Here is a 144,179-nt window from a genome sequence, read left to right on the forward strand (position 1 = left end):
GTGTGTGTCCATACACACATCTGTTCCCTATAACTTTGAAAGCAGCTGTAAACGTCCATCGTCAAAGCAGAGCGGATAAAAATCAAGGCCTTTAAAAAAAAAAAAGGAAACGCCCAAACCATTGGATTTAAAAAAAAAATCAGATGGTGTTTGTGTTGTGTTAAAACACTTAATAAAAAAACTCTCAAGTTTTTATTTGATACATGTCAAAGCTCAAAAATGTCACAAAATGAGAATTGCAATTTCTTTTTAAAATAGATTTTATTTAAGAAATAGAGGGAAACAATTGATAGAGCATAGAACCTTATACAGAAAGCTATAAAATAAAACTAACAGATTATATATGCTGTAAATACATTGAATAATAACAATACGTTGTAGTACCTGTAAAATATGAGTAAAATATATGAACTATTTCCCATTCTTTCTCACCCCCACCTCAGTTCCATGCTGATAGATCCCAGCAGTGCTGATTATACTTCCATCTATTGTTAAAGATTCTGCATAAATGAAACTATAAGCATCTATATAGTATTTATCAACATTAGATTCCTATTAGTTTAAAACAAAGCAAAACTTAACAGTTACTCTAGGCAAATATATAAGTAATCAAATTTATAGACAGCTATGAAAAACAAAAAACAGTACAATTTTTTTCCCCCTGTGTCAACAAGTTAATTCATTTTTATGATTATTTATCTACAATTAACAAACTAATCTTCAGTAAAAGAATGGGCTATTATTTATTTATTTCTTATTTATTTATTACTTATTTCTAAGTAAAAACAAATCAAATTTATTATACGGTCAAAGTCCAGCATAGAAGGTTTCTAAGTATTTGCTATGAGATATGCTATGAGCTAATTCATTTACCTAACCTTTTGAAGAAAAGTCCACAGAAGGTCATGGACTATGGCCGTCGTCACACGGGCATCTCTTCTGTTAAATTTACAGCATATAGCGTCCTACCTGTTATCGGCACAGTAACGTTTCTTTGGGTCACCTAACGGCTCTTCGCACCACCAGCTGTCCACACCGAAGCACTCTGTTCTGTTCTCTCTAACCGCGCAGAAGCAGCTCCTCCCCCCCTTTTTTATTATTCTGGCGTTTAATTATAACAGAATAACAGCATATAAACATTCCGTTAGAGCAAAACATTACGACCCTTTTGTTTTTCGAACTTTGAAATTATATAAATTGCCCGCGGAAATCTCCCTGTCTGACGTGATCCCCATCGCTGAAGACTCTGCCATGGCGATTGAGTCATTTTTACTTCAGCAGAAAGTTTGCATTGTGTTATGTCGTTATGGCATTATAAGGACATAATAAAATTTTAAGTCGCAGGAAGAAATGGATTCTGGGATTGAAGGGAGGGCATAGGACGTTGCGAGGCGAAATACATCGATGTGAGGCATTCACACTGAGGCACAAAATAGCGCGACTATCAAGCACAAAGCAGAAGAGAGAAAATTGCTACACTGTTGGAATAAGGTGGGTATTTGATGGGAAATAGCGCCATTTTAGCGCTAAATAAAAGCCCGTGTGACGACGGCCTATGTTAGGAACCTGATTGTACGGGATCCTTAGAGGTTCCTCTGCAGATTTAGGATGATTAACCATTCTGGCCAACAGAAAAAGTTGCTCAGCGTAATTTAGAGAAGTGACGTTTTGTAACAAACCCTCTGTTCATGTGCTGAAATTCTCAGCCTCTTTAATGGGATATGTATTTTCTGGGACAATTTGTTTTTCAGCAATAGCTCCATGGCTCAACTGCCCCTTCGGTAGTTGGATGAGACACAGGCAAGGATACCCCTATCTTAAACTGTAACATTTAATCAGCGTTCATGAACAGAGAGGATTGTTAGGAAAGACAATTGTTGGGCAAGCAAACAGGAGCCTGGAGATAAAAGTAAAGCGAGAGGGACAGGTAGCAGTAGAAACAGACGTGAAGCGTTTTGAGCCGATTATTCCAAAAGTCTTGAGAGAGACATTTCTGACTACAGCTGCCATTGACTTTCGGAAGGAAAAATATTAGATACGAGAAATTCTTCTCCCTAGTCTATTTGTGTGTTTAACACACACACATTTACATTCATACCAAATGCAGTTTAAAAAGATGAGAGGTACATATGCTTGTTTTTCTGCAGGAGAAAAATACCCAGAATACATTTCCTAGTGGAATAAAGCAGTTTAAACGTCTCTTTAGTAACAGCTGTTCTTCTAATAATAGGACTATACTACTGTGTACAGTATGCATTATCTGTTGCTGCATGCATTATCCTATTCTTTTCAGCCTCGTGTAAGATGCTGTGTTAAATGCTTACTCTTTGTTTCAGCCATTTCCCAGATTTTACTTGATTTTAATTTCTGCAGTTCTAATCCTATTACACAGTTTATTGGATGTCCCATCCTACTGATTGCAGAAACGTACATGAAGGAGTTAATCCACCTTCAGTGTCAGTGAAAAAGGTGAACTATGAACAATGCAAATCGATCAATCGATCGATCAATCGATCATTGATCAATATCAGTACAGTGGAACTATTTCCCAAATATCCTCGCAGCTTGACCTGTTGAATTAGAGATGCTTCACTTTCTAGCAGTTTCCCAAGTCTCTGCTTTAATTACCTTGGGTAAATTAAACCATAGAATCACAAAGCTGGAAGGGGCCATACAGACCATCTAGTCCAACCAGTGCAGGATCAGCCTAAAGCATCTCTGACAAGCCTCTTCTTGAAAACTGCCAGTGAAGGGGAGCTCACCACCTCCCTAGGCAGCTGATTCCACTTTGGAACTACTCTGACCGTGAAAAAGTTCTTCCTAATATCCAGCCGGTACCTTTGTGCATGTAATTTAAGCCCATTGCTTACGGTCCTACCCTCTGCTGCCAACTGGAACAGCTCCTTGCCCTCCTCCAAATGACAGCCTTTCAAATATTTAAAGAGAGCAATCGTGTCCCCCCCCCCAATCTCCTCTTCTCCAAACCAAACATCTCCCAGTTGCGTGCATGAAGGTTGTGTCAAAGCATGAGAACAAATTGTTTGTAGAAAAGGGGGATCAAAGTCTTCCTGACTTGTGAATTAAATTGTGATTTTTGCAGAACACAAAGTCCAGGAAGCGGTTTGGAGACTGAACTGGGGGATTTTGACAACGCTTGCAGAATATGAGCAGTCAGTGTGATGCGGTGGCAAAAAAGGCCAATTCAATCCTGGGTTGTATCAAAGGGGCCATAGCGTCAAAATCGCAGGAGGTCATAGCCCCTCTCTATACTGCCTTGGTCAGGCCACACCTGGAGTATTGTGTGCAGTTCTGGAGGCCTCACTTCAAAAAGGATGTGGACAAAATCGAGAGGGTGCAGAGGAGAGCGACGAGTATGATCAGGGGTCTGGAGACTGAGCCCTACGAGGAAAGGCTGAGGGCCTTGGGAATGTTTAGTTTGGAGAAGAGGAGGTTGAGGGGGGACAGGATTGCTCTCTTTAAATATTTGAAAGGCTGTCATTTGGAGGAGGGCAAAGAGCTGTTCCAGTTGGCAGTAGAGGGTAGGACGCGAAGCAATGGGCTAAAACTACATGCACAAAGGTACCGACTGGATATTAGGAAAAACTTTTTCACTGTCAGAGTAGTTCAAAAATGGAATCAGCTGCCTAGGGAGGTGATGAGCTCCCCCTCACTGGCAGTTTTCAAGAAGAGGCTGGATGAATATTTGTCAGGGATGCTTTAGGCTGATCCTGCACTGGGCAGGGGGTTGGACTAGATGGTCTGTATGGCCCCTCCCAACTCTATGATTCTATGTTTCTATGACTTTGTATGGCTAGAGGTAAACAACACCAGCTGGTAAATTACATCTTATTAGAGGGACAGGGCATTTTTCTCTAGGCTGGTGGAGAAAATGGAGGAAAGGGAAACGAGGTTATCAGCTGCTTTGGGTCTCCACTGGGGTGACAAGATGCCGTGTTAGCCGGGAAGAGTAATTTAAAAAGACAGAGCCGGCGGAGATCACTCTTCAGAGGGTTTGTTAATTTGGGTCTCCCTCGTGGTGACAAGTGAGGCATAAATGAGTCAGTGCAAGGCAGTATTGTTTGTTCACACAGCCCCCATTAGGGGCTGCCATCTCTGGAGTATCTATGAACTCTGGAGAGAAATCGATGCAGTAACTAACACACACAAGGGGACAGAACCGACCATAAAGCCCAGGGTGGAAAAGACCTTTAATTGACTGAATTTAAATCAAATCAGCTGGTCCCTCAAATAATCTCTGACAGTTTTAGAAAGGTGAGAGATCAGAATCTGGCAGAATTCTTTACTGATTGGGGAAGACTGAAAACATATTTAGAAAAGAAGTGGGACGTGAAAGGGGAACTATGGCAATTCGAAAATTATTAGAATGGGTTTCTTTTTATTGGAAGAGATGGAATCTTTACCATATGGAGTGAAATATTAGCTAATAGTTAGCTTAAATTTAAGTGGATTTGGAGTTAATAGATATTGGTAAAATTAATAAAGTAGATATTTTATTTAATTGTTAGCTTAAATTTAAATATATCTGAAGTTAACAGTTAGTAATAGATAACAGATTTTAAGTTAATAATAATAGATCTGAAGCTACCAGATAGAGCTTAGCTTAACAAAGCAGAATGTAAACATGATATAATGAGTTATAGAAAAAGGGGATAGATTAGGAATAGATTAAGATATAGGGTTGGAAAGCTGTTGGAAGTCCTGGAAAAGGGGGGAGGGAAAGGGTGGGGGAAAATGATATTGAGATGTTATTTGAAAGTTGTATGTATTAATATTCTCACCTAATAAATTTAAAAAAAAAATCTCTGACAGTTTGGTTAAATAGTTGCAAATGGCAGCCTAGAAATTCCGCCAGTTAAGGAGGTATAAAAATAACTGATGAAATGCCAGTATGGTACTTTTTAGTCTACTGTATTATAACAATTGTTACTTTTGAGCTCCTGAATTTTATGACTACTGTTATGTCTTATGCTGTTCTAGGACCATTTTAATAAAGATTGATTGATTGATTGATTGATTGATTGATTGATTGATTGATTGATTGATTGATTGATCTGGGAGACCCAGGTTCAAACCCCCAATTTGCCATGAAGCATACTGAGTAACCTTGGGCCAGTCACACTTTCAGCCTCCCTCACAGGGTTGTTGGGAGAATAAAATGGAGGAGAGGAGTCTGGTGCGCGTCACCCCAAGTTTCTTGGAGGAAGGGCAGGATAAAAACGCGGCAAATAAAGAAATATAAATGAAAGCAATGAGAAGATATGGAGGAGGTTTGCAAAGTGAGTTCCACGCATCCATTGGCGATCCTACAGAGTTTTGAACCGTGTGCTATTAAAATCATGCTAGGAAATTGGAAGGCAATAAGAAAAGAGGAAGACCTAAAACGGGATGGCTGGACTCAATAAAAGAAGCCACGTCCTCCAGTTTGCAGGATCTGAGCAAGAAGATGTTCTGGAGGTCTTTCGTTCATAGGGTTACCCAGGGCTTTTTTTTCAGCTGGAACGCAGTGGAACGGAGTTCCGGCACCTCTTGTAAATGGTCACATGGCTGGTGGCCCCGCCCCCTGATCTCCAGACAGAGGGGAGTTGAGATTGCCCTCCGCGCCACCAGCCATGTGACCATTTTCACCAAGGACAATTTAAACTTTAAAAAACATCCCACTTGTTCCAGCTGGCCCAAAGTGATGTCATTGTGCGGTCCTGGGAGCGTGTGTGCACTTTGCGTGTGCACATGTGGTACCAGGGGCACCACCTCCCGCCAAGAGTTGCCCCCTGTGCTGGCAACCCACTGTGTTCCACCGCCTCTTTTCCCAGAAAAAAAGCCCTGGGGTTACCATATGTCAGAGGCGACTTGATGGCACATAACACACACACTATAAAATAGGAGAACTCCACATAGATGCTAGAGGGAGGGATTATAGCTCAGTGGTGGAATATTTGCTTGGCATGCAGAAGGTCCCAGATAGAAGGTGATATGAAGGGCAGCCTGATGTGTCTGGACAATAGTCCCTTGACTTGTTTGAATACGTGTCACTTATATGGTGGTATTTTTTTGTGATGTATTGCATTGTGAGCCACTGGGAGCAGTTCTCTGGAGATGTGGCTTTGGAATTTTCTAAATTAATAATAGGCTTTATGCAATACTGAGAATCGGATTGCATCCACTTTTTGTGACCAGACTCCATGCATTTGAGGTTTCACATGAACCAGTCATTGCTCAATATATGTGAGCCCAATGCATACCGTGGAAAAAACGGTGGGTACGCATCCAGCGTTGGTCTGTGTACTTTAAATATTTATACACAGCAGGGAGGAGTGGTAAGGGAAAGGGCCAGCATCTCGACCCCCATGTCTGAACAGAGTTCAAGAAAAACCCAAAGGGATTTGCTATCATTCACAAAAGCATGCGTGTTATTTTCATTCCAGCAGGGGGCAGCATTGACCTTAAAACCTGACGAAATGAAATGAAACCATATTTTTGCAAGACAAAAGCCTTGTTGAACCCAATAAAAGAGAAACACACAAGGCTGTCTGGTCCCCCCACCACAGTGGCTTAAGAGCTAGTTTCTGCATCAAGGTAGTCAAAAAAGTAAAATACTGCAACTCATATAACGGAAGCAGACTAAGACTCATTTCAGCCACTATCGCCCCTGCCTTGGGGCTTGTGAAATTTCACCGTTTCCCACCCCTTTTCAAGCTTAAGGCCAAACCAGGGGTGCGATGGAATACCATGGACAAAATTCTAAGCCTGTTTGAAATTTCAGGCGCATGGAGTCCTGAATTGGATCAGGGCCAAAACGCAAGGAGTTTGACCTTGGCCAGCTTCTGTAGGGAGATGGTGTCCCCTGTAACTCTTGCTGCTGCATGTGCACAGGCATCCACGCTGGAATCGGAGCATCCGTATGGAAGTTCTCCCCACACTTACCTTACTTCGGTCCTCTGTGGCTGCCGTTCCCTCACTGCAGTGCTTTTCTCATGCTTAAAAAAAACAACACATCAATAAGCATGTAATTTTATAACAATCTGTTGCAGCAATGCACTATTTTAGAGCTTTCAACAACAAAAACGTAAGTCCCCTTGAGTTGCAGAATTGTAAGGAGAAATATGCCCCCAACCTTTCCCCTTATAATTCCACAAGAAAAAGGGCTTGAGACTTTTTTTAAAAAAAAATGAAAGCTGAGGTAAGGAAACGGGCACTGATGTGAGAGGGGCCCGAAGAAATTTGCATCATTCCATCCAACAGCATTTAAAGTTCTCCAGACTGCAATTTTTCCAAAAAGAAGATAACAACAACAACAATCGATGTATATACCACCTTTCAGGACAACTTAATGCCTGCTCAGAGTGGTTTACAAAGTATGTCATTATTATCCCCACAACAAAACACCCTGTGAGGTGGGTGGGGCTGAGAGAGCTAGAAGCTGTGAGTAACCCAAGGTCACCCAGCTGGCTTCAAGTGGAGGAGTGAGGAATCAAACCCGGCTCTCCAGATTAGAATCCCGCACACTTAAGCACTAAACCAAACTGGCTCTTGAACCAGGTTCTCAGCCATGCAAGCGGGTGGTGGTAGACATGGAAATGGGACAAATGGAAGTGATAATCTCATGGATTCTCCAAGGTGGAGAAGAACCTCAGTGCAGAAGGAGCCACAGTGGCTGGTCCCTTTTCACTCGCACTTGAGTAATGCTAATCCTGGAAGCCAGCCCATTTCTGGAGAAGCTACTCAGATATTTAAAGAAGCAGACAAGGAAAGTTTTTTATTCAGATTAAAAATTCCCTACATTTCACAAGAAGGCTTCTTCAGGGGAATCAACAATACAGTATAATACACAGTTAAAAGCACAGAGCTTTCATAATAAAAAAATTATCAAAATTATATAATAGGCAAAATAGAAAATTATACTAAATATCAAATGGACAGTTATTAATAGTTTTAAAAAACTACTTTAAAGGGCAACTATTTAGAACAGCGACTGCTCATTCGATCCTTGGGATTGTTTAAAGAGAGAACAGATTCTGAGGACAGAAGAGATAAAAGAACCCGTATCAATCAAATTCTGGATCAACATGAAATTACTTCTTTAATGTTCTGGTGAAGCAAATATAACTAACCTTGTTGTCTTTCGCTATTCTTTCAATGATGATGTAAAAGCAGTAGTGAAGGAAGCTGTTTGATATATGTCCCAGTTCTGGATGATGCAACCCTCTCCACTTTGTATTGTCGAAGGCTTTCACGGCCGGAGAACTTTCTTCTTTGGCTTGGAGAAGTCACGCAGACATGGGCATGACCCTTGTTTTCCCTACCAGCCAAAAAATTAGTTCTGCAGTTGTACCTTGGCAGTGCCCGAGGACGCTCTGAAATTCTTGCGAAGAAGCAGCAGGAGAATGTCTGTGTTCGATAAATGTTCCTTCCAGGTAGGGACAGGCGTGATTATAGACACGCGCATATTCTCGTGAAATTAGCCACGTCTAGTTCAGCTCAAAGGCTTTCAGGGCAGCGTTGTTAGTGGCTGGACTTGCAGCCACCCTATTAGAAGGCTACGAATATAGTTATGCCTTAAGCCCCTTCTCCGTGTTTCAAGCGCTAAAGCTACTGCCCAAGAAGGCAGAAATATGGAAGCCAGATCTGGGCTGGGAGACGGAACATGCGAGCATGGGAAATGACAGGTGAGGCCAGCTTACCCCCCTCGCATGCCCCGAGATGTGATAAGGATCCTGAAACAATAGGGCCTTCCCTACACCAGTTTGGTGTAGTGGTTAAGAATGTCGGGCTCTCATCTGGACAGCCAGGTTTGATTCCCCTCTCCTCCACTTGAAGCCAGCTGGGTGACCTTGGGTCAGTCACAGCTTCTTGGAGCTCTCTTAGCCCCACCTACCTCACAGGACGTTTTGTTGTGGGGACAATAATGACAAACTTTGTAAACTGCTCTGAGTTGGCATTAAGTTGTCCTGAAGGGCAGTATATAAACTGAATGCTGTTATTGTTGGTTGTTGTGGGTTTTCCGGGCTGTATTGCCGTGTTCTTGGCATTGTAGTTCCTGACGTTTTGCCAGCAGCTGTGGCTGGCATCTTCAGAGGTGTAGCACCAAAAGACAGAGATCTCTCAGTGTCTCAGAGATCTCACTGAGAGATCTCTGTCTTTTGGTGCTACACCTCTGAAGATGCCAGCCACAGCTGCTGGCGAAACGTCAGGAACTTCAATGCCAAGACCACGGCAATACAGCCCGGAAAACCCACAACAACCATCGTTCTCCGGCCGTGAAAGCCTTCGACAATACATCGCTGTTATTGTTGTTGTTATTATTATTCCTGGAGTTCCTGAATAAATCACAACACACCCTTAACCACTTTCATATTCTTAGGCAATTCAGGGAGCTCTCTAGCCGGGACAAATCTCATATACACAGGTGGAGTTCCCGAAGTTATCCCCCCTCACTGCCTCTCCTGGCACACTAATTCCCCAACTCACAAGGAGACCTCCACATTGGGTAACAGTGTACAGTGTTATTTTCCCCCATCTTATCCTAACCATCCTGTGAAGTAAATTAGGCTGTGAGAAAAAGAACTGGTTTATAAATCACCCAGCAAACTTCATGCGGGTTTCAGTCTTAAGGTCCCTGGTACTAGTCTGACACTTTTAACCAGTGGAAAAGAGCAAGAGTCCAGTAGCACCTGTAAGACTAACAAAATTAGTGGTAGGGTATGAGCTTTCGTGAGTTTAGAAGAAGTGAGCTGAGGCTCACGAAAGCTCCTACCCTACCACAAATTTTGTTAAGTCTTACAGGTGCTACTGGACTCTTGCTCTTTCCCACTGCTAGACAGACAGACTAACATGGCTACCCAACTTTTAACCACAGCATCATTCTGCCTAGCATCACCTTCTATACTCCCCATACTTGGTAACTATCTAAAGAACTATGGGGTGGGTCTGTGGCTCAGTGGGAGAGCCTCTGCTTTGCATGCAGAAGGTCCCAGGTTCAATCCCTAGCATCTCTAGTTAAGGACCAAGCAGTAGGCGACGTGAAAGACCTCCACTTGAAACCCTGGAGAGCCGCTGTCAGTCTGAGTAGACAATACTGACCTTAATGGACCAAGGGTCTGATTCGGTATAGGACAACTTCAGGTGCATTCAAGGGTCTGATTCGGTATACGAAAACTTCGAGTGCATTCAAGGGTCTGATTCGGTATTAAGACAACTTCAGTTGCATTCAAGGGTCTGATTCGGTATAAGACAACTTCAGTTGCATTCAAGGGTCTGATTCAGTATAAGACAACCTCAGGTGCATTCAAGGGTCTGATTCGGTATAAGACAACTTCAGTTGCATTCAAGGGTCTGATTCAGTATAAGACAACCTCAGGTGCATTCAAGGGTCTGATTCGGTATAAGACAACTTCAGATGTATTCAACTATTCTACTACAGAGCTGGACCAGGGGAGGGGTTATATCCTAATGCTCCACACACCTGTGGACAGTGCAACCCACTTTTTGTTAATGTGAAGAGCCAGTGTAATATAGTGGTGTCAGACTAGGCGACCCAGGTTCGAATCCCCACACTGCCGAGGAAGCTTGCTGGGTAACCTTGGGCTAGTGGAACTCAGCCTAACAGGGTTGTTGTGAAGATAAAAGTAGAGGAATGGTATTTTTCCTTAGGATCCCCCTTTCGTGAAAAAAGTATGGAATAAAGTAAGCAAAAAAATATTATGTAGGAACCAGTTATGCTCATGGAACGTGCCGTTTTTAACTGTGTTGAATGGTAGGATACAGATTCTGTACACCAGCTAAAACCAAAACTTGGCCTCTTACCTAAGCTACAAATTTACCAGGTATGTGCCACTCATCTTACCCTATGGGAATAATGGCAGCCACTTTCCGGGGACGATTACAGAAACAATGTATGCAAATTTCCTGGCAAAATTTCTGGAAAGGCAGGATAGAAACTTTCTAAACAAACTCCTTGAGTAAGTGCTACATGAATGACAAGGTTGTTGGTTGTTGTGGGTTTTCCGGGCTGTATTGCCGTGGTCTTGGCATTGTAGTTCCTGACGTTTCGCCAGCAGCTGTGGCTGGCATCTTCAGAGGTGTAGCGCTGAAAGACAGAGATCTCTCAGTGTCACAGTTGTTATCTTCCATTTAATACCCTTAAATTGGAGATGGCAGCATCCCAAATACGGGCGCTCTCCCAAGCTTGCTCCGACTACAGATGTTGCAAGCCATGTTTTGTACAGCTTGCAGTCCTAGAAACTGGTTGCGTCACACTCCACAAAGCTGCCCCCAGAAAAAGGGCAGTAATAAGGAACTGCCGAGAGCAAGCATTAGAAAAGATTTTTGAAGACTGCTTTGATGTAGGGCCATGGTTTTTAAATTGTGTTCCAAGCAGCGTAGTAGATTTCCTTTAAACGTATCAGGGGTACTCTAACATCACTTCTGTGGTTAGCTGAGCAGGAACCCGAGAGAAGGCCTCTTCGGTTGTGGCGCCAAGACAGAGTAACTACTTCCCTGGGAAGATTTGTCTGTCCTCTTCTATCACCAATAGATGACTTTTTGTTCGTTTCCTCTGGCGATCACTTAATAATCCCTCCTCCGTGCCCTTTGTTTTTTATTGATGCCTTTGTGTTACACGTGTCTTAATTCTTGTTTTCAGCTCGTTTTATGCTAAGTTTTTCTACTGTTTTAAAGTTGCTTTTCTACTGCTGTTTTTTCAGGTGTTAACTTGGTGGTTGTGTCGATGCTGAAAAGTAGGATATAAATCTTCTAAACACAAAAATTTTCAACACGTGAGAGCTCTTTGTTCATGTCCTGTAAGGGTGCCTTGTTCAGAACCAACAGGTTGAAATTAAAAGTTTTCAGCTAAACATTAGGAAGAACTTCGTGACAGAGCAGCCCCTCAGTGGAACAGGCTTCCTCGGGAGGTGGTGGGCTCTCCTTCTTTGGAGGTTTTTAAGCAGAGGCTCGATGGCCGTCTGACAGCAATGCTGATTCTGTGAACCTGGGCAGATCATGAGAGGAAGGGCAGGAGGGGTTACATCAGTGCTTAATTCTCGTGGCTCCTTCTTACATGCCCAGAGTAAAGCCAATTGCCAACTTGGGGTCAATAGCCATTTTCCCCAGGCCACTTTGGCTAGGGATCCTGATAGTGTTTTGCTATCTTCTAAGCATGGAGCAGGGGGTCACGGGGTGTGTGGTGGGGGTGAGGTATTTGTGAATTTCTTGTGTTGTGCAGAGGATTAGACTAGATGACCCTAGAGGTCCCTTTCAACTTTACGATTCTATGATTCTATGTCAGACATGATGCGGCCCTGATGCAAACTTTGCCCTCCTGTGCCACTTCTGGACAACGCTGGGCCCGAAGAGGCAGCATACAACATCCAGGTACTCCTTCTTCCTAAAGGTTAAGTTCAAACTTCTCTGGGGAGGGACTGGTAGAAAGCACATCAAAAACAATCCAAACTCGTTGTGGGTACACACCCTGCAGGTACCAGGAAGCAATCCTAGCAAAGATTGAAAAAACGCTGGTAATCTTGGTAATCTTACCTTGAAAAAGGTAATCTTACAGTGCAATTCTAAACAGTTAGAGCCAAAACACACGTTAAGAAATACCTAGGTTCAGCACGTGTTCTCTTACCTCAAGGTTTGCTGGGATCTGTAGGCGTCCTGGAAGCTTAAAGTTTAGCATTTACAGAGCAGCAAAAAGGGAAAGGGAAATACAGGCGCCTGTATTTTAAGCTTTAAGCTTCCAGGACGCCTTTAACCTTCCAGGACGCTTACAGATCCTTTAAGCTTCCAGGACTTTAAGCTTCCAGGACCCCTACAGATCTTTAAGCTTCCAGGACGCCTACTTTAAGCTTCCAGGACTCCTACAGATCCCGGCAAACCTTGAGGTAAGAGAACACGTGCTGAACCTAGGTTTTTCTTAACGTGTGTTTTGGCTCTTACACCCTTCTAAACTCATCGACTTCAATGGACTTCTAAGGCTGTGACTCAGCTTAGGGTTACACTGTTAAAAACGCAGCTAGGTATCACCCCAAAAAAAAACTCCAGAAAGATCCACAATGCCATCTTTTTTTAAAACCAAAAACCCTTTAATAATTATCAGATATAAAGTTATCATTATGCCATTAAACTGATTAAATACAATATTTAAATCTTTAAAAAGCCGCTTTATTGCAAACAAAAATCCTGTGTGTGTGTGTGTGTGTGTGTGTAAAGCTTATTAGTTGACAATAGGTTCAACAGAAAGATTTCAACAGAGTATATAAAAATGCTTAAACCTTCTTTAGCACGATTCTGAAATACAATTAGCTGTTACAGACCCAGTCAATTCCACCATAAGAGGAAACCCATTATAAAAGACTTGAGACCAACTAAAAAGGAGTTCGAATGACATTTGGTCACTTTATTCAGAACAGTCCATGCAACATGTGCCAAGTTAGATCCACTTCCATTTGAGATAGTAAACATATTAAAAACAAATATATCAGTGCATTAAATAAGTCCGAGAAATCCACGTTTGTTTGGCAGAGGAAAAGCAATACTTTTTCAGAAGACCTTCCATGGAGAAATTGGAGCGGGGTGGGGTGGGGCAGACTATGCAAAATGGCTGTGAGGGTGCAGGACTGGCCCTCCCACTGGTGGTACAACTCAGCAAAATGGAAATTAAGGAGATTTGGGGTGGGGGGGGAGTGAACAAAACCAAAAGGAGGAACCCCCAAACAGGACATTTAGGTACCAAAGACAGACTGGCAGCGCATATGAAAAAGGGCTATTGCTAAGGTAATTAAGCATCCCTCGGTCCCAAAATGTGAAATCCTAAGCAGAGCGACTCCAATCTAATCCTGCTGAAATCCATGGCCTTACACTAGAGTAACTCTGCTTAGGATTTCAATGTTATGCTCCTTACAAGCCCATTAAGACAAAGTTGGCAGCGACTGGCAAAAGCTCAGACTCCGGGTCTAGTTCACGCGAGCAGCAAAGCAGATAGTTCACTTGTCCCTGGACTGTACCTCTTCAGAAGGGGTGGGGGGAATGCTTCCTTGCTGAAAGAAACGCTTCCTCCGTGCAAAAGATCTGCTGCCTGAAGTGATAACGGCCAAGAACAAGTTTACTGCCTTATTGCTGCTCATTATTTCGGGAAAACACAATTCCTGCGGAAGAATTTCTGCCCTCCACACATCTCCCGGCCCTTCTCGGTGGATTCCCCATGTCTATCCATGACACCTTTCGCCCACAGCCTCTCCTCTCCGGCAACACCTTTGCTAAAAACCTAGCAAAATGTTTGGACGCTTCTGTCTCCATTAGGACATGTCGCAGCATTTGAGTTTCAAAGGAGGATTCAATTCCACAGATCAGTTCTGCTAACGACGGCACATTGCTTCAAGGCAAGGGCCTTCGCACCAGAGGGAAGTGCCACCCATAGCAGAAAGGATCCAAACTTGTTAGCTTGGTTTTCTTGGAAGATACATTAGACATTCTCAAATAAGGAGCCCCCAGTTTTGTCCGTTTACAACGTGATTTTATTTTGCTTACAACTGAAAGAGGAAGGCCTCTGCTTAATACTGTTCAACATTCAGTTTCGAGGATGCGCAGTCTTTGCGTCAAATCATTTGCTGTACATTCATCGTTTATCAAAAGTCACACAGATGTTCGAATCTTTCTCACAAGCATGTAGGATGAGGCGTGAGAATGAGAAAAAAACTAAAAGCGGCATTAGTGACCTCATCGGGCTATTGCCAAAGAATGGGACATGTTATATTTGCTTAAAAAAAAAAGAGAGTTTCCCATCGAAGATACTGGCAGATATCCAACCATAAAGTTCTTTCCACATTTATGCATAAAAGGGGATTGCAATTTCTTCTGCTTTCCCCCTCCTTTGGCTAAGCCCCTCCTCTCAGCCCCAGCTGAATTGTAGGGATAATAATACTGACTTTGTTCACCACTCTAAGTGGGCACTCATCTGTTTAGAAGAGTGGTATATAGGCATACTATTATATTACGTGCCTCCTGTGTTGCTCTGGTGGGTCTGCTGACCCTCCCCTCCCCTAAATCAAAATGCCAAAGGACTTAAGTGGAGTGCAGCAAACAGAGGAAAAGTTTTGCTCTGCAAAGTCCGCAGAGAGTTGGATACATGTCACTATGTACAAAACTTCAGAACCGCCCCCTCCCCCTCGCACCCTTTCCCAATAAAACAGATAAGGCTACACAGCTCTGCAAACAAAGAGTTACCTGCCTGAAACACTATTTCAATAATTTGCGCAATAAGACACAAATCTGTAAGGCGTCCCTGCCTACTCACCCAGAGGTGATTTTAAGCCATCCCAGGTAATCAGAGGACTGGATATTTACAAGCCCTGCAGTGGGACGACTGAATGAGAAGTTTTAGAATAGCAGCAGTAACAGATAGGTAAAGCCACTTCAGGAGAATTGCGAGTAACCCTCTAATACTTACCTGGGTATAATCACCACTGGAAACAGTGGGGTTTACTTCCAGGTATACATGGATAGGATCAGGCAGTTAAAAGGTTTGTTCCGCATTGGGAAACTGAAGCTGTAAGTGGCTACCATTTTCTCAACACTATTTTCAACACTATAATCTCCCTACCTGTTCAACCTTTATGCAGAGTATAGCATAAGGAAAGCTGGATTCGATCTAGAAGAAGGTGGAATGAAACTTGGCGGAAGCAATTATTAACAATTTGAGATATGCAGATGACACCACATTACTGGCAGAAAATAGTGAAGACTTGAAACGACTACTGATGAAGGTTAAAGGAGAAAGCGCCAAAGCAGGATTACAGCTGAACGTCAAGACGACAAAAATAAGGACCACTGAGGAATTACACAATTTTAAAGCTGACAATGAGGAAATAGAAATTGTTCAAGATTTCCTATTCCTTGGCTCAATCATCAACCAAAAGGGAGACTGCAATGAAGAAATCAGAAGGAGATTGAGACATGGAAGAGCAACTGTGAGGGAGCTAGAGAAGAAGATCCTTGAAGATAAAGATGTCTCCCTGTCCACAAAAAGCTTTTCCTGCCATGAACTCTAGCCTTGGAGGTGTCTCAGAACTGGTTTTTCTAGATTAACATGACAAAGGGAGCTTTGACTCTTGAAAGCTTATGCCCTGAAAATCTTGTTGGTATTTAAGGTGCTACTGGACTCAAATCTTGCTCGGCTGACACTGCTTCTCTTCTGAATCTCAACTGTTACAGGTACGGCTGTGCTGGTCGGTACTCAGATTATAACGCACAGAACTGGAGACGGTGGCTAATCCAAAGAAGGTCTGGACCTCAGAAAACGGGTATTTTTCCAGATTTTTCTCCACTGGCAATTTTTTTTTAAAAGATGCACTATTATCAGCTTGTAGAAACAGACTTTAAGCTGTAGGTGAAGGCAACCTGGATTTCATCAAGTTTCAAGAATGAATCTGTTTAGGTATATTGCAATCCTCTAAGCAAATTTTCTTTTTCCTTTGTTAATATTATATTTGAAAACTGGTAGTATATTATAAGCTATCAGTTTTTTCTTGTATTATAGTTGACTTTAACATTGTGTAATTTGTTTTCCTGTTTACGCATTGTATGTTGTTTTTAAAGTTAATAAAAAGTTTATTAAAAAAAAAAGTTTCAAGGATGAATATGATTTGCCGCACAAAGTAATTCAGAGTAAATTACCAACGCGGCAGAGGGACACGGCGCTTACTAAGCACATTCTCCCCGCCGCCTTCCTCCCCCCGTTGCTGCAGCTTTGTAAAATAACACTGAGTAAAACTGGCTGTGAAGAGCAAAGACATTGTTACACTGCAGAAGCACGACACTGGCTGGCGGCTGCTGAGGTGTCTACTCGCGGTGAATCCCACACCAAGTCAATGATCTATAACCTACAACCAGGTTGGCTGGGAGGAAGCAACATTGCTCTTTAAAGATCAAACTCTTCCATGCAATGTCACCGGAATAGCCTGGGGTAAGGCGGGATTGGACTGCCGCCTGCTCTTCTTCCTGAAAGCGTATCCTTCAGATATCAAAAATTGCCAGAAAGCTTCTATGCTGGTGCAACGGTTGAGGTCTAAGAAAGGGCAGTGTGCCATACTGGAAGCAGAGAGGGTTTTACTACATTTCCTGTGGGAGAGAAGAGGGCAGTTTAAGCAGGGCTGATGACCCCTGAACAGGAAAGAAAACGGAACCCATTCCACCCCAAGACTTGCTCTTAAAAGTAGGAAAAAAACGAGGTTGCTGAATAACAAACGCACAGCACTTTCCAGCAGCAACACATCGAATCCGAGAAGAACTACTGTCAAAGCTCCTGGCACTGTACAATGGAATCAAGATTGTACAGCACTGCTAAGCCTGAATAAACAGAAACTCACTTTCTGGCCAAATTCAAATGAAGACTTACAGTGAAATCCTAAGCAGAGTTACTCCAGTCATAGCTCACTGATTTCAATCGGCTTAGACTGGAGTAACTCTGCTGAGGGTGTCACTGTACGTCTGCCAACTTCTTGCTTTTACTTTGGATGTGCCTCTGAACTGGAAATCGGTGAGAGCAAGCACTCATGCAAGTGAACAACAGGCAGCCTCCCACCTCTGTCTCAAGCACAATCTGGAACAACTGGGATCACTGGTGTGAAGGCTGGGCAGACTCCACACAAAGGCTAACTAGAGGGAGACAAGGCTGAGCGCTGCATCATGCAGAGATGCGACGGGCAGCATACATCGAAGGCGACTTCAATTATTTATTTCAAACCGGCAGTTCTCTTGTGCCATGCGGACCCTGACATACTATTTGGGACTTACGAATTCAGGATAGGTACCGTGAGATTCCTTGCTCCAGAAGGAAACTATTTCAGTGACACACGTAACGGCCTTCCAGACCAGTGTGAGCAATTTCACAAGGGATTATACATTCCATGCTACGGAATTACAAATTGCACCCAAACTGGTTGGCCCAGGGAACTCTCTGCCACTGCACCTGGCAGTGTCCCACAATCAGAAAGAACACAGATGTGCTTCCAGATCACAAACTGTTTCACTGCAGGACCCTGAAGGACCAAGAAACCATAAGGACTACTTCTGCAATCGGGCTAACCCTGCCTCTGCGTGCCAAAGATAACCATGGTATCTACACTTTAAAACATCACTGATTGTGGTAAGAAAGAGATGCAGATGGCAGGCAGGAACTGATGACTCACTTCATTCCCTGAATAAGTAAACATGTTAGAAAATTAGATCAGAAGCAGGGGATGGCAGGCAAGGCAGAATTCTGGCTCTTTCCAACTGGTACAAAAACCAAAACCAAAATCCAAAACAGACAAATGTTAGAGCAGGCAAGGAGTTCCCTCTTTCAACAGTCATACAAGAACGTATCTCTTAGAGCTAAACTACATGAGACGATTTACAGGAGACGCTCAAGTGAAGGGTGATGCAATGTTAGCTGGGAAGTGTAGTTTGAATTTCACCTCTCTCTACAGAGCCGGCAAAGATCGCTCCTCAGAGGGTTTGTTAATTTCCTTTTTGCCTCCCTGAAGGCTCCGTCAATTATTAATACTCCAAGGAGTGATCTTTGCCGGCTCTGTAGAGAGGTGAAATTCAAATTACGCTTCCCAGCTAACATGGTGTCTCCCCTCACTTGAGCGCCCGCCTGTAATTCGTCTCATGTAATTTAAGCTCTCAGTTATCTTATGGTGTTCCTCAAATGCACACAATCTGGTGCGTAACTTGACCTTTTTTTTTTGAAAGGAAGTCTCTAGCCCTTATGAGTTTGGAGATAATAAGCAGTAATGTAGATAAATATTATCTCTTGAATGACTAAAATAAAATATAGCTAGAAACAACCGTTTTTGGAAAGGGGGGATTCTTAGGCCGCGACTGCAGGCTGATTCACACGGTCACTTTTAACTGGAGAAATCTCCATGACGCGGCAAAGGTCGGTTCATTACTTTGGGAGTTCCAGAGGGGGCAGCTGTGGCTCTTTCCCAAACCGCTGGTCCTGCTTCAAAGCTGCTGGCCTAAGATATTCTGTAGTCCCAAGCGCAGTGAGATCAAAGAGGTGCCTTCCTCCGTGAAGCTTCAAAAAGGAACCCAGGTCATTTCCCTCCAATGGGCATCCCTCAAGTAACTGGCTTGGATGGATGGCCCACTTATGCCATGAGCAAAGGTGCCTTTACAGGGGATTAGACAAATTCCGGGAAGGAGAGCTCTGTCACTGCTCAGACCATTAATGGACCCTTCCTGCCCTACCTGTCATCTTTCGCAGGCAGGGAGAGTGATGTATGGTAGGGAAGCATGGGAAAAAAAGAGTGCTGGATTAGGTAAATCCTTGATCTGATCCAGAAGATAAAATCATGTTTTTGTGGATGAGCACTGCACAGTAAGCCCTGGACAAGTGCCTTCCAGTTAAGGACTCTCTTAGAACAAAAACATTTTTAAAAGTTCAAGGGACGTCACACCAACTTGTTCTGCTTGGGAAGACTAAAAGAGAACAGCCCCGTTATCAAGCAACATTCTGAGCAAAAACAAGAACCACAGTCCAGTGACTAGCTAATCTGCCCCCTAGATCCCCTTCACCCGTGCCAAGTTGCTAAAGGTAGATTCACGCATGAAGCAGAACAAAGGACCAAGTTGCAAACTGTCCACCCGCAAACACACCGAAAGCACCTTGAAAAAACCCACGTCTCTCTATAAACCAAATTGGATGGTCGGCACTCGCCGGACTATACCCTTTTTCACGATTCAGTGAAGAATGTTAGTTTCAACCGCAGTTGGAAACTCTGACCCGCCAACTGAGGACCTCAGCAACCCGCTTCCGAATTAAAAGGTGTCTGTTTTCTGAGGCCAGCGGCACACATTAGCCCAGCATCGTCAGCCATACAACATAGACACAAAAAATATTACCCTCAGATTTTAGTTTCTACGCCTTGCAACGACAACAACACCCCCCCCCCCCCATCATGATTTCCCAGATGTGGGCTTTTGGCTCCGCACGTTCCTCTGTGGTTCCAGAAACAGAGGAAAGAAAAAGGCTTCTTTATGGCTCCAAGAACAGGTCTGTTGAAAACATTACGCAACTTCCGGATGCATCCTAGGCAAATGGACTTCTGGCCAAAATGGAGACGTGTCACTGCTTCCTGGGAGACTCCACTAAAAGAACTGGCCAAATTCCAAAGACAAACTATGTAAAAGGGGAAGAAGGAGGGGTGGGGAGACGAAATGTTCATCAGAATATTGGAATGGACTACACAAATGAAGAACTTAGATCCTCCCCCCGATTAACTGAACGGATCATATTTTTAGAGCTGTTTTATACACCTCTCCACCGTAACGGAACTTAATAGCAACAACAGTTGTTGTTATTAAGCTTCTTCCTACCCTCCATGCATCTGACGAAGAGAGCTGTGGTTCTCGGAAGCTTATGCTACAATAAAGTTGGTTAGTCTTAAAAGGTGCTACTGGACTCCTTACTATTTTGCAATTACAGACTAACCCGGCTAACTCCTCTGGATCAACAACAAGAGTGTTGATATACCGTTCTTCTAGAGAGATTAGTGCCCCGCTCAGAGAGGTGAACAAAGTCAGTGTTGGTTGTTGTGGGTTTTCCGGGCTGTATTGCCGTGGTCTTGGCACTGTAGTTCCTGACGTTTCGCCAGCAGCTGTGGCTGGCATCTTCAGAGGTGTAGCACCAAAAGACAGAGATCTCTCAGGGCCAAGCTACACATGACGAATGACACTTGCACGGCAAGTGTATTTCTCCCTGTTCACTTGCCCTCCACTCAATCCACTTGCCATTCAAGTGTCATTCGTCATGTGTAGCTTGGCCCTCAGTGTCACACTGTGACACTGTGACACTGAGAGATCTCTGTCTTTTGGTGCTACACCTCTGAAGATGCCAGCCACAGCTGCTGGCGAAACGTCAGGAACTACAATGCCAAGACCACGGCAATACAGCCCGGAAAACCCACAACAACCATCGTTCTCCGGCCGTGAAAGCCTTCGACAATACAAAGTCAGTGTTGTTATTATCAATACAGTTGGGGAGCTGGGTCTGAGAGCAGTTGCTTGCCCAACTTCTGCGCTCAAGGCAATAGATGGATTCGAACCAGCAGAGTTCACGTCCCAATCACTTAACCGCTCGGCTACAGCAGGAACTTCTAAATTTCTATTTCAGACAGCTTACCTTCACCTTTGGCCGGTATTTCAGGAACAGCGTCCTTGAGTATATGCTAGAAAAGAAGAGGGGGGAGAAATAAGTGTGAAGAATTAGATAGATTAGCTTAGGTCTAACTTAAGATTTCCCAACAGTAGGAAAGTTGATAAAACTAATTTTGCTGTCCGCTGGAGCCTGCAGGACCTGAAGGGTCACCATATATATCTAGTGCGTCCACAGTAAGTTACGGAGGTCTACAGGTCAGCCACCAAGAAATCAGAAGAAGATTGAGACTTGGAAGAGCAGCGATGAGGGGCCTAAGAAAGATCCTTAAAGATAAGGATATTATCCGGGGGCCCAAGATCAAGATAATCCAAGCTATGGTATCCCCCATTACTTTGTATGGATTTGAAAGTTGGACGGTAAAGAAAGCTGACAGGAAGAAAATGGATTCATTTGAAATGTGGTGCTGGAGGAGAGTTTTGCGGATACCATGGATGGCCAAAAAGACAAATAAGTGGGTTCTAGCTCAAATCAAGTCTGAATTCTCCTTAGAAGCTAAAATGACAAGACTAAAGCTATCGTACTTTGGTCACATCATGAGAAGACGAGACTCTCTGGAAAAGACAATAATGCTAGGAAAAGTGGAAGGAGGTAAGAAAAGAGGACCTAAAACGAGATGGCTTGACTCAGTAAAAGAAGCCACGTCCTCCAATCTGAAAGATCTGAGCAAGTCTGTTAATGATAGGACGTTTGGGAGGTCTTTCTTTCATAGGTTGCCATAGGTCAGAGGCGACTTGAGGGCACATTAACAAACACAGAGACCTGGCAACATATTTGGGCATCTTCCAGAGGGGACACCCACACCCACAGCGCCCCTGATACCAACCATTAAGAACAAGACAGGCACCAGTCTTAAGAGGGAGAGGGCAGACATGCACGTGGCCACAGGGACTGTTTCTTCTGGGTGCCACTGCTTACACTGAGCAAGGCCAATGCTCTATCATGGGATGTATTCTGACTGGTGGTGGCTCCTCTGAGGTCTTTTGCACTGCCTGCTGTCTGAGCTTTTTAGATTGAGAATACCGAGGATTGAACCTGAGACCTTCTGCATGCATTAGCAAAGGTTCTACCACAGAGCTATTGCCGCTTCCCAAACCTGCCATTTTTCCTTGCAGCAGCTATTTATTTTTAACAAGACAAACAAACACAAAACAACTCCCCCCCGCCCCCCAGCCAGCCCAAGAAGACTGGGTGAGGGTACACCTTGAAATCAAACACAAGCCAAACCTAAAAAAAAAAAGTAAAATAAATAAATAAATCACATTTCTCAAGGGAACATTTGAAAGGTGCTGGCACGTGCCGGGGGTGGGGGGGAGCTAAGGGGAGGTGGAAACTGTCACACCTGAACAAGAGATGAAGGTAGGAACCAAGGCCCGTGAAGATGTGCCACCAAGCGTGGAACTGCGTCAGGGCGCCCACCGTTGGAGGCAGCTGTGTGCGCAACGCTCTGTGGAAACAAACACGAACGTCTCTCATCCCCTCCACAACTGCGTGCTGAAACAGCATTTTCAAATCTCTTATGTACGGAGGGCAACAGACGTGACATCGAAACCTTTTGAGAACTGTGAACTGGGGGGTGAGGAAGAGAAAGCAGTGCGGGGCAAAGCTGCAATCGAACCGCTTTGTGGCTTGCTCAGGTAATGTTTCAGGACGTTGCATGGCTTCCCAAGAATCTCAGCGCTGATTCATCAAGGCATGCATGGTACATTGAGGTTGGCAGTGAAGTTCGTATGGAGCAAATGGTTCGTCCTACCAATCACTAACGGCAGTTGACACTAGGGGTATTGCACCCAAAAAAGATTCGGGTTTCCTGCTTTGGGTTTAGCCGATGGGAGGGGGAAGGAGTGGGTTGTAGTGAGTCACTACAACCCCCTCCACCCCCCTCCCATTGGGTAAAAACAGGCGAGAAGCTCAAAACAGCACTTTTCTTGCCATTTGCAAATGGCAAGAAAAGTGCTGCGGCTGCCGCCGCTCTGCACAAAGCTTTCTGAAGTATTACGAAGCGCTTTGGAAAGTTTTTCTTCGGTAGTTCCGAATCGGTTCAGCGATGCTGGAGCCGATTCAGGAATACCAAATCTATCCGAATCGGAAATCTGAAGCACACACCCCTAGTTGACATCCCCCCTCCCACCTTCACTTGGCTGTAAAAGGTATCCAAATTGTTATGTGAGGAAATGTCTTTGATTTTTTTAACAAAAAAAGCTTTTTGTGTGTGATCCTGTTTATTTGTGTACTTAAAAAAAAAACCCAAGTTGCATGTCCTCAGTACAGATGAGAGTACTTATTTCCATGTTCTTGCAGTGCTACACAAGTTACATATTTCAGCTTCTTTAAAAAAAATCAGCACGCTCACATGGGACAGACTCCTTTATCCTTGTGAGTGATGTAACTCAAGTGCTGGGCTAATCCACCCTGTGGCCTCCCACCTCAAAGTGGCTGCTGCATCCCTGCTTTAGGCCACCATATTCCCCCAGGCAGAGGCTTGCTTTAGCAACCACTGCGGCAGCAGATACTGGTGCAAAGGTGCGGGAGGAGGCAGGGAGTAGAACTGGTGGGCTAGTTGTGGTCCTGGCTGACCAAAGGGCGCTCGAATTAACTGCCCCCAAATGCAGAGCCACAAGCCAAGTCGCAGACACGCCAGGCAACAGACTCGACTCACCTCAGCTTGTTGCAGAAAACGATGTCCAAGATCCAAAAAAACAACCCCATTAAAAAGATTGCCAGGGACGTATATCCCAAGCCCCTGAGCCAGGGGTATACCCTACAGAGAGAGAGGCAAAAGGAAGCTGTGAGTACAGGAAAGCAAGTTGTGTCACTAGTAAATTAAAATAGGCATGATTTCAGTTTGTCACTCTCCCGGCTTTCCTCAAGGAATCCTGGTTAGAAACGAACTCCTTGTGATGTATAAAAAAAAACTGCAGCCACCACATTAACTGGTTATCGCCCTCCGCCTGCATACTCTGTAAACTGGGATTAAGTTCTAGTTTAGGATCCTGGCTATTAATTAAGCTTCAAAGTTTCTAGCCGGGATTCCTTATGGGGCTTTGCTCAAGAAAGGAGAGAAGATCAAGCTACACCAAAAGTGTAGCGACAAGCCAGGTTTGTGCATATCTTAACATGCACAGTTACGACTGGTATATGAACACAGCCTCTGGACATGCACAATGTACCAATTCTACCCTCCACAACGTGCTCCTTGCTCCACTCCCCTATCTTTATAAAGTTCATTCGCCCCACCATCTTCTGCTGCCCGCGAAGTTCTCAATGGACAAGTCACATCAGGCGCCTCTAGCCAAGTAAAGCTGCAAGAGGACCAGGAGGCATTAACTTCTGGCATTAGAGGCCAAAAAATACACAATGCAAAAACATCTTTTTTTCGGGCAGGCCATGTTCCACTTAAACAGGAGCCAGCCCTCAGTCTAGGCTTGCAGCACGGCAATGGGAAGTAATTTCAAAGAAAATCACACCTCAATGGTAGTGTGTGGGGTGGAGTATTTTGCACTGTCAAAACAATTTGCTGCGCCAACGTGTGTTGTAATAGCTGGCTACAAAATCACACCAATCCAAAGTCTCTACATACCAAAGACAAACCTGACAGCTTAAGGACTGCCGTCAATGCTAACGCATACAAAACTTAGAAAAATCCACTCTCTCATAGGAAGTTGCCTTGAAAGTGTTATTTAGAAAATGTATACACTGCCTCTCCAGAGATCTGCTCGAGGTGGCTTACAGCTAAGGTAATACAAAATCAGCCATACATACTAATTAAGAATAAAACACATGACCTTTAAGATATAGGCCAATGTCTTTAAAACAAGCTGGGGCGTAACAGCAGCCTAAAATATACACTGAGCAGCCTAAAACGATGTGAATGAAATTATCCTTCAGCCAGAAGCAGGCCATAAAATGTTTAAAAGGTAAAGCCCTTTAGTTAAAAGGCTGGTTAAAAAGAAGGTAAAGTAGGCGCCCGGAGAGGCACCACTGCTGAAAACGCCCCGTTTCTGATTGCTGCCCGCTTCACTTCTGAAGACAGGGGCGCAGAGAGCTGGGCATTAGAAGAAGCTGGGCATCATGAGCGGAGGTGGACCCTCAAATACAGGCCTGCTACCGAAATGCAAGTGTGGCCTGTTAAACCAAAGTTACTTACCACAGCACTATATATACAGATCGTAGTATCAAGATCGTCACCAGCGTCCCGTACATAACCTGTAGGATGGAGGGGGGGAGGATTGTTAATCACATCTCTGTACCAAATCCTACTGAGCAAAGGGCACCCTTTCAGTAAACGAAGACAACGGAATGCTTCCTTGTAAGAATGGCGCCCTGCACGGGGAGGACAGGGGCTGAATGTAAATGCAACTTAATGTTGCTAATGAAACTGAATAAAGTGGGACCCCCCCAGGGGGACACAGAGGGGTGGAGAAGCTGGGTTTCCACGGGGGAAATGAAAGATAATGGAAAGACCGTGGCTTGGCCCACCGCATCTGGAAGAGAGTGAGCACCTGCAGATCATATATCCAAAGAAATCTTGCTGACTGATACTAACTCCAAGACGAACTGGGGTTTTTTGGGGGGGTGGGGGAGCTCAGGACTAGGGCCTGCAGGATGCAGACTGGTTTAACGGGTAGTGTTCCCCACTCAAATCTACAAACCTAAGGAGCTGGAAGCTAAGGGAATTCCCAAGCAATCACGGCACCGTGAAGCGAGGTCGAATCTTTTCCCTAATCTGTCCTCCCCACCGTTTTATTTCCCCCCAGCTCTCTCTCACCTCCGACGGCTCAACGTCTCAGCGAGAACCAGTACGGAGTACTGCAGGAATGAATGAGCCTGGGGTCAGATTCTGTGCCGGGAAGCTAATGTGGTAAATACACTTTCTCGATCTGTGTGCGACTTGAACCAGCCTCGCATGGTTTTGCGAGAAGGAGGGAAGAAGCACGTATACGGTTCTAAGCTCCTTGAAAGAGAGTCCCTGTCAAAGCTTCCATCTGGATAGCTATTTAGTATTATTTGCTGCGCCGTTAAACTCACTCAGCAGCACCCAGAACCCCGCCTGTTGTATCTCTTTCACAGGAGGTCATAGCCCCTCTCTATACTGCCTTGGTCAGGCCGCACCTGGAGTATTGTGTGCAGTTCTGGAGGCCTCACTTCAAAAAGGGTGTGGACAAAATTGAGAGGGTGCAGAGGAGAGCGACGAGGATGATCAGGGGTCTGGAGACTGAGCCCTACGAGGAAAGGCTGAGGGCCTTGGGAATGTTTACTTTGGAGAAGAGGAGGTTGAGGGGGGACACGATTGCTCTCTTTAAGTATTTGAAAGGCTGTCATTTGGAGGAGGGCAAAGAGCTGTTCCAGTTGGCAGCAGAGGGTAGGACGCGAAGCAATGGGCTAAAACTACATGCACAAAGGTACCGGCTGGATATTAGGAAAAACTTTTTCATGGTCAGAGTAGTTCAAAAGTGGAATCAGCTGCATAGGGAGGGGGTGAGCTCCCCTTCACTGGCAGTTTTCAAGAAGAGGCTGGATGAATACTTGTCAGGGATGCTTTAGGCTGATCCTGCACTGGGCAGGGGGGTTGGACTAGATGGTCTCTATGGCACATTCCAACTCTTATGTTGAATAATACTGGAACGCTCTCATGTGGTTGTGCAAAGCAGGAGGTGGAAAGGACACTTGTGACTGCCCCTCGTCCACAAATTTTGAAGTGTGGAGGGATGGAGGAGTGTGAAAAAAATGAATGAACATACTTCTTTCTTTTTTTTTTTTTGCTTTTGTGGCCAGACTGAAAGAATATTTCAAGTTTCTCGGTATCTCTCTGTGAAATCCTAAGCACAGTTAAACCAGCATAAGCCCACTGATTTCAATGGTCTTAGACTGGAGTAACTCTGCTTAGGGTTTCATTGTACATGTTCGTAAAAACCTGGCAAACCAGGTGATAGGGATTTTCCATTGCCGTGGAAACAGACGCCCTGGTCTTTCCTCTTTTTCTTATCCACTGCTCATTCTGAATTAATTTCTCCTACTGTTATGGGGCGCGGAATGCTTTTTAAAGATGAAAAATTACATTCCCGGGGTATAATATTGTGCCTAAGTGGCAGATTTGGCAAGCTGGTAGTAATATGTCCCCGAGCTACCACCCCAAATTGGAAGCCACTCCGCTTGGAGAATTCCAAGCAACTTCCAACCCTCGCCTGCAGCGCTGAGATTTTACTGCTCCAGCAACTGTTCTAAACAGGTTATAAATAACCTACCTGGAAAGAACGGGAGTGGGAGGGGGAAAATCCCCGTTTTCCCATGTTTCATTGGGGGAGGAGGCAGACACGATTGTGATCCCAATGGCAAAGCTTGCTTTTTCAATATTAAAAAACAATTCAGACGTCTGATTGGCTTTTGATGCTTTGCTAGTGTTCATTTGCATGTAAACATCTCAGGCAAGCTCCGACTGCAAACAGTTTTGCCCTCACAAGAAAGAGATACAATTCAGTAAATTTCTCCAAGGCTTCCGAACAGGCACTTGGCTGACGCTAGAGATGAGCAAGCGTCCTCCAAGTTCTCCTTGGATTGATGTCTGAACACTATCAGCTGATAAATCATTACTTGATAGTACTGATCACTCTATTATTGGTGATATCAGTAGTTTTGTTTGTAGAAAACTCCCCTCTCCAGGGTAGTTTATAAGGCCCTTGTGGCATTATTAACATACACTAAAATATTTGACCTGTAAAATACTTTAAGGAAAATAAAAAGAGATGTCTTTTTTTTAAAAAACTTTGCATGCCCCGTGAAGGCTACAGACGGATGTTACTAAGTATCAAACACGTGCTCCGTAAGCCCACTTTATGGAGGAGCTCTGCCATTTTCAAGCGGCTCCACGGTGCGGCAAAGACACCTCTGGTCCTTTGGCCACAGAGCAGCCCCTGCACTGCACAATGGCGTAACATTCCTGCATACAGGCTTAAGCCCCACTGAAATGAAAGCTGGCCATCTCTGCCACAAAGCGTAATATTCTGTCAGAAAAGCACTACACCAATGACAGACAACATTTAAAACAGAGAAGTCAGCAGTGGTTACCTGATGAAACAGTGGTTTTTTCAAACTAACATAAATCTGTTTAAAAAAAAGAGCAAAAAGCAAGCATTAGGCATAAAATGGCTATTAGGTGGGAGGGCATCTGCAGTAATGCTGTTCTGTGGCCAGGTGGGGAGTTTGCGACTGTCGCACTCCGGAGCAAGAAGGCCCACTGATGTGGCTCTGGCCAAGCCAGGCCAATGCTCTTCCTTGCATCTCTGGGCTTGTTCTGCCCTCCGTTTCTCTGGCTCAGAGGACTGGATGCAACAAACCCCACTGAAGACCAGTGGAAGTAAGGAGGACTGCGGCCGGCACTAGAGGCACATAAATCACGTTTTGGACTTGATTTATGGCACTCTTGCCAGTTTGGCCCACCACGGGTTTTCTAATGACCTATAAAGCCCTATGTGGACTGGAACCTGCATACCTGTGGGACCGTTTCTCCCTGTATGTGCCCCAGAGGATGCTCCGATCTAGTGATAAACATCTATTAACGGTCCCAGGGAGGCCCACCTGGCCTCGACCAGAGCCAGGGCCTTTTCGGTCTTGGCTCCAACCTGGTGGAATGCTCTGTCTAATGAGACCAGGGCCAGGCAGGATCTGTTATCTTTCCACCGGGGCTGTAAGACGGAGCTGTTCCGCCAGGCATATGGTCGGGGCTGAGCTGGGCCTCACCGGCCGATTTGGAAAGAGCACGGCCCTCCCTATCAGGAATATCCACCACCACCAGACTGTGTTATCATCTACTTATCTGTTTATCTGTTGAACTAGTTTAGTGACGGTTTGGTGAGAAACAGATGGATTTCTGTGCCGCCGTTGAAACTTTGTAATTCTGTAGTTTTTAAATATTTATATTGTATTCATTTGTGGTTTTCGATCTTTTGCAATGTAATGTTTTATCGAAATGTTTATGCAGTGTAATCCGCCCTGAGCCTGCTGGTGTGGGGAGGGCGGAATATACGTTGAAGCCAATAAATAAATACATTTCTAAAACACTAGAGTGGGTCCAACTTTTCTGCCAAGAGCCAACTTTCCTCCAATGGAGGAGCCACTTTGCTCAGCGGAGTGGTAGGAGCGGGGTGGGATCCGCCTCAGCAGATCCGCCTCTCCCCGTGGCCCACCAGATAGTCAGACTAGGGTGCTTGGGGATAAACTAGGGTGCTTGGGGAAGAGTGCTTCCGGGCAGCAGCTGACCGGACAATACTGAGAAGAGGATGCCAGGCTTGGACAGCTGCTCTCTGCAGTAGAAAAGCAAGATTCGAGTCCACTAGCACCTTAAAAACTAACAAGATTTCCAAGGGATAAGCTTTCAAAGGACTGACTCCCAAAAGCTTACACCCGGGAAATCCTGATGGGTAGCCGTGTCAGTCTGTCTGTAGCAGTAGAAAAGAGCAAGAAACCAGTAGTCAGGGCTTTTTTTCAGGGGGAACGCGGGGGAACGGAGTTCCGGAACCTCTTGAAAATGGTCACATGGCTGGTGGCCCCGCCCCCTGATCTCCAGACAGAGGGGAGTTGAGATTGCCCTCTGCGCTGCTTAGCAGCGCAGAGGGCAATCTGAACTCCCCTCTGTCTGGAGATCAGGGGGCGAGGCCACCAGCCATGTGACTATTTTCTTTGAGGGCACCCCACTGAGTTCCACCACCTCTTTCCCCAGAAAAAAAAATCCCTGCCAGTAGTACCTATAAGACTAACAAGCTTTATTGTAGAGTATAAGCTTTCACGAGACACAGCTCATACCCTACAATAAATTTTGCTAGTCTTATAGGCGCTACTGGTCTCTTGCTCTTTTGTCCTAGAAATCTTGTAATCTTGTTAGTCTTTAAGGTGCTACTGGACTCAAATCTTGCTCTTCTCAAACAAAAGAGTAGATAACACTAGACCTGATCCGCCAATGAACTCGCTCAGGGTAAAACAGTTTCATAAGGCTGAATTTTGGAAGAATTCCCTGCTTTCCAGTTTTAATGCAATTCTTCCAATTCGTGTCAAAGTGCAGGGGCTGCGACAAGCCGCTCGCTGTTAGGCAAGGGACGGCACGTTCTCCCCTGTTCTGGCTCCTGTTTCTCAAGGGCTAGGAAAATCCTGGGTTATACATGGCTGCAGTGATCTTTAAGGAATGAGAGTGTGTGGAAGCCTGCCCATGCAAGCACGAGCATAGATCGGAGGGACAGGCCATGGGTGTACTCTGTTTTCATTTGCATAACAACAACATTCAATTTATATACCACCCTTCAAGACAACTTAATGCCCACTCAGACTGGTTTACGAAGTATGTTATTATTATCCTCATGACAATGAGCCATGTGAGGTGGGTGGGGCTGAGAGAGCTCTGAGAGAGCTGCGACTGACCCAAGGTCACCCAGCTGGCTTCAAGTGGAGGAGAGGGGAATCAAACCTGGCTCTCCAGATTAGAGTCCTGCCGCTCTTAACCACTACACCAAACTGGCAGACAGCAGGGAAACGAGGACACACAAATTAACTTGCATGGAATGTAACTTTCACCAAACAGAACTTCTTACTATGGTGACACTAATGCTGTAGATTACTAATAGAAACAGGAATGGATAGTTGATGGTGTTCTTGTATTTGAAACACTCGAATCTGAAAGAAAGACAAGAAGAAGAGTGATAAGCGGCGAGCCCCTTCTGCACCAGGGACAGAACTTCTCACTTTCTCTGAAGTCAAGCTGAAAGGTATGGAATCGGCTTGTATGTGGCCATTCACACCTCGGTAGATATTAAAATCTTTATTTCTGATACCCAGATATTTAGCCCCCTGTACAATATTCCCACCCGTGTCAAAGCAAAAAGAATAAGCAGCATAAATTATGTCAGTCGAACAAACATTTGAGTGGACTGACTATAATTAACGAGCAGGGAAAGGATTAAGGATTTGAACCTAAACTGCATCGGCATTATGAATAAGTTTCGAAGCTGGGAAACCCTTATTTTTCTCCTAATGTATAGGTTAGAAAAATCTGGAGTTATGTGAGTCAGCGATAGGATAGGATCCTGCTGGCAGGCTCAGGAGATATCCTGGAATTACATTTGATTTATTTTTTTAAATAGTTTTTTTAAATTATTTCGTATAATAAGCTCAAACGTAAAGATAAAACATGAACTACATCATATGGTTCATATCTCTCTAATCATTCATGACTTCATCTAGGTCGTATATGAACCTCAACGCAATATCTAAACCCTATAAAAGAAAAATATAATGAATAAACTTCTATCATTTAAATCATATCATCATCAATTAAATCGTATATATCTTTATAAAACTCGCTTACACATATTCTTAATTTTTCACTTCTATTTAAATATAGTTCCGTCTATCTTCATATTTAATAATAATTGTTCTTAATTATTCTTAGTTTTCAGCTACGTAATCAAAAATACTTTCCATTTTTCTTGGAATTCTGTCATTAGCTTGTTATGTATGTGTTAATTTTGCCATTGACGCATATTCATATAGCTTATTCTTCCATTTCATCAAATCTGGAATTACAACTGATTTCCGTACACTACAGAATAGTTGCCGTGGAGAAAATGGCTGCTTTGGAGGGTAGACTCCATGTCATTGTACCCCACTGAGATCTCTAAACCAAGCCCTCCCAGAGCTTCACCCCCAAATCTTCAGGAGTTTCCCAACACAGACCAGGCAACACCAGTCAGTAGTGTAATGCAATTGCTAAAAAGGCCAATGAAATTTTGGGCTGTGTCAACTTAAGTAGTGTTCAGATCATGTGAAGTTATGGTATTTCTTTGCTCCCGTTTGATCTTATTTGGAGTACTCTGTTCAGTTTGGGACACTGCAGTTTAAGAAGGATGATGATAAAACTGGAATGTTCAAAGGAGGGCTACAAAGAGGGTATGCGGTCTGGAGACCAAATCCTACGAGGAAAGGTGGGAAAAGCTGGGTATGTTTAGCCTGAAGAGGAGGTGACTGAGAGCTAAGCTAAGAGACGAATTGCATGAGGATGCTCACGTGAAGGGAGTCGCAATGTTAGATGGGAAGCCGAGTTTTAAAAGAGATTGGAAGGCTCTGTCCATTTCCCCTCTCTACAGAGCCAGGGAGATCTCTGCTCAGAGGGTTTATTTCCTCTTGGCCTCTTAGAAGGGGAGGTGAAACTGACAAGGGCCTTCAGGAGGCAAAGAGGAAATTAAGAAACCCTCTGAGCAGCAATCTCTGAGGAGCTCTGTAGAAAGGGGGAATTAAAAAAGCCTCCTGATCTCTTTTAAAACTCAGCTTCCCGGCTAACATTGCGACTCCCTTCACATGCTCCTCCTCGTGTACTTCGTCTCTTGTAGCTTGGCTCTGAGAGGGGACATGACAGCCCGCTTCAAGTATTTGAAGGATGGAGGATGGAGTGGAGTTGTTTTCTGTTTCCCCAGAGGATTGGACCAGAACTGACAGTTTAAGGCTGAACAAAGAGTTTTCGGCTAAATATTACGAAGAACTTCCGGGCGATTCGAGCTGTTCCTCAGTGGAACAGGCTTCCTTGGGTGGTGGTGGCCTTTCCTTCTTTGGAGGTTGTTGAGCAGAGGCTAGGTGTCCATCTGTCAGCAATGCTGATTCTATGACTCAGTATGAACTTGGGTAAACAGGGAGAAGGCGGGCAGAAGGGATGAGCCAGTGCTTGGCTCTTGAGGCCCTTCTTATGTGCCCAGGGTCAAGAAGGAATCTTCCTCCAGGCCAGATTGACCAGGGGTCCCGGAGGTTTTCTGGCTTCTTCCGGCATTGAGCAGGGGTCGCTGAGGGCGTGGGAGGAGCTGTGAATTTCCTGCATTGTGCAAGAGGTCGGACTAGATGGCCACTGGCGTCCCTCCCAGCGCTGTGATTTCTGATTTCTATGAACAGGAGACAGCACGTAGCCTCGTGCTACGGTTTGGAATGTTCCAAATTTGTCCCTTGCAGCAGTTTTAGCTCTTTCTACCTCCCTCCCTCCACTTCGCTAAAAACAAGCATCTTCACAGCAGATTCGGATATTAAAAATAATCTGGCAAATACTTACAGGCAGTACATAAGCATGCAACAACTGTATATCATGGGCAGCTCATCCAACAGCTACGAAAGAAAAAGAAAAACAGGCGAAATCAACACTCGCAATTCCATCTATGGGATTCTTATGCAAACCAGGAAACTCTCTCGTTGGGCTAGCCAGATCACGTGACAAACCGTGGCTGGAGGGCCCAGTATGGTGTAGAGGTCAGAGTATGAAGCTGGGACCTGGAGGATCTAAGTTCAAATCCTCATTCAGCCAGTCAGTCTCTCAGCATCAACTGTTTCCTAGGGTTGAAACGGAGGACTGGAAAACTACGCACACCACGCCGAGCTCCTTGGAGGAACAGCAAGGCAACAGGCGTCTGGTGGCGGTTTTGGGATGGATGACGGCTAACAAACTGAAATGAAATCTTGACAAAAAGGAGGCACTACTGGTGGGGGGAAGCTTCGATGCAGGAATAGGGATATCTCCTGTCCCGGAAGGAGTTGCATTCCCCCTAAAGGAGCAGGTTCATAGCTTGGGAGGGGGATGCTGCTGGACCTGGGCCACCAGTTGGATGAACAGATAGCAGCAGTGGTCAGGGGCACCTTTCACCAGCTCTCGCTGGTAGGCCAGCGGCAGCCTTTCCCGGGCGGGAAGGATCTTGCCACTGTGCCTGCCCTGGTTACAGCCAGCTTAGATTACTACATTGTGCTTTATGTGGGGCTGCCCTTGAAGACTGTCCAAAATGCTGTTACCAGAATGTTGACTGGAGTGGGTCATAGGGAGCATATGGCTCCATTCTTGTCCCATCTGCACCGGCTCCCAATTTGCTTCTGGGTTTAATGCAAGGTGCTGATATTGACATTTAAAGCCACACATGGATTGGGGCTAGCCTACCTGAAGGGCTGCCTTCTCTCATATGAACCTACCTGTTCAATCCGGTCATCTTTAGAGGCCTTGCTTTGGGTGCCCCCACTAGAGAGCTGTTGCAGCACAGTGGTTAAGTGGCTGGGCTGTAAATCAGCTCTCTCCTGGTTCAAATCCCACTGCTACTATGAGCTCAGGAGGTGGCCTTAGATAAGCCACTCCACTCAGCCCCAGCTCCCCAGCTATACTGTGGAGATAATAATAATGCTGAGAGTACTCTCAGCTCTGAGAGGGGCACTGTAATGTTAAGAAGAATGGTATACAAGCACAGTTATTATCATATGAGGCTGACCAAGAAGGCAACCTGAAAAAGGGCCTTCTTGGTCATGGCGCCGAAACTTTGGAACTCCCTCCCCAGGGAGATCTGCCTGTCTCCCTCTATGATGGCATCTTCCAGCAGATGAAGACTTTTCTATTTCATATGGCGTACCCTCTTGCCTTGCCTTCTGCCTGGTTCTGTATTTATTTATATGTTTTTATTGTACAGATATATAAAAGTTAAAATGTTATTTTAATGCTTAAATATTTGTTGTTTGCTGCCTTGGAGACCCTGTTTTGGGGAGAACGACAGTATATAACAATAATAACAGCAACAACAATAACGACGACAACAACAACATTCGATTTATATACCATCCTTCAGGACAACTTAATGCCCACTTAGAGCAGTTTACAAAGTGTGTTATTATTATCCTCATGACAATCGCCCTGTGAGGTGGGTGGGGCTGAGAGAGCTCTGAGAGAGCTGTGGCTGTCCCAAGATCACCCAGCTGGCTTCAAGTAGAGGAGTAGGGAATCAAACCCGGCTCTCCAGATTACAGCCCTGCTGCTCTTAACCACTACACCAAATAAATAATAAATCCTTTTCAGATTTCCTTATGGTCTATTAGATAAGCCTTTTGTATTAAACCTCCCCAGACTCTGACTGTATCTCCTAGAAAGTACATCTGTAACATCTGCTACAACTACAGTTCCCCATACACTTGTCTAAGCAAATGCTTATTGTGTTCACTAATGGTATTAAACAAAGCAAAGGATATCCCTAAAGAGCTGTGAATGCTGAAGGAGAACTGACCTGCATTTCATACTTCAGGGTCATGTGGAAGCACCACGATCCCAGACCCACAGCTGAAAAACAAGGGACAAAAATATTAAGGGATGAAGCCTCGCTATGGACAGGAACAGTTTCCCCCTCTGTCGCACCCGTAGCCTTTACATTCTGATACCATAACCAATGAATTTTCATGAGAATCACTCATGTTGTCTGGGGCGGGGGGGGGGGGCAATGCTAAAGGATCTACTAGGTTTCCTTCCCTTCCTATGCCCAACAGACAAGTGGCTGTCCAACCTCCCGCTTTCCCTTAACTTTGCAGCATCTGGTGGCCAAAGGCACATGGGGTGCCCAGGTTCAATCTTTGGTCTCCCCTGTGAAAAGGACATCAGATTATAGGGTGAGCAGACCCTAGAGAGCTGCTGCTAGCTGGAGTAGATTGCGCATGATTAGCCAGACCCAAGTTAACTTCCATTTTAGTCTCAGGAGAGAGCAGGCCTCGGTCCTGGGGCAGCTGGGGCAGTTTAATGCAGACGGGATCTTCACTATTCACACCCCATAAGCCTTTACTTCATGAAAACATACTTGTGGCTTTACTTCCCTCTGACTTAGACTATATGGGGCTTTTTCATTTCAGAAATAGCAAACGAGCCTCATGGTGTCCTCATGGTGTCCGGGAGGCAGGTTCAAAAAGCAGAGGCCTAAAAGGCCGTACGCACACCGCAAGGCAGTTCTGGGAAGCGTGTAAGATCTTGTCCGGGCCAACGCAAGCAAAAGAGCTCAAATTTGGAAAGCACGCTTCTGCTGCACACAGCTAGGTCAGGGCACCGCCTGAGGATCCAGGCGTGCAGAGGAAGAGCGGAACGTATGCATACTGACGAGGAGGGTGGGAGGAGAGAAGAAAGATTTGACGGTCACGCTCAAGGCAGGCCTCTCCATCAGATCACACTGCGGAGCAGTTTGATTCCTTTGGGAGCAGAAGTTGCTCACAAGAGTTACTGTGGCAACTAAGAGCCAAACTACCCGATACATTTTCTGGCGAGTCGTTATGTGCAGCTCTCAAGTTATCACGTGATTCCCTGCTGGGCCATTCTGGCTTGGAGAAACGGGGCATGAGTGGGGTGGGCGGAGGGAGGAGCCCCCCTTTCCCCACACTGCAGTTCCGAGCCGAGTTAGAATCCCAGCTGCGGGAAAAGCAAGTCAAGCCTGGGGAACTCAGACTCGGCTTGTCAAAAAAATATCGCGTAGTTTGGCCCTAAATGATGCACACCGTTTATCCTCCCCAATTCCTTTTTTTTTTTAAAATTTTTTATTGGATTAGAAATATTTTAATATCCATTACAATCAATTTCCTTTAAATATTCCAATTCTAACCCCCTCCCTTCCCCTCCTTTTGTTGACTCCCAACAGTTTTCCAACCCCTTATCTATTTTCCCCTACTCATTTCAAACTTATTGTACCTATTAAACATATACTTTCACTCTCTTCTAAGCTTATCTATTATATCACAGTGCTATCTCTATTTCTCTTCCCATTTAACTTAACAACTAAATAATACATTTCTGGCATATATTCTTCAATAATCATTTTAGTAGCCTATACTCTATCTTACTCATTCTGGTCTCGTCTATATGGGACAAACAATTTGTCCCTCGTTATACATAACTTTAAGTACATTATAAACATTGCATGCATTCAATATAAGTCAATCAATTTAACCCATACTCCATATATTACTCTTTGCTTGCTTCTATATATCTTATCCTCACCAATTCCTATCAGTTCTAGAAGACAAAGGTACTATTTATGCAAAGACCAACTGTTTGGGGGCAAAAGTATAAACCTTAGAATTCTGACCCCGAGAGTTACGATGGCTGTTTGCTCATACGCAAACACATTTCAGCTTCCCACAGCAATTAAACGACGACAACAACTTGCGGGGGCTTGAACTTATAATAACTGAGCTTATATACCGCTCTTCTAGGCAGATTAGTGCCTCAACCAGAGCGGTGAACAAGTTAGTGTTATCGTTATCCCCACAATACAGCTGGGGAGCTGGGGCTGAGAGGAGGGGCTGACCCAAGGCCACCTACTGAGCTTATGGCAGTAGCGGGATTTGAACCAGTAGAGTGCTGATTCGCAGCCGAACCACTTAACCACTGTGCTATTGCAGCTGTATGTGCTACACACAGCCCATCCGAAACAGTTCAAGCTGCTCTTCAATTGCAGCATGGGAAAATGCACCATTTAAAGGCTTTAGGCCCAACTCCTAGGGGGAGCTGGGAATAAGCGGGGGACGGGAACAAGATGAGCTGCCAGGGCTTTCCAAAGCATCCAGACACAGGGAACCTTCCGGATTCTTAATGGACGCCCAACGTAGCCAGCAGCTCTCTTTCATGAGTAGCAGTTCAAAGCTGGCGTTTCTGTCTGTACGAACTGGTTAATGAGTTATATGTACTCCGGAGAGCACTAAGATCAGCAAATAAGAACCTGCTACTGGTCCCTGGCTCTAGGGAGGCCCGTCTGGCCTCGACCAGGGCCAGGGCCTTTTCAGTCCTGGCCCCAACCTGGTGGAACTCTCTGTCAGAGGACACCCGGGCCCGCCAAGTCCTCATATCTTTTCGGCGGGCCTGTAAAACAGAGATGTTCCACCACGCATACGGTTGTGGCCAGTCTTTGATTGTATTAGGAGCCTCCCTACCGGTCGCCCACCAGGGGGGTGACAAAATCATCTACCCCCCCCCCACAAGTGCAGTCACAGAAATAATATTAACTGTGGCCCCCACCCTCCTCTTTTGTTTATATTGGACTGGGGAAATTGGAGGCGACCGCCATCCGAGATGTTGCTCTATATGCCTTTTGGGGTTTTTGGATTTTAAATGGATTTATCTGTTTTATTGCGTACCCCGCCCTGAGCCCGGTTGTGGGGAGGGTGGGCTAAAAATCAAATAAATAAATAAATATGAAAGCATTCCCAGATGGGTGCCCAAGGCCCTGAAATTGCACCCGTTTGGTTGCTTAGCTCAAGGCAGAGTTTCTTCTCACTTCTCCCCAGCAGCGAGACACACTCATAGAAGCAGCCCCACTCCAGGCGGCAAACAGATTCTGCCACAGTGGGCCACCTGGACGTCAAACACAAACCAAATTTTCAATGTCCTTCTATGGTTTAGAACACCTGGAAGAGTAATTATGAGGGGGGGGGGTTAAATGGTCCATCATTTGACAGCTGTGAAGCTGTCTGAGAGGCCCACCTACATGAAGATATAATAAAAGCTCTCCCCACTTACCTGTCAGGCACAAATAAGCGGCGACGTACCGTTTTTCAAGGCCAGCGTTATAACTGTGAATTGCACCGTAGATTGTAGGTAGAATGAAAATCAAGTTGCTAACCGTGTTCCCTGCCAGGGGGGAGAAACCAAACAAACGGTGAACGGGATTAGCATCCGGCAAATTAAATGAACTAAAATGAGCTTTCCAAGAGGACAGGAATGTATAGCGCTCGCTATTCCAATCTTCTCAGCTTTGATTTTAGTCTCTTTGAAAGGAAATATGTTTAACGTGGGATTAGGTAATAATTACTCAGATTAACGGTTCAATGCTTCCAAGTTTCTATGGCAGGGAGGAGAGACACAAAATAGCTTTCTGTTATCTTTAACAAATATTTCCCTTAAAACCTGAGAGAAGAGTACTTTCAGCTAAGCTGTCAATGAGCTGACCAAGAGCAACAATGGGTATCTTTTAAAGGTTTCTTATGGGGACCATATATGGCTGAAAGAATGTCTTAACAGACATTAGGGGGAAAAAAGAGCTATATGTTTCCATGTTCTGGGCAACAAGTTTTCAGCATGTGGTCAGTCGGGCATGGATTTTTCCAGCCACAGTAATAAAAACTCCTCATACATCTCAAAAAACACTCATCATCATCGCTCTAGGAAAATTTCCTTCCCAGCTCACACACACAAATACTCCTTGAACCATTCAGAGGTAGTAAAACCAAATCAAAACCCCTTAAGATGTTAAATGGCATAGTGGAAACCAAATTCTATTGCCAAGTGTTACCAAAAGCCATCAATACTCAAGGCATATAATTAAAAGGAAGATTCCAAGGCAATGGCTGACTTGCGCGGATAAGGAATGAGCTATCACATTGAGGGCTTGCATAATATACCACTCAGGAGCTAGGATATACAAAGGCAATAAAGCATCTGGTGTTCCTTTATGAAGCCACTAGTAACAAAGCCCATTGTGTGTGGGGGTGGGGGGGTGGGAACAGGCTCTAGAAAGGGGAAGGTGGGCAGTGGGCATTGCCTCCTTCTCCATGACAGATTCCGGCTGGGTGAAGGCGGGGGGGGGGGGCAGACATTGCCACCTGCTCCGTTTTTGATCCTGGCCTGGTGGAAGGGGGCGGGCATTGCCACCTGCTCTGCTCCTCATCCCAGCCAGGTGAAGGGGGGCGGGCATTGCCACCTGCTCTGCTCCTCATCCCAGATATATCAACCAGGGCAATTATGGTTAAGTACCTCCAGGAAAAAACACACACTTGTGTTCACTGAAATAAATCAAATGATCTCAAGCACAAAATTTCCCAATATGTATTCACTGCATATAAAGTGCAAGTGCTATACAATCATAATGTACAATATTTATGATACATATAATCCCCTTGGGAGTTCAAATAGAACAGTACCTATACAACAATAAATTCAATTCATGGGTAATCCTGCTGTAGTTAACAATAAATACTTTCACAATGTTCAATAAATATGATGAGCAGCATCCTGATCCCAGCTGGGTGAAGGCAGGGGGCAGGCATTGCCACCTACTCCGTTCCCGATCCCAGCTGGGTGAAGGAAGGGGCGTGCATTGCCACCTGCTCCGCTCCTGGTCCCAGCTGGGTGAAGGTGGGGGGTGGGCACTGTCACCTTGTAACGAGTCAGTTCCCGTGTCTAAAACCAAGTTTCAACTTGCCAAGAGAAAGATGGATCTCTCTCCGGGGAAGCAGAAAGCAGTTAGTCTTTAGACCTGTCAAACAGATAAGTTCTTTGAACCAGCTGTTTATCAGTACATTTATTTATATAGGGTTCAGTATTGCTTTGCAACTCCTTATCAAACACACAGACACCAATCTAGAGTTTATTTCACTTTATTGAAAATACACCCTAGTTTTTTAATGAAGCAAGCAATCAAAATATAAATGGCTATTAATATGAATCCTATGACAACAGAACATAGAAAGGCAATAAGAAATAAGTTCACTAACATTTCTCAATAAATCCTAAGTTTAACATTGCTCAAAGTTTCCATGAAATACATAGGTAGAAATAGTTTCTCACCTAGATTCTCTCAAGAGATTTCTTCCATCAGTACCCTGCTTATTCTTTCTGTGTTTGCAATGATATACCTAATCATATGCAAATATTTAGGGTCTATTCACATGATAGCACAAACAAATATTGATTGGTTTGACACTTCACTGAATATTCATAATTTCATAGTACAGCCTTCCAATTAGTTAAAAAATTATGTCATAATCTAAACTTCACAACAAAACTACAAATCTCCAACAAGTGTCAGGAAAAGTTAAGTTGGACGATCACCATTGGTTGAATCTCTGATAGAAGAACATCAATCTCGGTAGAGTCCACTATTTTAATTAATTGTCAAAGGATGAAAGCACACCTGTTGAATTACCTTATACATAGAAAAAATACACTGAAAGTTCATGTAAAGTTTAAAAGTTCATCTAGAGTATAGAAGCTAGGCCTAGTATTGTTCAGTATTGATTATTGGCATATGATCTTAATCTATATTGGCATAACACCCTCCCCTGATCGGAAAACTTAACTATTTCAGTAAATATAAAAATGGTGCAAAAATATAAATGCTTAGCATAATGTGTGAATATATATATATTTGTAAGTTATATAAAAAAAAAACTTTATTAGACTACAAAAATCGCAAAGCACGATCACTGGAAAAAATCTTTCATTGTGAGCGAAGCTTCTACTTCCGCTGTGAGGCCGTAGTTAAAAAACAAAACTGCATGCTGCTGCTTTGCAGAGATGCCATAAACCAGACAGAGTGTGGATTCCCTCGAGGTTCAATTCCATTTTGGCCAGATGGCCCAGGAAGGACACGGGGCTGAATCACAGCTTCTCTGCCATCAGGTTGAGGCTCTGCACGATTCGGAGCAAATAGCGCTTCCAGGAGATGCCGCCCAGATTGCACACACATAGGCTCCTCGAAGGTGATGCTTTCCAGCCAGGGCAGGAAACGAAGCGAACAGCAGACATCGAGGTGAGCTCTGATTAACGACATGCAGGCAGACCGCATCTGGGTTCCAAAGGCATCTCCAGCTAGAGAGACATCTCTGAGAAAAATTCTCTCGTTGCAAGTAAAGCATTTGAAGACAGGCGTCACCCTTCCATGGTCTTGTTGAAAGAAAAAACGACCAAATGGGTGTAGCTTTGCAAGGTTGTCACATCCCAAAAGACGAGCAAGATTAGCTCTGTATCTGGAAAGGCTCCATCTTTCACGTAGCATCAGGGAGGACATCCTTTACAGACGCAAATCAAAATTAACACAGCAGCTAGAAGGAGAAACGGCCAAAAATAATGCAGAGTTCCAGGAAAAAAGCCAAAAATTCCAGTTCCCAAATTCAGGATCTGTGAGGCTAAATACGCTGGAAGAGAGAGAAAGTTGCTCAAAACTGGTCCAAAAGCAGAAAAATTACTGTGTTGGAATATAGAGTTCAACAAGTTAAAGTCAGTAGTTATTGCAGCAGACAGGAGCTGGGAAAGCCGGTAGACTGCAGAGTCAAAGCTTTCTGAAGGCTGCAACAAAATCACTTTTATATCTTTCAAAGCAGAAATGATTGCACCTAAAAGTGGATATTTCAATTTTAATGAGTGCAGAAATGCATAACTCACATTAGTTGTTTGTTGAGAAAGAGGAGGATAGAAGACAAAATCATTACATACTGTCTTTACAGGTGTGGTTAAAATTAAAGTTCTACCCTTTGGCATTGAACAAAAACTATCAGTGGATAATAAAGCATAAGATCCGTTAGGTAAACGCAACAGATTAGTCACATTATTGGAAACCTTAACTGCTTTGACAGCAAAATCAGTAAAATTTACAAGATTAGAATAAGGAGAGTGATAGACTTCCTCACAAAAAACAACTGGATACTGAGTACATTTTGCAACTTGAATAAGTTCAAACTGATAAGCTTCATTCATGCACAGGTGTGTATTTCATATCTAGAGAGATATGTAAGGTTACATTATCTTGAGTTTGAAAATGTCCCCAGTTTAAGATCTCTTGACAAGATGTATATATCTTCCCATAAATTGGAACCTTGTAAAGAGACTTAACAATCCATTTATTTCTTGGATAGATCCAAGGAAAATAATTAGTCTTTTTGCCATTTAAATCATAGACAGCTATAATACTCACTTGAGCATTCTGTTTTAAAGCAATCCTTTGCAATTGAGTTAAGTTCAATAAGTTAAAAATCTCATTCCAATTAATATGTTCCCATACAGGTTTTCCACTCAATAAGATGTCAATTTCTCTTTGCACAGATTGGATCACTTCATGAGCAAAGAATTCAGTCTGAATCTCAGATAGATCACTTGTGATTATTTGCAAAGCAGCTATTAGCTGATCTCTGAGCTGATAAATAGCTTGCTTTGTGACCTGAAAACTACGCTGAGTAAATGCAAAACCAGTATTTATCCCTAGTAAGAACCGTAAAACTTCAGACCATGTAAAATGTTCCATGAAAGCATTTGCTTGTCTAGTTTTTCTAACCTTTTTGACAGGGAACAAATTCAAAAGGTCTGTCTCATTGGCATTATAAGTTTGATACCAATTATTGACAGGAATCCATTTACTTAAATGATCCTGTACTTGCTGAAATGAATAACCATTTCTTAACCAATTGATACAATGTTTTCCCAAAGAGTATAGGATAACCTTTTTCTTAGCAGTATGTTTAGTATACAATTTAAGTGGTCCAGTAGCTGAACCAAAAAACCTTTTATTACACAGATTTCTCTGAATATCCCATTGAATTCTTTCACCTGTCTTATGTCCAGGTCTTAAAGTACCATTAGCTAAAAGTTCCTTTCTCAAGGTTTCATTAACCTGCATTACATTTGCATGTAAAGATTTCCAAGGTTCACCAAATTCTTCATAATTTGAACCAAAACATGTAACTTCCCATATAGTTTCATTCAAAAATAAAAGTATTTCAGGATACCAACATGCTAACTGCATGGAATCCTTATTTCCAACTTTCCATATTTTATTTCCAGTATCCCTCCCTCCCCATGGAGCAGAGATAGGAATTGCTCTGTTCCATGCCTGAAAACCTGCATCCCCATGTGAAAAAGCTAAATTCCACCATTGAGTATTATAGAGGGATGTACCCTCAAAAATCAAAAGATTCCTCGGTTTAATAGTGGAAAAATTACACGCTCCGGGATACTTGAGGATTCTGAAGGACCAGATTGGGAAACTCTGTTGCCTGGAAACAGAATCTTCAGGAAAGGGTGCTGAGCAATGCTCGCAATGGACATAGCTCGGGTAGGGACGAACTGGATCAAGGCTCACCGCATAAAGGTGACCAAAATGCAAAAAACATGTCTGTTCCTGCCATAAAAGTGAAGAGACAGGAGCATCTGACAAGACTGAAAAAGAAGTCAGTGGCAGAGGAGTTGAAAAAATCGTAGCTAGAGTCTTAACAGCTGACTGCATAGCTGGAATGTTGTTGTAAAAAACATCATGAGGAAACAAAGTTTGTGTGTCATACACAAAAGTAACTGGAATTTCCAAAAAAGTGGCATTAGCAACAAAAAGGTATGGCCGATTTAAAAGTAAGAGGCCACTAGGAATGACTGAGTAAGTGAAGTTAAGTGCCTGCCGAATTTCTCTCCTGTCTCGGCCGAGAGAGCGGCTGGGCGAATTTACAACCTGAGTGTCAGGGTTGATGTGAGCAGGAGGGAGAAAAATGCCTTTGAAGACAAAAAAGAGAAAAATAGTGAAAAAAATAAAAAACAAAAAAGTCAATGTTAGAATAAAGTAAAAAATCTTCTTATCAAGGGAAGTGATAGGAAAAGAAAAACATTGTTTAAGCCTATTACTCCAAACAGAAAAAGAAAAAGAGAGTTTGGAGCCCTGTTCTGCAGAATTTCGCAGATCAGGAACAGGCTGAGGGTCAGCATTTTGACAAAACCTGGTTTCTTGTACAGCTGTCTCCTGTGAAAAAGAAGAGGTCAGCATAGGATTCCTAGTCTGAAGGAACATTGTAAAAACGAGAAACAGGCTTTACATTGTCTACTGAAATAAATCTGGAGGACTGATCAGTTCCCAAACCAGGAACTTCAATTACTCTGGAGGAAGGCACAGATAAAATCGGAGCAGGAGGTCTGAACCTGGGTCCTAAGGAAGCAGAATCAGGAATGCGTTCCAGAACGTAGTCCCCTGCTTGTGGCTGCCATCCAGAGGAGAGTTCTGTGGAAGGAATCTCAATGAGAGTGTTTAATTGCAAACGCATAGATTGCAATTCAGCCAAAATTTCATCACGTGTCCGTTCATTAAGACATACAGTCAAATCAGTGTGCATTGGAATACCAAACAGCATTTCATAGGAACTTTTCTGCAAAGGAGCCTTTAACATATTATTAATACCTCTCTGAACTATAGGAAGGACCTTGAACCAAGAGAGGGTGGTGGAGAGCAAGAGCTTAGAGATACCGTTCTTTATTACTTGAACGTGCCTCTCAACGCAACCATTTGACCTGGGAGAGTTGGGGCAAGAGTGCATAACCTGGAAGCCTAACTGATCACCTAAGCTCCGAAATTCTGCTGAGGCAAAACGTGGGCCGTGATCTGTGTAGACCATCACAGGAGCGTACGCTGCAGCAAATGGAGAAAACGTAGTAACTAAAGCACGTGCTGTCAACTCCCTCTGAGGGAAGATCCATGTAAATTTAGTTAGAGAGTCCACAATGACTAAAGCGTATTTAAAGCCATGTGATGGAGGTAAAGGACCGATGTGATCCAGGTAAAGGATCTGAAAAGGCTGTGAGCCTCTTGGAATGGGTCTTTGAGGAGGTTGAGAAATGTTAGCTGGATTAACTAATAAACAGGGCTCACAATTTGCCACATAGTGAGCAGCCTGTCTAGCAAGGGCTGGCCACCAAAATTTAGCTTGTAGAGCCTGTGTTGTGCCTTTACGGCCAAGGTGTAGGAATCCCAATCCTTCATGCGCTTCTTTTAGCAAAGACTGACGCATGGAGACTGGAGGAAGAATTTTTTCCCCAGCTTTGGGTAAAATTACATGACACCAACCATCTTTTAGAAGATAGGTGTACGTTTGAGGATAGCCAGTAGGATTTGTCTTAGTAGAATCTAGACAAGTCTTAAGGTCTTCATCCAAATGGGTTTGAGACCGTGTAGTAACACCTACAAATGATTTTAATCTTGCTTCTTTGGCAGCAAGGTCTGCTGCTGAATTTCCAGAGGCATGTAAACCAGTGGATTGATGTGCCCTGACATGAGCAATATAAAGTAGCTTCGTATCATAAAGGGCAGCTAACTGTTCCCAGAGACGTTTGGCTTTAATTGGCTTGCCTTTGGAATCACGGAAGCCATTCTGCTTCCAATAGGGAAGGTCTATAGTCAATCCCCTGTAGACATAAAAACTGTCTGTATAAATTATCACAGGGCCGGTGGCATCTGCAGCCTTAGCGGCTGAAAGAACCCCAAAAAGTTCTGCTAGTTGAGCCGTCATATCACCTGCAGGGAAGATTTGTTTTTCTTGTAAAACAAATTCTTCTGTATGAGAAAAAAAACCTCTCACATAAGCATATCCTGCAGAATATTTGTGCTTTGTTCCTATAGCCTGAACAGAGCTGGCATCTGTATAAAATACTTGTTTATACTGCCATAAAGGAAAAGGAATATTGTCAATCTCTGGCTCTCCCGTAAGAAAAACTTCTGGAGAGTTTTGGAGAGAGGACAGAGCAGGGTCATATAAAAAAAGAAGATCTGGGTCAGAAATATGAGAAGACCACAAAATCCAGCGGCTATGGAGCGCTTTATGTGATTGGTCTCCCGAGCGAGTAGAAGACTCTAAAGAGGGAATTGAAGTGATAAAAGTAATTTGTTGACCAGCAGCTAAAGGTCTAAACTTAATCAAAGCACAATTTATAGCTGTGAGAGTTTGTTCATCTCTACTAAATTTTTGTTCCGCACAAGAAAAAGTGTGGGAGACAAAAAGAATGGGTTGTTTTTCCCCAGTGTTGTGGAGTTTCAAAGTGAAACCACCTGAAAGAAGAATAACATAAATTGTCAACCCTAAAGAATTATTTCTGTGAGTAAGATTCTCAGCGGAATTAATCTCCTGTATGAGCTGATGCATTTTATGAGTGTGTTCGTCAGTCCAAGCCGAAGGAGTAAATTTACCTCCTTTCAGTAAATCATAGAAGGGACGGACTTTCAAGGCAAAGTCAGGAAGATAATTCCGAGCAAAATTAAAAATGCCTAAAAGACTTTGAAGCTGTCTCAAAGTTTTAGGTGGTTGAAGCAATAGGAGCTTTTCCAAAAAGGAATACCTGAACTATGCAGATTTTGAACAGCTAAAGTCTTAACCTGCTTGTTCAATGCTCTTAAATCCTGTACCAGACGGTAAGACCCATCCTTTTTAGGAACAGCAAGAATAGGAGAATTCATAGAACTTTCAATAGAAGTTAGGATGCCTTGTGCTTCTAATCGGGAAATCATTTCAGCTAGGAAGGGAATGGAATCTCTCCGAATAGGATATTGTTTTTGTGGCTTAGGGGGGGCAAGGAGTGGAATGACATGGGGGGGGGGCTTGAAAGTCTCTCCCCGCATGTTCTGGAAAGCGTCTACAAATACCCATCTTTTCCCATTTGTCACAAAGATACTGTGCCTCAGAAAGAACTTCTGGGCAGAAGGCTTGCTGTATTATGGGCAGTGAAGGGGGACAATCCCTAACAAAGAGTGGAGGAAAATCATGATAAGCTAAAATGATATCATAATTAGTATGAGAAATGTCTAAAAAGACTGCTTCCACTGTTTGACGCCAAAATGCTTCAAAAAATAACTGAACTTTATAAATTTTCAAAGATGGTAAAGAAGTATTTGCCACCAAGTGAATATCTGTCACAGAATTAGTAAGAATGGCTTCAAAATGAGAACGGAGGGTCTCATTAATTATTGTTTGTTCCGCTCCCGTGTCCCACAGGGCTGTGAGCCAAACATTCTTCGACAGAATCCTGATCTGTGGCAGGGTCATTTCCTTTTATGTTGGAATGGACGGCTGCCTTTTTAAACTTAGAAAAAACTTTTTACTGACCTTCACGAGGAGGCTGAGGCTGGGCAGAAGAAGCGGAGGTGTGTTCCGCTTGAAACTGAGAAGAGTCCCTATCCTTAAGCTGAAGCTTGTCTCTGTAAAAGCGTTTGTCCCTGAAAGTAGAGGGAGAAGGAGCTTCAGAACGGGGAAAACTCTTAGAATGGAATTCCGGCTTTGATGTTTTATCTGAGCTCTCAAAAAACTGTCTGGACTCCTCTCTCTGAGAAGAAAAATCCTTAGACTTTTTTTTGCTCTGAGAGTGTTGCTTGTCAGAATTATCTTTGGAAGATTTCTGACCTAATTTTTGTCCTGTGACATCCCTGCCTAGGGTGGAATAGACTTCTTTTACGATTACGGAAAAACGGGCCGCTCTTTCAGCATCAGATTGCAAGGCATCTAGCCGAGTCTGAATAGCAAATTTAGAAGTGTCTCCTTTAATATAAGACTTAAGAATCTCCCAAACAACAGGAAAATTATTCAAGATTCTCAGACCCAAAGCCATTGTTGGGGCTGGACCTTGATCTCTGGAGATTTTCTGAAGAGTGTCATTTAGGGAAGCTATTGATGGAGTCCCAAAAACTGCACTATAGAGATAGGCAAAGATTGCATCCCAGCTGGAACACTCATGCTGTGGAGGGATAAGCCCTTCAGGCAACAAGAGAGCTAAAATCTTATGCCTCTGTGCATCATCACAATCTGGGAGAAAGGCCTGGAATGCTTGAATTTTAGAAGCAAACCAGAATGGAATTTTCTCCTTGTCTAGAGGAATTGGTCCTGCTACTGCTTTAATATTCTGAGGTGTAGATACCACAGATGTGGCACTTGGAGCAGTCATAGGAGTAGAACCAGTCAGTGCTGCAAACATGATAGCATGACTACGAAGTCTCAGATAATGACTCCTAAGAATCCTCATCTCAGTTCGAACATCAGCTAAAGGAAAAGCAGCAATTTGAGTTCCCGTGGGAGGGAAATAAGACAGGCCTTGAGGCCAAGAGAAACTGTCCGGAGCTCCTAACGGGCCATATCTAGAAACACCTGTAGGAATGTGTATATTACCTCCCAGCCAAGCTTGAATCTGAGCTTGGGTGAGTGGAATTTCTGTTTCTCTAAAAGCTTCATAATGAATGTTTGGACGAAAAGTCATACTTTCTATCTGTCCTTGAGCATTTAAAGCATCTAAGGTATAAAAAGAATAATGAATGCCACTGGCATCATCTGCAACATTAATCAAAAAGGTAACATGTGCACCGGCTCTGGCTCCATAATGAGTAACATGATCCAAAAAGGCTTGTCTGGCAGGCGGCAAGATAGCCGTTTGCTGAGCCATTTTTAGCCAACAATGAGTGGGAACTTTTAAATCTCTTTTAAACTGAAGGCCTTCAAGAACTCTTGACTCGGGGTCAAAAGAGAGAAATTAATTAGGAGTTCTGTATGTTAAAAAGGAGGCAAGCAAGAAAACCACGTTGGGCGCCATTTGTAACGAGTCAGTTCCCGTGTCTAAAACCAAGTTTCAACTTGCCAAGAGAAAGATGGATCTCTCTCCGGGGAAGCAGAAAGCAGTTAGTCTTTAGACCTGTCAAACAGATAAGTTCTTTGAACCAGCTGTTTATCAGTACATTTATTTATATAGGGTTCAGTATTGCTTTGCAACTCCTTATCAAACACACAGACACCAATCTAGAGTTTATTTCACTTTATTGAAAATACACCCTAGTTTTTTAATGAAGCAAGCAATCAAAATATAAATGGCTATTAATATGAATCCTATGACAACAGAACATAGAAAGGCAATAAGAAATAAGTTCACTAACATTTCTCAATAAATCCTAAGTTTAACATTGCTCAAAGTTTCCATGAAATACATAGGTAGAAATAGTTTCTCACCTAGATTCTCTCAAGAGATTTCTTCCATCAGTACCCTGCTTATTCTTTCTGTGTTTGCAATGATATACCTAATCATATGCAAATATTTAGGGTCTATTCACATGATAGCACAAACAAATATTGATTGGTTTGACACTTCACTGAATATTCATAATTTCATAGTACAGCCTTCCAATTAGTTAAAAAATTATGTCATAATCTAAACTTCACAACAAAACTACAAATCTCCAACAAGTGTCAGGAAAAGTTAAGTTGGACGATCACCATTGGTTGAATCTCTGATAGAAGAACATCAATCTCGGTAGAGTCCACTATTTTAATTAATTGTCAAAGGATGAAAGCACACCTGTTGAATTACCTTATACATAGAAAAAATACACTGAAAGTTCATGTAAAGTTTAAAAGTTCATCTAGAGTATAGAAGCTAGGCCTAGTATTGTTCAGTATTGATTATTGGCATATGATCTTAATCTATATTGGCATAACAACCTGCTCCGCTCCTGATCCCAGCCAGGTGAAGGCAGGGGCGGGCACTGCCACCTGCTCTGCTCCCGACTCCAGCTGGGTAAAGGCAGGGGGCAGGCTTTGCCACCTGCTCCGCTCCTGGTCCCAGCTGGGTGAAGGCGGGGGGGGGCGGGCACTGTCACCTGCTCCGCTCCTGATCCCAGCTGGGTGAAGGCGGGGGGGCAGGCATTGCCACCTGCTCCACACCTGATCCCTGCCTGGGCTTCCTGCTGCGGCGCACTCTCGGAGAGATGGGCTGCCTCATCAGGGCTTCCCTCCACAACAGTGCCCTCTGAAGGCGCAGCAGGGTAGGAAGTGAGTTGTCTGGAACACAGTTAACCTTTTATAGAGTAGCATTCCCACCAGGGCCAGCTGCTGTCCACCAAAAGGGGCAGGGCAGAGGGGCATCACCTGCACTTCAGGCCTAATGAGCTTATTCCTTAAAAGAGCCTCCATCTCTGGTCAGCCGACCAACCAACTCTGCACATGGAGATCAGGTCCACAGCATATATTTAAACTAGTTTTAGCAGCTGATTTTCTGTAACCTAAGTAACTGACTCCAAATCTCTGTAAGAGAAAATTCTCAACACCATCACCAAAGCACATCTCCCAGGATTCCCTGGGAAGAGGGGATGTCATGGCCAATAAACCAGGGCCTAACGTCTGCAACGTCAATACAGCTTGTATTTATTGTTATAAATGCAGACATCTTCCTAGGTCTCTCTGCAAAGGCTCAAATCAGTGACCTCCCTTTAAAAAAAATGTTATCATGATTGAGTTGCTTACAGTACTACATCTGACGAAGAGAGCTGTGGCTCTCGAAAGCTTATGCTATGATAAAGTTGGTTAGTCTTAAAGGTGCTACTGGACTCTACTATTTTGCTACTACAGACTGACACAGCTAACTCCTCTGGATCTATTATGGTACTACAGTTATTGGATGACTACTTACAATTTTAAAAGTTGACAATGAGGAAATTGAAATTGTTCAAGATTTTTCTATTCCTTGGCTCAATCATCAACCAAAAGAGAGAGTGCAGTAAAGAAATCAGAAGAAGATTGAGACTTGGAAGAGCAGCTGTGAGGGAGCTAGAAATGATCCTTAAAGATGAAGATGTCTCTCTAGGAACCAAGATCAAGATAATCCAAACGATGGTATTCCCCATTACTATGTATGGATGTGAAAGTTGGACATTGAAGAAAGCTGACAGGAAGAAAATTGATTCATTTGAAATGTGATGCTGGAGAAGTTTTGTGGATACCATGAATGGCCAAAAACACAATTAAATAAGTTCTAGATTAAACCAAGCCTCCTTAGAAGCTAAAATGACAACGCTAAGACTATCATACTTTGGTCACATCATGAGAAGACAAGGTTCTCTGGAAAAGTCAATGATGCTGGGAAAAGTGGAAGGCAGGAGGAAAAGAGGAAGACCTAAAAAGAGATGGTTTGACTTAATGAAAGCCATGTCCTCCACTTTGCAGGATCTGAGCAAGTCTGTTAATGATAGGACGTTCTGGAGGTCTTTCATTTATAGGGTCATCATAGGTTGGAGGCGACTTGACAGCACCTAACACATACATCAAGAAGTAGCTGCATCAAATGCTAGTAATAGTGCCAAAGTAAATGGGAAGCAGAAAACCTGCGATTAGAATCATCTAATCAGAGGAGTTAGCCGTGTTAGTCTGTAGTAGCAAAACCGAAAAGAGTCCAGTAGCACCTTTAAGACTAACCAACTTTACTGTAGCATAAGCTTTCGAGAATCACAGTTCTCTTCGTCAGATGCAATCTAATCATCTAACAAGCTCTGAAGTTCAAAGAAGGGTTGAGCCACCCCTCCAAAGAGAATAAATAATACTTTCCCCACTTGACAGTGCGAATCAAAAATCAAAACGTCTGTAAATTGCCTTAGACTGTGGGACACATTTCTGGGTTGGTTTTTTTGGTGTTATGTGAGGGCCTTTCCTACCTTTGTGAGTAGAACTTGCACCAAAAGGCATCATATTGGATCAAGATTCAATTTTTTTCTGCTCTCAGCAATGCCATGCCCACCATTTGCCACTTGTTGTTTGAGCTATGCCCTAGGACAGCGATGGTGAACCTATGGCACACGTACCACAGCTGGCATGCAGAGCCCTCTCTGTGGGCACACGAGACAAGTTGCCGATCGCTAGGTCCAGGGCTCATTTGGAGGGAGAATGCCTGCAACGGCGTTCCAGTAGCTCTGAGCAGAGATCACATGGGTTTTGGCCCTGTTCACATGATTCCTTTTCCTCAAGGCTGCATCCCTGCTGCCCGTCTCTTTAGCAGCAGGAAGCGGAGGCAGCAGCGAGGCGGCTGGGGCTGGCTTTCTAAAGAAGAGTAAGCTGCTTTGATTTAACTTGCTTTACTGAAAGTTGTGGCTCTTGAGCGAGTGAGAGAGAGAGAGAGAGAGAGAGAGAGAGAGAGAGAGAAAGGGAGAGTGCTTGCAAGCAGGGCTGCTGGTCTAAAGAAGGGCAAACTGCTTTGATTTAACTTGCTTTACTTTCAGTCGTGGCTCTTGAGTGAGTGAGTGAGTGAGTGAGTGAGTGAGAGAGAGAGAGAGAGAGAGAGAGAGAGAGAGAGAGAGATGTTAATTAGTTGGGACAACTGTATGAGTTGTTTTTTCTTAACTAAAACCTCAGTATTCAGGTTTAATTGCAGTGCTGGCACTTTGAAATAAGTAAGTTGGTTTTGTGTTGCAGTTTGGGCACTTGGGCTCAAAAAGGTTCGCCATCACTGCCCTAACAGCTTTATCACCACCCGATTGCCAGGCATTCCCACTGCAGGAAAACGTTTAACACTCAGCCTACCCACAAACGCCCCCCCCCCCCCGCCAAGGCTGTACCAAGTCATATCCTTTCTAACACCCAACAGCTACACTGTTCATGGAAGAATGCTTATTCAAGAAAACAATGTTATCAGACATATGCTGTGAGAGAAGTTCGGCCAGCGAATTCCAGAGCCGCTTAGCAGAGGCGAAAAATTAAACAGAAAGAGAGTTCTAGCTGCACCACGAACAAAGGAATCCTGGAAACGCCAAGGTGAAACGATTACGGCTATTACCTTGCTCTTCAAACTTCTCTTTAAAGTTGTACTCCCTATCACCCTTCTGCTATTTTTACTGCAGTGGATCCAAATATCAACTCTAGATCAAGATCTACTGCATGAAGAGTCATATGGCTTGTGTTGTATTGTGTTGGAGTATCACTCTAGGAACTGAGAAGCTTAACTTCCAATGCCCACTGAGCCAGTTAGCTCTTCGGCCAGTTAGTTACACTCTCTCTACCTAACAGCGTTGTTGTGAGGGAATATGGAAGAGGGGAGAAACACATATTTGCATTTTGCATTTATGTTTGCATGTATTTATTTGTATCCCGATTTTCTCCCTCAACGGGACTCAAAGCAGCTTAGACTGCTATTCTCCCCTCCTCTAGTTTCTCACAACGACCACCCTGTGAGGTAGGCTCGGATGAGAGTCTGCAACAGGCCCAAGGTCATCCAACAAACTTCCATGCTAGAAGTGGGGATCTGAGCCCAGAACTCCTCCGATTCTAGTCCGGCACTCTATCCACTACGCCACGTTGGCCCTCTGTATTGAGCTCCTTGGAGAAAGCACAGGATAAAAATACAAAAGAGAGAGAGAGAGAGAGAGAGAGAGAGAGAGAGAGAGAGAGAGAGAGAGAGAGAGAGAGAGTGTGTGTGTGTGTGCGCACATGCAAGAGAAAGACATGGCAGAAGGGACTAAACCACTTCTGCCTGTAGACAGAACAACACACTTTGGAGACCTCCCCTGTTAAAGATGCCCTGAAAACTGGGGAGGGGGGGGGAGCACAGCAAAGAATAGAAACTCCCTACACTATGTTTTTTTAAAAAATGCAGGGAGTTTTTAAAGGTTCTACTCATACAGACGGGCTGTATTGTAGGGAGGGGGCCTCCAAGAGATGCTTCACTAATGAGTTAGGGGCCACAGACTTCACCACTATGTTGCCTTATGTCCTATCTATTCACGAGATCACAATGGATCTTCACGTGACAGACAGAGGGCAGCAGGGTTAGCTAGGACAAGCGAGTTTTGGGACTCAAAACCTTATGTTGCCATGAAACTCACTGAGCAATCTCGGGTGGGGGATGCAGAGGGGTAGTGGGTGTGGATAAATCAGTACTGGTAATGAGACGGGAAGTCTAGATCTCCATTCAATCCAGGCGGATGCATTGTCTTGAGCGTCCTTGTCAGTTGCAATTCAGCAGTCTCTCTTTCTAATCTCCCTCTGAAATTCCTCTATAGGGTAACGGCTACTTTTTGCATACCTCAGCCTATTCAATCACGCCTGCCGTTGTCATTCACTGGCTATTACCATGGACTCACATTCTAGCTGTATCTGAAGAAGTGAGCTGAGACTCACGAAAGCTCATACCCTACCACAAATTTTATTAGTCTTATATGTGCTACTGGACGCATGCAAACAGACTGCAGCCTATATGATGGCTTCTACCAACCGGTTTTGAAGCGCAAGCAGCAGTCTGAGGTTCCAAATGTACCAGCCAGCTTTGATCCTCCTCCTCCTCAGCTCCATGATTCATTCACTCTTATCTGCCTGACCAAGCAGTCCCTGAAGGCACCGCAATAGCCACTGCTTGTCAGTTCTAGACATCCTGCCAAAGCAGTTAAGTTTCCTTATTCACAATTTGGTGAGATGTGAAAGCCAAGCCTTTACTCCGTACCTATTTGCATGGGAGGCAAGCTTCACACAAATGCATCATAAACAGAAAATTGAAATTTGCACAGCAATTTGAATATCCGTTTTCTCCTAAAACATTTGCTACAAAGAAGTCATTCACTTAAAAATTAATGCCTTCCCCCCCCAACTTGTGAACAGTGTAACCGAGCTGTATGAAGCTCTAACATCCAATGCATTATCAGGCTATAGAATCTGAGAGCACGCCTAGGATCTTAGTCAAATTTGCCAATGGAGTTCATTTTGGAATTGGAATGCTATTGCAATAGAGATGCAAAAGGAAGAGCGACAGGAAAAAGCGCACCTCCCGGAAGCAAATGATTCTATGAGTGAGGGAATGCAAGAGTGGCCGTTGTACATGGCAGCAAGCCACCGACAAAAGAAAAAAAAATACCAAGCAGGAACGCAAAACATTCTCGGAATTTTCTATCAGAGCGCCCAGCTCCATTTCGCTGCATCCAAAAGAGCGAAAAATTGCCTTCATCTGAAAGAGGTTCTATGCAGGGCAAGGGAATTCTAATGCACTCTCGATTTTTTTTTATTAGTCAATGAAACAAAATTGTGTTTTTCAGGGAATCGGTAATGACTTTGTGCTTGCACAGGGGCTCCCTTTACCTATGAGCTTTCACGAGCCACAGTTCACTTCTTCAGAGAGAAGTGAGCTGCAGCTCACGAAAGCTCATACCCCACCACAAGTTTTGTTAGTCTTAGAGGTGCTACTGAACTCTTGCTCTTCTCTACTGCTACAGATAGACTAACACGGCTACCCATCTTGATCTATGTTCTGAGATAAAGCAGTTTTACCTTTAGCTAACTTGGCCAAGAGATGTTACGCTGTTTCATGCCGTATCGTGTGATAATAAACTCCCCAATTAAGCAAGTTTTCTCCTCCTTTTTGATTGTGCTAAACCCACTGCCAACTGGCTTCAGCTTTCTAATGCTGTGAAGATACTCACTTAGGTTCACTTCCAGTCTCTTTATTGCTTAGCCCTCCACCAGATTCCTTTTTTACCCCCAGGACCCCCATTCTAAAGCCCCTCTTTCCTAAGTAAGGGTGTCCATTTTCTTGATAGCCCTTAACTCTTGTCTGCACATTCTCCAGCTGTTTCTAAAATGTGGTAGCCGAAAACATATGCAGCATTTCAAACTGGGACGCAGATTTCGATCGCAGGCCTTCCCCAAATGAAAGCCAAATAATACAATGATTCCAACCATTCACAATCTTTGTGAATCGATCCAGAAGAGTTAGCTGTGTTAGTCTGTAGATGCAAAATAGTAAAGAGTCCAGTAGCCCTTTTAAAACTAACCCATTTTATTCAAGCATCGCTTTCAACAACCACAGCTCTCTTCGTCAGAGGCATCTGATGAAGAGAGCTGTGGTTCTCAACAGCTTATGCTACAATCTTTGTGAAGGGGGACTTTCCTGCTTTGCCCACCTACTGCAGTCCACTGAGCCTCCTGGAGATCTTGTTCCTGGGGGCATGAGACCTTCAGGAACAGCACTGAAACGGTCTGCTGAAGGAATGGTAGACTGCTACCCTCTCTTCCAAAGACTTGTCCCATTAAGCCTTCATAACTGCAGAAATTTTCATCAGGCTCAGGGGGTGGGAAAAGATGTTTCTGGCCCGCAGGGGTCATTTCATTGAAAAAGAGCTGGAGGAACTCATTAGCATAACTCATTAGCATATGCCACACCCCTTGCCATCACCAGAAGTGTGTCATTAGTATAACTTATTTGCCTATGACACACCCCCTGGCATCACCTATCCTGGCTATTTTGGACCCAATCATGGCCAGTCAGGGATGAAATTGGTCCCAAAATGGCAAAAAGGGGCTGAAAATGGCTGAAAAGGGGCCCAAAATGGTCAGGATCGGGCCACTGCTGAGTGGGAGAGTGATCCACCACCCATCAGAAGCCCAATCCGGGTCGTTTCCGCCCAAATCCAGGCCGAAACGAGCCCAAAAATGGCCGAGAGTCAGGTGGGCGGAGCCACCTGACATGTGTCCTCTTTGGGGAACTGCCGGAACTGCGTTCCTGTGCGTTCCCCCTCGAAATGAGCCCTGCTGGCCCGGATCTTAAGGCCTCTTTTTTGCATTCTCCATAGACTTTCAGAGATCAGTAGGTGGTATCAAATTACTCCTTCAGCCTTCTAGAGATTTATGACAGGGCAGGATGATACTTGCTGATTTTCAATCCCTTTCCCAACAATTCCCTTTCCCAATCATATCCTCTCACCAGCACTGCATATGTGACAGAACTGCAATAAGGACAGGGGAGTTAAGAGCAGACAAATCTTGACGTGCGCAGTTCCCATTATCCACCCACCCCCAACACAACCTGTTGACACAGTAACATTTTAGGAGAATGTTGCATTTTTTTAGCATGTGGGCCAAAAAGGTTGGCTGCCCCAGATTAGACTGACTTCCCCTAGGACTTTTTAGTGGGGGGGGGGGCAGAGGTGATGTGATACAGGCCTGTAGGTAAAGGTAAAGGTAGTCCCCTGTGCAAGCACCGAGTCATTACTGACCCATGGGGGGGACGTCACATCATGACGTTTTCTTGGTAGACTTTGTTACGGGGTGGTTTGCCATTGCCTTCCCCAGTCATCTACACTTTACCCCCAGGAAACTGGGTACTCATTTTACCAACCTTGGAAGGATGGAAGGCTGAGTCAACCTTCAGCCGGCTATGTGAACGCGGCTTCCGCCAGGATCGAACTCAGGTCTTGAGCAGAGCTTGGGCTGCAGCACCGCAACTTACCACTCTGCGCCACGGGGTTCTAAAGGCCTGTAACAGCGTGTGAAAAAAACACAGAAACTTTTCTCCCTCTCCTATAATGGCAGAACACAGTCACCCTATGAAACTGATTCAAGACAGAAAGAAGTCGTACTCCACACAAGAAGTGGTTGACTTGTGGAACTGGCTGCCACAAGATGCACTGCCAACGAATGGTGCGGATGGATGCGAAAGGACGGCTGGACAGATTCATGGAGAATAGGTCTATCAGGGGCTAGCAGACCCGGCAGCCTCTTGGAACATGATACTAGGAGCAGAGAGGAAGGGAGGGACGCAGCTAGGAGGATCCGCTTGTGGGCTCCTGTGACATCAGACTAGCCACAGCTGGAAAGAGAAGGCCTGACCAGATGAAACCCCGGTCTGACTCTTACATTGTGGCACCTGGTTAGACCTAAGAACGTAAGATCGAGTGCCCTGACGGCCTGTTTATTCTGAGCAAAGATTGGCACAGCGGAGGGCAGAGGAAGAAAGCTGCTGGCGTCGTCTTTAATCACAGTGTTTCATCGAGATTTGGGTGGAGAAGCCTTGCAGCAATGACAAGCCAGCGCTGCCAACGGGCAACAGTCTGCCAGCTCCCTCCCACACCCGCACTGAATCAGAGAGAATGCTTCCCATGTTGACCCCAGAGGACAAACAGCCCAAGGCGGGGTTGCATTTGGGCGGCAAGGCAACACCCAAGGCTTTCTTTCAGGCTCCACTCAACGGATTCAAGAGGCTTCTGAACCAACCACGCCAGACACCAGGGCAAACACTTCACTCCCTCCGGGCAGCTACGTTGACAGTGGATCCAGGAGAGAGACCAGGTGGGGACTGAGAGGTGATATGACAACCATCTTCAAGTACTTGAAGGGCTGTTATATAAAGGATGGCGTGAAGTTGCTTTCCGTTGGCCTAGAAGGTCAGATCAGAACCAACCGGTTGAAATTAAAACAAAAAGAGTCTTCAGCTAAACATTAGGAAGAACTTCCTGACAGTTAGAGCAGGTCCCTCAGTGGAACAGGCTTCCACGGGAGGTGGTGGGCGCGCCTTCTTTGGAGGTGTTTAAGCAGAGGCTAGGTGCTGATTCTGAGAACCTGAGAACCTGGGCAGATCATGAGAGGGAGGGCTGGAAGGGTTGCACCCGTGCTTAGTTCTCATGATGACCCCTTCTTACATGCCCAGGGTAATGCTGATTGCCACTTTGGGGGTCAGGAAGCAATTTTCTCTATGACAGTTTGGCCAGGGATCCTGTAGCCTTTTCCTCATCTTCTGGGCATGGAGCAGAGGTCACTCTGTGTGTGTGTGTGTGGGGGGGGGGTAGTTGTGAATTTCCTGCATTGTGCGGGGGTTAGACTAGATGACCCTGGAGATCCCTCCCAACCCTGTGATTCTGTGACCTCTCTGCACACCGGCAGCGCCTGTAGCGACATGGCAAAGGTGGAGGCTGTAGGTATGCCTTCCCAGTGCCCTTTCCTCACCTAAGCAGAGAACAAAAGGCACAGCCGTGGAAAGAATGGGGTCTGGTAGTGAGGGACCACAGCTTTATACAAATTCTCAGCCAGCACAGCAAAGAGGCTTCCTTTCTTGTCCTCGTATTGGTCCGGAGGCTGCAGAGTGAGAACAACACCCGCTGAAGCTGATCTGTGGAAGGTTCAGCACCGAGCAAAGGAAGTGCTTCATCAAACCACCCAGATGACTTTGTGGAATTCCTTACCCCAAAACGTAACAATGATCACGAGCTCGGGTGACTTTAGAATGGGATTCAAAAATGAACGGAGGACAGAGGTCTAACAAAGGCTCCTTGGTCACACGGCAGCTACACTGCTTATCAAGATGAGCCACGAAAGCATTTTATGTCGCCTGACTTTTGCACCTTTAATTGCTATTCCTGGGAAAACTTCTCACCATCGCCTCCTGCTTTTGCAATTGTACTCAATTTAAAAGTTCGCACCATTGATTTTGATCACCACGTTTGTTGTCAGCTGGCTTTGAGGGCTTTTACAGAAAGATGGAGCCGTGCACGGATGAAGCATGACTCTGGAAAATCCGACGACAAGAGGGAAAAGAGGAGGGAAAGACTATTACACAGATCAGAGATGGGTACATTTTTCACTCCGGAAGGCAAACGTGGATCTCCATCCGTCCATTTTTAAGGACTTTGAATGCGTATCTAAATTTGAAGTATGTGTTATATAAAGGAACCAATTCCGATGCAGCAGGGTGCATTGGTCTGCCACTATGTGAACAACTCTGGTGGATCCGCAAGCTCACAAAATCCTTTGCAGTCAACTAAACAGAAGCTTCCAGGTTTGCAGCAAACTACGGTTCGCCGTTATCTCCAGACCACCACTTTTTAAAGTAGGGTGCCAATTGGGAGCAAGCCATGTAGAGTTCAGAACAGGTCATACGCTCACATTGACGCAAGAACAAAGTCTGTGTAATACCTTTCGTTGGGACCAAACAAAATGACAGAAAACAGCAAGCAAACTTTGTTGACTTTAGGCCGTTCAACTGCAAGCCAGGTGAAATCAGCAGTATCCCTGGCTTTTACTCGCTTTAGAAAACAATCAAGCATCCAGAATCGTGCCATTTTGAGCCCAGACCACGATGCATTTCGCCTATTAAAGGTTCTTTTGCTATATCAGCAAAAAATGGCACATTTCACTTCCTGACCCTCTTGTTTCCCAGACCACTGAATGCAAGACGCGTTTAAATCCAACATTGTTGTCCTGTGGAAAATAATTACCCTCTGGGCCCACGGAGAAGCTGCATGTTCTCAAAAGCAGATGTTAAGTGGGATAAAGCTCTCCAGAGATCTTTAAGACGGCTGATATGTATGTACAAATAAAGTAACACTTGAAGGGAAGAGCTGCCATTGTTCTCAGGTCCTCGTATTCCCTTTTTTGTACCAAACCTTGCGCTTGCTCATGCCCCTGAATGCGCACACACCCCACACTTCTGGAAATTTATCACCTTTGGAAATACTTGTTATCTTTTTTCTATGTTGCTTGATGTTCGTTTGTGGAAGATGGGTGCCTGATACCTCGAGCCCTGCATACACATCCCCTCCATGTGTTGACTGAACACGCAGAGCGGGAGCGAGCACTCTGGGCGTGCCTCAACCTATGTATGATCGCAAGCTCATAAACATGTCATCGATGTGTACAGGAAGCGCCTGCACTTATGCGCCCTCACTGTCATCAGGGATGCTGCTTTTTGAACACTGCCAATCACAGGGAGGGAATGGACACACAGATAATAACTCTGCACACAGGTGTTGTGCTCACGAGCCAGCAGTCACAATGGAGGTGGGGCATGCATGCTTGCACCTGCTCTCCCTCTCCGTACATTCACCCAGCACGCAGAGGAGTTGTGGATACAAGATTCCTGACTCTCACATCCGTACTGTGCATGCCTGGGTGCAGAGCTGCTAGGAAGCCACCAGTGGGTCATTTATTTCGGGAATGGGACTCGCTTTGTCCCGGGGTTGACAGCTGCCACCGAGGGAGACCGCGTGATGCGCTTCAACTGACCGACATTAAAGGATCTCGTTTTCAAATTTTACTAGCAGCCGAATGCCACTTTTCTGTTTGTTGTGAAAACGCCTTAGTTTTTATAGCTTGGTGAGCAAGTAAGTCTGTCAAGCACCACCACACAGGACAGAAGAAAAGGGCACCATTATGTTCAAAGGCCTGCCTGCTCCTATGCTTTCCGATCATTTCTGTTCACTCGGCAAACTTTAAAACGCTTCATCATTCATCCAACTCCTCATTTTACTGCTTGGACTGCAATTAGGATGAGAGCGAAGCTTGATGGGCTTAATACTACCTGTCACGGACTGGGCCAGCCCAAGCAGGGTGGTTCAAGTCCAAACCTTAAGGCCAAAATCAAAGGGAAGTTCCAAGAGCAAAAGCCAAGTCAAACCGGTGGCCAGAGCACGAGATGAAGCCAGGAGTGAGTCGAGAGTCCAAGAGCAAGGTCAGGCACAGTCCAAGGTCAGTCACCGATAGTGTCAGGTCCAAAAGCAGGCACGGGCAAGGTTCACAGAACACAGAGTGGTTGCAGGCAGTAGACACGTTGCTTCCACGCCCAGCAGTTCCTCCAGACTGGCTCTTATAGCCAGGCATGGTTTTCAGCCAGCTGCTGGGGCTCTATCCTGCCACTACTCATCGTCACTCTCCAGCAGCTGGCGTTGGCTCAAGAGGCGAGCACTGCGCCATCTCTCCTGCAGTTCCAGTCTCTGGCGCTGCCTGTGGCGTTCCTTGGGCGTGAGTGAACCTGGGGGGGTGGAGGCTCTTGGCTGCGCTGCACCTGTAGAAGTCCCTGGCTGAGCTTCCTCTGTAGTATTGGAGCTAGAGGGTGCTGGTGCCTCAGCTGCTGGCCGTAAGCTCTGATCAGCCAGCAGCTGTTGCTCCTGATTGCTGGCTTCTGCTGAATCAGGGCTAGGGCTGGCTACACAGGGCTCCTCTTCTCCTGAGGAGTCCTGGCTGGCTACACGAGGCTCCTCTCCTCCAGAGGAGACCTCACTCTCAGACTGGGCCATGACACTACCCTTCCCAATGGCCTTTAAAGAACATCAAGCCACATCGGCAGGTAAGGACAGGTGTGCTGTATCAGACCAAGAGTTCACCTTGTCCAAGATCCCGTTGCAATGGACGCCCATCAGATACTCTCTGATGACCGCAAGCAGCGCTTTGCGTCCAAGGAAAGCCGTCTGCAAAATGGATCTGCAAGATGCAACCGTCTGTATTTTTATCATTTGGGTAGACCAGTGGTTAGTGGTGTAGTCGGACCGGGAACTGGGAGAACTCGGTTCAAATCCCCAACCTGCCATGGAAACCCGCTTGTTTTGTGAATAGACGTAAGGGGGGGGATATATATATATATATATAAAAGGGCATCTCTCCTCAAGGGAAGGACATTCAGGAGTCAAGTTAATTATTCATCGTTTCATGTTTTAATTAGATGGAAGCAGATTTGCCCTTAGAAATAGGACTCCCAATTTTGGCGTGTGTGTGTTTCACAAAATGAAAACTTCTAAAATGTTGTATACTAAAACTGGATAAGTGGTACAAAAATACATGTAGATCTCCTCTGCTGCTCTCAGGGATAACATCTGTATGGACCGAGGGGATATGTATATTCCAACCCAGCACAAAGGATTAGCTCGTTGTCTACCTGTTTCACATGAAACAAAGAGCTGAGTTGCAACAACGTAGACTAAACACACTAAGCTAACACCTTTGACGTTGGCCTGTTAATTCACTTCTCCACCCTTGGCTTCCCAAGTGGAATGCACCTGTGAGAGCAAGAATGGCACAGGTTAGGGTCCTAGCAGACCAATCCTCACTTCTACCACGGAAGCTCACTGAAGGACCTCGGGCCACTCACAGGGTGGTTCTGGAGAGAAAATGGAAGAGAGAAGGATGTTCTAAGCTGCTTTGAGAACCCAATGGGGAAAAAAGCTGGATAACACTAAATAAATGTGAATGCAAATGAATGAACCTATGAGGTGGGGAAGGGAGAGAAGTTTTAAAAAAGACTCAGAGCCAAGCTACAAGTGACGCCTGACACAGGTTGGACACTTGTCAGCTTCCCTCAAGTTTTGATGGGAAATGTAGGCGTCCTGGTTTTACAGCTTGGCTCTCCATTACAGCTGCAAGACCAGGATGCCTACATTTCCTATCAAAACTTGAGGGAAGCTGACCGGTGTCCAACCTGTGTCAGGCGTCACTTGTAGCTTGGCTCTCAGGCAGCATCAGCTATCCAAGATATCCAGGCCTGTGTATTATGTGCCATAAAGTTGCCTCTGACCTATGGCGACCCTATGAAGGAAAGACCACCAAAACATCCTACCATTAACAGACTTGCTCAGATCCTGCAAACTGGAGGACGCGGCTTCTTTTATTGAGTCCAGCCATCTCGTTTTGGGTCTTCCTCTTTTCCTATTGCCTTCCACTTTTCCTAGCATTATTGACTTTTCCAGAGAATCTGGTCCTCTCGTGATGTGACCAAAGTACGACAGCCTCAGCTTTGTCATTTTAGCTTCTAGGGAGAATTCAGGCTTGATTTGATCTAGAACCCACTTATTTGTCTTTTGGGCTGTCCATGGAATCCGCAAAACTCTCCTGCAGGCCTACCCATGTTGAATGTAGCGGCTGAGGTTTATTTTGAATGGCTGCCTGCGTTTCACAGGACATGGATTTGTTTAGCATGCCATTGTCCAAAAAAGAACCTACATGCTTTTAGTGTTTAAGCCAGCATAGGGTAATCTACGGCAGCATGAACAAATACACTGCACAGGCATTGATCCCTGCTAAGAAAATAGGAATGTTACAAGTGTATCCTTATATTTCTGTGAAATGTTAAGATGTTTCATTACAAAACACCTCAACGAGATCAACACGTCACCTTAAAGTATCCTGCATTATTTATTAAAGGTATTTTAAAGCCTTTCAACAGGACTCTATTATTGGGACTTTTTAATAACTGGCACCAGTACATGCTGGGCAAGGGGTTAATACTAGAGATGGGCACGAACCACAAAAAAACTGAACCATCAGGGTTCACGGGTTCGCGGGTTTTCACAAACCAGGAACCACGGACTGGGGCAAGTTTATGAACCAGTTCGTGGTTCATGGGGTTTAAATGCCCCTTTCCAGCCGCTTAGCAGCGGCAGGGAAAGTGGCATTTGACAGTTTAAAGGGCCCTTTCCTGCCTTGCAAGTGACAGGGCCCCTTAAACTGCCCAAACTCCAGCCCCCACCCCCACACTTACCTTGCCCTGCGTGCCCGCGGCGTCCTCCCCCTCCTACTGCAAGGGGCGGGAAGGCCGTTTTCAGCCTCTTTCGCCACTGTGTGGGCCCGCAGGATGGCGGAGGAGGCAAAAAATGGCCTTCCTGCCCCTCAAACGGCCGCTGCGGCCATTTGAGGGGCAGGGAGGCCATTTTTGGCGGCGGAGGAAGCCGGCAGCCATTTGAGGGGCGGGAAGGCCGTTTTCTGCCTTCTCCACCACCTTGCAGGTCCATGCAGTGGCGGAAGAGGCCAAAAATGGCCTTCCCGCCCCTTGCAAGAGGAGGGGGAGGACGCCACGGGCCCGCAGGGCAAGGTAGGTGTGGGGCTGGGGTTTGCGCAGTTTAAAGGGCCCTGCTGCCCCCCTGGATCCCCCGTGCCGCATGCCAGCTGATAGTATAAAGGGACCTGCCACCTGCAAGCCGCAGGAAAAGTTTTTATGGCCATTTCCCGGGGGAAATGGCCATTTAAACCGCCCCTTTACGACCCAAATGAACCAGTAGACCAGTTTGTGGAAGTTCGTGGAAACGAGCTTCCATGAACCACTGGTTTGTGCGTTTTTTGGGGTTGTAAATCGATTCATGCCCATCTCTAGTTAATGCTGGCACCTAAGTTATTGGAAGTGACTCATGGAGTTGGACCAAATTTATCCAGAGTCACATACCAATCTCCCAAATGGCCTCTCATGCAGGTAACAGCTGAGCCAGACTAGCTCCTGCCTAGGTCCAGAAATTCAGCCACATCAGATGGCCTGAAACAGGTTCTCTTATTAAGGCAGAATTTATTCTGTGCGGTCTACTCTCGGAGCATTCTCCTCACTGCATCCTTTTTCTTCGTCAAATCCAGTCCTGTCCTCATTACTTTTGGCCTTGTTAAATTCCATCTTGTCCTCATTACTTTTGTCCCAGAGAAGTCTCTGTGTACAATATTGCAAAATCCTGATGACTAGCAAGCCCAACACTGGTACGGGGAGCCAGCAGCAACAGAAATTATGCACTGAAAGAAGACTCTCAGTTCACTAGGATGTGACACCAAAGTTGTGACACATTCCTAATAAAACCCACAAGGCTAAATGAACTTTGTACACAGCTCCTAACTTACTATTCATCTAGTTCCAGAACTTGAGGGGGAAAGCACAGGTTATTCTTTGTTGTTGGAATATCAGAGCCCTGCCTCTTATGGACAACCTGCTTCACTTCAGAAAACGAAGATGGGGACCAGTACGTGGAGAAAAGCGGGGTTTAAATGCACACTGAGCTGTGCATGTGTTGAACATTAACATGAGAATGACTCATATATAAAGAAAAAGCAAGCCTACATGGCTGTATGAACATTCATTGTAACTTGTGAACAGGATAATAGTTCGCAGCAACATCCGTAGTACTATTGGTGCTAACGTTGCCTCCAAATTAACATTTTGTACTTCTAGCTCAGGATTTCTAAACTAAGATATCACAACAAATGACAGTGCTTTAAATTAGGAAAGAGAGAAAGGCATGCATGTTCAAGAGGGAAGGATACACCCAAACCACATTTTGACAAACGGCTGCCCTCGCGTATGAGCCAGGCCAGTTATCCGTGTTAGGAAAAGAACGCATGTTAACTCTGAACATGAAGCTGGGGGAAATTAAGCCATTGTGCAGATTTGTGTATGTGACAGCAAGGCATTTCCAACAGAGACCAGAAACTTTTTTTCTTTCTTTCTGCAGAGAAAGTAGAGAAGCGGAGAGTTCCCATTAGCTGTAAAATAGGATTTGGCTCAACCGATTGACCGGGATCCTCTCCACCTCCTGACAGGAGAATGAAAGAAGTCACTCCCGGTAACCTATTCCCTAGTACAAGCGATTGGAACATAGGAGGTTTTTGAGCCAGAACATATTGCTTGCCATCTGCCATACACTCACACCACTGCCCTGAAAGGGTATTTCCCATGCCATACATGAAGCTGGCCTAAGACCAGCATTTGCCACACCACTTCACAATCTTGGGGTTGCGAAAGGGAATGACTCTTGTGAAATATTTCCCCAGCACTTATGGCAGGGGTTGGCTGCTGGGCAGTCAAAGATGTTGATGTTTCAAGCAAGAATGGCTCTGGTTTACCACCGCGTGTTAACTAGACAAACCCAAGAGAAATTCATGAAACCTAACTAACAAAACCAACAATGAATACCAATTGTACATTTCAATCACGTGTAATTATTATAAATATGTCAAGTGCTACAGTTTAGCATGCTATATGATTCAAACCGCACAACTAGACAAAGCAAGAAAGCATGCACTCATCCTCAACAGTGAACCCATAACTGATCCGTGTCAAGCGTTCCAGAGATGCTCTCTTGTGTCAGAATAAAAGCCACATCTCGCAAGACAAGAGCAAGACCTACCTAGTCTTGTGTTCTTTGGGAAAATCCCAGCAAGCAGGCACTGGAAACTGAGCCTGTGGTCTCTCTTACACCCACGTGCTTTGGGGTGGCATTTTGGGGCATTTCGAGGCAGAAACGAGTCACCTTTCTCATTACCCTTTCTCCCAAAACAAACAAACAAACTGCAGGGCAGCAACTCCAGAGATTTAGTGCCAGTGTAAAGTTGGGTGTCAGAGCGGATTAGGACTTGGGGCATCCTGGGCTCCAATCACACTAGGTCATGAAGTTCTCTGGGTGACCCTGGGCCAATCACACTCTGTCTGCCTAATCCACCTCACAGGGTTGTTGTGAGGAAAGGAGAACCATATGTGCTGCACCAAGGAAGAAAAGCACAGTAAAAATATGATGATTCAGGAGGCTGACATGGGTTCCTAGTCCTACTTCCCCAATGTCTGCCGATGTGTGATGGGAACCAAGCCTTCTGCAGTTGGATGACTTGGGGTGGTCCAACGCTTACTTTGGAGCACAGACCAGCTTAAGTATTATCTACATGGGTGGCTGGATCGGAGAACGAAAGACCTAGGAACGGCACATAAGGAACTAGGAACCAACATCAGTCTCATACTAGTCCCAGAGAGAGACATAACCAAGTATTCCCCTTGCAAAATATTTATTGCCCCTCACATAATATTGGGAGTGAGTGCTAAGAAGATGGGGTTAATTAGGAAAGTTTCTTCAGATACCACCCCTCCCCTGCATTCGTCTGTAATCGTAGAACGAAATTCGAGGCCAGTAGCTCCTTAAAACCCAACAAAATTTTCAAGGCTATAATAAGCTTTGGTGAGTCAAAGCTCACTTTCTGAGATACTAATGACGCTTCATTCTCATTTGTCTCTGACTCACAAAGCTCATACCCCGGGCAACTCTGTTAGTCTTTTAAGGTGCTATTGGCCTTGAATTCTGTTCTGCCAATAAGAGGAGCAACCCATATGCTTTCTGCTGAAGTGCTTCCATTCCACTCCTCCAGTCCCTACTGTGAGTCAATTCATGTCACTCTGCTAATGGCTTCAAGAAAGGGGGAGGAGGAGATTTCTTGTGGCCCCTTCTTACACGGCCAGGGTAATGCCAATTGCCACTTTGGGGTCAGGAAGCAATTTCCTCCAGGCCGCTTTGGCCAGGGATCCTGGAGGTTTTTTGCCATCTTCTGAGCATGGAGCAAGAGTCACACAGGGGATGTGTGGGAGGGGAGGTAGTTGCGAATTTCCTGCATTGTGCACAGGGTTGGACTAGATGACCCTAGAGGTCCCATCCAACTCTATGATTCTAACTGTAGGGTGCCCTTCTCCAAAACGGCTATGGGGAGGGGGGATTTGTTCGTATGGTGCACTTCTGGATAGAGCACTCTCTGCCAACTCCATCCAACTACAGAGTGCTCCCCCCACACAGATCTCTTCCTCAATCACATTCTCCCCCGCCCCTCCACCCACTTACTGGGTGTCACTCTATGGGTAGCAGGATTTTGAGTCCAGTGGCACCTTAAGATCCAACAAGATTTTCAGGATATAAGCTTTCAAGAATGAAAGCTCCCTTTTTCAGATACAGGGTGGAGTGGATAAATCCTGAGTCTTTATATCCCAGGCAGGAGTGGGTGGAGTGAAGCAAAGGGCGTCAGAGCGTGACAGTAAAATGCAGCTTAAACAGAGCATAAATTAGCATCTTAGGATTTATGAACGGGACTGCCAGGGTCATCTAGAGGTAAGGATCCTACATCCCTATTTAGCCCATGCAGTTCCATTGTTCTGAACTTGTAAAGGAACTCAAAGGAACTACTCTATGGATAGCTTCAGGGAATGGAAGAACAGCAGGATTTGAGTCCAGCGGCACCTTATTCAAAGTGTAAGCTTTCAAGAGTCAAAGCTTCTTCAGACATGAGTTAGGAACAGAGATCCCTGAGCCTTTATACCCCAGCCAAAAGGTGGGTGGGATGTTACAAGGGAAGGCATCAGGATGTAAAGAGGCAATGCGGGGGAAAGAAGATTATGCATGGACACACTTTACTTTCTATAAGTGGCATCTCACTCCTACACATGGCGCAATCTTATGTAGAGTTACTCTGGTCTAAGCCCACAGAAACCAACAGGCTTAGACAGGTGTAACTTTGCATAAGATGCCTTCAGGGGGCTGTAGAAGAGCAGTATATGGGGGTCCAGTGGCACCTTAAAGCCCAACTAGAATTCCAGGGTATAAGATTTGGAGAGCCAAAGGTCCTTTATTTATAGTTTGAGATGGGTACCTGAGTTGGTCTGCAACAGAAGAGCAAGATTTGAGTCCACTTTGACGCTTCATACTTGAGGCGCACCTGGACCGGAACCCTGCCTGGACTATAGACTCGTACCTGTTCCCACTCCTTGTATCCGACAAAGGGAGCTCTGACTCTTGAAAGCTCACATGCTGGAAATGTAGTTGGACTTTAAAGTGATACTGGACCCAAATGTGCACAGGATGGTGCAGTAAAATGATCCCCTTTGTATCAATGCAGGGGGGGGGGGTTGCTGAATGATGGGGGGTCCAGAGACACCAACGGAGGGAATTTTTTTTTGCACGGGGCATTCCCTGCCCTTATGGTTGCCAACTCCGGGATGGGAAATTCCTGGAGATTTGGGGGGGGTGCAGCCTGAGGAAGGAAGGGTTTGGGGAGGAGAGGGATATAATGTCATAAAGCTCACCCTGCAAAACAGCTATTTTCTTTAGGGGAGGTGACTGATGTAGTTTGGAGATGGGTTGTAATTCTGGGAGATCTCCAGGCCCCGTCAGGAGGGTGGCAACTCCACCTGCCCTCTAGAGTCGCCCACCCCCCATCGGCAAAGCCTCTGCCCCTGCCTGGACACGCGTCAGCCGGGGAGACCCGAGTACGTGAGAACGCGCCGCCCCGCGCCTTCCCTCTCCCCGCTCACTCACAGAACTCGGCGACGTAATAGGAGACGGCGTAATTCTCCTCGCACCACTCCAGGGTGCCGGTCGGCGGGCCCCAGTATCCGGCCCGGTCGGCGGCGGGAGCCATGGCGTCGTGCGCTGGCTGGCGGCCGGAGGGCGAGGGAGGAAAGGGGAAGCCCGCCCGCTGCGCCGCTCCCGGATGATGGCTCCGCTGCCCCTAACGCCGCCCTCCGCGCCTCCCGCCGGCTCGGGGCGGAGCGGCAGAGTGGGAGGCCTGCCCGCAGGCCGCGCAGGCCCAGGCCGCGCCGTTGCCATGGCGACCGCCGCTGTGGCCTACCCGCGCTGGCTGGCAGGCTCGAGGAGGGAAATTAAGTTGTCAATGCCAGATCGGGAAATTCCTGGAGATTTGGAGTTTGGGCCTGGGAGGGAGAGACATCAGCGGAACATAATCCAGGGTTGCCATAGCGACCCCAGCTGCGGCCTACTCGCGCTGGCTGGCTGGGCGGCTCAAGCCGGAGGAGGAGAAAGGATGGGGAAATTGGGTTGCCAACTCCAGATCGGGAAATTCCTGGAGATTTGGAGTCTGGGTCTGGGAGGGAAGGAAACTCAAGAGAGGTATGCTGTAGGGTTGCCATGGCGACCACTGCTGCGACCTACCCGCGCTGGCTGGGCCGTTGGACGGGTGGGTGGGAGGAGGAAGAGGGGAGAAGTTGGAGGAGGAGAGAGGGAGAACCAGGCTTGCCGACCCCAGTTCCATAAATTCCTGGAGATTTGGGGTTTGGGCCTGGGAGGGAGGGACATCAGCGGAGTATAATGCAAGGTTGCCATGGCGACCGCCGCTGCGGCCTACCTGAAGGCCGAGAACGCCTGCGCCGCCCTGCTGGCGTCTCTTTCTCCCCTCCATCTAGTCTGCGTTTCTGCCTTAGAACAACAGCTCAAGGAGGTAGAGGAGCCTCTTGGCCTCTCTATGGCTTTATATCCCTCTGAGGCCTTTCCCCAAACCCTGCCTCCCCCAGGCTTCACCCCCAAATCTCCAGTTGTTTCGCTACCTGGAATTGGCAACCCTTGTGACCACCCACGATGAAGAACCTCCATAGCCAGAAGCAGTCTACCTTTGAATGCTCTGCAGCTGTTGGAAAGGGTTCTGCCGTTCTTCAGCCTCCAGGTGGTGGCAGGAGATCTCCCGGAATTACAACTGATCTGTAGACTACAGAGATCAATTCCCCTGGAGAAAATGTCTGGCTTGGTGGGTGCACTCTATGGCATTATATCCCCCCTAGCATAAGGTCGTAGAGCCTCCCCCTTCCAAAGCAAACATTTTCTCCAGGGGAACTGGTCTCTACTGATCTGTAGTCTGCAGATCAGTTGTAATAGTAGGAGATCTCCAGGCCCCACCTGGAAGTTGGCAACCCGTGACAGAATGGTAGCTACCAATTTCCAGAGTTTCTGAATGTTCAGAGGTAGATTGTCTCTGGTTATGGAGGTTCCTATTTAGGCATCACTGCGTAATGGGGATTGCCAAATCCAGGTTGGGAAATTCCTGGAGATTTGGGAAGCTAGAGTTTGGAGAAGGCAAGGAGCTGGGTTCCTGTGCCATGGAGTCCACCCTCCAAAAGCTACCATTTCCTCCAGGGGAAACTGATCTCTATATGCTGGATATTAGTTGTGATTTGTGGGGGGGGGGGGGGAGGGAGGATATCTCCATTCTTTAACACCCTCTAAACATTCTTTCCCTACTTCCTAATCTTCAAAAGCACGAACCATCAATTCATTTTGTTCTGTTTCACGCAAAATGTCTGTGAGGGGCTTCCAGGTAACCATATATTTGTGTCATGTGCTGTCAAGTTGTCTCCGACCTATGGCGACCCTAGGAATGAAAGACCTCCAAAACGTCCTATCTTGAACAAATGTGCTCAGATCCTGCAAACTGGAGGACGTGGCTTCTTTTATTGAGTGAAGCCACCTCGTTTTAGGTCTCCCTTTTTTCCTGCTGCCTTCCACTTTAAACCATATATTTATCTAATGTCTTTTGTCTAATGTCTTTTCCCTGATCGAAGACATACGTTTAGCCATCTTGGCATAGTCCATCGTCTTCTCTAGCCATTCCTCTACTGTTGGTAAGATTGTAGCTTTTTATTTTCGAGCATATAACAGTCTCGCTGCTGTTATATAGAAAAAAGTGTGCCATGCGTAACTTCCAACTGTTTGTTCATTAATCCCAACAAGAAAGCCGCTGGCTTCATTTGTACATTAATCTTTAAAATCTACTGGATAATTAAATGTCTTTGCAGCCAAAAATTGCATGTCCACCCTAAATAATAATCTTGCATTCAGATGTTATCTTCACAGGATGATTTGGGGTAGGGCAGGAACCACCTGTGTGGTGTGTTAATTAGATTATTAGTCCAGGGAACCTAGATTCAAATCTACGCTCTGCCTTTATGGGTATATTTTTTGTATAAGCATTTTTATCCTGCTTTCTTCTGTCTTCACTGCACTGCTTTTTACTGAAGTAATACCGTTTTCTTTGTTATATCTGTCTTCTGTCTTGTGCCCCAGCCCAAATAGGTATTCAGGTTTCTGAAATCATAGTCCTGGTACATTGCTTATTAGCACATCCGCTTTGAGTCTTGTGAAAAAGATGGACTATAAAGATAAATAAATAAATGAAAGTGGTTTTCAAGACATTACGTAAATAAACCCGTGCTCAGCACAAAAAAGGGGTGGATGGGGAGGTTTTAATGAACCTAAAAGAACTAAGGAGCCGTTCGAAGCACGTCTACTCAGAACTAAGCCCCATTTTATTAATTAGGGTTACTCCAGAGGGAAGTATTTTTTTAAGATTTCAGTCCTAGGTTATGCTTCCTCGTTTGGGCTGGGGTTGAGTGGAAAGCTCAGTCAGATTTTGTTCCCAGTATGTATTGCGGTGGATGTACTAAGCTTTCTAGGCAAGTCTTGCAGTTGGAAGCAGTGAAGAAGCCTGCTATTAAAGCTACAGCTGCCCACCATGCTGCCACGAAATGCACAGAGGGATCTCAAACCAAACACTGCGTCCTCGCTATCTTGCAAGATTGTTGTGTGGATAAAATGAAGAAGGGAGAACCATGTATATCTCTCTGAGCTTGATAGGGTAGGGTGAAAAGGTGCTACAAACACATATAGGGAAGATGTTTTAAAAAATAGGCAGATTCAAAAAATTTGCAGGAAGGGCACTTTCTGTTTAGGTAGTAAGGTTTTACTTCAATGTCCTATGATTTTTTTTCTTTCCTTATACTCTGCTCTTAACTGGATGTGTTATATGACATGTATTACCATGTTCTCTTAATGGTGAGATCTGGCTTATGCCTTAGGGATCCTATTTTGGTGGAAAGACGACGTATAAATGTTTTAAATACACATACTTAATTTATGTCATCCATTTTTATTGCATTGTTAATTGCAGGCCCAATTCTGTTTGCTCTGTTTTTTATAACTCTGTAATCTGCCTTGAATCGTGGGAATGGTGGACAGAAAATAAGTGAGTGAAATAGATAAAAATATACACTCCTGACAGCAGGGTAAGATGGTGCAGTGCAGAATTCTACATCCTCCTTCTGAACATAAGAGTCCTTCTGGGTCCAGTTAGTGTCCCACCTGGTGCAGCACCCTGTTTCACAAAGCAGCCATCCAATTGCTCTGGAGGGCTAATAACAGGACCTAGGGGCCTAGGCCTTCTCCTGATATTCCACCTAGCACTGATATTCACAGGTTGACTGCCTCTGAATGTGGAAGTTCCCTTTAGTCACCATGGCTAGTAGACACTAGAGATGGGCACGAACCGGAAAAAAAATGAACCATGCGGTTTGTGGTTCGTCAAATTTCCCAAACCACGAACTTTCACAAACCTGCCCCTGGTTCGCAAACTGGTTTGTTTGGTTCGTGAAAACGTCACATCCAGGTCAGAAAATCATCACTTCCAGGTCAGCAGAAGGTCACTTCCAGAGGCCATTAGAAGTTCACTTCCAGGTCAGAAGAAGGTCTGCAGGAAATCCATCCCCTGTTGCCTAGGAAACTGATTGATTGGCACCAGGCTGTCTGCAGTGATGAACCAAAAAACCGAACCAAACGAACCAGCCTAAAGTTCATGGCGGTTCGTCAGAAATGGGATCTGACGAACCGTGGTTCGCGAACCACGAACCAGCTTGGCTCATGCTTAATTTTGGTTCGTATTTTGGTTCCTGCCCATCTCTAGTAGTCACCGATGGACCTCTCCTCCGTGAATCTGTCTCACCTTTTAAAAACTACCTCGCTCATGTCCATTATTTCTCTGGCCGTGAGAAGGAAGCACATTGCATTGTTACAGTCAATGGGATCAGTGCTGCATATGGAACATCAGGAAAGCCCCACTGGACTGGCCTGTGCACGTGTGTTGATTGTAGGGGAGAGTGGATGCACATATGCAAGAGACTGAGGTGGTAGAGTGGTGGCCACCCTGCCTCAGACTGTAGGTGGTAGGTTCCCACTTCATATGTTTCTCTGCAGAAAAAAAAATTCTTCCTGCAAATAGAAACTAGCATAGCAGGGAAAAGTTTCCTACTGGTTGTCTTTACCAGCAGTGCTAGTTTTTTGTTTGCAGGGGAATTTTTTAACATAGGTGAACATTCCTAAATGTGATTCCCCCCACCCCCTTGCAGTCTGAAATTTGCACAAATTTGTTTTCTTATATGTGGGAGCCTGGCATTGGGCATTTTGGTTCAAGCGTGACATGAGTTCTGCTGAACGGATATTCTTCCAGAACTGTGACTTTGGGCAGATGTAGCAAAAGAGCCAGAAGAAACTCGTGTATTGTGACGGGGAGCAGAGGCTGGAGCCAGCTCAGCTTTCGGTAGAGTCAAATACTGCAGTTCCAGCCCACGCGAGAGGCCCCGGAGGCAGCATCAGGGTTACCAAACAATGACTCTGTGAACTGGATTTGGGTTCATTCCCAGTGCTAGTTCAGTGCTGAGATTGGGGCCCTATGAGTGTGGCAGAATCGGGGGCATTTAACCAATTGGTGAATCTGCTGGCAGTTTAAATGAACTTTACATGCAAAAAAAACCAGGAAAGAGAGCAGCAGTTGGCCTTTGTGTGCAACTGCAAAAGCGTATTCCTTGGGCTATTTATTTATAAAGTACAAAATGATGATAGAATTGTGTGTGCTTTGTTTTCTTGGTTTCTATTTTCTACTCCATGGTGCTTTCTAAAATACACTTTTATCCTAATTTTCCCGAAGGAGCTCAGAGAGCCATACACGGTTCTCCCTTGCCAAATTTATCTGCATAAATTTATCCACTTTTATGTATTTATTAATTTATATTATGATTTAAAAAAAAATCTTTGAAAAGAAGAGGGGGAAAAAGAAAAATGTATTGATTTTATGAATATATTTGCAGTGCATATAAAAAGGAATTGCACACAAAACATATATAATTCTAGGTATAATACTCATTTTGATTGTATTTACTCCATAGTGACAGGTTGAAAATGGCCCATCTATCCAAATCCAAGGATATATCAGCAATCAAATTGTTGAAATTGAGCTAAGAACTGAGACTTTTCCAGTTTTTTTTTAAATTGATAGTTGAATATGATTACATCAATATACCATTATAACAAGATGCAAATGGGGGGGGGGGAATCCACACGTATTCTCTGTTGTTCCGTTCCTCTCTTATAAGGGCATGTCTGACTGCAGTCTGCAGTCTATGCAAAACTGATTTATTTCAGGAAAGCTTTTTTATGCAGGTAAGAGGACTGTACTGTACTGAAATGGGTCAGAAAGATGCTTTGGTTAAGCTATAAGGACTGTATATAGTGTATACTGTGTATAGTGTATACTGTATATAGTGCATACTGTCTGTTGCTGCAAGTGTGCTTCTACTGTATAATTTCTGCATTGTTTAACATGTCATTTTTAATGCTTATGATTTGTAATCCACCTTGAGTCTCAGTGAGAAAGGCAAACTATCAATAATGTATATAAATAAGGAGGTTCTCTTAATTCCCACCTTTCCTTTTTTTTAAAAAAGGAAGGCTCTCGCACCTCTTGTAGAGATACGCATTTCCTCTTATATCTCCACAATGAAAGGTACTAAAGACTTTGTGGTAAAGAGTGTTGTCATAGCCGACTTATGGTGACCTCTGCTGGGGTTTTCAAGGCAGGAATATAACAGAGATGGTTTGGCTTTGCCCGCATCTGCATAGCAACCCTGGTCGTCTTTGAAGGTGTCCCAATTATTAACCAAGACCAACACTGCTTAGCTTCTGAGATCTGCTGAAATCAGGCTTGCCAGAGCTAACTTTTTTTAAAAATGAAAACTGGGAACCTTTTACACATATTCTTATAGTGACCATATTGACTTTCATCGTGTAATCTGCCTTGACTTTCAGTGAGAAAGGTGGGCTATAAATAACATGAATTAAAAAATAATTAAAACAACAATGTTCAGTCGCTGATTTAAAAAAACAAAAAGCCACACGGTGGCAGGGGGAAGAAATGGCTACTGCGAGAAAAATGGCAGCCATTTGGGTGCATGTGTATGTGCCATCAAGTCATAACAGACTTATGGCGATCCCAGCAAAGGGCTTTCAAGGCGAGTGAGAATCAGAGGAGGTTTGCCATTGCCTTCCTCTCCAGAGTCTTCCTTGCTGGTTATAATAACAACAACAACAACATTTGATTTATATACTGCCCTTCAGGACAATTTAATGCCCACTCAGAGTAGTTTACAAAGTATGTTATTATTATCCCCACAACAAACACCCTGTGAGGTGGGTGGGGCTGAGAGAGCTCTGAGAGAGCTGTGACTGACCCAAGGTCACCCAGCTGGCTTCAAGCGGAGGAGTGGGGAATCAAACCCGGCTCTCCAGATTAGAGCCCTGCTGCTCTTAACCACTACACCAAACTGGCTCTCAGTGTAGTGGTTTATCCATCTAAGTTAAGGTTACCAAGTCCCTATACCCTCCCGGCGAGGGACCTGGCACTTACCTCATGCCAGTGGTGTGCTCTATTATCACCGGAAGTGACGTCATCACCGCATGTGCTCCTGGGGTGCCTGCTCGTGGTGGGCAACCTCTGGTGGCTTACCACCTCCTGCCGATCATCGGCAGATCGGCGGGCAAGGTTGCCAACACCCGGGAGCTTGCCTGCCACTGGCGGGCACCTCGGAGCCCTAATCCAAGTACTGACCCTGCTTAGCTTCTGAGATCTGATGATACTGGACTATACTATGCCATCTTCCCTTCAGGCCATCTGGGTGGGAGTGTGGAATTTGAATTTTGTGGCTTCCAAGGCAGCCATGCAAGCTTTGATGTGCTCTTCCCCATAACTTTAGAGCAAAGCAGACATGGTAAACATTGAGGAAAAGCCAGGGAAACCTGGCAGGTGCACAAATGCTCCTGCTGCTATGGGAGGGCCGAGGTACCCCCTTACATTTCCTAACAGCATCAAACCCAGAGCAAATAACCTACGTGGAGGGGACAGAGTCTTAAAAAGGGCACAACGTCACTGAAGCTGGTATTGCAGGGAGATTCCAGCTGATCCAGCGTGAAACCAGTAGGGGGCAGCATGCTAAAGCAGATCAGTTTTCTGTCAAGAGAAATCAAAAAGAGTCCAGTAGCACCTTTAAGACTAACCAATTTTATTGTAGCATAAGCTTTCGAGAATCAAATTCTCTTCGTCAGATGCATGGTACAGAGACTGGTCAAATACAGAAGAGCAGGAGAGGGAAGAGGCAATTAGGGGGGGAGGGGGAGGGAGCAATCAAAACATTCCTTTGCTAGTATATGTAAACATCTCCTTTTAGTGTGTGTATCAGTTGGCTTCAAAGGAGTTTGCCCTGTTAGTTTGTAGAAGCCAAACAGCTAGACCATCCAATTCCAATGCAGTATGGGCCTTCCATAACCACAGCTCTCCCTGCCAGATGCATCTGACAAAGAGATCTGTGGTTCCCGAAAGCCCACGCCAGGTGCCACTGAGCTCCCCCAGACCCCACCTCTGTAAAGGAAATCTGTTACCTGTGGTAATGTGATAACCATTCATAGTCCCTATTCAGTCCCAGCCTGACAAAGTCAAATTTGCATATGAATTCCAGTTCAGCATGAAATGCACAGAGGGATCTCAAACCAAACACTGCGTCCTCGCTAACTTGCAAGATTGTTGGCACCTCCTCTGCATCTGTCAAGAGAAGAATCAACAGTCTTCAAATCCCCCATGGGAGACTTGGCAGTAGAAAGCAAGACCAACTCAACATCTTCCTGAGATGAGCATTTGGGAAAACAGGCGGCAGGTGGAGCTATTAGCCATTGCGAGTTCCTGCTGCAGGAGTGAAATTTCTATGCAATGCAAAAAGAGTCCTTCTTTACTGTTTTTGCAGAAATGGAAGGGACCATCCGGACTGAGGAACTGGCTGGCTTGTGACTTTTAATGGTTTAAGAAACTGATTGTTTCAGAGGAGAAACTGGCCTGCTTTCTGATGGGATAGCAGGCGACACTCCCTCTTTGTTCTCCACGTCCTTGACTAGTTCAGGAACTTTTGAACGTTGGAGTTTTGTGGAACTCCTCACTTGACTGAAGCTTACGTGGTTGTACATCAGGACCTTCTCCAACATAAGGTCTCAGGGATCCATATTTGCAGTGGGATTTGTTTGTGCATAATGTGGAAGCCTCTTCAATGCAGGAAAGGAAAAGCAAGTGAGGGGGATCACGAAGGAGAGGGGAAGGGAGATCCCATTCTTCAGAATGACTTCTGATTTGCAAAATAAAACAGTAGTCTAGCGGCACCTAATTTGAATAATACACAGGCATGAGAGTGAGACTCTCTAAACTAGACAGCTTACATGGGGACGCTTAAGTGAACGATCTTACACTTGTTCTCCCATTGGGGATACACATGCACTGCTAGGGAGACAGAGGGCACCTGAATATAAGACCACACAGAAAGTCAGTCACTTGAGCATCCCCATATAAGAGTCTCTCTGCACGAGACATCTTACACGGGGATACTCAAGTGTAGAGAGACACAATGTGTGTTATCTGGGAAGTGTAGTTTAAAAAGATAGTGCCGAAGGCTTTGTTATTTACACCTTTCTACATGAGTATAGTTTAAAAAGAGAGCGCCGGCAGAGATTGCTCCATAGAGGATTTGTTAATTTCATCTTTGCCTCCCTGAAGGGGAGGTGAAATTGACAGAGCCTTCCCTGAGGTGAAGATGAAATTAACGAACCCTCTGAGAAGCAATCTCCGCTCTTTTTAAACTACCCTCCTGTAGAGAGGTGAATTTGACAGAGCCTTCGTCTCTTTTTAAACTACATTTCCCGCTAACGCTGCATCTCTCTACACTTGAGCGTCCCTGTGTAAGATGTCTTGTGTAGAGAGACTCCAGAATAAGAACTGCAGCCCCAGTTCCTCCAATGGATTTCGCCAAAAGAAGCGCTGGTTGAATTTTCCTCTTCTCCCTCATGCATCAAGCACTGTTCATTTTAAAAAAATACATTAAAACCTGCATGTTTATTTTTGTTTGCTTAAACATTTTGTATCCCACACAGTCCAGAATGTGCTGGAGGCAGCGAATGATGCAAAATAAAACAACATACAATTGATAATAAAAATATAACAACACAGTAAGCTAAAACAGCCGCAATAAAAGCCATGGTTGTTGTGGGTTTTCCGGGCTGTATTGCCGTGGTCTTGGCATTGTAGTTCCTGAACGTTTCGCCAGCAGCTGTGGCTGGCATCTTCAGAGGTGTAGCACCAAAAGATAGAGATCTCTCAGTGTCACTGTGACACTGAGAGATCTCTATCTTTTGGTGCTACACCTCTGAAGATGCCAGCCACAGCTGCTGGCGAAACGTCAGGAACTACAATGCCAAGACCATGGCAATACAGCCCGGAAAACCCACAACAACCATCGTTCTCCGGCCGTGAAAGCCTTTGATAATACATCAATAAAAGCCATCATCGGTATTTTGAAACAGCAACCTTTGAAACAAGCAGTTGAAAATGAGCAGAAAAACAGCAAGAGAACAGAGCAAGGAGGTGAAATTCATATAAAAACCTGAGTGAACGAAAACATTTTGGCCTGACTCCTGAACGTCAGTAATGTAGGCACTAGGTGAGCGGCCTTTAAAAGTGGATTCCCTATATTGTTGTTTTCCTTTGTAAAAGAAAAAAAAGAAAAAGGGCACAATTTAAGAGATCTTTTGGGGATGTGAATAGATTTACCAATAACAGGTTGAGAAATTCCTGGAGATTTGTGGGTGGAGTGAGAGAAGATGGGTTTGAGAAGGCACCTGAGCAGGGTACTATGCCATAAAGGCCACCCTCTAAAGGAGCCATTTTTATTTATTTATTTATTTATTTATTTATTTATTTATTTATTTATTTATTTATTTTTAGCCCCCGTGAACAGGCTCAGGGCAGTCATCCAGAAGAACTGATACCTATAGTTTGGAGATCAGTTGTAATTCCAAGAGATCTCCCTGCCCTGGACGTTGGCAACTCTAGAGGTAAGCTCATGACGGCATAGACACCAGCCAATCAGTGCTGAACAAAGCTGGCTTTTGCTTCAGACTCAATAATACTGTTTTGCTGGAGCTTAATTCTAAAAAGAGTACAGTGCGTCAGAACAGAATGCAGTGAGTTGTACATCAACAGGCCTCCCCCTGCCCCCACTTCCTGGGGTGCTCAAATGAGGGCTCGTCTGTACACACCCTTCTTGATCTTCCTATCAGCTCTGTGGGAGCTTCTCCCTTTGTCTAGGTGTGAGAGAGGAGCAACTGTGCGCTGGGTGATGCAGCTGCCAGAATGTTTGCATATTCCGTGTTCCAGGACACAAAAGAGGCCCAATGTACTTTTGAATGTGCGAGATCTGACTTTTTTCCAAGGACAACCAGAAAGCTGAAAAACAAACGGAGATTTGGATCTTGACCAAGTTCAACCTCGCTAACCTTCACCATTTCAATTTTTTTAAAAAAAGAATCCCTTACTGTTCTTTGTTTAGATTCCAACACGCAAATAGTGATCTTTTTCTCCTGGTGCCCCAAAGGACTGGCAAGTTGGTTGGCAATGTAGTCACTTCAGGCAGGGCTCTGACTTGGCCGTGGCAGTGGAATCTGCCTTGAGTCTGGACAGAATTAGCAGTTAGGTCAGAAGTAAGAGCTAAGCTACAAAAGAAGAATTACACAAGAAGGAGCACATGAAGGGAGTCACAATGTTAGCTGAGAAGCTGAGTTTAAAAAAAGATCAGAAGGCTTTGTCAATGTCTCCTCTCTACAGAGCCAGGGAGATCGCTGCTCAAAGGGTTTGTTAATTTCCTCTTTGCCTCCGGAAGGCTCTGCCAGTTTCACCTCCCCTTCTAAGAGGCAAAGAGGAAATTAACAAACCTTCTGAGCAGCCATCTCTCTGGCTCCGCAGAGAATGGAAATTAACAAAGCCTTCCGATCTCTTTTAAAACTCAGCTAACATTGCGACTTCCTTCACGTGCTCCTCCTCGTGTAATTCGTCTCTTGTGGCTTGGCTCTAACTTACCCACCATACTAGAGTTCTAGGACTGGAACTCCAGATGTGTGATTTGGCTACAAAAACAGCTGTGCAGAGATCAGTTTGGATTGTTCTAGAGGTGTTTAAGCCATCTCATTGTCATTTCCTGGGTCAAAAATTCTTTCCTGGGCTAAATCCACATGGAGACGATTCTCTGTATAGTCCTTATTAACGCTGTGAATGCAGAGAGATTTGCTGTGGCAACAGAGAGTCCACATAGCAGCTTTCCCTGTATTTTTCCTGCCTCTGCACCCCTCCCCCTTACTTTTGGAGGGCTTTCATTTGGGAAAAAGAAGGGAACTGCACCCTGTGCCCTTTCCCCTTTCCCCTTATAACTTTACAACGAAAACAGCTAGAGTTACTTTTTAAATAAAAGCTGGGAACTATTGTGGCAATAGGTTTTGGTAATGCTATAGCAATCCCCTCCCCCCCTTTTAAGCCTAGAAAATGCCCAAATGACAGCTGTGGGGTCTTAAAGAAAACTGCACTGAAGTTGGCAGAACCTGCACAAATGCACTTTCCCATCCACTCTGTGTCCAAAGGACTAGGATGCAAGCAGCTCGGCTCTGCTTGATTCTTGATCGATCAAGATGGATAGCCATGTTTGTCTGTAGCAGTAGAAAAGAGCAAGAGTCTAGTAGTACCTATAAGACCATCAAAATTGGTGGTAGGGTATGAGCTTTGGTGAGCCACAGCTCACTGCTTCAGATATGTGAGCTGTGGCTCACGAAAGCTCATACCCTGTGTGGAGAAACGCAATTCTGTTGGTGAATTTAACTTTCAAGATGCTGCAGGAGGGAGGGACCAGTTCTGGAATGGAATTTGATTGGAGGGAGAGCAAGTCAGTTGGAGGAGAGTTGGAAGTGGACAGTTGGTGGCTGAGGAGAGGGAGGGAGGGCTCTGAGGGGAGTGGTAGGTTTGAGTTAAACCCAAGTAACAAAGTATCGTGTCTATACAACATCCAGCTAGGGCATGAGTATAGAGAAGGAGGGAGAGAGATTAGAGGTTTTGCTTCCCCCCCCTCATGTTATATATTGTCTTCCGTTCACTGCATACTTGTCTGGTAGGAGTTATGATCTTAAATAAATTTTGTTGATTAATGAAGGAATGAAGACCCTCTGTTCCACATAGACCCCCCAACCGCTTGGGTCCGCGAGGAGGGGAGAGAGAGAGGAATACATAGGGACGTAACCAGAGGGAGGTTAGGAGGCTGTCCCGCCTAACTGGAACCCCAGTGGTGCCACAGTGGTGGCAGCGACTTCCCGGAGACAGGAAAGGGAGACAGCCTCTTCAGGTGCCTGGCTAGGCGAAAAGTGAGGGGTAGGCAGAGCGGGGTCTACCAGTGGGAGGAAAGGCCCCAATTTGCCACACCCTGCCATAAATTTTATTGATCTTATAGATGCTACTGGACCCTCGCTCTTTTCTACTGCTTGATTCTTGAGTCACCTGAAGAAGTAGCTGAGCTGAAAAGCTGCCGGATAGCTTCTGGCCCCCTGTGGATTAGCAGTTTCCGTTCCTTGCAATTGCCCTCCTTGTAAGAGCAAGCTCACATAAGGGCTTTGAAGGGAAAGAAATTAGTGCCGGACCTAAGAAGCAATGGGGGAAGCCTGTATAGGGATTCAAGGAGAGGAGCTGCTGTATGCCAGGCTTTGAATTTAAAGAATTCTGAAAGTTGCCCCAGAGATAGGCAGAGGACGGCAGAGGTGCAGAACCACTACCTCATTTACTTGGAAGGAAGATGACCCTGGATGTAAGTGTCCCCCTCACCACCGTGTTATACCCCAGTTTCCTTGATCTTAGTCGAAGACATACCCGAGTAACTACTGATGAGACTGGGATAAAGAAGTATGGGACAAAAACAGGGATCAGATTATGGCAGGGCAGTAGGTAAATGCATGATTAAAGAAACCTAAGTGACTCCATCTTGTTTAATTTGGTCCCAAGGTAGGTGTGTGTGTATGTCTGAACAGAGTGTGTGCATTACACCTCCAAAATGCTGACACTGACTTAGGAAAAAGGATCTGGGCGGCCCAGGTTCGAATCCCCACTGTGCCATGGAAGCACGCTGGGTCACCTTGGGCCAGTCACAGCCACTTGGCCTAACCAACCTCAAAGGGTTGCTGTGAGGATAAATGAAGGAGTGTAGCACCACCTGAGCTGCTTTGGATCCCCGTTGGGGAGGAAGTGGGATATAAATTCATACATAAATAAAAATAAAAACTCTTTAATTGATTTGATAAATCCCTGCAAGTTCTGCACGACAAACCTTCCCTGATCTTTCAAATGACAGCCAAGCCCCCCATGAAATCTGTTCCCATTACGTGCTTTGTTTGTAGGCACATAAAACGTTTCAAACATTTCCCCCTTGGAGCATTTTAATGGGCTGAGCAAATGCAAAACCTTTTAGGGAACCAAAGGGACGCGAACTCATCAGTATGGTTCTTTTATCACAGAAGGGAGGAAGAAGAAGAGAGGGCCTAAACCGGCTCATTGGGTAACTGCAGGGGGGCGCCAGCAATATCAAACAAGGGTATAAGTAAATGCAGGCAATTAGGGAAAGGATCGTAATTGTCTCTGTGCTGCCTTCTGGAAAAAAAAATAGACCCAGAAAATTGTTTTTGCAAGTGCTTAGAGACAAATGAACCCACTCTCCCCCAGACAGAGACCTGGGTTCAAATCCTTCCTCTGCCATGGCTAACTTTAGGCTAAATACTATCGGCATGACCTGCTTCACAATATGGTGGTAGGCTGAATGGTAGAAAAGTGTTGCTCCCCGTAAAAATGTGAAAAAAAAATAATGATGGACGATTTGCAGGGACTTTATTTAATCATGGATTTCTTTTCTGGTTTGGAATATGAAATAAGATTGAGTGCATGCTGAATCACACACCCAAAGCATCTTTTTATAGGCAGAGATGTGCACTCTGGACCCCTCTGATGCGCCATGCTCTGGCGTCCTCTGAGCACTTCCTTATGAGGCACTTGTACGGTTGCCAACAGGCCTGGAGAAACACGTCTTGTTCCTTTAACTGAGGCTTAATGTATGGAAACGGAGCAGCCGAGGGTGGTGGTTAAAGTGTTGGGCGAAGATCTGGGAGGCCCAGGTTCGAATCCTATGTCAGCCATGGAAGATTGCTGGCTGACCGCGGGCCAGTCACACCCTGTTGGCCTAGCCGACCTCACAGGGTTGTTGTGAGGATAAAATAGAGGCAAGGAGAGAACAATGTAAGGCTCTTTGAGTCCCCATTGGGGAGGAAAGCAGGATATAAAGTGATAAATAAATGGTGGGAAATCATATCATGCCCTAACCAGGATGGCCCAGGTGAGCCCGATTTTATTTACTCTCAGACAGGGCTTTTTTTCAGGGGGAACGTGGTGGAACGGAGTTCCGGAACCTCTTGAAAATGGTCACATGGCTGGTGGCCCCGCCCCCTGATCTTCAGACAGAGGGGAGTTGAGATTGTCCTCTGCACCGGTCGGCAATCTCAACTCCCCTCTGTCTGGAGAGCAGGGGGCGGGGCCACCAGCCATGTGACCATTTTCTCCGAGGGCAACCCACTGAGTTCCACTACCTCTTTTCCCTGAAAAAAAGCCCTGCTCTCAGAAGTTAAGCAGGGTCAGCCCTGGTTAGTACTTGTAATTCCAGTTGTAATTCCAGGGGATCTTCAGGCCCCGCCTGGAGGTTGGCAACCCTATTTGCCCCCATTTCTGCAAGTACAGCCATTAGGAAATTCAAGGCGGACCATTGCAGTGCAATCCTAAACCTGTTGATTTCAGTGGGCTTAGACTGGAGTAACTCTGCGCGGGATTGTACTGTTAGTCCTATGGGTCTGGTGTTTGCCAACAGGAAAGCTCAACCATTTTTCAACGGAAAGTTTAAAGAGCCAGATTGCATGGAAGGATGGTGGAGTCCCATGATGGGAACTCCAGATGTGAAATTTGGCTCAGATAAGCAGCTGCAGAGCTTCAATACTGCCAAAAGATAAGGCTGTTCCCGATTACAGTCACTAAATAAAGGTGGTCAGAAGACCATCGGGAAGGAAAATTCTACAATACTATAGTGCAACAGTTTATAAATCTTTTCAAGTGATTTTAATAATAATACATGATTACATCATATTACATATAATTTCTCATATCATTTTTCAACATTTTCAAGCAATCTTATCATTCATAATACACAGAAACAAGAGTCCTCTGCAAGACGGCAATGTAGCAGAAAAGGTCTTTAAAGACTCAAAATAACGTGTCTTCTTTAACTTTTTTCTTTTTTCCTTTTTCTTTTTATTTCAAATTTTTCAAAAGCCAAGATGGAAAGGTACGTGGCTGGTCCAGAGATGAAAGCTGGAAAGCCCAGCAGTGCCCGGGACTAAGACCGGCAGATTTTCCTATAGTTCTTCATCCATAAGGACTTCCTCAGGGGCAACCAGCTATTTCCGTACACAGTTGCATAATATACACACCGAAAGAACACCCATGGAAGTGGAAAGAATCCTACAGCTGCAGTGGGGGGGAAATTAACACGAGTACTAGAGATGGACACGAACCGGGAAAATGGCGGTTCATTGTGGTTCATGGTTCGTCGTGTTTCAGAAACTACGAACCACGAAGCGGCATGAAATTGCCCAATTCGTGAACCAGTGTGTTTGGTTCATAAATACGTCACTTTGGGGGCACCAAAAGGTCTGCAGAAAGCCCCCCCCCGTTGTCTAGGAAACTGATAAGTGCTAGGCTGTCTGCAGTGATGAACTGAAAAACGAACCAAATGAACCAGCCTAAAAATCGTCGCAGTTCGTCAGAAATGCCCTCCAATGAACTGCTGGTTTGTGAACCAAAAAACGGCCCGGTTCGCAACGAATTTTGGTTCATATTTCGGTTCGTGCCCATCTCTAACAAGTACCATTTTCCTTATTGGAAATGGAAATATCAGGCTTGCTTCCCTCCTTAAGATCTCAGAAGCTAAGCAGGGTCGTCCTTGGTTAGTAATCTGACGGGAGACCTCCAATGAAGACCAGGGTTGCAACGGCAAACCACCTCTGTTAGTCTCTTGCCTTGAAATCCCCACTAGGGGTCGCCGTAAGTCAGCTATGACTTGACAGCATTCTCCACCACCTTAAGCCACAGTAGGGAAGAACAAAGAGGGACAATTCTCTACGAGGTGCATCTACTGTTGGGTTGCATTACTGATCAGGGAAATGGCACTGTATATGTGAGGAGGGAATTAAAAAAAAACAATTCCCCCAGCATTTTAATTCCCAGTGATACGTCTGGAGTTCCAGTCAGCAAATGTCAACATCATTTGATTTATGACACAGTATTCAGGTGATGTCATGAGCTGCTACCATTTCCTAGAACTCTACCAAATCTTAAATGGGTGGAAAATCTAGACAACACCAAAGGCATTAATTAAACCTTTTATATAGATATATAAAAAAGAATCCATGCCTTCCTCTGCAAAGGCAATAAAAGAGAAACCAGAGCATCCTTCGGTTCTTTAAGTCCCTGGAGAGTATTTACACTGCTGGTAAGGGAAGGGAGGAGTTTATAGCCAGTAAATTGCCTTTCCTATGTTTGTATTGGCACTGAACTAGCATTCGAAATAACCGCTCGGATAATTTGGTATGTGGGAGAACAAGATCTGGGTCCAATAGCACCTTGAAGACCAACTAGATTTCCAAGTCATGAGCTTTCGAGAGTCAAAGCTCTCTTCTAGAGATCATATCTTGGAACTATAGTTGGTCTTTAATATGCTACAGAACCCGAATCTTGCTCTTCTACTGTAGACCAACATGGCTACCCACCTGAAAGTATCTCCAAGGGGGGAAATGTCACTCGGTGAGCTCGATTTAGGGTGGAAGGAAGGAGGGGCTTTCTCTGGGAATTAGGCCGACAAGAAAAGATTGGCAAAGCCCTAAACGGTTTGGAGAATATCTTTGCTGGGAAGGGCCCATGATGATTTGTAGGGCCAAGCGTGCTGGGGACTATAATTCCAGATGCACCATTGGGCCCTAAAAACTACCCAGAGGCCACAGGAATCTGTTCTGAGTGCTGGAGAAGGGGGAAGTTCAATCTTCCCATTCAGATGGTTTCCCCCAAATATCTTGTATCTGAGGAAGTGAGTTCTGACTGTAAATGGCTCTCCCTTTGTTTTGAAAACCAGACCCCACCTCTCTTGCTAGGTGATAAAGTGTTTAAATACACTTAGCTGAAATCATTGCATCTTGCTGGAACTCTGGGTTGAGGTTTAAACCATGCCTCTGGAGTCTGTCGCCACCAGACCCCAATTACCATGCAGCTGCAAACATTTCAGCATAAACTTCAACTCGGTTGAAAAAGAACAGGGACTCGTAAAGGGCGTTTGAAGGGAGTATCAAGAGATTCCTAATGCCTGCCTTAAAGTAGGTTCAGTTCTGTGCTGAGATTCAGAGAGAAGGAGATGAGGTTAATGATCCTGTCTGAAATGTGGGCTACAATTCCCAGTGTGGCCAAATGCAATTATAAAGAAATCAACATTTCAGGCTTCTCTGGCTAAAAGGGATGCAATTTATGTGCCTTGATATTTGAGCAGATAAAGACCTGTCATGTTTGGCAGCAGGGACAGCTTTGAATATCTCATCTCATCCCTTATGGATCTCACCCTCCAAAGCCCGATTTGTCTTTTTGCTTGTGTGAATGAAACATAGTTTGTTATTTATGCACCACTTTCCTTTTCCTAGCAGCGAAATTTCCCCATAAAATGTACTCATTTTTAATGTGATTTGCATTCCAGTAAATCAACATGATACGTCTATCTGCAAGTGACCATTGCTGTATGAGGGAGATGCCATATAAAAACAGCATGTTATATAATGCAAAACAACCTCACAAAAGCAACACTAAAAACAGAGGAAATAAAAGGGAGAATTAAGAGTCCCGTGGCACAGAGTGGTAAGCTGCAGTACTGCAGCCCAAGCTCTGCTCACGACCTGAGTTCGATCCTGGCGGAAGCTGGGTTCAGATAACTGGCTCAAGGTTGACTCAGCCTTCCATCCTTCTGAGGTCAGTCAAATGAGTACCCGGCTAAGTGGCAGATTTTGTCCTCATGACTTCCTCAGGTTAGTACTCACGTGAGTACTGATACACGTGTCGCTCTTTGGGTGGTGAGACATACGTTTATGAGTACAGTGGTCCACCAGCCCCTGAGGAAGTCTTGAGGACGAAATCTGCCGCTTAGCCAGTTGCAGTTAGGGCTGGTTTTTGGTTGGACACTACAAATAACATCTGGGAAGACACTTGTATGGAAAGAAAAGAGAAGACATGAAATATATTAAGGATCATAAGTGATTCATACTTACCATCTCTTCTACCCACGGAGTACTTGCCTTGTTCCTAAGAGGATCGGGGCGGGGCATGAAGTTCCCTGCATGGTTTGGACTGTGAGATAAGGACATTTTTAGGGATAATTAGAGTATATGAATGCACTGTTTGCACATTGTATGAATTTTTCACATAGATCCTAACATGAGGGCAGGAAGGGTTACATCAGTGCTTAGTTCTTGTGGCCCCTTTTTACCTACCCAGGGTAACGCCAATTGCCACCTTGGGGTCAGGTAGCAATTTTCCTCAGGCCAGTTTGGCTAGGGATCCTGATGGTGTTTTGCCATCTTCTGGGCATGGTTATCCCGACAACAGCACTTGCTGCTATGAGTAACACACAGTTACTGTAATACTATCAAAAATCTTTAAAGTGCTCAGTGCCAAAGTGTACTTTACACAATAATTTACAAGAAATCCAAAACCAAATTTCAAGCATGAATAACAAGGACGACAACGTCCCTTAAAGGTAGTCCCTGGGAGCTTTCAAAGTCCTTCCATTAGCGTGTATTCTTGCTTGAAGAGCTCAAGACTTCCTTCAATTGTACTTCCAGGTACAATTGAACAAGGGAACCCGACGTGCATCGAGAGGGTTCCCCAGCCGCAAACTTCAGGTAAGTACGGCGTAGTAGCCAAGAAGAAATTGACTAGTGATGTTTTATTCTTTTCGTCTCCAAATGCAGGTGGAAGTCAAGAAGGAGAAGAGAGGGGAAGACCCCAAAGGGGGTTCCCCAGGCCCTACAAGCTGCCGGCTTGTTCGTTCAGCTTGTTTCACGACATATCCACTTCATCAGGGGCCACCAAAACAGTCATAAAGTTCTACAAACAGAACAATAATGTCAATTACAAATTACAAACATTATTATAAATAAAAGTTTGCTATTAGAGACTCAATCTTTATGTCTTCTTAATCACTTACCCATAATAGGATCAAAAATATTCATGTGATCCTGATGGTGTTTTGCCATCTTCTGGGCATGGAGCAAGGGTCACTGGGGGTGTGGGAGGGGGAGATAGTTGTGAATTTCCTGCATTGTATAGGGGTTGGACTAGATGACCCTAGAGGTCCCTTCCAACCCTATGATTCTATGATTCTATAACAGCGGGCGGAAGTGTGTGTGGGTTATTGCATGCGAACCTGGAAGTGACGGTTGACACTTGAGCACAGCCTGGCACACGAAGGTTCCATTTAGACATTATGGATGATAGCCATTGATGGACCTCTCTGAATTTTATAATCTCCTTGTAAATCCAGCTCTATCCTGAGTTGCACAAGTTAACTACTCTTTGCGTGAGGAAGTGCTTTTCATGAATCTTACCCATCAATTTCATTGAGTGCCTCTGAGTTCTAGTTTTATGGGAGGGGGATAAAAAAATTCTTTGTAGCCATTTTCTCCATCCCATGCATAATTTAACAAACCTCCATCAGGTCCCATCGTATCCATCCATTTCCCCACTCAACTAAAAAGTCCCAGTCCTTATAACAAAGATGCAGCAATTCCTGAATCCTTTTATGTATTTATTTACTGACTTACTCCACTTATAATCTACCTTTCTTACTGAGACATCTGCAACCTGCCCTCTCTACCCTAATGAATTCCTGATGAGGTATATTAACATCACACATTGCCGCTTGGATTTGGTTTTAATTTTATATCTTGTACCGTATTATTGATTTTATATTGTGTTTTATGGCATTGTAATATTATTAATGTTGTTACCCACCCTGAGCCCACTTGTGGGGAAGGCAGGCTGGAAAAGCAATAAATTAAATTAAATTTATGAATAACATGGGGCGAGTCAGTTCAATTGATATCGCTGCATTTCATGTAATGGGAATATACATGTGATTTGCAAGATTTAATGAGAAAGGAAGGAAGGAAGGAAGGAGGGAGGGAGAGAGAAAGAAAGAAAAAGAAAGAAAGAAAGAAAGAAAGAGAGAAAGAAGAGAGAAAGAAAGAAAAAAGAGAGAAAGAAATAGGAAGGAAGGAAGGAAGGAAGGAAGAAGGGAGGGAGGAGGGAGGGAGGGAGGGAGGAGGGAAGAAGGAGGGAGGGACAGAGAGAGAGAGAGAGAGAGAGAGAGAGAGAGAGAGAGAAAGAAAGAAAGAAAGAAAGAAAGAAAGAAAGAAAGAAAGAAAGAAAGAAAGAAAGAGAAAAGAAGGAAGGAAGGAAGGAAGGAAGGAAGGAAAGAAAAAAGAAAGAGAAAGAAAAAGAAGGAAGGAAGGAAGGAAGGGAGAGAGAGAGAGAAAGAAAAAGAAGGAAGGAAGGAAGGAAAGAAAGAAAGAAAGAAAAAGAAAGAAAAAGAAGGAAGGAAGGAAGGAAGGAAGGAAGGAAGGAAGGAAGGAAGGAAGAAAGGTTTAAGGATTTAACAATGTTGAAAGAGCATAGGCAAATTCCATGACTGATATATTAAACAACATAGAACTATGTTTCTACTTATAGCAATAGTAGTGAAGTCTATGGTCCCTCACTGTTGACAGTAATAGTAGTCTATGGTCACTGGCACTCCTTTCTTCAACCTTGTTCCCTTCCTTCACTTTATCCACCCTTCTGCCCATTACTGAAGCCTTTACCTCAGGCAGAAGAATTTAGAGGCATAGAACCTGAATTTCAATGTAGGCAAGTGTAAAGTGATAAACGCTGGAACAAAAAAAAAAGCCTACCTTTAAATATTTGCTAGGGCTGTGATCAGGTCTGAACTGGCTAAGTGACTGAGAAGGAAGGAGATCTGGAGGTTGTTGAGGACAGCTAGATGAAAATCATGCAGGCCATAAAACTCCATGTTGGGGGTTATTAGAAAGAGGACTGGATATAAAACAACCAATATTGTAATGCCCTCATTTAGGTGCAGCCTCATTTGGAATACTTTGTACAGTGCTGGTCGCTGTGTCTTGAAAAGGATATCACAGAGCTCGAAAAAGTGCAGAAGCAGGCCTCGAAGATGATTAAGATGTTGGAGCACCCTAAAGAGTCTGGGGCTTTTAGTTTAAAGATAATAGTGCAATCCTAAATGGAGTTACTCCAGCATAAACCCATTGATTTCAGTGGGCTTAGACTGGAGTAACTCTGCTTAGGATTGCACTGCCAGTGTGAGGGGGATATGATAAAGGTTGATAAAACTAGCCGTGGGGTGGAATGAATGGATATAGTCAACTTTTTCTTCCTCTCACAAACTACTAGATTTTGGGAGCACCCAGTGAAGTTGATGGTCAATGAATTCAGGACAGATAAAACTTTACCGAAGAATGAATCATTTAAGTTGTGGGTGTCATTGTCTGTGGATGACAGCTACAGCGGATGTAGCACATGTAGCCATGAGCACAGAGGACTTTAAAGGTTAGATAGATCCATAGAGGAGAGGGTCCATTTATGGTGTCCGAGGCAGAGAAGGAAAAGGGCTAATTTAACAGGAGTGTCAGTTGAAGATCTGAGGAGACAACTGAGACATTTGAGGGACATGAGGGTACAAAGACTATACGGATTCACAAAAGATCATGTTGGAATAAATATTGTTAGCTTTTAGGGTGCCGCTGGAGACTGGTATGTAATTGTGTTGTTGCTGTACTTACAACATATTACACCTGCCCGAGAGACTGTTTTCCTGAGGCACGTACTGGTTGAATCCTAACATCCCACAATTCCTGGTTAATTGTTAGTATGTACCTCAGTTGCGCATTTTCTCTCAAATATTCTCTGTTACTTTTAAAGAGCAAACCATCTCGTGCCTGACAGTTTACCTCAGTGTATTGTCGAAGGCTTTCACGGCCGGAGAACGATGATTGTTGTGGGTTTTCCGGGCTGTATTGCCGTGGTCTTGGCATTGTAGTTCCTGACGTTTCGCCAGCAGCTGTGGCTGGCATCTTCAGAGGTGTAGCACCAAAAGACAGAGATCTCTCAGTGTCACAGTGTCACAGTGTGACACTGAGGGCCAAGCTACACGTGACGAATGACACTTGAACGGCAAGTGGATTGAGTGGAGGGAAACTGAACAGGGAGAAATACACTTGCCGTTCAAGTGTCATTCGTCATGTGTAGCTTGGCCCTGAGAGATCTCTGTCTTTTGGTGCTACACCTCTGAAGATGCCAGCCACAGCTGCTGGCGAAACGTCAGGAACTACAATGCCAAGACCACGGCAATACAGCCCGGAAAACCCACAACAACCATAGTTTACCTCAGTTTTATCAAACATGGCTTGGGTGGGTTTATATCCAGGCCCAAATTCGACTTTCTCAAACTTTTAAAATTCTTGCTGGAATCCCGATGCTGTGGGATAGGCAGGAATTTGTGTGATGGGATACATTCCTGTAGGGTGGTATCTAGCTCCCTGGAAATTCATCACAATTTGGTGGCAGAAGTGGGATGACACACACCTTCATCTATCCCTGGATTCTCATTCTCTTGATTACATGCCCCAATATATACCCTTTTTGGGGAGTTGGGGAAAGTTTGAGGCAATGAGTTGCATGAAAATGGAGGGTTTAAAGACCAACTAGATTTCCAGGGTATGAGCGTTCAAGGGTCAAAAGAGAGCTTTCGAGAGACAAAGGGAGCTTTGACTCTTGAAAACTCATATCCTGGAAATCTAAATATGCTACTCGACCTGAATCTTGCTTTTCAACTACAGACCAATACAATTACCCACCTGAATATATCTGAAAATGTCACCAGTTTGCCAAAGGCGGCACATACTTTCAAAATAATACAAAATCAGTGTCTAGGTAACCCAAATGCTGCGAAAACCTTCCATACCAGAAATCCTGTTCAGCCCCAGTTTGGATTCTGAGATATCAGTGGGCAGCGTTTGCTTATTTTCAATTTTATCTCTTCTTTCTTGACAACTAGAAACGCTTTTTGTTTTGTTGTGCAAAACAAAAGTGCAGTTCAGTTCAGTTATGCATGCATGCCCTTCAAATTGCCTAGGGAAGAATCCCTTCACCTTTTGTGTTACATTTCTCTTCATCCTTACCTTTCTGGCTATAGGAAATCCCCCTTTCCGTAAACTGACGTGATTTCAAAGGAGGTGAAAGGTGACTGGGGCTTCCACAGTCCAACGTTCTCTCGTCGGCGTGTCTCGGCTCGCTCTGCATTAGAGCAACAACCGATTATGAAGCAGGCTTTAGATTACGAAGATTGTGAGGGTGAAGTAAAATGCCCCGCTTTTGGACTTTGCATCTGAGTATGTGGCGTCCCAAATTCCAGATTTCTAAGCTGTGGGAAGATCTCAGGCGTACTGCTACTGGCAATACCATTTTAATACCCATTATTGATTGGTTGATCGTTTGATGAATGGATTATTTGTATACTTCATTTCTGCCTTTCTTTCCAAGTTGGACCCAAAGTGGCTTCCACCATTCTCCACTCCCTCATGGACTGGGAGAGATTTAAGATGTATAGATCAATTTTCCAAAGGCCCTCAGATACCAACAATGCATCCTTACCCATGTATACTCAAAAGTGAGTCTACTATATTCAGTGGTACTTACTCCCATATAGGTGTGTGTAGGACTGCATCCTAAATCCACTTGATAACTTTGGTGCAACACAACAGCTATTCTTTCTCCTTTGGCAGACTCAAATCTAAATTTGTCTTTTTGTGTCTTGCTGTTTTGTTGGTGCCTTTTCGGGGACCGTGGGAAAGTGCGTTTTCAGAAAAGGTGCAGAAAAAACTCAAGCCAAACAGCCTGCTACCATTTTGAAATCGGAGATGTGTGGAGCAAAGGGGGATAGCTGGCACCGTTCGGTGAGTAGTCCGTCCCTTTAAGGGCATGTAGAAACAGCTCTTGCCTCAAATTTACTACGGGGTTGTTTTTAACATGTCAGTCTGTTCCTGTTTGCTCCTTATGTTTGCATTATGTTCGTACAGCACATTTTTATGCCACCCTTCCTCCAAAGGGCTCTGGGTACCATAAATAACAACAACAACAGGACAACTTAACGCCCACTCAGAGCAGTTTACAAAGTATGTTATTACTATCCCCACAACAACAATCACCCTGTAAAGTGGGTGGGGCTGAGAGAGCTCTGAGAGAGCTGTGGCTGACCCAAGGTCACCCAGTTGGCTTCAAGTGGAGGAGTGGGGAATCAAACCCGGCTCTCTAGATTAGCGTCCCACTGCTCTTAACCACTACACCATCTACTCTGTCCTCACAGCAGCCCTGTGAGAAATAGGCTAGGATGGGTGTGTGAGACTTGTCTAAGTTCACCAAGCGAGCTTTCATGGAAGAGTCAGGATTTGAACTGGGATTCCCAGATCCCAATCTGACACTCTAACTACTGAATCACAATGGTCCTCACACACCACAATGACTCTTTTTCACCTAATAATCATTTAGCTACTCCTCTTTCCAGTAGCTTCTTAAAATTCTTATTTTTTTCCCTTTTGCGTTTTCTTCCAAATTTTCACAGTCGAATTTCTATTCTGCTTCATTTAGACAGCCCAGACACTGACAATCTGTTTTTCTCTCTTTCTTCCCTGTGCGCACCGGTCTGTGTTAGATTTCACACCTGGGTATGGATAGTTTTCTATTTTTAGTATGGCACCTAGCAGGTTTCAGGAACTTTATAAAGAAGAAGAATATATCAATTTGCCACAAGAGAATGACAGCAACTTCTCTACAGGGTTACTTTTTCATGTCGTGAGAGTCCGAGACCTTGTAGTGCTAGATTAGACCGGTGATTCATCTAAGTTTTTTGACACAGCATCCTTTTCTGGTGGCCTTCAGCAACTGATGCCTCTGTATCACCTATAAGATGAAGAAAATTTGCGGTAAGGTATGAGCTTTCATAAAGAAGTGAGTTGTGACTCACGAAAGATCATACCCTACCACAAATGTTGCTAGTCTTAGAGGTGCTACTGAACTCTTGCTCTTTTCTACTGCTACAGACAGACTAACAGGGCTACCCATCTTGATCTGCTTTTGTGTAGGAGTCCTGTTCAGCCATCCTGGAAGACCCATTTAGTCATTAAAGGACCTTTCCTACCAGGGCTCCCCAACCTTATTGAACCTGTGCGCACTTGGGGAATTTTGAGAAAGAGTGTTGCGTGCCCCAACAAAATGGCTGCCATGGCAGCTAAGAAAGGTTTGGTGGTTCAAAGCCAAGCACCTTCCTATGGTGGGGGCAACTATTTCTGAATGGGCATTCCAGGTAGATTTAAAGGCGATGCCACCTGCTTCAATTAGGACAGCCGGGACTGGCTCTTTGGGGAAGAGGTGCTTAAGGGAGGATACAACTGGGTGGCATCATGATTTCCACGGGGACGATACCATTGCCATGAGTTTATCTAATGGCCTTTCAGCCATCTAAGCTAGCAGCCGTTACTACATCCTGAGGCAGAGTTCCACAAGCGAATCATATGGAATATGATGTGTATGACGGACCCCTCCCCTTCATTCCCCCACTCTGAGACAGGTTTTCATGCCACAATGTAACTTTGTCTGCTTTGGCTGAGCAGCCTCAAGTAGCGTCTCTCTGTTAATGATTTTAAAGTTGTAAAGTTATTTTTGTCCCACCCTGATTAAGCGGTTATATTTTTGGCTTTTGAACCTAGCCCAGAAACTTGATGGGGGAAAAGCAGGCACCTCTTCCTCTTTATATGAAATGGCACTAGAAGCTGAATAACTCTCATAAGAAACAGCAACTTTATCGAACAGGCAGGGATGGAATATGGGCAGTCAGGGGACGAAATTACTGAGGTAAAATTTGCAGATAGAATAAAATACTTTAAAAGTAACAGGCAAAATAAATTCCTTTAAGGTTAGTTTTTTATTCTTAGATCCTGATAGTGAGAGGTGTTTTGTTTACTCCTTTGGTTACAGTTACAACGTTTCTTCTCAGCGTTGCCCTTTTAAACTTAGGCATCCAGTCTTTAGTTTTAACACAATTTTCCCTTTACAACAGAGCTGGGGTCCTCTTTAGAGCCAAAAACCCCTTTCAAGACACTGGGCAGGAATTCTTCTTCTTCATAAGACATAACCTTGTTCACTTGGCTGAATGAGAGTCTCCACTTACTACCCACTCACTCTGCCAAAACATGCCCCCAGTTCTATTTTAGCAGTGTAAATGGGTTTCAATTTATACTGGCTTTTTTACTTGGCCTTATCAACTGAATGTCCTCCTTAAGACCATGGGCATTTTCACACATCCATAATCTCCAGAAAATCACACAAAACTCATGGCATGAAGCGTCTTCCAAGCATGATTTCCCGTTTAATGGTGTGATTTCTGACATCATCGGGCTAGGAATACGCTTTGTGCCATGAGTTTTGTGTGATATTTCAGAGTGTTATGGGTGTGTGTGAAAATGGCCTATGTTGTCACAGTTAGGGCCAATGTTCTTTTTTCCCCTCATTTCAGAGGGGTACCAGTCTGACCCTCCTTGTCAGACTCCACACTCTCAACTTCATTCAAAATCCAAACTGAACTGAAAAATCCTGTGGGCACCAACTGTCATTCTGACTAGTCAATCAAAAAGAGGGGGGAGCAGCCTGTCAATCAATCTCTCCTTCCAGGCCATTATTAACTCTTTCCGTTTCACTGAGTGATGCACTGGGGAAACCTTTAATTAAAGTGAATTCCATCACAATGTGTTTTCGTTTAGTCTCTCGAATTTACTCAACTTCATCAGGTCTCACCAACCTCATTGGGAGCTCTTTATTTTTTATTATTTTTATTATGTATTTTTTATTATTTGGGGAGAATTACACTAGTTTGGTGTAGTGGATAAGAATGTGGGACTCTAATCTGGAGAAGCCAGTTTGGTGTAGTGGTTAAGAGCGTGGGACTCTAATCTGGAGAAACGCGTTTGATTCCCCACTCCTCCACTTGAAACCAGCTGGGGGACCTTGGGTCAGTCACAGCTCTCTCAGAGCTCTCTCAGCCCCACCCACCTCACAGGGTGTTTTGTTGTGGGGATAATAATAACATACTTTGTAAACTGCTCTGAGTGGGCTTTAAGTTGTCCTGAAGGGCGGTATATAAATCAAATGTATTATTATTATTATTATTATTATTATTATTATTATTATTAATGTCATTTATAGTCTGCCTTTCTCTCTGAGACTCAAGGCAGATTACACTCTAGCTATTCATTTCCTCTCAATAATATGTAATTTCATATACTTCTACTATGATCCTCCTTAGTGCTTCCCCAAATGATGGATAGTAAGTGATTGTGCTAATTCAGCCTCAATTGCTGGGTTGATTTGTCTCTTCCCAGCATCCATAACAGAAGTTCATTTATTTCTGGTGGGGCAGGGAGACGCCTCAATCACCGACATCCTTACACAGCACCAAAGAACCACGGTGCTGGAAGGAATCCGTAGCCATCCAGTTCTATTCCAAGACAGGAGTTCCAAATCTGCCCCTTACCGTGACCTAGATTGTCTTGATTGTCCTGGGATGATTCACCCCCCGCACATTCAACATACATTTCTGCTGTCTATGTAGGACAAGCTCAGAAGAGTAAGTGGATACAAAACTGACATTTAAAACTGTGCAGCACTCAGATATGAGAGTCTCTCTACACAAGACATCTGACACATGAAGAACACATACTGGGAGATGCAATGTTAGCTGGGAAAGGTAGTTTAAAAAAACAGAGCAGGTGGCAGGGCAAAGGCTTTTCTCTACAGTGGAGCTGTGTGAAGGGGCTGTAAAATGCCAGAAGGGAAACTTCAGCCCATTAGAACTTCTCCAGGTTCAAGCCGGGCTCTGGAAGGCAGTTCTAGCCCATTTCTATTCCTTACCGCCTTCTGGTTGCAATCCCACTGGAGAGGTGAAATTGACAGTCTTAGGGGAGGGGAAGATGAAATTAGCAAATCCTCTGAGAAGTGATCTCCACGGGCTCTGTCTTTTTAAACTATCCTTCCCAGCTAATATTGCATCTCCCTACACTTGACAAACACACACCAAGGCGTCTTGTGTAGAGAGACTCTGAGGCAGAGAACATTTCTGTTGGGTTTTTAGCAAGAGTCATCCCTTCTGTCATAAAATAATTAAACTGACCTTTGTGTTTAGCTAGTGATAACTAGTTAGCGTAGAGCCAATTAAGTTTACAGCAGAATCTTCCCGCCATTTATTCATTCGGTTACAACTATCCAACAATTTCACTGTACGGAAACGCTCTGTTTCTGACCTCAAAGTCAGCAAGAGAACTTCAAAGGGAGGTTCCAGCGTGAAAATGCTGAATTGGGATTACAAGGTTGTCGTTCCTGTGTTGAGCTGGGATTGAAGATTTTTATCTCGCTGTAATTGTGATAATGATTTCAGAGACCTAGCTGGGAGTTGTAGAAAAATGACACAGGAATTCATTACAGACACAGGAATTCATTACTGTCTGCTACAGACAGACTAACACGGCTACCCATCTTGATCTATCTTAACAAAACCGGTGACTTGCTATTTATTACATGTGTTTTAGGTGGATGGTCTGCAGTAGAACAGCAGGATTTGAGTCCAGTGGCACCTCAGAGACCACCACAATTTTCAAGGTGTAAGCTTTCGAGAGCCAGACAAGACCCTTGGTCTGTAGATGGGAGCTCTGACTCTCGAAAGCTTACACTCTGAAAATCTTGTCGGTCTCTAAAGTGCCACGGAACTCAAATCCCGCTGCATTCCAGGGTTGGCGCAACCAGGGAGTGGTCTCCATGTTTTGTGTGATTAGATCTGAATTTTACTTAGTGGCCTTTCACCTTCACTTCCTGCATTTCGTGTCTGCCTGACCCGTCCACCCCCAAATGTAACCTCTCCCATACTGAGCATCTAACTACAGCACCTGGTAAAGTGGAGAAGAGCCATGGCTCAGTGGTAGAGCCTCTGCTTTGCATGAAGAAGGTCCTAGGTTCAATCCCAGGCATCTTCAGTCGAAGAATCTGGTAGCAAGTGATGTGAAAGACCTCAGCCAGAGACCCTGGAGAGCCATGGAGAGGGGCTGTGGCTCAGTGGTAGAGCCTCTGCTTGGCACGCACAAGGTGCTAGGTTCAATCCCAGGCATCTTCAGCTGAAGAATCTGGTAGCAGGTGATGTGGAAGACCTCAGCCCTGGAGATCTGCTGTCAGCCTTAGTCAACAGAACTGATCGTGATGGACCAGGGGCCTGATTCAGTATAAGGCTCTTTCATGTGTGTTTGTGTGAGCTCTAGTGCATTAAAGCTTGTGCTGGGGGATATACTTCTGGGCAGTAGTGTATGGAAAAGAGATCTTGGGGTAAGAGTGGACTGTAAACAAAATATGAGCAGTCAGTGTGATGCGGTGGCAAAAAAGGCAAATTCAGTCTTGGGTTGTATCAAAAGGGGCATTGCATAGAAATCGCAGGAGGTCATAGCCCCTCTCTATACTGCCTTGGTCAGGCTGCACCTGGAGTACTGTGTGCAGTTCTGAAGGCCTCACTACAAAAAGGATGTGGACAAAATCGAGAGGGTGCAGAGGAGAGCGACGAGGATGATGAGGGGTCTGGAGATCAAGCCATCCGAGGAAAGGTTGAGGGCCTTGGGAATGTTTAGTTTGGAGAAAGGAGACTGAGGGGGGACATGATTGCTCTCTTTAAGTATTTGAAAGGCTGTCATTTGGAGGAGGGCAGGGAGCTGTTCCAGTTGGCAGCAGAGGATAGGACCTGAAGCAACGGGCTTAAATTACAAGATACGGTGGATATTAGGAAAAACTTTTGCACAGTCAGAGTAGTTCCAAGGTGGAATTAGCTGCCTAGGGAGGTGGTGAGCTCCCCTTCATGGGCATTTTTCAAGAAGAGGCTGGATGAATATTTGTCAGAGATGCTTTAGGCTTATCCTGCATTGGGCAGGGGGTTGGACTAGAAGGTCTGTATGGCCCCTTCCAACTCTGTGATTCTGTGAAAATTTTGTTAGGCTTTTAAGGGGCGACAGCACATGGTTATTTTTGCAAAGTAACAGGGTGTGTTATGTATAATCCACAGTGACTAAAACAGATTTTATACAAAGCAAGGAGCTGGTATGAGAGGAGAGCCAGTGCGGTCATAGTAGTTAAAGTGTCAGACTAGCATCTGAGAGACCCGGGTTCGAATCCCTAATCTGCCACTGAAACTGGCTGGATGACCTGGGGACATCACAGTCTCAGCCTAATCTACCTCACAAGGTCAGTGTGAAGATGAAATGAAGGAGATAAGCTGCTTCGGATCCCCATTGGAGAGAAAGGTGGGGTACAAATTGAATTTAAATTAATAGGTAAATTAATAGGCAAATATTTTCAACTGCACTGTGTAATCCACCTTGGATCTCAAAGAGAAATAATAATAAGAATGTAAGAAATATTATATAAGAATACAAGAAATATTAAAAAGAACTCTTATCAAGTTGCTATGTTAGTAGTAGAAAAGAGCAAGAGTCCAGTAGTACCCATAAGACTAACAAAATTCAGGGTAGGATATGAGCTTTCGTGAAGAAGAGAGCTGTGTCTCACGAAAGTGCATCCTCTACCACAAATTTTGTTCGTCTTATAGGTGCTACTGGACTCTTGCTCTTTTCTTCTGCTACAGCAGAGAAGAGACTAACACGGCTACCGGTCTCGAAGTTGCTTTGTGCTGCTAGATAACAGCCCGAAGGCCTCAGGATTTCCTTATCAGCCACACTGAGGAACAATGTCAAATTATAGCCTCTGTGAGTCACAAGAGCGGAAACAGCCCATTCAGTCAGAGGGGCTAAGGATGGGGTTGATGAGGCCATTGAGATAAGGAACTCTGCAGAGGTTTCTTTAGATCTGAGGAAACGGGACAGGGCTTTGTATCCCTAGCCCTTATCGTCCTGTAAACCCCGCGAGTTCATTACACAAACAACATAACCCCCTTTCCCAGAATGAGGGAAGTATATTCACAGCTAGGCTCTCTAGGAGAGAACAAACGGAGCTGTTGCCCAAAATTAATTTTAAATGCGGCACTCAATAACCTATCAGCCCAACATGAAGCCATGAACTCTTTCGTTCAGAGTGCTGCTATAGCTGATTGCTCGCATGATGTCGTAGAAACCTTGTGCCTTTAGACCAACTTTAGGCGGGCATCAGTGGGCAGAGACATTGTCTAGGTGTTTCGTGTGCGTTATATGCCATCAAGTTGCTTCGTTCTAAGTTGTCTAATGTCAGTTGTAGAATTACTTATGCTCTATTCCAACATTTCTTCAACTTTGTATTGGATTTTTGCTAATGTTGCATCTTTGTAAACTCGCATTTATTTATCCTGTGACATTGCTTATTGAAATGTCCTTGATATTGACTGTGCTAATCTCACGCTAGGTAATCTTCCTTGAGTCTCAGTGAGAAAGGCGGACTATAAATGACGTAAATAAAAATTAAAAAAATATTTATGGAAACCCTATGAATGAAAGACCTCCGAAACGTCCTATCATTCATAGCTTTGGTCAGGTCTTGCAAACTGGAGGCTGTGGATTCCTTTACTGAGTCAAGCCATCTCATATTGGGCCTTCCTCTAAGATTCAAAACTAATTTGGCCCCTCCACTTCTTACTGGGAGTTTTGTTTACGGGGCTGAATTCATGCTTTCATCTCTGCTTTTAATGATTTTACTGCTCTATCAATTTTTATGTTGCTTATGCTTATAAAATTCTTTTTCAAGTGGATGCTTTTCATGATTTCATTGTTACACTGCTTACTGACCGCTGCATTTTATGATTTGATTGCCACTTCTACCAATTCCTTTTTAAACATTGCTAGGTTTTATCATCATTATTTTAATGTATTCACATTGTTTTCAAAGGCATCTGAGGACTATTGGACTAAGAGCACAGGACGGAACCATTTTCAAATAAAGGAATAAAAAGAACAATAGAAAGTTAACTGGGCAGCAAGTTATAAATAAATCTGGGGTTAGTAGGCATCATCTCAGAAGAGGTATTCCCTTTCTCTCATCTACTAAGGAATGCTTCTTCCAGGATTGTGGCTTGGATCCTATGAACGAGTGTTGTGCACAAATTCAGTGCAAAACGTCCACTTGCGCTAAAGCGTCTGAGCAAGTGGAAATGCAAGAAAAAGACAACAAGAGCTGCTTGCTGTTAGTCAAACGTATCCCCACTTGTGCTTAGACACGATAATAAATAAGGAGGAAAGTGCTAGGTGTTGCTCTTGCACAAACAGAACTTCACTAAATCCATTTATATTCCCGCTTGTATGTCACCGGATTGAAGCCAGGCTCTGTCATTTACTAAAAGCACTTGGCTGGTGCCAGGAAAGGTGTGGGTGGGTGCCGTGACACCCACAGCTACCCCCCCCCCCACAAATGGACCTTGAGCTTGTTTGGAGGTTCTAGCAGTGGTAGAGGTGGAAGGTCAGGCTGGCCTACGGATTTTAGGACCCGTCCCCCATCTTTCTTTCCTTCCCAAACTCAAAGCACTTTAGACAATTCCATTAAAATTTCCACAAGGAGCAAAGTGTGTATTTTGGCACATGCAACACCTTGCCCAAACAGAAATGGTTATGCAGTTCCTTTCTGGCAGCCTGCATGGAATTCCTGCAATACCCATACCAGGGGCGAACTGGCCATTTAACTTACAGGGAAATTTCCCAGTGAGCCTTTGGTAGTTTACAGTAAGCAGAGCCAAGGCCCAGCATCATTGTCTGAGCCCCAGAGGCCATTTGGTCCAGAGAGCCAGTTTGGTGTAGTGGTTAAAAGCAGCAGGACTCTAATCTGGAGAGCCAGGTTTGATTCCCCTCTCCTCTGCTTGAAGGCAGCTGGGTCAGTCACAGCTTCTCGGAGCTCTCTCAGCCCCACCTACCTCACAGGGTGATTGTTGTGAGGACAATAACACTTTGTAAACCACTCTGTGGTATATAAATCGAATGTTATTTATTATTATTCACCATCGGCCATTACTGTGTGAGCTCACCTGCACTCCATCTGGTTTGGGGAGGATGCAACGGGTGACCTAATGCCCACCGCTGGCCCCTCTAAGGTGAGTAGCTTTGCTGTGCTGGCTTGTAGTGCTCAACTTGACCAGGAAGTTTTTTGCTTTCCTGTCTGCTCCTGACCCGTGAGCAATCGGTTTCTGCAAAGTTCTCCTTCTGCATGCACAAGGCAAAGCCGTGGTTCTGCTCAATTCTGGTACCACCCAATCAATCAGAAACAGAAGACATCTATGTGCACAATCTGCTCTGCCAAGGACCTGCCCTCCCCCTTCCAGGGAAAAGCTGCAGTATTCTTATTCTGATGCCAACGGTGGCCTAACTTGCTATCAAGCGGCATCATACTAAAGAGGGACACACTTTAAGATTACAGAGGTGTGGCGGTGTGGATAGCGCCATCAAGTCATTGCTGACTTACAGCGACCCTTGGTGGGTTTTACATGGCAGGAGACTAACGGAGGTGGTTTGCCATTGCCTGCCTCTGCAACCCTGGTCTTTGTTGGAGGTCTCCTACCCAATTACTAACCAGGGCCGTTTCCACAGAGCTTACCGTGTTCCAGAAAACAGCAACATCTCACATGGAATCGCGCGAGAAGACGCTGTTATCGCGCGAGAAGACACGATAACAGAGTCTTCTCATGAGATTTCACACGAGATTTCACTGTTTTCCGGAACAAGGTAAGCCGTGTGGAAACAGCCCAGGGCCAACCCTGCTTAGCTTCTGAGATCTGATGAGATCAGGCTCACCTGGGCTTTTCTGGTCAAGGCAAGATTGCAGGATATTTAACTTATTTCTCAGAGCACATCGGAGTGTGCCAGGATACACTTCGAGAATGACCATGCTAGGTTCCTCCTTCCAAACTTTCTGACTCTTCACAGACCTGATCCTGCCTACACACTGCCCCCCCTTTCCTCCAGTTACTGTCATCACTCCAATGACAAGGGCTGGACCTTATCAGTACCTGGTCCTCCGTGCCTGACAATGACTCATGTTCATAACTCATATTCATAATGACTCATAATAACAATGACTCATATTCAAGTTGCTGTCTTGAGGACCCTGTTGTGGGTGGAAAGGGGCATATAAGTGTTTTAAATAAATAAATAATGTTTGAAAAACAGAAGAGAAAGAACTGGGCACTCGTAGCCTTTGTAAAAGCAGCAGAGCGTTCCTTCTTGCGCATGGGGTTTGTACGTCTTGCGAGGCTGCCGAGTTCAATATTATTTGGGGTTCAGCCCCCATTCATACATTCGTCTTGCTGGGAAAGCCCTCAGCAGAGATCCAGTTGAACAGTGGGCAGGTGGTCATGGGAATCAATTACATGGCGAGGGGAGGGGGCTTCCCCTTGCTGGAGATTTTTAAGTAGAAGCTGAGCAGCTGTGTGGTAGGAATGTTGCGGCTGTGGAATCCCTGCATTGAGCAATGAGTTGGACTAGATGACCTCTGAGAACATTTCAAAGGGTTTGGACTAGGTGTCCTCAAACAGCCCTTCCAACACAGGATTCCATGACTATCCCATGCATCAGGAACGAACGAGTCTTCCACCATGCAAAAATGTCCCATACGGACGGATGATTTTGCACGAGGGCTTTCCTTACATTCCACAAACTTTCTGCCCGTTGGGGGAGAGGGACAGTTGATGAATGTTAGGTGACTTGTGCATGCACTTATAGAGCAGCCACCCAGCTCATGCCCTGACCTAGATAGACCAGATGAGCCTGATCTCGTCAGATTTCAGAAGCTAAGCAGGGTTGGCTTTGGTTAGTAATTGGATGGGAGACCTCCAGTGAAGACCAGGGTTGCAGAGGCAGGCAATGGCAAACCACCTCCGTCATGAAAACCCCATTAGAGGTCGCCATATGTCAGCTCTGCCTTGAGGGCCCTTTCCACTCTACCAAGCTCATACAAGATGTTTTGCATGGTTGCTGATCCCCACCCTTTCAAGGGCTCAGGTCTGCTCCATACTTTGGGGCCAAGTGCTGGATCTTTGATATCTAGAGATGGGCACAAATCGAAATACAAACCAAAGTTCATCATGAACGAGGCCGTTTTTTGGGTTCACGGACCGGCGGTTCATCGGAGGGCATTTCTGACAAGCCGCGATGATTTTAGGCTGGTTTGTTTGGTTCATTTTTCAGTTCATCACTGCAGACAGCCTGGTGCCGATCAATCAGTTTTCTAGGCAACGGGGTGGATGGGCTTTCTACAGACCTTCTGCTGCCCTGGAAGTGACGAATTCACGAACCAAATGAACTGGTTTGCAATCCATGCAATTTCATGCTGGTTCGTGGTTCGTGAAACACAACGAACCATAAACCACAACGAACTGCCATTTTCCCGGTTCGTGCCCGCCTCTATTGATATCTCTTCCCCCTCCCAAATTTTAATTAAGTCACACACACAACTGCTGTCTTCATCAATCATTGTAATCAAGGATTGGAATATACAAAATATATATATAAATTAACAGTTTTTACAGAAGGCACATTGGATACTTTTCTTTTTTGTTCTAGTCCAGGTATTCGTACATTCTCCTTGGCCCTTGTCACAAGGTATAGGGTGCTATTGCTACTGACCCTTGACTGTCGTGACAACTTAGGATTTCTTTCTTGGTCAGTCCCGTCTGTCTGTGGTACTGGCCTTCACGGATTGTCTTAAGACACTTGACATTCTTCCCCAAAGTAATGCTTTTGATGGAAGGCAAGTATTTCAACATGGCTTTTGATAAGGAAGCAGCCACGCCTGTGCCGGATAGGTTGAGTTCTTGCAAAGAATTTAAGCTGTAAAAAACTTCAGCCTCCAAGGATTTCAGGTTGGGGTTGTTAGATAGATCAAGTACCTGGAGGGCAGGCAAGTCTTTGAAGCTGTATGGGGAAATCACTGATAGATCGTGAAGACCGCTGAGTGACAAATGCATTAAATCCTTCAACCCGGAGAATGCATGCTTCTCAATTGTTGACACTGGGTTTCCATCAAGGTTTAAATACCGAAGAGGTATCCCTTGAAGTTTTGGGATACCTTTTAGCCTATTTCCCGTCAGACTCAAGCTCTGGATATTGGGAATGGCTTTGTCTTGGTGCCTTAAAACCATGCTTATTAAGTTGTTTGAAAGATCCACATTGATCGGTTTCCCTTGACCTTTTGACGCAAAGACGTTCATAGATATTTCCAGGAGAAGGTTGTTACTCAGGTCGATATCCCCCAGCGGTGATCTGGAGAAGCATTCATCTGGTAGGGTTACCAAAGAGTTGTGACTTAGATCCAAAGATTCAAGGTATCTGAGTCTAGAGAATGTGGTGGAAGTGATCTTTGAAATTCTATTGTTGCTCAAGTCAAGGCTGACCAACGTGGTGTAGCCAGGGCCTGTCAACAAGGACTCGTTGATGGATTCCAGTCTGTTTGACGATAAATCCAAGTAGGTGGTGTCCAAGGGAATAGGGACTGGTACAATATGGGACCCGATACCACTGCAGTCCACCTTGGTTAGGCTGAAGCTGTCGAAAAGACCAAAACTTTCCACTTCACAGTGGCACCCCGGGAAGCAGGTCTTCGACGTGCCGATGCCAGGAAAGAGAAGCAGCAGGTTGAACCAAACGGAGAAAGGCATGGCGGGAATCTGTAACACACACACACACACAAGAGATGGAAAGAAGAGGTTGAGAACTGTCGAAACATGTTGAAAAGCATGAAAATACAAATATCACATACCATCACATACAATTATCACATACCAAAATACAAATATCACATACTGATTTAACAACATAAAATACATCATTTCCCATTAAAAAATTGTGCTATTTGGTATATCTTCTGTTGTAACCAGCCCAGAGCCCACTTGCGGAGAGGGTGGGATATCATCATCATCATCATCATCATCATCATCATCATCATCAACAACAACAACAACAACAACAACAACAACAAACTTGCGGAATTTTAAAAGTATACATTCCTTAATTTTCTATAAGAAAAAAATGCAAGTATAGTCAAATTTTCCAATTTTTCCACTGGAAAAACTGAAAAAGTTCTCAGTCTTTTTCATGTTATGCATTTTGACTGTGAAAATTCTTGCCGTAAGCAGCATTGCCCTCATTTTAAAAAAGCAAATGTTTCACAGGAAGGTTTTTCAATGCTCCATCAAATTACTCCATTTTTCTATTGAAAAAATGGAAAAAATACACCCCCACACACCTTTTCTGCTTTTCCTGAACCTTCTCCTAGCTTCTCCTAGCTAAGCTTTCTCACAACTTGTGAGTTTTCAATGTATCGGCAGTTTGGGCTGGCACTTGACAGTGAATGGGATCAAACCCAGAGACACAAGAGGATAAATCTGCTCTTAAACGGAAAAATGTGCTGATGTGCCATCTCTAATGCTGAGCAAACCAACGCCCCACCCACGTTCTCACCAGCTTTTAATCATACGGCAGAAGCTACCTGCATACCCATTTCTACTCCTCCTCCAATTTTCCTTAATTGCCAACTCTACAAACATTCTTTTTTAAAAAAGTTTGAAATGCAAGTTCAAAGCCTCACGATTAGGGGTGTGCAAGCCAAAAATTTTCGGCTATAGCCGAAAGTAGAAAGCCGAAAGAAGATTCTCTATCGTTAAAGCCGAAAGCCGAAACAAGAATCTCTTTCGGCTTTCGGCTTTCGGGATTCTTTCGGCATTATTTCGGCATTCTTTCAGCTTTTTTCTAAGGGAAAATGCCTCCGTCTTCCAGGACGCCTGGAGGAGGCATTTTCCCACCGAATAAGCCCAAAATTGGTGGGGACCTTCCTCTAACCCTTCTCTAACAACCACCCAAGTTTCAGACAGATTGAACTTTGGGGGGCCATGTTATGGCCCCCCAAAGCAGGTCCCCCCATCCTCCCATAAGAAAGCGAAGGAGCAGCATATTGTTAGCATGCTGCTGCTGATCTTTCTTCATTATTTCCTATGGGGAAAAAATGAAGAGGCAGGCTTCCTTTGCCAGGGGTGGCATTTTGCATGCAAAATGCCCCCCAGCCCTCAGGGGCCCTTCTCCCACCCCTCCTCCCACCCCCCACCAAGGCTCAGCCTGCTCCCACTTGGGGGGGGGCATTTCATGGCCTCCCCAAGTAGGTGCTCTGCTCTCATCTCTACCACTGACAGCTGGGGGAGGCTTGTCTTGCCAGGGGTGGCATTTTGCATGCAAAATGCCCCCCAACCCTCTGGGGCCCTTCTCCCACCCCTCCTCCCACCCCCCACCAAGGCTCAGCCTGCTCCCACTTGGGGGGGGCATTTCATGGCCTCCCCAAGTAGGTGCTCTGCTCTCATCTCTACCACTGACAGCTGGGAGAGGCTTGTCTTGCCAGGGGTGTCATTTTGCATGCAAAATGCCCCCCAGCCCTCTGGGGCCCTTCTCCCACCCTTCCTCCCACCCCCCACCAAGGCTCAGACTGCTCCCACTTGGGGGGGCCATTTCATGGCCTCCCCAAGTAGGTCCTCTCAGCCCCTAAAGTCCACCCCTTACAGCCCCACACAAACCCAATTCCCCCCCAGCTGCCACACACAGACCCAAATCCCCACATTAGCCCCTCACAGACCCAAATCCACCCCCACCTGCCCCACACCCATAACCACAGGAACAGGCTGGCAAAGGCCAGCCCTCTCCCTTTGTTCCCTATGCTGGGAACTTCTGAACTCTCTTTCCCTGGGCAATTCTGCACAGCCCAGGGGTGCCACAATGGTGGGCACACTTCTGAGTGCCAGCTGGTCCCTGTGAAAGAGCACCTGAACCACAGACACCCTCCCTCAAATTCCCCCACCACCTACAGAGATGGCTGGCCAGCCAGCCCCATTGTTCCCTATGATGGGAACCAACTGCACAACAAAGAATAAAACAAGAACAACACAAAATAAAGTTTTAAAAAAATTATTTTCTCCCTTCCAAAGTACAAGTAGGCAAAGCATTATGACACATTACACCAGCAGTCCCCCACACAGAAAAATTAAAACAAAACTCACTTAACATCAGAGAATCACAAAACACGATTCCTGTCAAAAACACTTTATTTCTTGAACAGCTTTAGGTTACACAGCAGGGGGGAACACCAAAGGGCATGGCAGCACTATCTTACACAAAAATAACACAACTCACTTAACATCAGAGAATCACAAAACACGATTCCTGTCAAAAACACTTTATTTCTTGAACAGCTTTAGGTTACACAGCAGGGGGGAACACCAAAGGGCATGGCAGCACTATCTTACACAAAAATAACACAACTCACTTAACATCAGAGAATCACAAAAGCACAATTCCTGTCAAAAACACTTTATTTCTTGAACAGCTTTAGGCTACACAGCAGGGGGGGAACACCAAAGGGCATGGAAGCAGTATCTTACACAAAAATAACACAACTCACTTAACATTAAAGAATCACCCCAAAAAATTGCTGTCAAAAGCACTTTATTTCTGTAACTGCTTTAGGTTACACAGTAGGAAGGCACCACAGAGCAGGAAAGCAGTGTACTACACAAAAATAACACAACTCACTTCACATCAGAGAATCACACAAACACAATTGCTGTCAAAAACAGTGAAGTGGGTTGTATCATTTTTGTAGTACATTGCTATCATGCCCTGTTGTGCCCTCCTACTGTGTAACCTAAAGCTGTTCAAGAAATAAAGTGTTTTTGCCAGGAATTGTGTTTTTGTGATTCTCTGATGTTAAGTGAGTTGTGTTATTTTTGTGTAAGATAGTGCTGCCATGCCCTTTGGTGTTCCCCCCTGCTGTGTAACCTAAAGCTGTTCAAGAAATAAAGTGTTTTTGCCAGGAATTGTGTTTTTGTGATTCTCTGATGTTAAGTGAGTTGTGTTATTTTTGTGTAAGATAGTGCTGCCATGCCCTTTGGTGTTCCCCCCTGCTGTGTAACCTAAAGCTGTTCAAGAAATAAAGTGTTTTTGACAGGAATCATGCTTTGTGATTCTCTGATGTTAAGTGAGTTGTGTTATTTTTCTGTGTGGGGGACTGCTGGTGTAATGTGTCATAATGCTTTGCCTACTTGTACTTTGGAACGGAGAAAAAAAAATTTAAAACTTTATTTTGTGTTGTTCTTGTTTTATTCTTTGTTGTGCAGTTGGTTCCCATCATAGGGAACAATGGGGCTGGCTGGCCAGCCATCTCTGTAGGTGGTGGGGGAATTTGAGGGAGGGTGTCTGTGGTTCAGGTGCTCTTTCACAGGGACCAGCTGGCACTCAGAAGTGTGCCCACCATTGTGGCACCCCTGGGCTGTGCAGAATTGCCCAGGGAAAGAGAGTTCAGAAGTTCCCAGCATAGGGAACAAAGGGAGAGGGCTGGCCTTTGCCAGCCTGTTCCTGTGGTTATGGGTGTGGGGCAGGTGGGGGTGGATTTGGGTCTGTGAGGGGCTAATGTGGGGATTTGGGTCTGTGTGTGGCAGCTGGGGGGGAATTGGGTTTGTGTGGGGCTGTAAGGGGTGGACTTTAGGGGCTGAGAGGACCTACTTGGGGAGGCCATGAAATGCCCCCCCCCAAGTGGGAGCAGTCTGAGCCTTGGTGGGGGGTGGGAGGAAGGGTGGGAGAAGGGCCCCAGAGGGCTGGGGGGCATTTTGCATGCAAAATGCCACCCCTGGCAAGACAAGCCTTCCCCAGCTGTCAGTGGTAGAGAAAAGAGCACCTACTTGGGGAGGCCATGAAATGGCCCCCCCAAGTGGGAGCAGTCTGAGCCAGGGTGGGGGGTGGGGGGAAGGGTGGGAGAAGGGCCCCTGAGGGCTTGGGGGCATTTTGCATGCAAAATGCCACCCCTGGCAACACAAGCCTCCCCCAGCTGTCAGTGGTAGAGATTAGAGCACCTACTTGGGGAGGCCATGAAATGGCCCCCCAAGTGGGATCAGGCTGAGCCTTGGTGGGGGGTGGGAGGAGGGGTGGGAGAAGGGCCCCTGAGGGCTGGGGGGCATTTTGCATGCAAAATGCCACCCCTGGCAAAGGAAGCCTGCCTCTTCATTTTTTCCCCATAGGAAATAATGAAGAAAGATCAGCAGCAGCATGCTAACAATATGCTGCTCCTTCGCTTTCTTATGGGAGGATGGGGGGACCTGCTTTGGGGGGCCATAACATGGCCCCCCAAAGTCCAATCTGTCTGAAACTTGGGTGGTTGTTAGAGAAGGGTTAGAGGAAGGTCCCACCAATTTTGGGCTTATTCGGTGGGAAAATGCCTCCCCCAGACGTCCGGGAAGACGGAGGCATTTTCCCATTGAAAAGCCGAAAGAAAGCCGAAAGAATCCCGAAACGTTTTGGCTTTTTTCTTTCGGCTACCCGAAACGTTTCGGCATTCCCCGAAACGTTTCGGCATTCCCCGAAAGAAGCCGAAACACTTTTATTTCGGCATTCTTTCGGCATTCTGAATGCCGAAACGCACATCCCTACTCACGATGTTACTGCAGTTGTTTAGTTGGCTGCCAGACGCACATAGGTTCACCAGCAGGTGACCACATGACCCTCTGCACATGCTCAGAGGTGCTCAGGCAAAAAAATGATGACTAATTTGCCCAACTACTCCTGCAGCTTCCTGATGAGAGAGAGGTGGATTTATTTATTTATTTTATTTGACTTATACCCCATCCTTACTGCGAGCAGGCTCAGAATTTCTAAAATACATTGTTAAAATACAATAAAACATTGTTGCAAATAGCATAAAATCCAATATTAATACACATTAATCCAGGTGCCACCAAACTACAGTCAGGTTACTACAGTCACCATAAACCATGAGCACTGCCATAATGTAACTCTAAGATGGCTGTAAAAGGAGGGTGTGGTGGTCAGAAGATGGGACAAAAAGCTGTGAAGAACCACCAAACAGAAGTAGAGATGGGCATGAACCGGGAAAATACCGAACCATGCGGTTCGTGGTTCATTGCATTTCACGAATCACGAACTTTCATGAACTTACCCCGGTTTGTGAACTGGTTCATTTGGTTTGGGAAAACGTCACTTCTGGAGCAGGAGCAGGTCTGCAGAAAGCTCATCCCCCCGTTGCCTAGGAAACTGATTGATCGGCACCAGGCTGTCTGCAGTGACGAACCAAAAAACGAACCAAATGAACCGGCCTAAAGTTCATGGTGGTTCATCAGAAATGGGCTCTAACGAACTGCTGATTCACGAACTGCAAACTGGCCCAGTTCGTGACGAACTTTGGTTCATATTTCGGTTTGTGCCCATCTCTTCTTAGAAGCATTCTTTTTGCTGGGGTGGTGGTGGATATCCACGTGCCAGCCGTTTCTAAAATGGTGGCCTCCTCCATTTCAGACTTTAACAAAGTGCGCTCCAAACTTCCGTACAATCCCTTGGATACCACCTCCTTGGATTTACCATCAAACAAATTGGAATCTATCAATCGTTCTCTCACTCAGAGTGGATGGATTTTTATGCCAGTGCTGCAGTTAAGACTCATAAACTTTGGAGCAGGTCAACTGATCTCAAATTTAAGCCATCAGACCCCCAGAATGAATATACAGCAGCGGCTGTTCCAAAAGAGAAAAGATGATGATTTGATAATGTGAGGGGGTGTTGATAGGAGATAAATTCCAGGGCCTCCAGAGAAGAGAAAGATCATTACAGAGCGTCTGTTTTTAAACAGGCATTACCAGTGACCAGCCAACGGTGAATGACGCTCTACCGAATAAATCAAAACTCAGAGCGATGTTGCTTTAATAGCTTCACTTTGCAGCTTGGAAAAGCTCTCCCTCTCCAAAATGTGCCTGCCGTTTGTCAAGTTTTAATAGACTCCTGGGTTTTTTCAGCCCTGATTAATTTGTCTACCTGTGTTGAAGTCAGGCCCCGCTACCGGGACACGCAGAATTGCTGCTGCTATTGTTTTCCAACAGGGGGTCATTTAAAAAGAGATGCTTAACTCCGAAATATCGGAATGAGAGCACAAAGCAATTTCTCCTGCCTGCTCGCCAACTTCTACAGACTTTTCCGTACAAGTGAGATCAGAGAGATAAGAGAGGAATCTGATGGGATTAAACCAGAAACTTAAAAAAAAAATACAGTGGGAAAAAAACTTTTGCATTCATTGCCAGAAGAATTTCTGTTCCAAAATCTTGTCCATCTTGTCAAAGGCTAACTATACAACCTATTTGGGAGGCCGCAGGCTAAGAGGTCAATGCAGTTTTAATGTCCATCTGGAGCCTTGATGTATTGGGGGCAGCAGTGGGATCACATACGAACCCTGAGTGAGGAACTGGAGGGTTTTGCAGGTCACCCAATTAGAAGATGAAGTTAAATCCAGTTTAGAGCTAGTGTGGTATAACAGTTACAGTGCCAGATCTGGGAGATCCTGGTTCGAATCCCTACCTTGCCATGGAAGCTTGCTGGACTTGGCCTAATCACACACTCTCAGCATAACCCACCTCACAGAGTTGTTGTTGTGACGATAAAACAAAGGAGAACAATGTAAGCCATTGACAGGTTATGAAATAAAATAAGTAAGATTCAGAAAAGACAGGTGAGATACTGGAGAGGAGCCAAGCGAAAGGAGAACGAATACTAGAGTAGAACAAGGTGGGTCTAAGGAGCGATAGCTATATCCTCTCTCACCATGCTAGAAATCAAAAGCCCCGACAGAAATATATCAAGAAATGCAAAAGATATTAAAATTTAAATTTGTGATGAATCCCAAAAACATGTTGTTAGATATTACACCAAGCAATATTACAAAAAGGCATAGTGAATTATTTAAGTATTTAAGGATAGTGAATTATTTAAGAAAATCCCCATCCCTGCAGTGGCCATACGGTAACGTATGGGTCACCCTATATTTAGAGGGCCAAATCGTGCAAACTCGCCCCTTTCCTTTAAGGAGAAAGAATCATGCCGGTAGACGCTCTGTTCAGGTGGAATGCCTGCATTATCTTATGTTACGAGCCTGCTTAGGGTAGTGCTGATCTACGTGCACCCGTTCCTGGCCCACAAGAACTTCAGCCTCAGAAAGCCGAACTATCCCGTTGCCATTGCATTCTGCTCCTCTTTCAATAAGCCCAGAAGAACCGGTCCAGTGCTGTGGCTGAATCAGCATATCCTTGGTTCGGAACATTCTTGGAACCCTTTCCACGCAGGCAGAACTAGAGGAAATCCTCAACGGCGGATAAATTGCAGCGATTAAATGCCTTGCCTGGTTTCCCCCACTTCCCCCTCTCTCCACACTCCACTTTTCGGTGTGATTTTAGCCACATAAAGGGGAAGGCAGGATCCCCTATGAAGTCAAATCAACCAGCTAAGAGCAACTAGCAAGTCGGTCTCCGACAGAGGGAGGAAAAAGGGCTCTGAGCTCAGCCCTTAATGAACACCACATGTCGGCTTTGGAGTGTCCTAAATACACAATTCTCCCGCCCCCTAAAAAAAAACTGCTCTCCCCAGCTGCACAATTCGGCTTCTCCTACATCTTTGTGCATTTCTGCCCCTCCTCCCTCTGGCCCCAATAATATGTTTCTTAAGCATCTCCTTGGAGTAAGGATGACACGGCTGTGTGCTCCGGCTTCTGATTTCCCTTTTGGCAGAGCGATAACTCAACATCTGCAGCCTACTAGGGGGAATTTACTACCAGCTGTCCAGGGGAAGAGGCCCAGCGTTCTCACCCAGCCGCCCCAACCCTCCAGGCCTAGATCATTTATCTACATCTCTCGTATCCGTCACATTTATACGAAGCTGAGGTTGGTTTCCAGTTCCTTATTCACAGTTCCTAGTTCCTTATTCGCAGAGCAAAATACAAATATTGGGGGAAATGGAAAAGCTCTGTACCCCAAAATAAGCACAGGGCTGTGTGATCTGGGGTCTTCCAAAGAGTGTTTGGGGGTACATAGGGTGTGTATCTCTTTCAGTTCCTTATTCACAGCTGTTCCCAACACCAGCTTCTGGGAGGCAGCCCAAACAGGAGATCCTAGCTCCAGACCGGAGTTTGGATTGGCACCAGCACATCTTGTTGTAGGGTACAGTCTAGTGGGTGCAGGGCTGTGTGATTTGGGGTCATCCAAAGATTGTTTTGGGTACAGAGGGCTTGTGTCTCTTACTCTACTTTGAAGCTGTTAAGAACTTGGCTTTATAGGAGGACCCAGTATATGTCCACTTAGAAGGGAGAGTCTGCTGAAGATGGAGGTGTATGATACGTGCTCCTACAGTCTTTGTTTTGGGACACAGAGCTTTTCAATTTCCCCCAATATTTGTGTTTTGCTCTGCGAAAAAGGAACTGGGAACTGGGAACCAACTTGAGCATTGTCACATTTATGGAGCGTTTTGTGGATCTTTTAGTGTAGTGGTTAAGAGCATGGGACTCTAATCTGGAGTAGCCAGTTTGGTGTAGTGGTTAAGAGTGTGGGACTCTAATCTGGAGAAATGGGTTTAATTCCCCACTCCTCCACTTGAAGCCAGCTGGGTGACTTTGGGTTAGTCACTGAAGAGTGGCAGGACTCTAATCTGAAGAACCAGGTTTGATTCCCCACTCCTCCGCTTGAAGCCAGCTGGGTGACCTTGGGTCAGTCACTTAAGAGCGACAGGATTGTAATCTGGAGAACCAGGTTTGATTCCCCACTCTTCCACTTGAAGCCAGCTGGGTGACTTTGGGTTAGTCACTGAAGAGTGGCAGGACTCTAATCTGAAGAACCAGGTTTGATTCCCCACTCCTCCGCTTGAAGCCAGCTGGGTGACCTTGGGTCAGTCACTTAAGAGCGGCAGGATTGTAATCTGGAGAACCAGGTTTGATTCCCCACTCTTCCACTTGAAGCCAGCTGGGTGACCTTGGGTCAGTCTCAGCTCCCTCAGAGCTCTCTCAGACGCACCCACCTCACAGGGTGTTTGTTGTTGTGGGGATAATCATAGCATACTTTTTAGTGAGTGTTAAGTTGTCCTGAAGGGCGGGGTATATAAATCGAATGTTGTTGTTGTTATTACAGAATTGGGTTTGATTCCCCACTCCTCAACTTGAAGCCAGCTGGGTGACCTTGGGTCAGCAACAGCTTCTACGAGCTCTCTCAGCCCCACCCACCCCATAGGGTGTTTTGTTGCGGGGATAATAGTAACATAGGTTGTCAACCGCTCTGAGCGGGCATTAAATTGTCTTGAAGGGCAGTATATAAATTTAATGTTGTTATTTTTATTATTATTTTCTATGCCATCGGTTGTGTTTGTTTGTTGTGCAATACATGCACATGGATTCTATGCAGCCCTCCTGCCTCCTCTAAGGACTGCAATTCTGCTTACGAAGGCATTGCAGTACTTTTTGTGCAATCATTTGCACTTGGGGCGGGGGTTAATATATTTCCACCTCAATAGGACACCTCAATAGGACGTCCAATATATTTCCACCTCAATAGGACATCCAATATATTTCCACTTCAATAGGACACCTCAATAGGACGTCCAATATATTTCCACCTCAATAGGACATCCAATATATTTCCACCTCAATAGGACACCTCAATAGGACGTCCAATATATTTCCACCTCAATAGGACATCCAATATATTTCCACCTCAATAGGACACCCAATATATTTCCACCTCAATAGGACATCCAATATATTTCCACTTCAATAGGACATATGCACCTGCCTTATACCGAATCAGAGCATCTGTCCATCAAAATCAGTATTGCCTACTCAGGCTGGCAGCAGCTCTCCAGGGTCTCAGGAGGAAGTCTCTCCCATCGCCTGCTACCTGGTCCTTTTAACTGGAGATGCCGGGGATTGAACCTGGGACCTTCTAAATGCCAGGAAGATGCGATTCCACTGAGCCACAGCCCTACTTCACTGACAGCAAAGTAGAAGAGCACATGCTTTGTATGCAGAAGGTCCCAAGTTCAATTTCAGGTGGTGGGAAATCCCATCCTATGCCCATAAACCTTTGCGAGTCAAAGAAAAGCAGGCTAGCTAGGCTAACGATCTGACTCAACGTAAGGCAGCTTCATGTCTGTCTACCTCTCTACAGGCCACAGAAATTAGTAGGAACTCTCCAGAATCTGAGACCCAAGAAGATCTTTCCTGAGATCCTTCAAGTGGAGAATGAATGTGGGACTTTCTGCATTTTGGACATTTTAATTCCAACCTTCCTCCCAAAAGCACAGCGCCCAAGGTTACCCGACGAGCTTTACAGCAGAGCGTGGATCTGCCCCTTGGTCTCCCAGACACTACGCTGCAAAGCATCTGCTCTGCTACTAAACCACGGCCCTTGAGCGTGGGCTACTCTAACGGGATGTAGATACACCCACGGTACAGGAGGAGCTGAGGCAACTGCAGCTCCCACACCTTGAAGGTAACATCAGAAAAGGCCTTTAGTCTAGATGGGCTTGTTTGTATATACTAGCCAGGTGCCCCACAGAGAGTGTGCATGTATGCAACTGGGAAGATCCCAGCTGAGATGGGCCAGGCTGTTTGCATCAGAAGGGGAAGACGCTTTTGGATCTTAACGGTGACGCTGCTACAGCATTCCGAGAAGCCACTGGTGTGGTGAGCCGAGCGTCCAAGTGGAAGACAAGCTTTGATCTCCTATTCCTCACGTTTCAACCTTCAGGGATCTTAATGGGTACCGTTGAGAAATCCTGCTCTTATCTGCATAACCCCTCCCCTCAATTTGCATAGTCACACCCCTAGGTTCTTGGTCACACTACAGCATGATGACACATTGCAAAACAGCTTTTATGTAGGTAAAGGTAAATATTGATTGTGGGTAAATATTAATTTTCGCCCTGACCTGGATAGCCTAGGAGAGCCTGATCTTGTCAGATCTCAGAAGCTACGATGGGTCAACCTTGGTTAATAATTGGATGGGAGACCTCCGACGGAGACCAGGGCTGCAGATGCAGGCAATGGCAAGCTACCTCTGTTAGTCTCTTGTCTTGAAAACCCCACCAGGGGTCGCCATAAGTCAACTATGACTTGAGGGCAGGATTTAATTTCATTTTGACTGTCATGGAAAAGGGGACTTGCGCCAAATTAAAATACAATTAAGGACATGCTTTGACTGACTGGCATCACAGACACAGCAACAGACGTCCACTGACGTTACACAGCTGCGGTCCCGAACTCCCGAGCTCAAGCGATCCACGGTCTAAGCCTCCTGTGCTCAGGCTGGGATTACAGGCGCGCGCCACCACGCCCAGCTGACTGACTGGCATCAATGGCTCCATCCAGGTATTTTTGGAGGGTGCTTGATTCATAGAAGAGCAAGATTTGAGTCCAGCGGCACCTTAGAGACCAGCAAGACTTCCAGATCGACAAGATTTCCGGTCCGGTGGCACCTTAGAGACCAACAAGATTTTCGAGAGCCAAAGCTTATACCCTGGAAATCTTGTTGATCTCTAAGGTGCCGCTGGACTCAAGTCTTGCTCTTGACCAACACAGCTACCCACCTAAAACCGATTCACAGAAGGGTGTGCATGTAATTCTTTGTCACACCGAGTCTCTCCCTCATGGCAAGCCCCCCCACACACAGTCATCTCCCCAAACACAGCCTTCTAAAAAGTAGGTTGCAGGCCTGGCCTGTGAATTATAAGGGGAGGAGGAATTTAAAAAAATCACACACACGTCCGCTTCTCTCTAACTGCATGCTTCCGTCTGTAGGAAGCAGGATTATCTCCGGGCATGGCGAAAAATGCAGCGAGACAGCATAAACATGGATGCTGCTTCCAGCCAAGTCTTTGAGGAGGCGAGGGAAAGGAATTAAACCTGGAGGCCTGGCACCTTTCCATGCTGGGAAACGCCCTGGCTTGTTCTGTAAACAATGGGAGATCTTTGCAAGGACCACCCGCTGCTGAAGGCTCCAGTGTTGTCAGGCGGGTGGTGAAGGAAGGCTGAAAAACCAAAGTGCACATCTGGCTCAAGCAAGGCCGGTGCTGACCCAAACCTCTCGTCTACTTTTGGCAGAAAAGGGGAGGCGATGGGACATCGTTGCGCCCACCATGTAGTTCATGCTGCCTCGCCAACAGTACCCTGCATTGTCCCATGTGCACATTCGGAGCAGACAGACGTCAGGTGTTTAGGATTTTTTTTAAAAGCCCTCTTGTTGCTGACCAAAGGTCCATCTAACCCTGTCCGACAGAAGGCAACCAAATACCCTCAGGAAGCTGGGAGTTAAGACTCAACCCTTCTCCTGTGGCTGTAAAATTCAGACCCCCACATCTTAAGGGCCGGCGAATCCCTATCACAGAACAAAATGAGAACTTGGCTAAGGAATTTAGAAGCTCTACCATTTCAGCTGAGAAAAGAGGTTTCCAGCTGTGAAGAGGCCAATAAAAGGTCATCTGCTAAGCTGCAGTTCAAACTGGACAGAGCCAGTTATGGGGGGACGACCATCTGGCAAGTATCTGAAGGAAGTCAGACGAGAAGCCAAGATTTTTCCATCATCTTGCTGAAGAAAAAACAAATACTACCTCAATTCAAGAAATGCATGGACGGAATACACAATAGCAAAGAGAACTTACTTAACCAGTACAGCTAACTGTCAAGCCTTTTACCCGCTTTGAGTTCAAACGCTTTCTCATTTTTTGAGCCAACCTCAGAACTAAAAATGGGTTCTGGGACGAAGCGGCAGCTCCCATTAAGTTCTGGATTCGAGTCTTCTCGGTCCAAGGCCAGCATGCCATTCGCTCAGAGCTTCTGCGGTACATTTCAAATCATCTTCCCTACCTGTTCTTAAACAGCTGTAAAGACAAGTAAGTGGGTGCTAGAGCAAATCTAGCCTGAATTCTCCCTAGAAGCTAAAATGACAAAACTGAGGCTATCACACTTTGGTCACATCATGAGAAGACAAGATTCTCTGGAACAGTCAATAATGCTAGATTGCCAAGGTCTTCTTCTGATCTTTTGCTAGGAAGTTCCAGAGGAAATGGGGGGGGGGGGAGCCACAAGTATGGTACAGCCTTGAAGATACCAAAAAGTGCTTGACAGCGAGCAACTGCACGCTGCCAGCTCAGTTCCTTAGCTGATGCGGGGCTGGGTTCTCGTCCTCACAGCTTTCCTCCACTTCAGTTCTGGAACCGTCATATTGCAACAGATTAAGAAAAGGGAAGAGGGACAACTGACAGAAGCACCAGTGATGGAAAAGTTATTTCCATTCGCCTGGCCACGCAATGCCAACGGCCTCCACTGCTGTTCTTGCACACAAAAACGGCTCGCTGTTCCTGTAAGCAACCGTGAATTTGGGCCGGTGAAGAGGGGCTGGATTGAAAATCCGGGCAGATTTTGGAAGAGCGTGAGGCTGTATGCTAAGCAATGTTGTCAGGATTATACTTCAGAGAGGGGAATGGAATGACATGTGGGGTTTAGATTTCCTGCCTCTGTTGTAGTTGTCCCCTGGAAAGCCCCTCAAAAGAGGGGGGCACTTCCTTGGTTCCCCATTGCAGAGGACTCCGGGTTGCCTTCTAAGATGTCCTAAGGGTGGTCCGATCTGAACCCAAGACATGCCCTCAGATGTGCCAAACCATCTCCTGTGTATTGCAAAATTTGTAATGACGGGCAAAGCTGACTTAAGATCTTCTTGTTGGGGAACCCAACAAAAACTACTGCTATCGAGACTTGGTAAAGTTATCACCAGGGGTCATTTCGTAGAAAAAGAGCTGGAGGAACTTATTAGCATAACTCATTAGCATATGCCACGCCCCTTGGCATCACCAGAAGTGTGTCATTAGCATAACCAATTTGCATCTGCCACACCCCCTGACATCACCTACCCTGGCTCTTTTGGACCCAATCCTGGCCATTCTGGGCTGAAATTGATCTCAAAATGGCAAAAAGGGGCTGAAAATGGCTGAAAAGGGGCCCAAAATGGTCAGGATCGGGCCACTGCTGAGCAGGAGAGTGATCCACCACCCATCAGAGGACCGATCTGGGCCGTTTCGGCCCCAATCCCAACGGGCCCAAAATGGCCGAGAGTTGGGTGGGCGGGGCCACCTGACATGTGACCTCTTTGGGGAACTGCTGGAACTGCATTCCTGCGCGTTCCCCCTCGAAATGAGCCCTGATCATCACTGATTCAAGGGCAGCTACCAGTTTCAAAATAAGCTGCGCATGCCAATTTACATTCCAAGTATCGCCATCATGTACATGTGCTTCCATGTGCAGCATTCAGGTTTTGGGCACACGCCCAACTTCTGCTTACCTACGTGCCCACCCAGACTCATCCGCAACAGCCATTAAAAACCGTATCAGGCTGCTCTCAGCCAGCCAGCTTCACCGGGCGCACTTACTTTCAAGTAAACCTGCAGACTGGGCTGTCGGGATGCCTCGCGGTTCCCTTTTCCGACTTCTCTAAAGTTCGGCCGGTTCTCTTTTCATTGCAAAATCTAGGCGCTCCCCAATTATTTGTGCTTCGGTGGAAACTTGGTGAGGGATCGGACTGGGAGAGGGAACGTGCAGAGAAGTAACCCAGCCCTCTCCTGCCCTTGGCTTGCAAGGCGCTGCAAAGGCAAAAAAAACCGTAAAAAGGAATAGTTGTCTTAAACCGAGAGCCTGCCGCGCCTCTCCTGGACTCCCTCCTCCATTCCAGCTGACTTAAGGAGGAGGCCAGAAAAAAGTGTGGAGGAGGGAAGGCAGAGAACCGGCTAAGGGAGAGAGGGAAAACTCTGAAGTCGAGCAGAAAGCTGCCAGCGTTCAGGAGTCTCAGCGTGGCAATCCAAGTGGCCCAGTATCCCTTTGAAACACAGACCTCCTGGTTTCCAAGTTCTCCAGAGACTGGCTTTGCAACATGCCACCTCCTCTTCTGCTGGCACACTCTTTGGGTGATTCAACTATTGCAACAGCAGTTTGGAGATTCCCTCCACCGCTAATCCAACCCCAACAGTTATGCGTGTGTATGCCAGGAGGCCCGCAGTTGCAATCTTAACTCAGTCTTAAATACACGGGATGGCTTTAGACACTCTCCTCAATGTGAAAAGAGGGACAAGAATACTATCCTACCTTGCAGGGTTGTTGTGCGGATTGCTGAGCTGATGACTGTGACGTGCTTGAGACATTCTCAAGCAATGTTTTTCAGACTCTGTTCTGGGGGAATCTTCGACTCCTTATCGGTAGGGTTGCCAAGCTCCAGCTGGTGGCTGGAGATCCCCAGGAATTACGACTGTTCTCCAGGTGACAGCCATCAGTTCCCCTGGAGAAAATGGCTGCTTTGGAGGGCGGACTCTATAATGTTATACCCCACTGAGGCCCCTTCCCTTCCCAAACCCCACCCTCTCTGGGCCCCACCCCGCAAATCTCCAGGAATTTCCCAACCCAAACCTGGCAACCTTACTTATCAGGGTTCTCAAGGAGCCTTCCAGTGGACTGGCTTCCCTGAAAAACAAACTAACTTGTCCAGATCTTTCCTACCTCCTGTAGCCAGATGGAAGCATTCAGTGTGTACTAAGTCATAATCAGAGCTTCTGGGGGGGACACAACATTTCTGGGGCCTGGGAAAACAGCTAGTGCTGTGGGGCTATACATTCAGCAGCTCCCTTGTTACGGGGGAGGAATGGAAGAAAGGTAATCTCTGGTGAGTCACTCGGCCTAGCCTACTTCGCAGGGCTGTTGTGAAGATAAAATAGGAGCGAGAGAAATATGCACTTTGCCTCGAACTCTATGAAGGAAGGTCAGGATAAAAATGTGAGGAATGGAGAAAACGTAGGGTATGCAGAGACGTAACCTATTAGCCAATTTATGCTCAAATCAAGTCACACACACTGTGTTCAGATGATGTTTAGGTTGGGCCTGGGGAGGGTGGAGGGAGCAGAGGAAATGTGCCTAGGGGTACATGCTGACTCTCAGCAGCCTAGCCACACTCTTGGTTCGAGCGGAGCACCAATGTGGCTCCACAGTGACCCACATGAATCGAGCATTTCTATGCATCCCAGAATCCTTTGCTGCACACCAAAGTTCCATGGCGGGAGTACAGGATTTTCCTGGCAAAGTTAGGAACCTTGGAAACCATTACTCAAAAGCCCGACATAAATGGCGTACCGGGATCCCATGAGTGGCGGGTGATTTTCTTTGCCTATCCATTACGTCCCCTGCAGGGTGTTGCGCTCTGCAGACAAGCAACTCCTGGTGGTCCCCGGCCCGAAGGACATCCGTCTGGCCTCAACCAGGCCCAGGGCTTTTTCTGCCCTGGTCCCGGCCTGGTGGAACGCTCTCCCACTGGAGAACCGGGCCCTGCGGGACCTGTTACAGTTCCACAGGGCCTGTAAAACGGAGATGTTCCGCCAGGCCTTTGGCTGAGTGCCAGCGGGTGTCCTCCTTCTTCCATCTAAGACCACAACTTCTTCTCGGGCTGCCCTCGGCCATCTGCTATGCCTGTATACGGACTCCCAATATTTGTTTAAATTGCCTGCTCTTGGACTATTTTAATGACTTTTAAAAAATTATTAATGATTTTATATTTTTGTGACTTTTAATGTATTTTTTGAATGTTGTTAGCTGCCCTGAGCCCATCTGTGGGGAGGGCGGGGTATCAATCAATCAATCAATCAATCAATCAATCAATCAATCAATCAATCAATCAAACAAACAAACAAACAAACAAACACACACACACACACTCACTCACACACACACACACACACACACACACACACTTCCTCTGGCCCATACGCCAACCTTCCTCCTGTCTCCATAACTTTCCTTCCGTCCATCCGTTCTGCCTGCTTTTCAAAATAAAGCTCCCTAAAGTCTTTGACAACTTGCGACCCAGATGAAGAATTATGCAAAAGAAGCAAATGCATACAGAGCGGTTCAAGGTTACTGATTGTGAGGTTTCGATGTTACCGAAAGCAGGGATGAGGTTCCGATGGCCCATTACACCTTGTAAGTCGGTTATGGCTACAGGCCAGTCATATTCAACCCTTTTCCTATTTAGGGACACTTACCACGTCAACGTGCCTTGTTCTCCTGCCACACAAACCCCATTGGTTGCCAAAACAGCTATGAAGTATGGTTGCCAGGTCCATGTTGGGAAATTCCTGGAGATTTGGGAGGGGAGGGTTGGAGCTTGGGGAAGGTGGGGTTTGGGATGGGGAGGAGCCTCCGCTGGGTGTAATGCAATAGAACCCACCTTCCAAGATAGCCATTTCTCCACAGGAACTGATCTCTCTCGCCTACAGATCAGTTGTAATTCTGGGAGATCTCCAGCCACCACATGGAGATTGGCAACCCTAACTATGAGGTAGAAGTCTTCAGCCCTGAAACCTATCACCTTTCACTTCAAACTGCCATCAACAGTTTGGATCCATGGATGAGTGAAGAAGGGAGTGATTTGGGGGGGGGGGCTTTTAGGCTGCAGCAGAAAAGAAGTCCCACACCACTGCAATTCCAGCAGTGCAATTCCAAAATCTCCGCTGCAATGCCAAAATCTCCGCTGCAATTCCAAAATCTCCACCAGTGGAGATTTTGCAGAGGATCCAACCTCCTCTATCTTTCTTCCTCTTTTTTCTCTCCATTTTTGTTTTTCTCAGGGCAGATCTACCGGGACAGCTCCAAGGTATTTTGTTACCCACATAACATGGAGGCTCCACTGGGATCTAGCTTCTTGCCGTGCTGGTGGCTCAGCCCCTGCAGTATGTTGTCTCCCAGCTAACTATGCTACCCCAAGTGCAGCCCCAAACGGTAAAGAACTGCCTCTGATACCGACATTGCAGAATGAGTGTGTAAGGTGCCATCAAGTCGCAGCCAACTTATAGCGACCCCATAGGGTTCTCAAGGCAGGAGATGAACAGAGATGGTTGGCCATCGTTTGCTTCCGTGTAGCAACCCTGGTGGTCTCCCATTCAATTATTAACCAGGGTCAACCCTGCTTAGCTTCTGAGATCAGATGAATCCTAGAGTGGGACGGGGTCTTAGAGACCATCTAGTCCAACCCCGTGCCCAATGCAGGAACAGCCTAAAGCATCCCCGACAAGGATTTGTCCAGCCACTCCTTGAAGACTGTCAAAGGGGCGGGGGGAACCCACCATATCCCTAGGCAGCCGATTCCACTGCTGAACTACTCTTAAGATGAGACTGGGCTACCCCAGGCCTTCCCGGTCAAGGTTGTGTTCCCTGATTCATCATGTGTATAAAGTGCCATCAAGTCGCAGTTGACTTATGGCGACTCTCAAAGCACAAGATGAACAGAGAAGATTTGCCATTGCCTGACTACGGAGTGACCCTTGACTTCTTTGGCGGTCTCCCATCCTTGGGCTGACCCTGCTTAGCTTCTGAGATGCGATGACACGGGGTGAGCCTGGGCCATCCAGGTTTGATCATCGTTCCTCTTTCCTAAGGAACACTGGGAATTGTAGTTCTTGGATACAGAGGCGGGTGGATGCCGAGATCTCTAACTTAGAATGTTCATCCTTTGTTCCAAACTGCAATGTCCAGAGCTTGATGGAGGAAACCATGACAGCTAAGCTAGAGAAACAGGTACAAATTTGCAGCACTCACATGCACATTCTTTCTCCTTCTCCCTCTACAAATATTATGCCCTGGTATTACTGGAGAGGGGAGGGAAGGTGGCATGGTATAGCCAGATCTCTCCGATCTCAGAAGCTACACAGGGTCAGTACTTGGACGGGAAACCAGCAAAGAAGACTCTACAGAGGAAGGCAATGGCAAACCACCTTTGCTTCTCATTGCCTTGAAAGCCCCTTGCTAGGGTCAACATAAGTCGGTTGTGACTTGATGGCACATACACACGGGCATTATTGGAGAGTTCCACCTGAAGTCCGAATGGGGCTTACTTGTGGGCCTCATCCCACCAACCAGGGGTCATTTCGTAGAAAAAGAGCTGCAGGAACTCATTAGCATAACTCATTAGCATATGCTACACCCCTTGACATCACCAGAGGTGTCATTAGCATAACTGATTTGCATATGCCACACCCCTTGACATCACCTGACCTGGCTGTTTTGGACCCAATCCTGGCCATTCAGTGCCAAAATTGGGCCCAAAATGGCCAAAAGGGGCTGAAAATGGCCAAAAGGGGCCCAAATGGTCAGATTTGGGCCGCTGCTGAGCGGGAGAGTGCTCTACCACCCATCAGAGGCCCGATCCTGGCCATTTTGGGACCAATCCTGGCTGTTTTGGGCCTGATCCTGGCCATTTGGGGCCCAAAATGGCAGAAAATCAGGTGGGTGGAGCCAGTTGACATGTGACCTCTTTGGAGAACTACCGGAACTGCGTTCCTACGTGTTCCCCCTCGAAATGAGCCCTGCCACCAACTGAAGACCGGAGCGTTGGGTTCCCCATCCTACAACATATGTAATGTTTTCAGGAGGCTGTTCAGCGGAAGGGAAGATCAATACGGGTCGACAACATGAGTTTGGGGGAAGCTGTTGGTTCTCATTCAGAAGCCTCCAATAAGTATCCAATGACCCTATTGGCTTCTTCTGAACGCCATTTGAAAACCATGCTTATAGTGGCTGATTCCGCACACGTTGGATAATGCACTTTCAATGCACTTTAACAAGCGTTGGAGGTGGATTTTTTGTTCCGCACACAACAAAATCCGTTCCAAATGATCTATAAAGAGGATTGGAAGTGCATTTTCCAACATGTGCAGAATCACACACATAACCCCAATAACCCAACTCTATTTGATTACTCTTACTCTTTGGAGCACCATCAATTCCAATATCAAAACGCATGTTCCTTGAGACGAGGGAACCTGTTGTTTCACCAACACAAAAAAGATCCTGTAAAATATTTTATTGGGACATCAGCTTGGGTGGAGATTACCAAGTCCTAGCAGGGTTTTCATGACAAGAGACTAACAGAGACGGTTTGCCATTGCCTGACTCTGCAACCCTGCAGGTCTCCCATCCAATAACTAACCAAGACCGACCCTGCCTAGCTTCTGAGATCAGGCTCACTTGGGCTATCCTAGTCAAGGATTTATCAGTGAGCGAGCCAAAGGGAAGGGCTATAAAAATCCATTTTTAGGGAGGCTTCTCAGCTCCGGTATGCACACACCAAGACTGAAAATCCACGCATTGCTCCTTTCAAACAGAACGGTGATCAAGCATATCTATAAGATCAAACGTAGTGCGCTCTCTCCATACGTGCAGTAAAACGTTAACGACTGAAAAGGGCTAAAATGGTTCTGCTACGGAGTTTACCCACATTCATCCGTTGCCGGCTTCACCCAGTGGCAACAATTGCCATTAGAGAATCCAGGCTGAGTATAAATTTCTGAATCAGCAGGATAATGTTTCAAGGACTTTGTTTTTTTTTTTAAAGTAAAATAAATACCCTGGTCTAACACGTCGGCTCCTCTCCCACTGTCTGGGCCTCCTTTTGACTAAGCAATGACTAATAAACGTTTCACGATTTTCCTGGCGGACTGAAAAACTGACCAGAGTTTTCAACTTCCTGTGGAGACGTTACTTCTCCCTGGGCTGATATTTCAGCTGCAACCCTTTTGTCCGCCTCTCCTCCTCCAGATACAACCTTCAGAGATGCAGGCATGAGAATGCCGTCCTGTGTTCCTTTCACAGAGGGCTGCACTCTGGAGGGTCCTTACTTACAAGTAAACCCACTCAGCACAGCAAGATCTTCTCCTGCATAAACACTGGGCTACAAGGTGCTCTTCCAGAGATGTGGCCAAGAACAAGGTAAACCTTCCCACGCATTCAAGATGAGAGCTCTCTTCCAGGTGCCGGGCCAGAAAATCCAGACACTGGACAGGACGTCCCTCGGTCCGAAGCAATTTTCCTATTCCTGTGCTGAAAATTCCAGAACCAGGAGCGATCGACGCCAAACTTTGCACCGAAGCAACCGAAGATGTTCCCCCACAACTGCAGTCCACGTGAGATCCTGCCATGTCTGGACTGATCCCAAAGAAATAACCTTTCACCTCTCGAAAGCTCGGCCTCCGAAGCTGGCCCATCCCCCGTCCTTTTCCTGGATTCTCTTTAATCCTATCATCACTTACCAGGCAAGAAGAGATGCCAGTAACAGCCTTCTGCTTAAACACACCTTTTCCTGGAGATGTTTGCATTTTGGGGAGGAGAGGATTAGAAAGAGGGGGGAAGGGGGAGGAGGAGAAGCAGAGGGAACGGAAAAGGCGAGGAGAAGGTGATGCTGAGAAGAGGGAGGGGGCAGGGCTTGAAATCCCTGGCTGGGCACAGGGAGGCGGGCACGGGAAATCCAGCTGTGGGTCAGATCGCTTGCCGCCCTAGCAATTTCGGCTCCTCGCTGGGAGACAAGCGGGGAGGAGAGTTAAGCAGCTCACAAAGAAGAGCAAAAAATAAGCCAATGGTGGAAGGGAGACAGGGACAGACAAATGCATTCAACACTATTTGCTGGGGGGAAGGGGGGGAAATCTTTTCACACATCGCACAGTAGCAAAACACAAGCCTCTCTCAACAGAGAGGCACAGCCAGGCTGCTTAATGTGGGCGGTTCACACACGGCTTGACACCCCTCCCATTCTTCACACTCGACTGCTGGCAGCGTGATTGTGTGAATCTGACCGAGATGTTAGGAAAGTTCGGTCTGGGGCGGTGTCAGGTCTGCGATGCCCTGTTCACACATGCCCACCTGACCCAGATGTTGCACCCATTTACGTGTGAACGCCACCCACAGGTATATGACGCCCATGTTTGCAAACACAAGTTTCACCCCGCTTGCTACGTACACTTTACGAGTTTCGGACGCAGACAAGCCATCCGAGGTGCACGACGTCTTAAAAATGGAATATCTGAATCAGCTCGCACAAGTTCAGGAAGTGCAACCTAGCATTGCTGCGGGGGGGGGGGAGCACTTAAAAGTTTCTGTTCTCGGCAAGCCCTCTCTTTTGCTTCCCATGAGGCTGACTAGGAAGTTCCTTCGCTGCAAAGCTTTCTCTCTTCATTCCGAACTTTGCAAAAGTCACCGAAAATAATGGACGTCTTTTATTTCAGGCACAACCCTCCTGCCTCCCTCTCAGTCTTTCCGCACAGAATTTCACTGCCTGCCCACCCCCAAGCGCAGGATTTCAGTTCCTCTGAAAACCGACCCCTTAAGTTTCAAATCACACACACACAAAACTAGTATTAGACACATCTTTCTTTTGCAGAAAAGGGGTTTAGATGGGATAAGACAGCTGCCTCCAATTCTTCATCCGATGGACGAATATAAGAGCTCAGGCATGCAGTTATTTTAAAAGGCTGATATCGATGTACACACATATCTAGGCCATAAGAACGTCTGAAAGCGGATTTAGGGGGTGGCTCAGTTGTGAACCAAGGGCAGCAGCGAAGAGAAGCCACACATCTTTGGAAGGAGGCAAAATATGTGTAGAGCAACTACAAGGGTAATCCCAAATAAAGTGATACCTTGTATTGTCGAAGGCTTTCACGGCCGGAGAACGATGGTTGTTGTGGGTTTTCCGGGCTGTATTGCCGTGGTCTTGGCCACGGCAAGACCACGGCAATACAGCCCGGAAAACCCACAACAACCAAAGTGATACCTTTCTCAGTTCATGGATTTAGAAGATTCCAGTCCATGCACACCATAAAGACCAACTAGATTTCGAGGGTATGAGCTTTCGAGAGTCAAAGCTGACTTGGAAAAGTTCAGCTCTGTTTAGGGAAGCACGACGAGGCGCTTACATATTGATCGTAACTGAATATACATACAAAAAGAACTGGGGAAGGCAAAGATAGACAGTAAGTACATGATGGATCCTATTAATTCTGAAGCCTACGGGCCTATGTCCTGCTCAACTCACACGCAGATGGCCACGAGTCTCTTTATTTCTCCTCTCTGACTCGCAAGATCCCTTGAGCAGATGGAAAAATATTCATTCTACGTTTTTGAACTTTCCAAGGGCCAGAAACGATTGCCACTTTGGTGCAAGCTGTAATCTTCGTGCATTGGACACCATCCCGCAATAATAATGATAATCCCGTTCTTCTTCAAACAGAAAGAAAGGATTTCAGGAAAGTCTGGGAAGCTTCCTAGAGCTCACCTTTCTTTATGTTTTTTCCTCCCTTGCACAAGACTGGATTTTACAACCTGGTGGAAGGCAAACAAAGGTCTTTATTCCCACCATCGGTCTCCCTTCAGGGTCTTCAAAAGGATGCCATTCAATTGCTTCAAAAATGCTGGGATGGGAAGGATCTTGCATGGTTTTATGAGAGGCTAAGGTTGCCAACCTCCAGGTGGTAGCTGGAGAACTCATAGAATTACAACTGCTCTCCAGGCCACAGAGATCAGTTCGGGGGGGGGGGGGGGGCTGGAGAAGAAGTTGCTTTGGATGTGGGGTTGCCAAACTCCAGGTGTTGGCTGGAGATCTCTCCGATTTGCAACTGATGTCCAGGTCACAGAGATCAGTTCCCCTGGAGGGGAATAAGCTGCTATGCTTGCCAACCTCCAGGTGGTAAGTCAAACAGACACTAGGTGTCCCCGCAATGATTACTATATATCAAATTACACTATTCAACGTATATACATCCAGTATAATTACTACCGATCATGTAAAGTGTAAGTGCTGTACAATAGGAATTTTACAAATTCATCTATGACACATATACAATCCACATCAGAGCTCATTTAAAGGAATAATGCACAATGGCCACACTATCCATTCCTATAACAATAAATGCTAACAACTTCTGTACAAATTCATTGATAATAATCCATAAATAACATGATGAGTAGAAACACATTCAAGATCTATAAACAGTCATTTAACATTTTCCATAAATAGTCATACATAAATAGAATAATACTAAAGGGTATGTGAATACTAAATTCATTTCATAACAATACAGCGGAAAGTAGAGTCAGTATTCCAACGGTGGTGGCTGGAGAGCTCCCGGAATTGCAAGTGATCCCCAGGTCACAGAGATCAGTTCCCCTGGATGGGAATAAGCTGCTTTGGATGTGGGGTTGCCAATCTCCAGGTGGTGGCTGGAGATCTCCCGGAATTGCAATTGATCCCCAGGTCACAGAGATCAGTTCCCCTGGAGGGGAATAAGCTGCTATGGACGTGAGCTTGGCAACTTCCAGGTGGTGGCTGGAGAGCTCCCGGAATTGCAAGTGATCCCCAAATCACAGAGATTGTTCCCCTGGAGGGGAATAAGCTGCTTTGGATGTGGGGTTGCCAATCTCCAGGTGGTGGCTGGAGAGCTCCCGGAATTGCAACTGATCCCCAGGGCACAGGGCTCAGTTCCCCTGGAGCAAATGGCTGCCTCAGAAGTGGATTGTATGGCATTATGCCCCTCTGAGGCTCTTTCCTCCCCAACCCGTCGCCCGCCCCCCAAATCTCCAGCAATTTCCCACTCTGGAGCTGGCAGCCCTAAAGAACGGCAAAGTTTTGCCCAGAAAGGGACTCACCTTGTTGGAGGAAAGCTGCGTCCTCCCCCGTCCCTTCCTCCTCCTCCTGCTGCTGCTGCTGCTGGACGGGCCACCTGGGCTCGGTCGGGACTCTTTGCAAAGCTCCGCTCCCAGCCCACGAGCCCCGCTTGCGAGCGAGCCCTGCCAGGCGCCCGGCTGCCAGCCCAGCGCGCCCCGCCGCCCACCGGCCCGCCTCCTGGCCCGGCCCGGCCGCGCCGCCTCCCTCGGCTCGGCTCGGCTCGGCTGCAGCCGCCGCCTGCAGTCCCCTCCCTCCCCGCGCCCCGCCGCGCCCGCCTCCTCCTCCGCCCCTCGCCCCGCAGAAGAGCAGCCCCAGCGCCCGCGGCGGGGAGCGTCGCCAAAGTGCGCGGCGCGCCCGGGCGCGTCCGGAGGAGTCGGGGGCTTGGCTGGCCTTGGCTGCCGCCCAGCAGACGGCGGGAGGCCGCCCCGCCTCTGCCCCCGCCCCACCGAGCAGGAAGGGGGGGACGCTCGGCAGAAGAAGGGAACATCCGCTGGAAGCAGGGTTGCCAGCTCCCAGTTGGGAAATTCCTGGAGATTAGGGGGGAGAAACCCGGAGAAAGCGGGGTTTGGGGAGGGAAAGGACCTTGGCACGGCATAATTCCATAGAGTCCACTGCCCAAAGTAGTCATTTTCTCCAGGGGAACTGCTTTCTGTGGCCTGGAGACCAGTTGTAGTTCCGGGAGATCTCCAGCCATTACCCGGAGGCTGGCAACCCTAGCTGGAAGAAAGGGAGAAGTCGGCCATACCTCTATAAGCAGAGGCAGTCTACCTTTGAACGCTCAGCTGCTGGCATCAGCAGCCGCTTTGGAGGGGGGACTCTCTATGGTATTATACCCCACTGATATCCCACCCCTCTGCAAACCCTGTCTTCCCCAGGCTCTCACCCCCAAATCTCCAGGAAGATGGCACCTGGAGATGGCAACTCTATCCACACCCCCACAGAGCAGGGGTTTGGGCTGGGGAAGGGGGAGGACCCTGGGCAGAAGAAGGGAACGTCCGCTGGAAGATGGGAGAAAGTCAGCCACAAAGCCAAAACTTGAACCTTCATAGCCAGAGGCAGTCTACCTTTGAATGGTCAGCCGCTGGCATCAGTTTCCGATGGAAAAGTCAGCTGCTTTGGAGGTGGACTCTCTATGGCTTTATGCCTCACTGAGGTCCCCCCCCCCCGGCCTTTCCCTGACTGTGACCCCCAAATCTCCAGGAATTTCCCAACCTGGAGCTGGCAACTCTATCCCCACCCCACCCCCTCCACCAAGTAGGGGTTTCGGATGAGGAGTGGGGGAACTCTCGGCAGATGGAAGCCCAAGAAGGGAACATCCACTGGAAGAAAGTGAGAAGTCGGCCACAATGCCTAATGGGAACCTCCCTAGCCAGGAACAGTCTACCTCTGAAGATCCATCAGGTTCCCCTGGAGAAAGCAGCTAGAATTGCAGAAAGGGAGAAGTCAGCCACGATGCCTAAAAGGATACCTCCACAGCCAGAGGCAGTCTACCTTTGGAACGCTCAGCCGTGACTCCCAGCTCACTTCTTCAGATACTTCTTTGGAGGTGGACTCTCTATGGTGTTATATCCCACTGAGGTCCTTCCTCTCCGCAAACCCTGCCTTCCCCAGGCTCTCACCCCCAGATCTCCAGGAATTTCCCCACCTGGAGCTGGCAACCCTATCTCCACCCCACTGAGCAGGAGTTTGGGGCGGGGAGACTCTCGGCAGATGGAAACTGGAGAAGGGAACATCAGCTGGAAGAAGGAGAGACGTCGACCACGATGCCTAAAAGCGAACCTCCCTAGCCAGAGGCAGTCTACCTTTGAACACTCAGCAGCGGGCGTTAGTTTCCACTGGAAAGGCGGCTGCTTTGGAGGTGGATGCTCTATGGCATTATACCCTACTAAAGTCCCTCTCCCCTGCTTTGGCAATCCTAGTCTGAGAGCATAGGACATCCAATAGGCAATGTGACGGGATTAGGCCTACAAGAGTAGAAACCAATGCAAACAAAGCACAGACTAAGACACAACACACCATAACCGGGGCAGAGAATGGATCACAACAGTAGAAATCAGTGTAGCAAGGTCAAAATAACACATGCAATAAACAGTGCAAGGTGAAAAAAGTGCATTTCATGACAAAGATGCTCCCTGATACGCACAGCTGCAGTACAATCCCAAAACAAGATTATCTAGAGAGGGCTCAGACGTCACAAAGATCACATTTCTCGTTCCATCGAAGAGCAAGATCTGGGCCGAACAGCACTTTAAATACCAACTAGATTTGCAAGGTACAAGCTTTCGACAAAAGCTCACACCTTGGAAATCTAAAAGAATCCAGTAGCACCTTTAAGACTAACCAATTTTATTGTAGCATAAGCTTTCGAGAATCAAGTTCTCTTCGTCAGATGCCTGATCAAAACTGGACAGATACAGAAGAGGAGGGGAGATGTTTAAGGTACTGTAGGACTTGGATCTTGCTCTTGTACTTGCAGACCAACACGGCTACCCACCTGAAACCCACTCCATCGCTAACATGCTGATGGCAGGCTTGCACAGCCTCCGTTTTTCTCAAGGCCATGCGGGGAAGGAATTTCTAATTTTAAAGTTTTATTTACCTTATTTATAGTCTGCCTTGTTCACTGAGACTCAAGGCAGATTGTACTGGATAAATCAATAGAAAAGAGCAAGTGTCCAGTAGCACTTCTAAGACTAACAAAATTTGGGGCAGGGTGAGTGACAGCTTTGGTGACAGCTCACTTCTTCAGATACAGCTAGAATGTGAGTCCACTCTCGCTGTATCTGAAGAAGTGAGCTGTGACTCACGAAAGCTCATACCCTGCCGCAAATTTTGTTAGTCTTATAGGTGCTACTGGACACTTGCTCGTTTCTACTGCTACAGACTGCCTAACACAGCTACCCATCTTGGGTAAGTCAATACAGAACAGAAACAAAGCATAAATATTAACATGACAGATTGGCGGGTCCAAGGCCATGAACGGTCTGTAATAGTCAATGAGTACTGCAGTATGGAAGTTATATATATGCTCTGCCTAGTTCCTGATAATAACCTAGCTATGACATTCTGCACCAACCAGAGTTCACTGCAGAGTTCACCTTGTAGAGAAAACATTACAATAGACTAGTTTCGATGTTACTGCAGCGAGGATCCAGGCAGCCAGATCAACCGTGGCGAAGTAGGGGGCTATCTGGAAGAAAGCTTTTTTGCAGCCTCATTCATTTGTTTCTCCAGCAGCAATCTTGGATCCAGTATGTCTCCTGGGATCTAATTCGATTCAGCGAGGGTCAGCTGAACGCCACAGGAAACAGGAAACACAATATTTCAAGATTTCCGCCTTCCCAACCAGCATAGCCCACCCTGAAGCTAGACTGAAAAAGAGTCCCGAAGACATGAGTTATCCAAGACTTGGAGTTGGTCACCTACTGCTCTCTCAATCACTTTGCCTAGAAAAGTTAGATTAGAGACTGGGCAAGAATTAGCCGCATCCTTTTTCTGTACGGATGTTTTTAAAAATAGTGGACAGATAACTGCCTCTTTGAACGGTTGAGGAAATGTGTCCTGATGAGTTAGTGATTGGCTTATGATAGACACTAAGGGAAGTAGGAAAAAAGAAGACCTAAAATGAGATGGCTTGACCCAATAAAAGGCTGTGTCCTCACTGCCGGCAGCAGGTTTATTACGTGCACACCCCCAGACTGTGTGATGACGTCTCCGTGTGATGATGTCATCACGCATCAAAGCCATCCCCATTGGCCGGCGGGTGGCTGGGACAGCATGCGAAGGCTGCCCGTGCTCCCCATGCCACCCCGGCCGCCTGCCGTGCCTGGCCTGCGGCTACTGCGCCCAGCCGGGGGCATGTGGTGGCAGCGGCGGTGGCGTGGGGTTGGCCAGCTGCAGCAGCTGCAGGCCAGGCACGCCAGCTGCGTGGCACGCACCTCCACCCCGGCACCCCCTCCGGCACCCCAGCGTCCGCGTTGCCCGCCTCACCGCCTCAATGGTGGAGTCTGCCCTGTGTGTCCTCCAGTTTGCAAGATCTGAGCGAGTCTGTTAATGATAGGACGTTTTGGAGGTCTTATTTCTACGGTCGCCACAGCCCGGAGGCGACTTGATGACACATAACACACAAGGGCTCATTGATGCAGTCCTTACATTATTTTAGTAGGCAGGAGGAGCCACAGTCCACAGCACAAGCCATGGCCTTCACAAATCCCAGGATCCTGTTGGCATCTGTAATTGGGTCAAAATGATCCATAAATAGACCAGACGATATATCAGACATTTCTTCTGATTGACCTATGTTGCATCCAGTATCCAGATAGGTGCATATTTATATTTTTGCAAAAATGTTGCAACTAATTTCCTGTTCCTAAGATAATAAAAGTTCAGATTTAGCAGTTAGCAGATGCTGAGATACTTTAAACAACTGGGATGGTTGTGAACTAGCTGGTGCAATGTCGGCAGAGAAGTAACATTTATTCGCTGCCATCACCGCTCCTTCTGTCTGATTGCACTGTTTTTAAAGCATTTATATATTGAAGCGTGATATATTTGAAGCATTTATATTTCAAAGCATTTAACCTTTCAACCTGCCTTTAGTTGGCTACGCTATTTGAAACTGGGCTCCCAACTTTTAAAGGAGAAAAGCACACATTTTTTTCCCTCTCACATGTCAATAGGTGAATGGAGAAGCTGCTTTTAAATAGTGAAATCATGGAAGTTGAAGAGTTAAACCCCAGTCCCTCCCCTGCATGGTCCCAAGGAAAACTGAGGCTGCTTGAGCCTAGAACTTGCAGTTGATGTGTATATTGGTTTGAGCCTTGGAAAGTTGAGCCTAAGGGTCAAATGAGACATGACGGAGGCTTCCGTGTGGAATTTATTCACATGTCCACCAGTTTGCGTGTAAAACAGTTTGCATGTGTCAAGCTGGGGTCTTCTATTTACAGAAAACTGTGCAAGCGGAGCATGAATGGAGCTAATGCCCTTTCAGAGAGCATCTCTCTGTGGCCATAGGACACATTTTGGAGCTCACAGGCTTGCTGGGCATACTTAGATGCAAGAATCAAGCTAGTATTGCAGCTGCATGTAGGTTTTGCTCCACCATTATGTTGCTTTACATATTGGCTGCTTCCACACACGTTAGATAATCCACTTTCAATACTCTTTAGGGAACATTTGAAACTGATTTTCCATGTATGGAACAAAAAATCCACTTCTAAAGGATTGTGAAAGTGTATTGAAAGTGCATTATTCAACGTGTGTGGAAATGGCCATTATCCGTTGCTTTGAATATGTACTCGTATATACTGCTTGTGCTTTGTCTTGTCTAATGTAAATCCTAGAACGGATTACGTTCTGTTTCAGCAATCCTTCAACCGCCCAGAACCCCTGGGGATGGGCGGTATATAAATTGAATAAATAAATAAATAAATAAACCCTGTATCGGATCCTTGCTAATGCTCTGTCTCTGTAAACTTGTATTCATCTACCCTATGATATTGTTTATGGAAATGTCCTTGACACTGTATGGAAATGCCTGCCCTTGTCCTTGCTACTGATTGTACTGATCTCACACTATGTAATCCTCCTTGAGTCTCAGTGAGAAAGGCAGAATATAAATAACATAAATAAATAAATAAAACAGTCATGAAGCTGCCGTATACTGAATCAGACCCTTGGTCCATTGCGGTCAATATTGTCGACTCAGATTGGCAGTGGCTCTCCGAGGTCTTTGCTAGAGGTCTTTCACACCTCCAACAACCTGATCCTTTTAATTGGGAATTCCGTGGCTTGAACCTGAGGCCATCTGCATGCAAAGTAGATGTTCTATCGTGGAGCCACAGCTTCTCTTTCTAAAGTCCATACAGCAAGGCATGGACAGATGCCTCCTGGCATCTGGGACGGGGTTGGTGCATTGGGTGGCTTCTTTCTGCTCCTTACCACGTGCAGCACCAGTATATTGTCCACACTTATTTATTTTATTTTATCAAATAAACCTCCCCATGAATGGTCTCAGGACGGCTAACAACATACATTATACAATTAAAACCGTATACATAGCTAAAAACCATAAAAACAATATAAAAAACTAGTGCTACGATCAGCTCAGGGTGTAATGAATATCTAAATAACCATGTACAAGAAAGAGCCCCGTGGCGCAGAGTGATAAGCTGCAGTACTGCGGCCCAAGGTCTGCTCATGACCTGAGTTCGATCCCGGCAGAAGCTGGGTTCAGGTAGCCGGCTCAAGGTTGACTCAGCCTTCCACCCTTCCGAGGTTGGTAAAATGAGTACCCAGTTTCCTGGGGGTAAAGTGTAGATGGGTGGGGAAGGCAATGGCAAACCACCCCGTAAAAAGTCTGCCAAGAAAATGTCGTGATGTGAGTCAGTAATGACTTGGTACTTGCACAGGGGAATACATTTACCTTTTACCTAACCATGTACAAATGTAGTAATGAGTCATCTGACGACGAGAACTGTGGCTCTCGAAAGCTTATGCTACTATAAAGTTGGTTAGTCTTAAAGGTGCTGCTAGACGCTTTACTATTTTGCTACGACAGACTAACACGGCTAACTCCTGTAGATCCATGAACAAAAGAGTCCTGACTCCTGAGTGTTCCATCGGTGAGTGTTCGGAAGGAAGCAGCTCTAAGCGATGCTAGCAGAGAATTGAAATCTGGGATAGGTGCTGCAGTAAAGTGGAAAGCATTCACTAATGGGACAATTATGGAATGCAGATTATCATATCCACAGTTCTTTTCTTGTACTTCCCTTTTCCAATAGCTGCTGCGTTGCATGTTTGGGAGGCTGCCAGCTTGTTGCCTGAATAAGCAGAATTCTTGTTAAAATAATCATCAAATAAAATAATCTGTGTTTTAGGAAGGAACACTTTAGTGGGCCCAGGTATTATTTATTTATCTCCTTCACTGATATCCTGCCTTTCTTCCCACAGGGGAAGTACATTGTTCTTTTCCCCTCCATTTTATCTTCACATCAACCCTGTGAAGTAGGTTAGGATGAGAGAATTTGTCTGGCCTAAGGTCACCCAGTGAGCTTCTTATGGCAGAATGAGGATTTGAACCTGGGACTCCCAGATCCTAGTCTGGCATTCTAACCACCGCCCTGGTATAATAGATGTCATTTGGGGATCAGGCGTAGCAAGAATTGTGTAGGGTTGGTTCAGATGGAATGCCAAACCGTGGTTCAGCACTCCATAATCCAGATTTACAGTACTATCCTAAGCAGAGTTACTCCAGTCTAAGCCTGTTGTCTTCAATGGGCTTAGAATGGAGTACCTCTGCTTAGGATTGCACTGTTACTCATGAGATACCATCTCCCTTCATGTGCAGAGAGCACATTTGTGACTTCTGCTGCGGCAAACCAGAGTCTGAAATGGCAAGTTGTGGCTTGCACAACAGATGAGAACAAATTTCACAAACTGGCTGATTCGATCCCAGTATTCCCATTCTTATTTAGTTTCTCCCTTGCAAGAAACAAATCACTATATATTTTCTACATCACCTTTTCCCCTATGTGCCACATTTCTTCCATGAAAATTAATACATTTTCAATATGACTTTTGCATCAATGGTGTAGAAGTGCCCTCTTTGGAGGGCTTTTTCTCTGGCAGTATGTGCCAGTATATCTTTTGGCTGACGGGCTTGGATCCCCAAGGCAGCGAACATCAGAAGTACTGGCACATCTCTTTTTTAGAGACTTTAAGAATGAATAGAGCATGGCTTCCAGCCCTGCAAAACACCAGGCTAACAAAATATTCCACATCCCACAATAGCCCTGCAGAGAAGATTAGCATATCAAGCACCAACCCATATGCAAAAGAACCTCCTCAGGATACAGTGACGCCTCCCTCCATTAGCATTCCACACCCTGGGAAACTCTTACAGGATGACTCAGCCCAACCCCACCTTCCTTTTTTTTTTTTGAAAAAATTTTATTGGGTTAGAATCCGTTATTTTTACATTTACATTCAATTTTCCCCAAATTTTTCATTTCTAACCCCCTCCCTTTCCCCCCCTTTTGTTGACTTCCAACAGTTTTCCAACCCTTTGTCCCTTTTCCCTTACTTCTATTAAATTCCTCTATCTAAAACAAATATATATTCTCCATTATACTAAGCAGTACATCCTTAACTATTTTTCTTATTATATACCCAAACTGTGAGTCTTTGTTTCCATCTTAGATAAACAATTTATCCCATTTTCCATTTTTAAATATTTCTATATATCATAAACCTATATATCATAAACCATAAAAATCTTACACATTTAAATCAAACAATTTGACTTATTCTCTATATATTACTCATTCTGTCTTTTTATGGTAATTCTATATAACTCTCATCACATAGTCAATCAATTTGACTCGTCTATACCTTCAAACATTCAGTTTGGTGCATTATACATACCTTATCAAAGAAAGAAAATATTGTTAATTACTCAATCCTTATATTTAATCCTTATAGTTAATTATTTTCTATCAATATTCTATTTATTTACCTATATATATCTATATATATGTCGATCTGTTAATCTAACTGCTTATAAATTCACATTTATCTCTTCTCCCCCCGGTAAAGTCACCCCCCTCTACATTTTATTATACTTCAGTAGTTCTCAAACTGCCACAGTTTTCCTCCCACCTCCCATTTCTTCTCCAAATATTGTTTCAGCTTCTCCCAGTCTGTGTTAAACTGCCCTGAGTCCAGATTTCTCAGTTTTCTTGTCATCTTGTCCATTTCAGCCATGTACAGCAATTTGTAGATCCAATCTTCGATAGTTGGCACTTCCTGTACTTTCCATTTTTGCGCATACAATAGTCTAGCTGCTGCCGTCATATAAAATATCAACGTCCTATGATGGGCTGGAATTCCCTCCATTCCCAAGTTCAGTAGCAGGAGTTCTGGGTTCTTATTAATTTGAAATTGTAAAATTTCACTCATTTCTCTTATTATTACCCCCCAGTACTGCCTGGCTACTTCACACGACCACCACATATGATAGAGGGAGCCCTCATGCTTCCTACATTTCCAGCATTTATTAGAAGTGTTCAAATTCCCTAGCGCAATCTTCTTTGGTGTCATGTACCAACGATAGATCATTTTGTAGATATTCTCTTTGATATTTGTACATGTCGTTGTCTTCATTGTAGTCTTCCACAAGTATTCCCATGCCTCCATTGTTATTTCTTTATTAAAATTTATAGCCCATTTCACCATTTGTGTTTTAACTGTCTCATCCTCAGTATACCATTTCAACAGAACTTGGTATACCTTGGATATTCTTTTCTTGTCCTCTTTAAGAAGGGTCTGCTCTAGTTCCGAATTCTCTATTCGTATACCTCCTTTTACAGAGTCCGAGTTATACAAATCTCTGATCTGTCTATACTGGAACCAATCGTAATTAGGTGATAGTTCCTCTTGCGTCTTTATTCTAAGTTTAGATGCTTCTACTTTAGTTATTTCTTTGTATGTTAAACATTGTCGTTCATTATCAACAGCTCTCGGGTCTATCACCTCATATGGAACCACCCACCAAGGAGTTCCTTCTTGTAGATAAATTCTGTACTTCTTCCAGATTGTGTATAGACTTCTCCGTACAAAATGGTGCAGGAACATCGAGTTGACCTTTACTTTATCGTGCCATAGGTATGCGTGCCATCCAAATATTTTTTTGTATCCCTCTAGGGCTAATAGTTTCTTGTTCTTTAATGTCATCCACTCTTTCAGCCAAACTAGGCAGATTGCATCATGGTAAAGTCTCAGGTTGGGCAGTTGCATTCCGCCTCTTTCCTTTGCATCTTGTAAAACTTTCATTTTCACTCGAGGCTTCTTGCCTGCCCATACAAAATCTGATATTTTCCTCTGCCATTTTTCAAATTGTTTAGAGTCTCTGATGATTGGTATTGTCTGTAGCAAAAACATCACTCTTGGTAACACGTTCATTTTAACTGCTGCAATCCTACCCAACCATGACAGATTGAGCCTATTCCATTTAATCAAATCTCTCTCTATCTGAATCCATAGTTTTTCATAATTGTTCTTGAATAAATCTATATTCTTTGCAGTCAGTTCTATTCCCAAGTATTTCACCTTACTTGTTACTTCACAATCCGTTGTTTCCATTAGCAATTGTTGTTTCTGCTTAGTCATATTTTTACATAATATCTTTGACTTCTTTTTGTTAATATAGAAACCTGCCAAGTCTCCAAACTCCTTGATCTTGTCTATCACTTTTGGCATGTTCTCCAATGGGTCCTCTACGATTAACATTATATCGTCCGCAAATGCTCTGACCTTGTATGAATAGTCCTTTATTTTTATTCCTCGAATTTCCTCGTCCTGTCGTATTTGTATCATCAGGATCTCCAATACTAAAATGAACAACAGTGGAGACAGCGGGCAACCTTGTCTTGTTCCTTTACTTATAATCAGTTTCTTAGTCAGTTCATCATTCACCACAATTGCTGCAGTCTGGTCTCTGTAAATTTCCTTGATTGCTCTGATGAATCTTTCTCCTAATTGTAGCTTTTCCATAGTGGCAAACATAAAGTCCCAGTTTAAATTGTCAAATGCCTTTTCAGCGTCAACAAAGAAGAAACCAACCTCTTTATCACAACGCTTGTCATAATATTCAATAGCATCAATCACTGTCCTTAAATTGTCTCTTATTTGTCTGTCTGGCAAAAAGCCTGCTTGCTCCTCCTCTATAACTTCCGAAAGCCACCCCTTCAGTCTCTCCGCCAGTATCTTCGCAAAAATTTTATAGTCATTGTTGAGTAACGATATAGGTCTATAATTTTTCACATTAGTCAAATCTTGGCCCTCTTTTGGGATCAATGATATGTTCGCTTCAGACCAAGTGTCTGGAATCCTTTGGTCCCTTAAAACTCCATTGATCACCTCCTTTAGGAATGGTGCCAGCTCATTGGCCATAGTCTTATAGAATTTAGCTGTAAGTCCATCTGGCCCTGGCGCCTTTCCTAGATTTGCAGATTGTATTGCCTTACTTATTTCCTCATCCGTTACTTCACTATTCAGTTTATTTCTCCAAGCATCCGAGATTTCTGGTAGCGTCATTTTCTCCAGATATGACGCTATTGAGTCTTTATTTACTTCTTTCTTGTTGTACAATTTAGCGTAGAATTTATAAAAGGCTCTACTAATGGTAGTCTGTTCCAAATACGTTTTGTCATCTTCACAAATTTTATTTATTGTTTTCTTTTCCCTTCTCTTCTTCAGTTGCCATGCCAGGTACTTCCCAGGTTTATTTGCACCCTCAAACGCTTTCTGATTCAGCCTTTTGAGATTCCACTCCAATTCTTTATTACTCATTGCTGTTAGCTGTTCTTGCAATATTTTAATTTCCTGGTATAATTTCTTTTTCCCTGGTCTCTTTTTTAACTGTATTTCCTTAACTTTTATTTTCTCCTCGATCTCTTGTCTCTTCTCCTCTTTCTTCTTTCTTGCTCTACCATTTAAGTCCATTAGTATGCCCCTTATAACCGCCTTGTAGGCATCCCAAACTTTATCAGTTGGTACTTCTTTATTCACGTTGTATTGTATGAAAAACTTTGTCTCTCTTCTCAATATTTCCATATTCTCTTTTTCCTGTAGCAAGTCCTCATTTATTCTCCATGCTTTCCTTTTTCTCCTTTTCCCTAATTTCCACATAATTGGGTTATGATCTGAGCCTACCATCGGCATTATTTCTACATCTTTAGTCCATAACGCCAAATCTTTTGAGGCCCAGATCATGTCAATTCTTGATAATGTGGAGTGCCTTGCAGAATAAAAAGTAAACTGTCTGCTTTTAGGATATTCTCTCCTCCATACATCTTCAAGAGTCTCTTGTTGAATCAGCTCAAAAAAGAGCTTTGGTAATAGTCCTCTTTTCTTTTGTGCCATTGTAGTCTTTTTATCCAATTCCAAGTCTGTCACTCCATTGAAGTCTCCAGCAAGAATTATCTGATCATATGAAAGATCGTCTAAATGCTTCCTCAAATCCTCAAAGAAGCTCTCTTTTGCACCATTAGGTGCGTAGATTCCGACTACCAACACTCTCTTTAGGTTCCAAGTACATTCCACTGCTACAAATCTGGCTTCCACATCTTTCATTATGAATTTTGGTTGTAGCTCCTCTTTTACATACAACACCACTCCTCTTTTTTTCTTACTTGAGGCCGCTACAAAGTCCTTGCCCAATTTTCCCAATTTTAAATATTTTACATCCTGTTTTCGAATATGAGTCTCTTGCAAACAAACAATATCACATTTTTGTTTTAGTAGCCAGTGAAAAATATTTTTCCTCTTATTCGGTGAATTTAGTCCATTTACATTCCAAGATAATACTTTACACTCCATATTCATAATCTTGTTGGTAAGTCTTTTTCATTGTCCCTTATAAATCGCTCCATCTCC

At 45.3% G+C, this 144,179-nt stretch overlaps 2 protein-coding genes across 6 annotated transcripts; both read right to left on the bottom strand.

The window, feature by feature from the left end:
* Window positions 1-13,073: 13,073 nt before the first annotated feature.
* Window positions 13,074-69,841, bottom strand: ACER3 (alkaline ceramidase 3). Of its 3 annotated transcripts, XM_054973281.1 has the most exons (12): window positions 69,661-69,719; window positions 47,630-47,739; window positions 38,529-38,639; window positions 35,266-35,318; window positions 33,291-33,343; window positions 30,793-30,874; window positions 28,280-28,315; window positions 25,362-25,420; window positions 23,874-23,975; window positions 22,557-22,661; window positions 21,182-21,227; window positions 13,074-20,179 (listed from the first exon to the last, which is right to left on the bottom strand). In XM_054973281.1, the coding sequence occupies exons 4-12, from the start codon at window positions 35,287-35,289 to the stop codon at window positions 20,126-20,128; spliced, it is 561 nt and encodes a 186-aa protein (XP_054829256.1). In that variant the 5' UTR covers window positions 35,290-35,318; window positions 38,529-38,639; window positions 47,630-47,739; window positions 69,661-69,719; the 3' UTR covers window positions 13,074-20,125. The 3 variants fall into 3 exon arrangements, with proteins under 3 accessions (XP_054829256.1, XP_054829253.1, XP_054829254.1); XM_054973278.1 differs by lacking the exon at window positions 47,630-47,739 and having other exon boundaries at window positions 69,661-69,841; XM_054973279.1 differs by lacking the exons at window positions 13,074-20,179; window positions 21,182-21,227; window positions 22,557-22,661; window positions 47,630-47,739 and having other exon boundaries at window positions 23,870-23,975; window positions 69,661-69,841.
* A 35,993-nt stretch (window positions 69,842-105,834) lies between these two features.
* TSKU (tsukushi, small leucine rich proteoglycan) lies at window positions 105,835-131,920 on the bottom strand. 3 transcript variants are annotated; one of them, XM_054973883.1, is made up of 2 exons: window positions 131,726-131,920; window positions 105,835-107,042 (listed from the first exon to the last, which is right to left on the bottom strand). In XM_054973883.1, exon 2 carries the CDS (start codon window positions 107,031-107,033, stop codon window positions 105,972-105,974), a length of 1,062 nt encoding a protein of 353 aa, XP_054829858.1. In that variant the 5' UTR covers window positions 107,034-107,042; window positions 131,726-131,920; the 3' UTR covers window positions 105,835-105,971. The 3 variants fall into 3 exon arrangements, with proteins under 3 accessions (XP_054829858.1, XP_054829856.1, XP_054829857.1); XM_054973881.1 differs by lacking the exon at window positions 131,726-131,920 and adding an exon at window positions 128,338-128,418; XM_054973882.1 differs by lacking the exon at window positions 131,726-131,920 and adding an exon at window positions 121,648-121,762.
* Between the last annotated feature and the right edge of the window lie 12,259 nt (window positions 131,921-144,179).

The sequence above is a fragment of the Eublepharis macularius genome, chromosome 3 (assembly GCF_028583425.1).
Source record: "Eublepharis macularius isolate TG4126 chromosome 3, MPM_Emac_v1.0, whole genome shotgun sequence".
Taxonomy (NCBI): Eukaryota; Metazoa; Chordata; class Lepidosauria; order Squamata; family Eublepharidae; genus Eublepharis; species Eublepharis macularius.

Bases quoted from the DNA above. Each gene is read 5' to 3' on its own strand.
- ACER3 (XM_054973278.1), bottom strand. From the start codon at position 69,763: ATGGCTCCCGCCGCCGACCGGGCCGGATACTGGGGCCCGCCGACCGGC. The intron at 28,316-30,792 runs GTAAGAAGTTCT...TTTTTTAAACAG, and splicing joins ACAGCATTAGTGTCACCATA to ATTTATGTTAGTTTGAAAAA. The intron at 20,180-21,181 runs GTAAGCTGTCTG...CCTTTTACATAG, and splicing joins AATACCGGCCAAAGGTGAAG to TTTGTCTTTGGAATTTGGCC.
- TSKU (XM_054973881.1), bottom strand. From the start codon at position 128,403: ATGCAAACATCTCCAGGAAAAGGTGTGTTTAAGCAGAAGGCTGTTACT. The intron at 107,043-128,337 runs GTAAGTGATGAT...TGTGTGTTACAG, and splicing joins CTGGCATCTCTTCTTGCCTG to ATTCCCGCCATGCCTTTCTC.